Below are 144,179 nucleotides of genomic sequence, written 5' to 3'. Positions count from 1 at the left end.
GGGACAACCTTAAGGCGCTAATTAATAGGAGAATGTGACGAGTCGCAAAGTTACACTCTCCAAATCAGGAAATCTTAATAATGATCTGGACTACCTCACACATGATTGTGACTAGCGTGTACTTTGTACTCACGAAGGACAGCTTTTTGAAACTTTGACAAAAGTGAATTTAAAAAACGATTTTAAGAAACATAAACCCACTGCATAAGGTTACGAATTGGTGTTAAAACATGGAATAAAAGTATTAAAGAAATACTGTAGATTAAAAGGTTTGATAACAAGGCATACTTGATTATTATTTTTTTATTAGACAAAATTCATTCATTGTCATTGTTTGTATCGGATAGAATTTCTTGTAAGTTATTATAAGGAGGCTTTTAAATGTATTCTATAGATGTGACTGAAATAAACTGAAATTAATATTACCGAAAATATTACCGAACTTCATAATAACTCGATTTTGGTTTGATTTGATTTACAGGTATAGTATTTTATCCACTATGAGCACAATATATCAACCCATAAATAAGACTTACTGAGATGCAGCAAGGTTTTTGAGCTCAAAGTAAATCTTTTATTAATTAAGCAAAAAAATATTTCCAACACACACATTAAAAAAAAAGTATTAATTTATGGTGAGTTAAATCTCGTAAATTCATGATCATTATTTCTTAAGTTTGCATATACAATGTATATGCTTTATTGTATGAAAAGTAATTTCTAGTAACTCCCTTAAAAATTTCATATGTATTTTATGCTGCCTTGATCTATAGGAATAGATTTGACAGTTTTTAAGTTAATACTTCTTGTAACATTAAATACCAGGCTTCTTTATTATTATTTAGTTTTTCATTAAGTAAATGCCGAGAATTTGTATACATTGAATAAAAAGAGGAAAAAAGCTTTATACATGATCCAAAGTCGATGATCTAATGTAAAATTATGGCTCTCAAATTTCTCCACCTTGACAGTTGTGATATGTGTTGGTTTAAAAAGATTATGAACTGCGTCAATAAAAATGACATGTCAACAAAATATCGAGTAATAAATAGGATAATGATTGTGCAAGATTTTGAGTAGAACATGGCGTTATTAAACTCAAATTGTCCTTGAAAGTAGTCTATACCAGGGTAGTTTCCCTAGTCACAAATATTTAAAGTTCACTTGATTTGAATTTAAAAAAAAAAAACACATATACTTATTTCCTTCCCTGACAATTCTCCATCCAAACAAGTATAAATTCTTGATTAATCTTACATTTTAAACAATTTACTATTGCTATATCCGATATCATATTTTAAGGCTACTTTTTTTCCAAATTCAGTTACATACTTTTTTCCACTTAAATGTTTAAAAATATTCTTTAGATAATATAGAAAATAATATAAAATGATTTTCTGGGTAGAAATGCAAAAATGAAGTCTACATTGCGAAACTTTAAAGCAATGCAAAAAAGCATTTAACATTGCAAACCTACAACATTAATGTAAGAAATGCATTACAGTCTTACCATGATGTACGTAGAATGTTCTTATTCTGTCTGATTAAGCTAAGACCAATACATTCACTTTTAAGGATACACACAATCTATTGATTTTTTGATAATTAGATTTTTTTCGTCGGAACTTTCCCCCTAATTTGTGCAGCAATAAATTTTCATTATATACCCCGTGTATGTGCTTGTTTGTCAAGATTTTATTAAGAATTATCCTTTCTTAAAGGATGTACTTCTAGCGAGCTATTTTATCAGTGAACTAATTTTGTTCATTTTGGCAATGGATTCATATCTTTCCTGTAGATGGGAAACTTTTTTCATGATTTGTGAATAAGTAGGCCTTTGGAAATCTGCGAAATAAATGGGATAAAAGATATTAATATTTACTTAATAAATATATTGAAAGCCTCCTGTTTTATTAAAGTTTTTTTTTTCTTGTTTCTAATAAATGTTGCTTATTTTCTTCTTTTTTTTTTAAAGATGCATGGAGTATTTTAGGGGAAGACCTTGTCACTTTATCGGAATGGATAAAGAGTTCTAGATGTATTTTGAAGTCTCGTATTATACAGTTTTGAAAAAGAAGAAGCCTATCATCTTTTATCCTTCTGTCTTCAGTAGGTTGAAAGATAGAATGACTAGATGATTATACATTATTTAATGATTCCGGCTGACAAAGTTTGTAAAGACAAAGTCTTTGTAAGGTTCATTATTACAACCTCATTTTATAAGTATACTTTGTTTTCATTCCACGTCTGGTAATCCAACTTATACAAGCAGTTCCCTTTCAAAGAATGAAATTCTTCAAATCTCGTTTTAAATTTTAACAGCCAAGTCAACGAAAATAAATTTGACTTACGGTACCTATGCTGAATTCCAAAAATTGATAAAAATACTTTCAAGCAAAGATACATTGCAGAGTTCAGTGAATGCCCTGTCAAACCGCTATCTTTATTCCTCACAAACAAACTAACTAACGTGAAGAAGAAATTAAAGACATACTGAGCTACAACATGGTCAAGGAGTAGTTAAAATCAAATGTAAATTCTCAAAGAATCCAAAGAACATTTCGAAAATGTAAAATCTCAAAGTATTCTTTCTTGCAAATTCAACAGCATCAAAACGTTTATCCTTTTAACATTTTTTATATCTTGTTATTGGTCATCTACAAAATTACTTTGTTAAAAATGAGCGTAGCTGTGCATAATAGGTCTTCCAACAATCTAGTGAAATTCGATGGGCACTACTTGTGCCTCCTTATTAGCCGAATTTTTTATATTCTAGTAAATCAGAATTTATTCTAAAACTTCTACATAAGGAGAAGAAAAATTTTGCTGTGGCCTTTCGATATTTAGATATATAGACAACGTTTTATCTAGACACGTTTTATCTTTAAATAATAGATGATTTCATTTATAGGTCAACATAGCCCAGTGAACTCGAAATAAAAAGCACCACTATTTGTCTCCAAAATGAATCGATACGCAGGAGCATGTTCTGAGAACGATCAATTTTCAAACCGAGGCAAACTACTGACGAATAAGTTAATGTTACTGGGTCTTTCTACAATCTTGTTTAAAGTCAGCTTTCCGCAAATTCTATTGTCTTTATAATGACTTTGTTTCCAAATACAGCCCATCCCTGGGTCGTATTTTGGCTGACTTGTTTCAAACCATTAATTGTTAGGTCAGTGTTTTAAATTTTTTATACTAACTTTGTCTAGGGATTACTCCTGTTTGTCTGATCAATACATAGGGATCACGGCGGGTGTGACCGGTAGATGGCATTTTTGCCCTTTTCTCATTTCATATTGTTTACAAGATTAAAGAAGATCGATCACAGTTTGTTAACTTTACCTTTTTCATAAGAATAGACAACTTTGACACTTTTAATATTTCGAATCGATTAATTTGAGTAGTAATTAGGCGTTTTATGCAAGAATGTAAAACGATAAATAAAAGATTTAATATATCCTCACACATTAATCATATTGTTGTGAAAGACAAAATTACCATTAATGCATCGTTCTGAAATATTTGCAAGTAATATGCCATTCCATTTTAGCCTTGGCCTAAAATGACTCTTTACCTTAAAGAAGGTCTAGTCATATCCGTTATCTACACGCTATGTTCATTAGACGCTCTCTGTGGTGCTTTAAAATCATGATACACCAGTACATTACATCGTTCAATTACACAGTGATTAATAATTACTTAAGATATCAGGAAAATGTCAGATTGATCCAATTTGGCTTAAGCCATTGAATAATGTATATTTGCATCGGCTTAGGTATGTTCAACGGAGACTTGCATAAGGGAAACTTTCCAAAACAGCCCCATCACTTTGGATCTATTAAGGACATTTGATCTTTGTTATGTTTGTGGTTGTTTTGATTTTTTTTTTATTTTAATTTTTTTTTCACGAGTTCATGCTATTTTCTTTTTACGTTTCTGTAAAATCCACTTGAAAAATGCATTGTAAGTTTTTCCTACATAGTCAACGAATGGAAATGCAGTGATTTTCAAGTGACTTTATGTTTGAAATTAAGAATTTATTTACGTGCATGATTCTCTGATTTTTTTTAATAATAAGATTGCGCAAAAGGTGAGGTATAGCTCGACACGTTCCTGCTGTTCTTAATTGACAGCAGTGTTTCTTAAGGCGCAGTTTTTCTTCTCTACCACTCGACCTGTACTTCCCCTTATCGTCTCCCTGATTAACGAGTGACGGACAACTCGGCTAATCCAAGATTTACTATAATTCTTGTAATTGATCTATATATACAGTCTAATTTAGGTCAAATTAAAGAGACTAAAAGCTTTTATGTTTTTTCACTGAAGACCTAACCTTGCTTGTATACAGTATAAAATGAGCGTATTTAAAAATTCAACTTTTTAAAATTGTTGGGATCACGTCATTCACAGAGCAGTGTAAATGCATTAAGCTACAAGCGTCCTGGTGATCTCTCGATAAGGCACGAAAATGCAAGGTTCAAAATACCACTCAAATCCCTATCATTTAAAATATGAAATTATTCAGTTGGGGTTAGTTTCTGGTATTTAAAATTTCAAATATTCCTTATATTTTCTGATTGCTTAATTCGATTGATTTTCAACACCCCCCCCCCCAAAAAAAAAGTAAGAAAAAATATAGTTTCTTTTTCATTTAAAGTATGTGCAAGTGATAATTAAGTTTGAGGACATAATTCAAAAATCTGTCGAATTTTTCAGTTTTTTGAAATGATATTAGCACTTGAAGATTTTTACTGCATTATAAAAATCAATTTCAGAGATTGAGACTATGACGTAAATTGTTTTATTATTTTAATCAATCCTTTATTTAACATTTACAAGAATTCTGAAATAAAACGAATTTTTTTTTTTTTTTTTTTTTTTTTTTTTTTTTTTTTTTTTGTACCAGAAAGACAATGTTACAATATTATAAAGTCAATTTCAAGCTAGTTTTCTATCTTAAAATCTTACCTATAAACTCCTGTGAAAAGTCCACTGATTCTCACAGCGTCAGCTGTTCAATTAAAAATCGTCTTCTATTCCGATAAAGTCATAATTAGAGGTAATTCACCCTGCTTAAACAGTCCAGATCCATATATTCGGTAAATAAAACCCTTTAAGCTTTATCCATGCTTTGTAAAATCCTATTTAAATCGCAGACCCACTTATTATAGAATTTTTTGAGAAAGATTTTTTTATCTTTGTTTAAGTCGCTCTCACTGCAAGACTTACATTTAATTTTTCAAACCGTTTATCTGACATTTTTTGATAACAACTAGAATCTGTGATTAGTTACACTCCCCTGTTATTTAAATACATACCTTCTAACTGTAGAAAGTACCTAGAATGACTTAATATTATCTTTTACCGGATGATATACGTTTTATTATTTTGGCGCAAACTCATTTGGAATTAAAACATTCCTATATTTGTTATCAAAATATGCAACATAAAAGTTCTGCTTGATTGTTCTCTTAAATGGCTTAAAACTTCTGTGGAGATTTTGTGTCAATATTGAATTTACTGAAAACACTGTTAAAAGGTGACAGTTTATTTCTAACAGTAGTCTCCGTTAATTACAGGACGGTGAAGGATCGAAAATCAAATAGGATTGCCATATACATATACATATAAATAAAAAAACTGTGCTTATCTTCTGTGAGAAAAATAGTCTTTAGTAAAATAAGGTTTAGTCAAGGACTCAAAAATATTCCCAGATAAATTGTTTTGAAAAATTGCAGTAAACCAGGTCATGAGGTCAATCAGTCTATCGTGAAAGAAAAGCATGGTAAAGATATCTCTAAATAAATTGTGCAATTTGTATCTTTAAACAATGAATACACAAGTGATGCCAAAGAGAGTAGAATGTCAAATTGTTGTTTCAAATTGAGCTTTTATATATATGACCATACAAAAAGCGTTTCAAGAAAATATTTCAGAAAAGTAAAGAACTTCACTACATTTTTTTTTTTTTCATTTTTTCTAATTTTTACCCTTTTTTCATGTAGATGTAGACACAATTGTGTTTTACGAACAGAATTTCTTTTGTCTTGGTAAAACTGCTATCTATCATTTCTGACGACTCTTCAATAAACCAACTGTCTGAAATATCTCAACTCTGCATCATGTTTCCAGGGGTCCGTGTTTTCTTACCCTTTTACACACCGTATGGTTTGAAGGTTAAACGAAATTAATCACAATTTTTATTCCATATGAAATGAAATAAGTTATATATTATATAAGATCTCTTAAGAAAATAAGAAACACGGGCATAAATGGAAATCAACAAAATTTTATAAATAGTAAAAATTGTGTAATAAAGTCTACTTTGGCATGCTTCGGCAGTATTAATTTCTCAGGGAACCTCTGCTATTTCTTATTTATATAAATGATACTGTCTGTGGAATGGATTGTGTGATTAAACTGATGACCTAACAATCCATTTAGTCATCGGGAAACCCGTTCACACTAGGTCAAATACCATTAAAGAATGACCTATATTACTGAGTCCACGGATACGATAGTCTCTGGTTAATTTCAACTGAACATATATCGAATGTTTACTCTTCAGCAACAAACACATTTCAAAAATTACTCATTCCCAGTCCATTTTGATGAAAAAGATGAAGACAAATCATAAATCCAGTAAAAAAACACGAATTGTGAACAGGGCAGAAACACGGACCTCTGGAAATCCCAGAGTCGGGATGAGGTGCCTGGCAGGAGTAAACATCCCCTATTGACCGGACACACGCGTCATGAGCCTTCTGTGTGGTCAGGTAAACGGAGTATTACATAGTCAAAGCGGTGGAAAACAATGGCCTAACAATTGGTGGGAAACATATCAGTTAAAGGGATAGGCTGTATTTGCAACCAATGTCATTATAACGACCATAGAATTTACAAAATGCTGACTTTCACTGAGAAAGTTGAAAACCCTGTGACATCGGCTTAATTGCCAGTAGCCTGTCCTAGTTTAATCTTTCTCAGAATATAGTCTTGAGTATGAATCATTTGGGAGACATAAACCCCAGATGTGGAATTAAAGCTAATTTCTAAAATGCAGTTGTAATAATGAGCCTTGCAAATAGGGACTATATATTGTTTCATGCTATGCCTACTGGAACCAAACATTACTTGTAGTTTTTTTTTTATTCTTTTATCATTTCTGAAAACGGAAGCATAGATAGTTTGCATTTTGCTCTTCAGTTGTCTAATGTGATTTTTGAAAAATATATTTCTAAAACTCTTTATCCATTCTGACAGAGCGTCGAGGTTTTAAGTCATCGTCTTAACATACTACTCGATAGAATTCATATTAGAAATGAACTTACCATTTGAAAGATTGGGGATTCCCGAATTTAGGACCTTTTAAAACAATTGTTTTGAGGTCGTCATTTTGAACTTTGTTATGGATAATCCAACTGAACTATAGTTGAAAGTCAAGGAAGAACAAGAACACTTAAAAGGACTTCGTTGGTCAATATCTTAGGCACTGTAGAGTTTGTTTATAATAGAAAGTGACAAACAATATATCGTGTAATGAAGAATAACCTATTAAATTTGAGACTTTACAAAATGCTTATCAAAAACGGGTGTGGAGACTGTATAATAGACATAAATATAAAACAGTACAATTTTGCAAAATAAGTGGTTCATTGAACGTCATAATACCCACTACATATCATCAATTCACCAGATACGGCTATATATCACATTAAGTATATAACAGTGTGACTGACCTTTACAAGAGCTTTATTCTTTTTGTCCTAAACGAATTATATAAATATAATGCTATCAAATAAAACCGATCATTATTAAATCTTAAACACTATTTATTCGCTTCGTTCATACTTTCATATATATATATATTAGGGATGTCAAATCAGTCAATATTTAATAATCGGTTACTCGGACGTTTTTCCGATCGAGTACCCGGGTACTCATCTTCGCTAGCCAAATGTTTCTGATACGCTACTCTCCTCATAAACCCTTGGCATACGGTGGTCACAAAAGACGGGATTGTTTTTGTCACGTGATCACGATTCTTACCAGGTACGCACAGATTGCGTCATCAACAGAAATAAAAACTGTATTTAAAAAATAATGCTTTCAAAGAATTATTAAGAAGTTATTGAGTTATGTTAATTTGTTATTTAAACATGTAAAAATGCAAATCTACAACTTCAGTATAGATTCTTAATCACATATTTTGCACGTTGCTTTAGAAATTGGATGACACCATATTGCTATTCATAGAATGGCTATCTTACGGATCATTGTTTACTTGCGTTTTACATTACCGATATTAAAGAGTCAAGATATATCCCGAACGCAAATATTTTCATTTACAAAAAACAATTGCTGATTGGTCGAACGATGTCGATCAACTCCAATCACAACTTGAGAAAAAAATCCCAACTTTTTTTAACACCGTATGCCAAGGGCTTATGAGGAGAGTAGCGTATCAGAAACCCTTGGCTAGCGAAGATGCCGGGTACTCGGTAAAAATGAAATAAAAAGTGTGTTCTTGAGCCCCGTTAAGCTCTGATAAACCCCAAAGCTGTTTTTATCACGTTTATTAATGTATATAAACATCGAGTCCAACGGAAATGATTTTTGCTACTAAATTTATCTATCAAATAAACACAAAAGACAAAATTAATACACCAAAAATTACAAATGGTTTACAGTTCTTGTTTAGGATCTACTAGTTTTTGATCAATGCAAAATGAGGACAATCTGTTGCGCAGGTTTGATGATCAGACTAGCGAAAGAGAAGGAACAGAATTTGTTGGGATCGTTTAATATTATTTCATATGTTGTTGTTTCCCCCGTATACACTAAATTTACGACGCAAACTGACTCAACATTTTCTTATTCTTTAGTTATTTCTAAATATTTCTTCACTTTTTGAAGTGGGTAGCGGCATTTTATGCATGTCCGATTTCGCTGCCGTATATTAACTAAATAATTTTAGAATGATTTAAAGATAATATCATAGACCATACATAAATGATGTTCACTGAAAACAATCATTGAAGCCATCCAATTAAGGACCACAATACGTGAGAACAATTGTGTACGAAATGATTGGTCACTAATTACTGTATATACACAGGCGATTACGGGTGTTTTACGGGGGTTTGCCAAACGGAGATCAGACTATAATTGCTATCAAAACATATTTCACACCTATTGTTCCATACCTAATTATCGAATTGGTGCAAAACGGGAACACACCTTTTACGTATGCATTTTTAAGTTATTTTTTGATAAGTTTTTGAAAAAAAAATGTAGTTTGAAATAAGAAAAAATTTACATCCGAGTAACCGAGTACCATTTTTAGTATTCGATAATCGGACGTTCGATCGAGTACCCGGTTAACCGGGTACTCGTTGACATCCCTAATATATATATATATATATATATATATATATATATATATATATATATATATATATATATATATATATATATATATATATATATATATATATATATATATATATATATGTATGTATGTATGTATGTATGTATGTATGTATGTATGTATACGCTGCTCCAAAGTATGTTTGCATCTTAGGAAGTAGCGAGCGAATTTTTACCCTTTGAATTGCAATTTCTTTGTATATTTTCATAGGTTAAATCATACTCTTCTATTAATCCAACAATACTCTTTTCTATGATTTTTCAATAATCAATTTTGTATATTCTTCATTCATCTTTTGTCTGTTTTATTCCAATATATTTATGCTCAGATTGCAATTTTTTTCTGTCATTTTTTTTCGACATATGTTTCGTCCATTTACTTATAACTTTATATACCTTCTAATAAGACTTTATCACAGTTTTAACATAAACAAAGATGAAACGATTGCATAAAATGCTACATTTATCGCCAATCCTTTTTTTTTTTTTTTTTTTTTTTTTGATATTCTATATTAATGATAAACTTTATATTCTATATTAGCAATAATCGCTATATTCTTTATAAACAATAAATGTTTTATTCTTTATCAACAATAAATGTTATATTCTGTATTAACAATAAAAGGTATATTCTACAATAAATGCTATATCTTTTTTTTTTTTACAATAAACGCTCTATTCTATATTAGCAGTAAATGCTATATCCTGTATCTAAAATAAATGCTATATTCTATATTAACAATAAACGCTAGATTCTATATTAGCAATAAATGCTATATTCCTCAAGCTTAGTAACAAAGTAGTGCTGAAACCTCAGAGAAAAAAGAACCGAAGTAAGAATCGCCTTTCCTTGAATGATTCTAAAAATCTTGACAATTAAAGATCGTGATTGTGCTAAATGTTCATTAATTAGAGGAACTCTAACACCCTGGGTTTTCTCTGGCGCGGCAACAGGTAAACTTTTCTTTTATCTGAGAATGAATGTATATTTACTCACCTGTTATTTACAATACTAGAATGTCAGATAAGTGAGATTTTCCAATTAGGTTTATTTTCTTGAACATTGATTTATTTAATATTTGGGACTTACATAAAGTACATGTTATCCTTGACTATTTATAGCTATCAATGAAATCTAAACTTTATTTTTATTAGGTTTTTTTTTCGAAATAAACAGCTACTACCACAATAGCTATTTAAAATGAGGGTGTTACAAAAACGTGTTTTTGAAGGTCTCTTTAAAAGAATACAAGGGTTAATGAGTTTGTTTCTTCCAGAGACTTTTGACAAGACAAACATTTTTAGCATTCAGCCATTATTATTGGAGACTTGTGGTGTTTATATTTTATTGAAGGAACAAAAAATTATTCAAATTTTACAAAGACTAAAACCGTTTTCAAATACAAGCTCATAATAAGCTTGTAATAAAAAGAAATTTCAATAAAGTTTTTCAAAATAGATTTTCCAGAGGGAGATCAAATGTCTAGGAGGAGTAAGCATCCCTGCTGACCGGTCACAGCCGCCATGATCCTTATGTATTGATCAGGTAGACGGAACATTCAGTAGTCAAATTTAAGTATAAACAAAGGCTTGACAAGTGGTATGAAAATACGACCTAATGTATTTGTTAACAAAGTCATTATAACGACCATAGAATCTACGAAAAACTGGCTTTAAACGAGGTGAGGTTGTTGAAATCCCTGTAACGTCAATTTATCTGTCAGTAATCTGCCTTGGTTTAAACATTGATCTTACCCAGGTCATGCTTTCTAGTGTCGAGTAAGTTGGGAGACATAAACACCATATGCAGGTGATTACAGATGGCGGAATAGTACTACATGTAATGAAAGTTGACGACAGAAAAGCTGAAGTCATCTCCTTTGCCTTACAATTTAGCTTAAGAATTATTTTATTCATGATATACAAAGAAGTATATACAATGAACATGGATTAAACAGCAGGCAAAAGTTGCCTATATTAGTTCTCTCCATAACGTTTCTTGGCCCTTATCGTCTAAAGTCAGTAAAACATCCAAATATGAAACAAATGTGACAGACTGTGGTGTCTTTTTTCAAGTTTACTGGCATATATTCGAGTCGACATATGAATGGAAGTAACTATTGATTGAAAAGAATGTCGTCGATACATCTAAATGTCGATTTGAAGTCACAGCAAGTGTTTTCTTCTATAGTGTTTTCTTTTATAATTGTTTTATTTCGATATATGGGAATTTCACCCTATGTCCTTGTATAACGTGAAATATGAAGATAACGAACAGTATTCAATCTCGAAAGTTCAATGAAAAGATACAAATTTGGAGCAGAGCAAACACGGTCCTCAAAATTCAGAGGTGGGATCAGGTGCCGTGGAGGAGTGAGCAGTGAGCGAGGAGTGAACGTATAAAACACCTTAGATATTAATCCAGCTCATTGCTGTAATTAAGCTAAATGATTTTTTTCTAATTTCAAATTTCGGTTTGGAATTTTAAATTCTTATTTCAATCTTACTTTGGCCCATATAATCATGAAGTAAGAACTTTCAGCCTGCACTAAATCAAATCATGTCTCGTAAAATTCAAATCGCAAGAACAAAAATGTATTGTTGGTATAGAGTTTTTACATTTTTACATGTATTTCAGAAATAATGCGAATAATTTTTTTTCTCTAATGGCGCTTCTCGAGGATATTAAATTCCTCTTGTATACATAAGAATCTACAGTTTATATAATTTTCTTTTGTATTTGTATGTTTGACCCTGATTGTGGTCCAATCCTTGACCAGTAATGTTGTGACTGGTATGAATCTGAATGTGTGCCATATACGGACATACTTATAATGCAAAGCAAGGATACGGTAAAGTGGAGTATTCCCTAGTAAGATGGTAACATTGTAAAAAAAATATTTCAAACATTTTCGAATCATAATTAATACTTCATCATTGCCGTTGACCTAAACATCTGACGCTTCCTTCTTACCTTTTAACATCCATGTGACAAATATGATACTGAATATTTACATAATAACACAATTACTATCTTTAAAGCTGTTGTTAACGTTAAAACCCAATAGACCCTTTGATCTCACAATTTTACTCAATATCCTAACAGCATACAACGTCTTCCTCTGGACATTCAGACATCTAAAGTCAATATTAGACATAAAGGTCAACTGGTAGTATTTAAATCTACTCACTAACATTACCTTAACTCTTACTCTCTGTTATCTTGATCTTTGGCCATTTAAATAAATAGTCAAATAAATTATTTTATAATAATTTGGGTTTCCCCAGGTGGCAACATGTTTTGTATTTTGGACCCTTAAATATTTCTATACCCGAGGAATTGGATCTGAAATCTTGTCTTTTCTTGCATGATTCATAAACTTATTTCATCTATAATGGATATTAAAAGCTGAGAATCATGATCAGAAGACAAAGATCTTTACTGTACTAAACGACCATTAATTAGAAGAACTCTGATACCGTGGGTTTGTTTTTGCTACAGGTAAAACCCTTTAATCCTGAGATTGAAGTTAATTACTTCCTGTAAAACATGTAATTTGGTTTTGATTAAATTGAAATGAAGGAAGCATACCAACAATATCTAATTCACAATACTGGAATATAAAAAAGTGAAAAACTTCCTAAGGTTTGTTTTAGTTATGTCTTGTCGAACACATATATCCATGAATATGACCTTCATTAAAGTAATCTGAAAATTAAAAGCTATATCAATAAAATATACGTATTTTTGTTAAAATTCTTTGAGATTAACTGCAACGACCATTCTTGAGAGGAACCGCCTTTCTTGCCGTGCCCTTCAATTCGACATTTAGATTCATGGATGACGTTTTTTCAACTTACATTATTTTTATTTATTCATTTGATGATTCAATATATCCCATTGAAATAGATACACAAAAAGACAAGGTATATGTAAAAGACACCACTGAATATGACACATTTGCTTTATATTTGGATATTTTACTAGAGAAAGACATTGGTGGCAAACTAACAAATTAATAACAAAACTTAATGATTAAAGCGATGACTTCAATTTTTCTATTGTCAATTGCCTTAAATTGTGTAGCAATATACCATTATCAAATGCATGTTGGGTGTATGTCTCCCAGTTGATTCGATACGCAAGAGCATGTGTTTTGATCAAAAGCATTTCTAAAATGAGACAGACTACTGACAAATAATTTGATGATACAAGGGTATCTACAGTCTCGTTTTAAAGTCGACATTTTGTAAATTGTATGGTCGATACAATGACCTTGTTTGCAAATACAATCTGCCGTTAGGTAGAATGTTGACTGACATCTTTCATACAAAATGGTAGCAAAATAAGCACACAGCTGATGTGACTGGTAGACAAGGGATCTTAACTCCTCCATGACACCTCATCCCATTCTGCTGATTTCACTGGTCCGTATTTGCTCTGCTCATAATTTTTACTGTGTCATTGGATCTTTGAGCAAAATAACTGTTCGTCATCTTCACATTTTACTATAATACAAAAAAAATAGTCACATCCTAGTGGAAACAAACCCTACATTTCATTGGAATGGTGGCATATCAATATGATAAACTAGGGCCCTTCTATTTAGAATCAAAAAATTTAAAAACTTAATATAACGTAATTCAACTTACAACTTTGCCTCCGTATTACATTCCTCTGTGGCTCCGAAGGTTGAGGGGGCATTTAAAATAGAATTGCTTAGATAGTAATTTAATTCACTGCTATGATTAAGCCAAACAAAAGATGTTTTAAATTTGAAATTTCGTTTAGGAGTTATAAATTCCTTTTCAGCCTTAGTTTGCCCCAGGGGTTCATGTCTTGAAATCTGCACTGTGAAAATACTTTCACATAAATTAAATTACAGTTATTTTTTCATAGAATTTTCTTTTAGATTCCTCTGTAAAATCTCTGACCTTGATCGTGGTCACATTCTTGGCTAATTAAACTGTGAAGTGTATGAGCTTGAATGTTAACTACCGGTACATGGACATGATTGCAATGCAATTTTCTAAGTAATGTGGTAATATTGTATAGAATATATTTCTGAATTTTCTGATAAGATTTTCGAAACATAATTGATATTTATTAATGCTCTCGACCAAGACATATGACCTTGCTCTCTTACCATCTAGCATATCTGTGACAATTGTTATATCTATCCTAGAAACCCTATGCATGCTATGGTTCTTCAATTTTGACCTTTGACCTTAAAAGCAGGGTCTTCCTCTGGACACATGGATCTCTGACGTAATAACATAATAGACATGAAGAGCAAATGGTAACAATTGAATTTTCTCAGCAACATTTTTTCAATCTAGAACTGAAATTGATCTTTGAGTATTTAAATGTAAATTTAATTAAAATTTCAATTATTATTAATATTATCATCATTATTTTTATTATCAAGGAAAAGATATCAAGTAAAAGTTTACTCAGTGCCTTTCACAAGGAATGGCGATATTTAAAAAAAACACTCGCCTTTAAAGGTCATCTTAAAGGAACAATGGCTATTGCTTTTTAAAAACATTAATGCTTTTGACACAACATACATCTTTGACCATTCAGCCTTTCTAATCAAAATTACATCAGGTTGGATTTATTTCATGAACAGAACAAAATAAATAAATTTTCAAAAATACTGAAAGGTAATTACATATGCCCTTGAGTCGCCCGCGTGGCACAGTGGTTAGAGCGTCTGCTCTAGAGTCGCGGAATAAGGAGTTGATCCTTACGTCGTGGGTTCGAATCCCACTGTGGGACGTGGAGACCGGTCCTTCGGATGAGACCGTATAAACCGAGGTCCCGTGTCGCAGTAGGTGCTGGCACGAAAAAGATCCCTCACTGCTCAATGGCTGTAAGTACCGAGTATAGGACAAAATTTGCAGCTCTCCACCGGCAAGTGTTGGCGTCTCCATATGAGTGAAAATTCTCGAGAGGGACGTTAAACAACATACAAACAAACAAAAAACATATGCCCTTGACCCCGACCTTTGAACAATCCATAAGCTTTCTTCCCTTACCGCTTTGCATCTCTGTTGTAAATATGAAACTGATAGGTTAATTAAGTGTGACTGTTTAGTTGTGTCCACTTCAATAGTTCTATCATTTCCGATTGAAAAACAGCAATACAATATTTTATTTCAAAAACCTGAATCATTGTCACAAAGATGACTGGGTAAATTGCCTTAAAACTAGTCTATTTGGTTTTGGAGAAGACGAAAACAATTGTAGAAAGTTAATTTAGAGAGGAGACACAAAAGACAAAAGAAGGAAGGATTTCCTTATGAATATTCTTTCTTCAAAAATTATTCATAGAACAGATAAATACGTCTTTTTGATTCAAATTGAAGAATGGTTATAATTTTTGCTTAACCGAATGGGATACAGTGGATAATCCTGGGATGTACACTTGTTCTAGGGGCGATGTACTATTCTAAAATTGGGTGATCCAGTGTACGAAAACATGTTTGAAAGCATTTAAAATGTCAATGTTGTTTTATTTCTTACTGCATAAATATACGTCATGGTAACATAACTTTGATGATTGAACTTTATTAGCTTGTTCTTACACATTGTGGGACATTGCTACGTCATTGGCTGACCTACAAAATGTAACAGACTTCCGCGTGCTTGACCTCGAGTATAAAAGGAGCACGAAACAAACAACTCTTTGACCTACCATCTACAATTCAGCAAGCTTTGTAAGCATTTTCTCACGACAAATATTTGATTGATATGACTGGCATGCGATTTGTGTTTATTGATTTTTGCAGTTGTGGTCAATATTTGAAAACCGAACAGACTGTAAAATTAAATTCAAGAAACGGAAACGAACACGGCTTTCCTGGGTGTTCGTTCCCAATAAACTGAAAGCCAAATGAACTACCGTGTATTATAGTATAAATTTGATCAAACATTGTGTATTCAATTCACCCATCAATGCTGTTGGGAAGATTTGATACAAGTTTACTTTCCCATCATGCAACAAAACCCCTTTTGTGCAGATAACACGTAAGTAATGGAATGAAAACATATTGCCTGTTTCATAAGCCACGAAAGTATTTAAATAAAGAATGAGTATTAACTGGACCACTTACATAAAAACACGATGATGAAGGTAACTTTTACCTTCAAAATACGAATTCCTTTACCAAGACGTGCACTTCATACAATTCCATTAGGTGACAAATTTTGTTGCACATCTGTTTGATAAGGAATAGAATTTTACGGAAAAGAGGATCTAACATCACCCCCCCCCCCCAAAAAAAAAATAACGTGAATTGATTTCGTTGAAAGTGGATACTCGAACTCCGTCATATTTAGGTCAGTATGGTGGTTTACGCAGGACCTGGTGTTTTGTCCACGAATGAAGAATTCGCGCTAAAACGAAACCAAGCAGAATACGCCAGACTTGGGGAGACTATCGAATCTTTATGTATCGATGAAAGATCTACTTCAGAGAGTTTAAAAAAGAATATTAAAGAGTTGAAAAGGACTCTGAAGGACATTAATATGTCTACCGGAAGTAGCCCAGAAGGGATTCGAACCTTGTCATCACGTTCTGTCTCAGGAGCGACACAGTGTTCCGCAGTTTCTTATCGAATTCCCGATCTCATCACAGCCAGAATAAACTCCTCAAAGTCAGACTTTATCAAAAGAGAAACAGCTTTCAGTGAAGTCAACAAAGCACTTCGAGGGGCTCCCTCGTACATAGGAACAGGAGGATGTGAATATAAACCTCGGGCTCATACGGGTGACGGAGTTTCATGTTTCAGATCGAGGCGAAACTTATCTGAAAGTGATCATCGCAAAACAAAATCAGAGGGCGCTTTTTGTTCAACATTAGAACACGTTCCTAACATAAGTGATGATGACTCTGTGTTTTTGGATGATCCTACCATTGAAGAGGAAAACGAACATGAAATTGATGTAACGACAAAATATTTTCAGAAGATCTATAATCCTTGGAATATTCGAAATCGAAATGGAAAAGAATATGACGCTCTGCAGTTACCAAAAATAAAAGACTGCCATAGACCAGTGTGTCGACCGACCTGTAACACATGTGCTCAAAGGAAAAAGAAAGGACCTTGTTTTCTCATTCCAGGCTTGGTTCATTTGACAGAAGAAGAGGAACCTTTTTCAAAGCCAGCAAAGAAGAAAAAGAAATCGAATAAACAGCCTAATGAAAACACCAGTAAAGCAGAATCGGAAGACCCGAAGATGATTAAACAAATATTTGAGGCAAAGCAGGGGATAAGCTTTTCTCGATTAAGCGAATTAGCTGTTCCGAAAGGGGGATTCAGGAGAGAATTAAGATTTTCTAAAGCATTCCTCAAACGCTCTCTTCAGCAAATGACTGAGATGAATGAGCGACAACGATTGAGCGTATACGAAAGAGAAAACCAGAGACGGATTCAGAGTAAAGTGACTACATTTCTTGCTTATATAAACCTCCAACAACATGAGAGTCAGCCAAAGACAATGGTGGATATTCCTCTAAGGGATGACTTATTAAAGGACGAGGAGACAATTGTTAGTCCTCCAGTGGCAAAAAGAATGCAAAAAAAGTCAGGAAGATCGTCAAGAAGAGTAGCATTTAAATGATGAAAGAAAAAAAAAATTCATGTCAAATGTAAAAGGGGGAGAGGGGGGCACTTGAAACGTAAAAAAAAAAATCAAAGTAAGTTAGTTGAAAGGAGAAAAATATATGCATCACAAAGCAAATAAATTGTCATATCTTGTAGCAATATATTTTCAATTATAAAAATCATTTTCAATATGTTGAAAGATATGTTTGTAACATGTTAATTTATTGTTTTGTATGTTTTGTTCATTCCTTTGTTTTTGGATTTTTTTTTTTCGTTTTTTTTTTTTGGGGGGGGGGAGGGGGGTAGCTTTTATTAATTTATTTAATTCATTCATTTATTTATTTATTTATCTACTGTAGATTCCTTATTTTACGCGAGTACCTAATATTGTGAAATGGCTCTTAGACATCAAATCGCGATAACAGCAATTCGCGAGTGGGTGGTTGATCAAGAGAATTTACATGGATTCCAGCGCCATGAAAATAAATGCGAATAATTTTATTTCGCGAGTGGCGCTTCTCGCGAAATTGCGCGATAATTATTTGCTCGCGTATAATTATTTAGGAATCTACAAAATTGTATTTGAAATGCTGATTTTGGAATTTCATTTGCTTTTTTGACAGTGAAAGTACTTGGGATGAACAGGTGAATGATAGTTATTTATGTTTAGAAACTAAGACTTGAATAAAGTATTGCTTTAATATTTCCATAATTCTGTACACGTGTATTTTTTCTTCTGGGTCTAAGAAAAGGACATTTTATTGAATGAGCTTCCATAAAACCACTGATTCAATAACTTGTATTCACGATATGTAAACTCTTTATAATCATTCGTGCAGATTTACATATGTCATCTCTCCACCTGTTCAATCTTTAGTCCTGAGCTCATTCCATTTTCTACAATGTAGACTCTAGTTTATATGTCCTCAGTCGATCATTCCTTTAGCTGCTTTGTTTGCTTTTCTGTCTGATACATACTGATCTTTATGTTTACAAAATTCAATAGCTTTCTTGTCTGGTATGACTTACTTATTTCAAAATTTAACCTAAATGTAAATTTTTTTTAAAATAACAATTGTTCCAGTACCAAATTCTTGTAGTTTAAGCAGTTTTCAAATAACTGTTATCATTTAAAAATTATCCTTCAAGTTTGCCTTTTAAAAGTTGTACTGAAGGTGTGAAGATTTCTTTCTCTTTTTTTTTTTTTTTTTTTTTTTTTTTTTTTTTTTTTTTTTTTTTTTTTTTTTTTGACGTTAAAATCAAGAAATCCCTGTTTACAAAAAATATATATATTATAAAATTAAAACGTTTACCTTCATCGTAATGATTTGCCTGTTTCTCTGATATTCACTGCTAAGACGTACATTTTTCAAGGAAATTTAGAATTCCTTCCCATTCCTCACAGTGACAAATGAACTCTAGTCTGTGAATCGATTAGATCTGTTGCATTTTGTACTTGTCTACGTTAATCTTTAACAGTTATGTGCATTTTTATATTTCCACCTCATTCACAAATTATCACCCATAATTTATATATACCGGGTTTTATATATATATATATATATATATATATATATATATATATATATATATATATATATATATATATATATATATATATATATATATATATATATATATATATATGAATTATTATGAACGCGAATTCGGACAAAAATGAATTCAATAAAATATATCATAAATGCATGTGATAGATTTGTTTGTTTTTAATTGACGTAAATTGTCCATAGTTGGGATTTCTTGTTTTATCTATGATTTCCTTGTCATTAAGCAAAGAAAAAATATAATTTCACTCAGATATATCAGAAGGTTTTTTTTTTCAAAATATTTAGAACTGAAATACCGACGAATCCGATGAAAGCCTTATATACCTTAATGTTGCTGCTTTATATCACTAGTACTTTGTCTTTATTTATTCTCGATATTCAACACAGACAGGATATAAACAGTCAAAAAAAATAAATGCCTTTTTTTTTTAAATAAAATCATCAATCTCTTTGATCCACGAGTAACAGAGTAAACATGGCAAGCAACTCAAGTTCATCTGTGTTCATAACAAAGGAGGCGGAGGGTAAGGAGCTCAAACTTAGAGAACCTGCCATGTAATTATGGGGAGATAAATCACTCTGATCACTGAGAAAAGGTAAATATTGACATGTAAGGCTAGTATTGGGAAAAAAGTTAATAAGTCATGTGAAAAATACACTGTGACTAACCAGACATGTGCGTAATGTTTAGCTCATATTTTTAAATTCTGTTTGGCGATGATTGCTCAGTGTTAAATAACTAAGCCGAAGTTTTTATAGAAATTTTATCAAATTCGTTCAAACAACTGGTCTGGATAACTGAATAAAAGAATAGGAACTTTTTAACATATAGGTTTCGATAAATTATTGTACAATTAGTATAGGGAATCTTACTTCTTGTATTTCCTCCTTGTTATGTAGAACTGCAACCGTACATGAGAATTAACATAAAATTCTTAGAAATATGCTATATATTTTTTAATCGCAATTTTATTTTGTTTTTTTTTTTTGAAATGTTCTATAAATATAATTATTTTAATATTTTTCTATGGACTTATCTCTAATTAACTCAGAAGTGAGCAAAATGGAAATTTATTTATCTATTTATTTATTTATTATTTATTTATTGTTTTTTAATTTGTTTATTATTATTTCTTTTTTTTCCTGGTTGCTGAAGTATAGGTGAAATTACGTTACTTTAAGTTCAGTTATTTTTCAATTAACTTTAAGAACTATGTATCTCCTTATTTCGGTTTAGAAATCTTTGTAACATGTATTTGCATCTGTGTAATTGATCTTTGTATAAAAAAAAAATGTTTCTGACTATAAGTCTTTTTTTAAAACTTAAGAGTAGTATTGCATAAATTAATCAATAGGAGTCTCACGTAACGTATAGAAAACTTTCTGCACTTATAGCAAACATGCAAGAATAAAAAAGGCATGATAAATGATGTGTGTATTCAATATATCGTATCTTAATTATAATCACTCTCGATTCCACGGCACATTATATCTGTACAGAGTTAAAATTAACGAAGAATGAAAAATGTGAAAATAATAGTGATCAAGCTCTTAAATCCAGTTAAGGTAAGAATATGAATTGTAAACAGGGCAAAAACACGAACTCTTGGAAACACCAGTGATGGGATGCTTGGGGGAGTAAGCATCCCCTGTTGACCGATCACACCCGCCGTTAGTCCTCTGCATTGATGAGGTAAAAGAAAAAAAAATTATAAAATATTTTATGTAGAGTTACCTCTCCTTCATAACTGTGGAATGATGATTTACTTTAAATATATGAAAATTTCACAACAAGATAGACTATGGCTTCCAAAACTTTTCATAATCCTTACAAATAAAGATACATTGCAGGGTCCTGTAAATGTTAAACCCATCCCCTATCTTCACTCCTAACATAAATATTAATTCTGTGAAGGAAAAACATCAGACGAATTGTGCTTCAGCATATCCGAAATGCTATGTAAATCAAATGTAGAATTTCAAAGACTCCAAAGAAAGTTAAGTAAATCTTTGAATCACATTTTGCTTTCCCAAAATCAATAGCATCAAAATGTATGACATTAAACAATTTTTCTTAAAAAATACTCACAAAAAGAATATCTACTTCACCTATAAAAATGAAACTCAAAAATTCTTGTGATTGGACAAGTGAAAATTCATTTGTCAAGAATCGGTCTAATTCTAAACACAGGTACTCTGAAGTTGATAATTTAAAAGGCTTTTGTTCCTCATTGACAATAATGTAGTCTTTGAAACCAGGACTTTCAATCTATTGGAATTCAGATGAGCATTTTATATTTTGATTTAGCAGAATTTGTTCACAAACCTCTACGTGTGCTGTTTTATTTTATTCGATATTTAGATATATTGACAACATTTTAGCTATTGACAATAAAAAGTTATTTTCATATGATTGTGTTGACTCTTTTTATCGCAGTAAATGCGGAATAAAAGATATCAGAGAGTCTCCTACATTTTTTTAATGGCCAACAAACGACTAAACTATAAGACGAACAAGATGGCCATCTTTTTCTCCGTGAATCTCTCCTATTTATTTTATAATATCAAATCAGGTATACCATTATCACCTTCATACAGGGTTGTGTGTCTCCCAACTGATTAGTACGCAAGAGTAAGAGCATTTTCTGAATAAACGGAGGCTACTGATAAATAAGTTGATGTTATAGGGCTTTCTACATTTTTGTTTAAAGTCAGCATTCCGCAAATATTATGAACGATATAATGACTTTGCGTGCGAATACAACCTATTGCTGGGTCGTATTCTGACAGTCAAGTCTAATACCAATTGTTGGGTCATTTGTGTCCGGATTTTTCCTTTTATCTGACCGGTCGACAAGGCCTGCGGTCTGAGCGATCGACAGGGGATGCTTACTCCTCCTAGGCAGCTGATCCCACTCTGTCTGTGGTTTTGCCCTATTCTAGATTCGTATTGATTACAGGATTTGTGAGATTGATCACAGTTATCTTTACCCTTTTTCATTCACTACAGTTTGATTATATATTGCTACATAAAAGTATTCAATAAATTTTTTTAAGTTCATATCTTTATTTGCCTTTATTCTTTGCACTAAATATGCAGAATTCAATATGCAGGCCTTTTTATTTTAAATTGCATTGATTATGTACAGCTAGTCCACCTGGTATATAATACTTATTAAAAAGGTAACAGATTTACGCAGAGTTATGAAATCCTTTGGATAAAAACTAACATCAAATAAGTGGGTTGAAGAAATTACCCTGTGCATTTATTTCCATTACCAAAAATTTGATAAATATTGCTACTATTTGTGTTAAGAATTTTTCCATATCAAATGTAAAGTACATTGTAATTTATGATAATTTTCTAATTTTCTTCTTTTAGTTTAGTGTATTTTGAAAATGAAATATCGATTATAAATTAGTAAACTTATTTTCTGACTTTGGTCAAATAATGTTAAAATGTGTTGAATTATGGATGAATTAAATTTTGATGTGATAAAACCCAGTGACTTCTTTTTCGATTTAATTTGTGAAAGAAGTGTTGAATAAAAACATCATAGAAAAAAGCTTAGAAAATTTACCTTGGCGTTGAATGAAATTTTTAAAAAGATATTAATGATCTCTGAGCCAAAATTCCAGAAGTTTCTCAGCTCGAATAGGGCTGCCAATGCATAGATGACAATTATAAGATTGAATGATATAACAGTGAACACATTTGCAATATGCAACACCTTAAGGAAAACTTTTACCTCCGCATTCACCAGACCTCATCCGTTTGGACCTATTTCTGTAAGGTACCTACAGGACAGTATCTACAGTCCTAAACCACTTATACTGAATGAGCTAAAAAAAATATATAAAATTTCAAATAAAGATAATCTAAGCAGAAAAATGGGACAATGTTGTAAAATGAACTACGGGGATAACGAGCAATAATCAGGCTCAAGTTAATTGAAACAATACAAATATTGGGTGCAAACATGGACCTCTAAAAATTTCAGAGGAGGGATCAAGTGCCATGAAGGAGTAAGCATGGACCCCCTGTCGACCGGTCTCACTCGCCGTTTGCTCCTTATCATAATCGGGCAAACGAAAAAATACATCGACAATCAGTGTGTAAATAATCGCCTAACAATTAGTATGAAAAACGTTTTAAAAATATTTGTATTGTGTTTGCTGACAAGGCCATTGTATCGACCATAGAACTTTCTAATACATTGACTGTAAACGCTACTATTGATATCATTGTTTCATCAACTTGTTTGTCAATAGTTTGCCTCGTTTTAGAAACTGTTCGTACATAGAGCATGATCTTACGTTTCTTACCGAGAGACATAAACCCCATAAGGTGATAAGGGTCTTTTGCTACATAAATAAGTTGACGATTGAAAAGTTTATCATAAAGCTTGGTTGTTAGATTACCATTAACGTCTTTTTTCTAGTAAAATATCCAGTTATGAAACAGATGTGTCAGACTTTGTGGTATCTTTTATTTCAAGTTCACTGGGGTATATCGAAACGATATATGAATGGAATACGTCGACGATATATCTAAAAGACGAGTTGAAAACCACAGCAAGTGTTTTCTTCTTCTTATGTATGAGGTTTTTAATAAATTCTGATTTATATATCTACAAAAATAGATCTGCTAACGGGGATCAATTGGTACCCCTAGGAATTCCGACAGATTTGGAAAACTTGATCTCCAAAAACTACAAAGATATTGTCAATTAGAAACTCAAGCATCTTTTTTATGTCAACTTAGGTTTATTACTTCTGTATACAATCAGAATGTTTTTACCAAAATAATTTTGCAAATGACCAATGACAAGCTAAGTAAATTTACGAGTTCCAATTCTATTGAAAAAGCAGCTGTCTATGGTGTCAAAAAGCTTGGACTTTAATTCATCGTGAGGAATGGTAAATGAATAAAGTGGTGAAAAATCGTACGTTTTGATGTTATTGATTTTTTGTCATTTTATATTTTGGTTGGCCACAGTCAGTTATTGTCTGTACATCATGCAGACAGTAAATTGATGAAAATACTGGCGAGAACAATGTGGCGAGTTTATTTTTGTGTTGTTCTTCCCTGCCACTTATCTCACAAATTACAGTACTTCTCTGCAATTGATTGCTTCTGAATTCACACCAATGGAACTGCTATTTTCTATATCTAGTTCTTGTTCTTGAACTCAAAGATTCAAAATGCAACATTTATTATGAAACACCCTGTAGCACCTGATCCTCTCTTTTCAGCTTCATTCCTTTACAATAGACAACAGAACTTGATCTCTGGGCGTAAATCTATCACTCATTTCTAAAGTCTCCGTCTTGCTTTTAATAACACTTTCGTTCTTAAAGGGATATATGATTGATCATTGTTAAGAGTTTCAGTAAATATCTAAATAACACCCTGTTGATGTCATATGATAATATATGTTTTTAAAAAGTGTTCAGTCCTATACAGTTACTGATAGATTATAGAGCTTCTTCTCAAGCTTGCTTTCACGCTGCAATTTGATCGCCATTGGTCAACAGGTACGTCATCCCACTGTTTAAGCCAATAATACGGCCATGTCCGCTAATTCTTGTTTCCTTTGATCTGACGGATCATGTTTGGATATTACTTATCAGATATATCAATAAAGTTAATATTTGAACAAGATCCCAGAGTATAGTAATCCGATACATATGAACAAATCATGAATTGGATCCTATCATCAACTCTAAGTTGTAGTAAGATAAAATTCAGACCTTTGTTTTGCCTATCTGTACGAAAGTTCTACTTATTACAATTTTTTCTCAAACTAGTAAATTTTTTTATACAAAGTGTTTCTGAAGTTAATAACCTTATCTGACATAATTTTGATTGTGATTTAGAGAGCTAAGGAATTTTTGTTTTGAAATATAGATAAAAAGTATATCTGTGTCAATAAAACACAAGTGATAAGACGGTGTCCAATGGTAGAAATAGATTTACTTTTTACTTTGCTGATTTTTTTTTTTTGGGGGGGGGGGGGTAATGAACACTTTCGCTTTGTATTCCTTTGCTTTTACGATTTGTACAATTTCTGTTATAGACGTTGGAACAATTTATTAATGTATGTTGTAACAGTTGTATACTTGTGTCGGATTATAATCTGAATCGAATCCATGATTTAAGGGGTGACTTTTTATATATTATTTCTCAAAGTTTGCTGATTAATTTTACTGCCAGGAAAATACTTAAAGATCATTATTTTCAGATTAGGTTTGACGCAGCGCGACGAACGAGAATCGAGCATGGCCTCACGATCGAACGCCCTACCACTAGGCTACCGTGACCGGTGAATCACTTTAGAAAATTAAATGGCAAAATGCAAACCATCTATTCTTCCGTTTTCAGCAGACCAGAAGAGATAAAAGAATTATAAAGACTACATGAAAAAAAAACTGTTTAGTTCCAGCTGACAAGGCTTATAATCTCTGTAAGTAAGGCTCATTATTACGACTGCATGTTAGTAGAACACGGTTGTTAATTCTACATCTGGTAATCCACCTATACTTACAGTTCCATTTCAAAAGATGAGATTCTTCAAAATCACCATTCAGTTTTAAATGATTTTAATATTTCAGTCAGTGGAACTGAATTTAATTTAATTTTTTTTAATTTAATTGAATTTTATTTCCGTACCTATACTGGATTTAAAAAAACTTCATAAAAAATATTTTCAAATTAAATACGGAGATAACGAACTGTATTCAAGCTCAAAAGTCCATTCAAACAATACAAATCAGGAGCAGAGCAAACACGGACCTCTAAATAATCAGAGGTGGGATCAGGTGCCATGGAGGAGTAAGCATCCTCTGCCGACCGGTCACACGCACTGTGTCCTCTTTTCATGATCGGGGAAACAACGGAAAAATCCATAGACAATTTAGTGTGTAAATAATGGCCTAAAAAGATACATTGAAGGGTTCAGTTAATGCCCTATACCATTATATTAACACAAATTTTACCATAATTAATAGCATCAGGACGAACAACTTTTTAACACTTTAAACGACCAGTCACCACGAGAAATTAAATAGCAGGCTTCTGACATCACAGACAACTGCTTTCTCAATAAAAATGGATCTTGTAATTTTTCATGTCTTGTGATTAGTCATCTACAAAATTACTTTGCGAAAAATCATTTGATTCTACACACAAGTACTCTGAAGTTGATATTGAAAGGATGCTAGAGTTCCTCATTGACAATATGAATGTAGCCTTTGTAGACCAGGTCTTCCATCAAACTGTTGGAATTTCCATGGACGCTAACTGTGTTCCTTTATTTGCCGTCCTGATTTCAAATTTCTGAGGCAGAATTTATGTAAAACTTCTAAACGAGAAAAAAAACTTGCTGTGGCTTCCCCCCAATATTTAGATTTTGACGACATTTTATCCATTAGCAATAATAGCCACTTTCATTCATATGTCGACTTGATATATCTCAGTGAGCTCTAAATAAAAAAACACAGAGTCTGCCACACATGTTTTATATTTGGATGTTTTACTGATTACGATAATGGCCAACTAGCAACTAACGTTTATGACAAACGGCTAACGTTTATGACAAACGGGACGACTTCAGCTTTTCCATTGTCAACTTCCCTTAATTATGTAGTAATATTCAAACATCACTTGCATATGGTGTTTATGTCTCCTAATTGATTCGATACACAAGAGCATGCTCTGAGTACGAACAATAGCTTAGACTATTAACCAAGGCAAGCTATTGACAAAGTTTATGTTACAAGGATTTGGACAACCCCGTTTGAAGTCAGCTGTTGGCAAATTCTACGATCGCTATAAGACCTTGTTTGTAAATACAGACTTTCGTTGGGTTTAATTTTGTCTGACATGATTCACACCATTTGTAAGATCATTGCCTCTTTACTTAATTTAACTACGGAGTAGTCAGTCTACCCTATCAATACATGGGGTTTACGGCGGGTTTAACCGGTTAACAGGGGACCCTTACTCCTCATAGGCACGTGATTTCAGCCTGGTGTTTCCAGGGGGGGGGGGGGGGTCCTTCTCACGATTCGTTTTGTTACTGGATTTAAAAGATTGGTCACTGTTTGTTATCTTCACCTTTTAGATCCTCACCGAAAAATGTAATAATTTCATATTATTAGCTGGCAAGTTAGTAATCTATTCACCTCACAATGCACCATATATATATATATATATTTTTTTTTTTAGCAAACTAAAATTCAGTAAATGAATACTAACATGTACTCAATTTACAGTAATTAATTCGTGGATATGAAATATATCTATCTATTTAAAGATTGAAATCAGGATGATTTGAACAGTTACTTTCAAACGGATATATGATTGTAAATCTAAATTGAAATATTCTATCGTCCGCTTTTGGGTTCTCTTCCCATAGAAAGTATTGGGTCCAGGTTAATAAATAACACCGTGGAACAAGTTTGCTTTGAATAAAATCACAACTTTCATGTAACAATTTTAAGTTTTCAGGGGTTTAAGTGCTTGCATTGTGTCATGTTGCATTGTTAAGTGCTCTATTGTGTTTAAAGAAGCAAGCTAACACAATATGTTTGAGGACTTCAATAAAATACACATATAGACAAATACTTCAGTGTTCAGCATAACAAACACTCTTCATATAATCAAATAAATATCACAAGTGGTTTTTAATAAATTGGCTGAACGATTTATCCTCCTGGTTTGTACACATTTTATCTATTGTCAAATATTTAGGCCAGTCTTTTGCTCGTTCTATAGATAAATCACAACCTATTACCTAAGAGAAAAAAAAGGACATGAGTTCAAAGAGCTTAGACTATTAGAAAATAAGAACATCACAAGCTCTGAAACAAGTTCAAGGAGCTTAGACTATTACAAAATAAGAATATCATAAGCTCTGAACACAAGTTCAAGGCGGTCAGACTATTACAAAGTAAGAACATCATAAACTCTGAACACAAGTTCAAGGAGCTAAGATCATCAAAAATACGAAGATTACAAGCACTAGAATTCAAAATGCTCAAATCATTACAAATAGACACATCACCAGCACTACACTAGACAACACGAGTTCAGGGAGACTAGACCATTTAATAGAAACATCGCCAGAACTAGACCAGTTTAAGGAGATTAGATTACATATATATAAAGGTTCCATAACCAGCGAGAGTTAGTAACCGGTTTGTCTTAAACTCAGGTTTCTTTAATTTATTTTTCTTTTTATTTTAAAGAGACACCAGGCTTGCAGAGTGTCTCGTGAAAATTAAGAAAAGTTTGAGAAAACTGGTTACTAACGAGCGCTAGTTATGGGACCTGTTTCTTCAATTAAACAAACATGGATTTGTATTTTTGGAAATAAACAGGCGCTGAATATGTTGCTTATCCCGTTGGTATACGTTCCTGGTAATCTACATCGATGATCTGTTGAAATGAAATATGAAAGGGAAATGGTCAAAGAATATCAAAAAATAACCATAGATGTTTACGAACATACACTGTACCTGCATTTTATGCCATCATGGGTATAAACTTGGAGAGCAGACCCTGAAAAGAAGAAAATTAGAATCATTTTAGGTAGAAGCAGCCAATCAGAATCATCCTAAGTGTTTCATACCATGTTATGATACCGAAAAAAGAACAATTGCGCGGAAGTGATGAAACACAATTGATAATGAGAAAAAAAGGAACATCGCCAGCATTAGTTAAAAGACGAAGGAGACTTAACCATTACATATAGAAACAACATCAACACTAGACACAAGCTCAAGGAGCTTAGATCATTACGAATAGGAACGTCATCAGCAATAGCTACGAGATTAAGGAGCTTAGACAATTACATATAGGAACATCGCCACCAGAAAGACGTTTAAAATACACGAATTCAAGAAGGTTCTCTCATTACAAATTGGAATATAACTAGGAATAGACAGGGGTTCAAAGAAGTTAGATTATAACAGAATAAGAAGATCATTAGCTCTGAACACGACTTAGATCATTACAAATAGGAATACACTTAGATCATTACAAATAAGAATACAACTAGCTTTAGACATGAGTTTATGCAGCTTAGACTATTTCAAAATGAGAACATCATAAGTTCTGAACACGACTTCAAGAAGCATAATTACAAAAAGAAACATCGCCAGCACTAGATACAAGTTCAAGCAGCTTAGATCCTTACAAATAGGAACATCAGCAGGTTTATGTTTGTTCTACAAGTTCACGAAGTTCGACTTGTTTCCACGGTGTGCAAACAAAAAATATTGACGTTTTTCAAACCAATCAGCCATTATTATATCATTTCTAAATGTAAGGCTTAATGGCTCCTCGCGACAGTAATTAAAGAACAAAGGAAAACAAACACCGAGGCTAATAATCATTTGTCTTAGATTTACCTCAGTATCATTTTACATTACTGCCTTTAAAGGTCTTATTTCCATCATTATCATGGGTTCGTAACTTTTAAACATTTGCTTAAAAATGTAAATCTATCTTACATTTTCAATGTTCGTGTGGTGCTGCTGTTTGCCAAATCTTCACTTGTTCTCGTAAGTTTCTAGGGCTGTGCTTAGACAAACTGTTCTGGTAAACACAAAATAAAATGTGACGCAAAAGCGAGGGTTCATTCATCTCATAATCAAACTTAGTCGTCCAATCTGAAGCATTTTTTCTTAAACTTTGTTCTGATTTTCTTTCCTCTGTCTTTCTATTGACTTACATTTTTCTGATATTTCACTTGATTTCTGTTCTTGTGGTTCGCCCTTTCTTAGCTCCATTGTCTTTTTGCCGTTATGCAATTTTATTTCCTTGTAACAATTCTAATGTATTCGTATTCATAACAGTCAGTTTTGTGAACGACATACTGTCGAAATTTAAATAGTCCCAAAATCGCCTTGCTATTCACTCTTTGTTTGTAATATTAAAGCTATAGTTTTGAGATTTGACTTAAATTGTAAAAATAGGGAAGCAAGACTAGTGCTAAATTTATTGTATATCCCTTCCAAGTTTATTTGGTGTGAAGATGAATATTTGTGTGGGTGGGTGTGTGTGTGTGTGTGTGTGTTTTTATCTTTGTGCTCGTATAATATCCGGTATTCTCTTCGTGCGTTTGTGAGGCTTCAGCAAAAAAGGGTCAATTAAAAATATGTGAATGAGACTAAAGTAGGATTTGTATTTTTTTATTGTGTAAATTTTTGTTAATGCGTAAATTTAAATTCTTAATTTTGTGTCATTTCCTCTATATTTATAGATTCTTTCTCTCAGATTGCAATCTAAAAAATAAAATTCGAATCGAGTTTTTCTAGGCTTTATCTTATTTATTCCATATCCTCAATTTCCATTCTGAATTAACCTTTATGGTGGTGTTGCATTTCTGTCGATTACTGATTTATATTTGAGAAGTAAAATAAGTACACAACTATAATTTTCAAATAAAAATCAGTAAATGATTGTCCTTTATCCTCTATTGTTCATCTCAGAGGCATTCTTGTTGTGTGCAGTGAAATGGAATTAATGTTGAAAAGTTTTTATTGTCTTGCTACCCTCTTTCGCCAGGTAGCTGGAGCAAGGCTTCATTAAATTAGTTGTGTCTAGACAATTTTGTCGATTATAATCATTAAGCTAGTATCATACATATATATCTACTACAAAAATTGACCCAAAAAATGCATCACCATTTTTCCTTACAAACATTATAGGGCAGAACAACTAGCTCTCAATGTTTTAATCAAATAAATCAAATTTAATTCCAAGTTAATAAAAACATTGGGAATGTGGTAGATTGAATGATCAAACATTCATTTCAATAAATTATTAGTTGTGTACATTAACACATTTCAAACAAATCTTACATGTATATGTTAAGTACGTTTAGAAGAACAATGCACAAAGTGACACGAACAAAAGAAATTCTAGATATGAAACTCATTTAAATAACCCCCGTGTGGAATATACATTTTAATGTAGTTTTAATGTAAGAAGGAAAACATAAAATAATCATGATAGCATCAATAAATAAACAAATTGCTGCACAAGGTACATGTACGTAGTGTCAACTGGCTGTTATAAGAAAATTCTTGAAAACACACGATGCACGTGCGCTGGAACCTCTACAGATTCACTTGTTAGCATCGGTGGGAAAAAAAGAGGGGAAGCTTCTCATATATTAACGCTTTTTAACGGTTTATCATAAAATCAGAATGTAGGCACCAAACTTCGACGAACATTTGATTTCGTGGATTGACTCAACAACGAAATCCACGAAAATTGGTGTTCCACGAAAAATGATGAAACCGCAGTAGAGAAGGGTCTTAATTTCAGTATTACAAATAAGAAAATAGTCATACAAAAAATACAGGTTATAGGCCATTCTTCCTCACAAAATTAATGTAGGCAAAATTGACAAATGAGAGTGACTTTAATCCATATGATAAATTACTGTTGAAGTCGCAATCTCACAATAGTTTTCCTAAAATGGGGATATGATTGTTTTGCACACAGAGGGCGCTTACCGCCGTTTTCTGATTGATACAGCCAGATCTATCCTGGCTTTGTCCGTCTCCATTTTCACACATCCGGGTATCGGATGTTGTTTATTAAATTTATCCTGACTTCTGCAAAATGTTGTTACTCTGTCTTTTAACCTTATCATCTCCATCGGGTATGATTGCGGTCTGATCCTGCCTGTATCTGCTGGATTTTGTTGGAGGTAGAATTTAGAATCCTGAATCATTTGAGTTACATCCGGCATTCCACTGCAGTATTCCGTCTCTAGAGAATGGATAAACGTTTTCATTTGTCTGTCATTGAAAAGACATACAGTTTGATGAACCCTGGATTCGTCTTTTTCTGAACTGTTCCTGAAATCACTACTATATGTCGTTTCCTTTTCGTAGGCTCTAATGACTCCTTGGATTTGTCCACAAGTCACACAGTGGCTAGGAGTTAAAGTGTCTCGGTTTTGAGACTTCCGACGCTGCAACAACTTTTCCCTCGGAAATGATTCCAGGGTCGGGGATCTTTGGAATCCACTGATTGGAGCATTACGGAACACACGGGCAGAATGGGCCCGGAACTGGCGCACACTTTGGCTGTACTGTCTCTCGTAACTGAGACTTTCTTTCCAAACTTGAGATTTCACAGTGTTTAGTTCAGTCTGTTCGGTTCTGTTTAGTTTACTTGCCTTCGCTTCGTTCTCTGTCTGGTTATCTAACATTAACATTGCTTTGAGTCTCAATAATTTCTGGTCGTATTCAGCATGAAAGATGTCTGATTTTGCCTGCTTTTTCTTGTTAAGAATTTCCATTGAGGATTGCCACGTCTTTGTCCTCGTGGATCCCAGAGACCCGTACTCCGAGATCTGCGTGGTGGTGGGTCGAGACACAATATTGGACCTCATGGTTTCCCTGGCAGATTTTTAATCAAACTTTATCACAATCTAGGGTTTGCAACAATGTTTAAACAACCAATATTTTTTCTTTGGTTTATTAAAAACACAAACATGTGTTCTTTAAGAAAAGAAGCAATGCCCTCTTGTCTTACACGTCTTTTCGCAGTCAATGGAGAAAATCTTGACTTTCAGTTATCAATCTCGAGGGATTCCAATGTCATGTGTTATTTGGCGCTCTAATCCGTCATATCATCGATTGTGGATTTTATCCCTATAGGGATATTATCATTTAACAAACTTATTGCATGAAACATTCCAGATTGGTCAGAATTCATACTGTCTATTTGCTCCTCAGTTCTATAGCTGTTCTACAAACAGTCCTTTCTGACCGAGGAGTCCGGGACTTGGTTGTGTATTCAAAAGTCCATTGACGGAGAATAACACTAAATAAACATTTTAATAAACTTTCGAGTATCCTTTACCGATCAGCCAACACTTCTTACGCAGATGCTCTGATTTTTTAAAAAATCAGATTTCATAAACATTTATAAAGTTTTTAATGTCCACCGCCGTTCTCATACTAATCCCTTCAATATTTACTTTTTCCAGAGGTTAAAACGACAGTCCGTAAAGTTAAAGAATCACTAAGTAGAAATCTCGGCCTTCACTCTGGTTTCTGTGGAAGAAAGTTCATAATGAAATTAATGTTTGTCTTAAAACAACAAAGCTTAAATCGTTAATGTGTTTTAAACTTTGGTTCACCTGACTTTGTGATCCAATGCCGACATTTCTACATTTATTGTCTGTATACGTAATTTCAGAAATAATAAAGTTAAGTATTTTTTTCCGACTTAAGATATCTCCGTGTGACAATACTTCATTTAAAATGCACTGTCTTTATTAAACTTTTAAAACACACGAAGGTATCTATGGCCCCGAGCAGAACAAAATTACACAATTAAATAGAAATGTACATCTCTTTTGTAGGATCTATTGTCTTCTTCAAGGATAGAATTCTGCCTCCATTAGGTCACGTGGTCTCTCTCTCTACAAAAAAAGGATGGGTTTTTGTGTATTTGAAAGACCTTAATCTTATGTGTTTTATATACTTGCAAAAGGTTCAGTAAATGCATTTTTTATGATTATTTTTTTTTCAATCAAAGATTCTTAAACATTTGCTTTTAACAAAAAAAAAATAATGAAATTTCAGTGAAAATCATACCTATATAGCATTTATACAAAGTATATACTTACATTATGCATGCGTTTTCCTGTCATCAAAGAGCTATGCCTGTAAATTCACATACTGCGTTCGCTATTTCAACAGAAATAATCTCCGAAGCAGCATTTAATCATTTCCTCCACAGAAAATGGGGGACCAATGTCACGATTTAATACATCTTTATTGTGTCCCTGTATTGTCAAAGCATCAAAGGACACGCCGTGCTTTTTATGCAATTTTCCCACCGTGATATCCGGTGGATCTATGGACAGAATTACTTTGGCTGGAGGAAAAACTAGGAATATTACAATAGAGACAGGTATATCAAATATTGTATATCCTCACGGCAGGTATTCTGATGTTTTCTTTCTATATAAAATCAATTGTTTACATTGAATATAAGTACTCAATCAATCCTGTAGCCGTTCTATTGAAGAGGAGGTACATATTTGTGTTTCAATCAATACTATATGTATTGTCTGAAAATCGTTTTATTGTTAAAAAAATCTCTTCCTTTATCTAATCAAAAGTCTTTAATGTTATCTCCTGGGAAATGGTAAAATTGAATGTTTAGGTTTTTTACGCTTGCTTTTATGAAGTGCAACAATATATTCATTTCAAGATTGTTTTCACAATTGCTTATAAAGGTCTTTCAAAAGGCAAATTATCTTATATCAACTTTAGAGACTTCAGAGTGCTGTGCTACAGCATATTCTAGAAGTGGTGTAAATCAGATGTGGATTCTCAGAAACTCCAAAGAATTTTAGAAAATTTAAAAAAATCTTTATTTTTCCAAAAGTCATTAATATCGTAGCGTACGACTTTTCTACACTTTATACAACCATTCCTCACGATAATTTAAAAACTAGACTTTTTGATATAGACAACTGCTTCTTCGGCAAATATAGAAGTCGGAAATATTTTAGTACAACATAAAGATTTTGACTTAAGCTTAAGATCTTTCACATTTCCCGGAGACATAAAACTTAGATGAGCTCACTTTTGATCTCAGTCTCACTTTTATAAAAGGAATATACAGTGGAAAAGTGAGACTGAGATCAAAAGTGAGCTCGTCTAAGGTTTATGGCCCTGGAGCCAGCTAGGTCTTACAACAAACTGTTGGAATTTCGAGAGGCATTAAGTGTGTTTCTTTATTAGCCGACCTGTTTTTATACTTCCATGAAGCAGAATTTATTCAAAAACTTCTACATGAGAAGAAGAAAACACTTGAAGTGGCCTTCAACTCGACATTTAGATATATATATCGACGACGCATTATCAATTAACAATAGTTACTTCCATTCATATGTCGAGTCGATATATCCCAGTGAACTTGAAATAAAAGATACTACAGAATCTGCCACATCTGTTTCATATTTGGATGTTTTGCTGACGTATAGACGATAAGGGCCAGCTAACAACTAAACTGAATAACAAACAAGATGACTACAGCTTTTCTATCTTCAACTTTCCTTATTTACTTGAGTAATATCCCTCTGTCACCTGCATATGGTGTTTACATCTCCCAACTTTTTCGATACTCAAGAGCATCAATTTTTAAGCCAAGGAAGGCTACTGACAGATAAGTTGATGTTACAGAGATTTCAACTAACTCGTTTAAAGTCAGCATTTCGTAAATTTTATGACCGTTTATTATAATGACCTTGTTAGCACATATAACCTATTATTGGGTCGTATTTTGGCTGACATTCTGCATATCAATCGTTACGCAATTGCTTTTATACTGAATTTGACTACGAAATGTACCGTCTACCTGATCAATACATAGGGCTCACGGCGGGTGTGACCGGTCAACAGGGGATGCTTACTCCTCCTAAGCACCTGATCCCACTTCTGGAATTTCCAGGGGTTTGTGATTTATGCCCTGTTCACAGATTTGTACTGTTTATAGATTTTTTTTTGGAGATCAATCGCTATTCGTTATCTTCACCTTTCTCGTTTATCTAATATTTTTTTCAAAGATGATTCTGTATGAAAATTGATGAAATGACATTCACTTTTTGTTTGGTACATAATAAATGGTATTTGTAAGAAAGCCTACTAATATCATTACATGTTTTTGTTTTAAAAAAGAATATTCGAAACATAAGACATTGCTTTGACAGTTTTGTAGGCAGTAATGTAAATTATGTTTCTGAAGTTTAAGATTCCCTTATAAAACCTTATAGAATATTGAGAAATTCCATCTTGATTTTTGTAAACATAATTTAGGGGTAAAAAGGACATGTAATGTAGCTGTGTATTCTAATTTAGGACGATATCCTCTGCTTTACCAGTCATATAATCAATGTAATATAATCAAGTTTTGAAGAAAAAAATACTTGACCATAAAAATTGTATTATTCAACATTGTTACGATGTTTAATATGACTAGGTTGAAATACATAATATGAAAAATTGGATGTCAATTGTTAGAAATATTTTATGCAATCTAGGTATTTTTGAATTGTTGGGAAAACAAAAACAAAAAATGAATGTGCTGTCCTTCTCATCGTCAACCAACGAATTTTTGACCAAGCAAGACTATATTATGTTTCTCAATTGTGTCTTCCGACTTGAGGTAAAAAAAAAAAAAAGGTCTGTAGGGAAGGAATTTTTTTCAGAAACTTTCAACATCAATGCTAAATTTTCAAAATACAATTAAAGTAGTTGTTGACTGGATGAGAAAAAAAAATTATCGTTTCTTGGAGTTTAAAAAAAGTTTTTGTTCGGGTCAAAATAGGTTATGGGGAGAGGGCAAATAAACATTTTTTTAAAGGTGGCCCGAATTTGTCCTGCTGATGAAATCCATCACAAAAATACATTAAATCTTTTTACTAGAAAAATTTTCAATGTTTTAAATTGTTGCAACTTTTTAATACTGAAAATGTGAAAGAATAATGCACTATACAATGCAATATAATGAAATGTTTAAAGCATAAATAGAAGGTCTAAGCGTATTTTATTTGGTGTTTATATGACCAGGGAATATACGTGATAACTCCTGCTAAGTAAATATTTTTTGACAAAAAAATATGCATTCAATTACTTTCTGGTTTAACTTGGTACCAAAGTTATGACCCACATGACCTTAATATGAATATCTGATTGCCCAATGACCACATGACCTATCAGACATGACTTTCAGTTTTTAACATATTCTTGAACCATTCACTTGATGTATACATGCATGTTGCTGACTCTGAACTAAAAGGTGTCATGATCCATTCTCTATCCAGAGTTGTCTTCCGCTACGTTCACAACACCTCTGTCAACACTCGTTGTACAAGATTCTTGTACAAATTTTAAACGGTGAAAATTTCAATTAAGTAGTAGTTAATTATTGTAATTACCGAAAAAGATGATAATTCATCATTTATTTTAAATCTATAATCCCTCAAAACGACTTATTTTCGAAGTTTTTAGGGAATTATTTTGCGGAGTAAAAATTAAAATCTCAATTAAAAAATCGTTTTAAGCATAGGCACTCCCCAGCTTAATTGTTAAGAAGTATAGATCTACTATACTATAATCATTATGTTTATAGTATAGTAGATATATTTATTTTTAACAATCAAGCTGGGGAGTGCCTATGGTTTTAAGGTGTAATAAATTAAAATAATGTTTTCCGATAAGAAATATAATTAAAAACGATTATTATGAACTTTTAACCATTTACAATTTTTCCAAGAACCTTGTATAACAAGCGTTGACAGAGGTGTATGTGGGAGCGTAGCAGGAACGACAACTCTTGGTAGTGAATACGTGTGCAGATCACACCTCAAGAACTTTCAAACTTTAGTATTGTTTGTTGCCCATGACCATCTTATGGCCTTAGTCTGAGTTTACACGTTTGTGAAACCCCATATGGCAGCTGACATGGCAAAGGTTAAAGTTTCTCAAATGCAAGTCAAATTCCAAGGTCAAGAGATCAAAAATGTTGGTAGATCTACCCAAAGAAAGTTCCTGTCTCAAGTAATATACCTGTGAAATATGAAAGCCCTAGCACCAACTTCTCAAAAATTATGGTCAAGGTAAAAGTTTGGTATACTTTTGTAAAAGCAGGTCAAACTCAAAGGTCAAGAGGTCAATTATGTGGGTACCCAAAAGAAAGGTCTTGTCACAAAGAATACACATATGAAATATGAAAGCTAAAGCTCAAAGGTTATGGACAAGGTTTTAAAATCAACTGTAGGAGGAGTTATCTAGACAAATTGTTATAATCTATATGCAATATTTTGCCATATAAAAATGACCTATTTCAAAACCTGCTATTTTTCTCATAAATTATCAAATATCAAAATCAAATCTGATATATATGCACAATTGATCTGCAAAATTTAAAAAAAAATCCTATCCTAAAAACTTAGGAGGAGTTATCCAGACAAATGATGTACCCTTTTGGCAGCAGCCCATCCACTCATCCACCATTTAATAACCAGATTTTTCGTACGGAAAACCAGAATGAAAATACAGAGAACAAGATTAATTTCTTTGTGTTTTATTTATCTTTTGTAGTGACAAGACACATTAGCTCTGCATTTAACTGATGTCAGGAAAAAGCAAAGCTAGATCATTCATGTACAATAGCCATATTACAGAAATAAGTTACAGTAAGTACATAGAACATAAGAACCACCATAGAACCTGGGGCTTCAGCATGAATGCTCAGATATAAAGTTGTACAAACCAAGGCTAGTTAACGAGATTATCTTAATTAATCACTCTGTAAAAATAGTTACCACAGTCAAGACAGTCAATAATCATTTGTTCAATTATTTCCTTTCAATTTTAATTAACCTGTTCAAACAATTCCAGCATTCTATTTCACCATAACCACACAATGAAATAAAAAAAAAATGAGTAAGAGTTAAGGCCCTTGTTAGTTTCTGTCGAAATATGAACCACTACAAGGGACCTAGAGGTGTGCTTTGATAGGCCCATCACCCCTGACTGGTCCATTTATAATGTGTCAAAGCGAGCTAAATTAATCTTGGCAGAGTTGTCTCTCTTGACACGCAGTCATTATATGATGTATAAGGATTTTTCATTAGGACTAGATTATAGATACACTTAGGAGAGGGATTATTTCCTGTAGATGGTGGGATATTAAATGTGGAGTCTGTCTGCACTATAATCTTCTGGAATCTAGAGATACTGTCAAATGAGACCATTCTGCTCTGCTGAGACACATTATAAAAACCAATAAGCTTATTACAAATAATGAGATAATGAAATTAAAATGAATTATAACGAAAAAGAGGGATCCCGATAATTAAGCTGATGTGGAGTGAACATTAGATAAAGTCTTAAGAAGAGACCTAGAAAGCCTAGATCTGCTGCTTGTTACTTGTTCATGAGTCACTGGTACATCTCATTAGCAATAGGTAAACAAACTGAAAGGAGGAAATGCTGGAATTGCTTAGAAAAATTTTGACAAAAATTTTAGAAGATATGATTTTTTCTCACAGAATTAAAAGAATTAGTCTAAAACAATTTACATTTATATTAAGTTAACACATATGACTTACATGTATCAACAGCTGAACTTTTACGCAAGACATTACAAACTGTGTCATTTTTCAAAGTACGGTATGAGATGCTTCATTAAATTTTACAAAAAAATCTATGTCCTGAGGTTGATAACTGGCAGGCTCCCAAACTAACCACCTGTGCTTGGGAGGTCATTAAAAGCTTTTGTAACAGTAATTTGTATACTGTATGGATACAAGACTAGATACAGATATTTCTTATAATAAATACTGTCAATATAGTTTAATACAAGTATTAAGATACATATATTACTGTTATAATGAGAAGATATCACAAGTTCACCTTTATTACATATCTCTCCTTTCTCTGTACTTATACCACACATGATAGTTTGTTATACAGATGAGCACTTGGTAAGATACAGGAAGAAGTCAACAAATGTACACCAGTTTCACGTTTGTTCCTTATGTTCAACATAGGAAAAATAAATCAATATAAATTTTAAAAAAAATTACTGTAAAAAAAGATCATAAAAAGTAACTGATGCACTTAGTAACAATAACATTAAAAATACCATAAATATGCACTATTCAAATGCAAGCAAATGCTCAATGAATGTGGGGAAAAAATCACAAAATCTGTAAACCCACACCGCACCTATTGTCATTCATATATCACATGACAGTCATGTGACTATGAATAAACTAGAAATAAATAGTGAATCTATACATATGGATGGCTGGGGATCACAATGGGGATCAATGGGAATCGTCTTGTTACTATTTTTATCTATTTCTCTTCTTTTTTAGCATTATTAACAAATGGAAACTTTTAATGAGATTCCAACCTCAAGATTTAATCATATGCTACCCTATTGCTATCTCAAAATTTAATTAGTTATCATATATCATATGCTTCACTATTGTTTTCATAATTCATGTAATACTCTGTCAATGTTGAGACTGGCAAAAATGAAACCATCATAATTCTACACACATCATTCTATCATAACATATATATCTAAAACAAAGATGGATCAGACAAATTCTATGGTGTAAGGGGAATCCCCCTGCACCATTCTCCAAATATTTCCCTCCTCAGATTCACTGTCCTCATCTCCCTCTCCTATCCCATGATCCTCCAGTGTTGACCGGACACGATCAATACTGGACACCATGGCTTTCTCCAGCTGTTGCCAGAGTATGTCCCTCTGACTGGGGGCCGGTGATTTCTGAGGGTTACCCACTGATGATGTCACATGATGGCTTAAGATGACCGAGGAAGAGGAATTCTCTGTTGGGGTCCTAGACTCAATCCCATTATGATGATTGGTGGAATCATCTGTCCCCATGGTCACCCCATTGGTTAACACTGCATGCTCAGGACAAGTAGTCTACAAATTATGTCACAGCAAATACATTTATAATTCATCATAAATGTTTCATTTTTAGTGCTTTTATTCATCACTGCTTATCTGATTATCGCGAAACCAATCAGATTTTTTACACATTCTAGGTTGATATTAAAAGTCAACTAATTAGTAGCATTAATAACCTCCTTCATTGTTTTGATTAATTCTAATTAGATTGATTTATTTTCCATCAATTACCTGTGACTTCTTGTCGTCTGGTTGCATTGTCTTCGAAGGCGATGATTGGTTTTGGTATGATGTCGTCTCCAGTGTCCCGGTTATCTAAACCCTCTACTGTATTCAAATTCAGCAAATCCTCAGTATTAGCTAAGGTTTTGTTCCTATTATTTAAGTCTATAACCTCCTCGAATTCTGTATCTGGGGGCACCTGCTGGCTGTGAGAAGCACTGAGAGAACCTTCAACTGTCACAGAAGTTCCCAAAGAATCATCTGTTGTCATGCTAATACTGAAAGGAAATTAGACTGGAATTAATAGAAATCAAACAGTCATCAAGAACCCAACCTTCACTTTGTAAACTGTTTAAAATTTGATATTAAAAAAAAAACTGATTTATTTCAGGGATCCATCAGAAATCATAAAAATACATGTATTATCATTCAAAAGTGTACCTCATAGAAAACCTAAATTAGTTCCTAATTGTCCTTTTTACACATTAAAAGACCTCCAAAAGGAAATATTTCACATCTGCTTATCAGTGTAGTCTAACAAAATCTAACTGTCTAACCTGACATGAGAGAGATCTACAAACCTCCACCATAAACAAACAAATTGGTTTTCGGCTCCCTACTTGTCTACCTTGTAAACACTGTCATTTTCACCTGTGTTCTACAGGTTAAGGAGAATTTCACTAACAATACAGATAAATCAATACAGAACCACATGTATAAACCTGTCCCTTGAAATTAATATCAAGTGTCATTTTAAATTTCAGTAGAGTGGACAAAATTCAATCTTGCCCCTTGAGGAAATACGATGTAACATTAACAATGCATTACCTGCTTGTCCCTGCGCCATTTTTAATATGATCCAGAATGTTATAACCACAGATAATGGGGACCCTTTCAAAGTGTGTGTTTACTTTAAATGGTATGATGACTTTATTGACAAACACGGATTATCGGTCTGCTAGGTGTAAAGGACTTGGCAATCACTGAGCGGTCAATCCATGAGTGTTGTTTATCATAACCAGCGGTCAAGTGGACAGTGGCGGTCAGGTGTGAAATCTTAAGATACACACCGTCACTAGATAACACGAATCCCTTACTGGAATATTACAGTACTATAGAAGTGTATATACTTTTTAACAAATGCAGGTTATCCAGATATATAACAGGATTATTCTACACAACAGTCATTAATTATAGTGTAGACATCTATTAATGCAAATATCCTTTTGTCATAAATCTTTACAATAAATATATTACTTTTACAGTTTTGAAATATGCAATAAATAATGCCAGTCAAATGTATACTTTAATTCCATTTTGGAAAATTGAAATACAAATTATTAATATATATGAATTTTGTTGGTGCTTATACATGCAAGAATTACAATTCTTTTCTTTCATTTAACAGGTCTGATGTTCAGGAAGAATGACCAAGCACTGATGTCAAAGAGAGTACACATAACATAAACTGGCAAATCCTGACAAATAATGAGTGATTTATCTTCCAAATATCCAAAAATATACATCAAGTATATAAAAATACCAATAAATGGAAAATGAAAGTCAATTATTTTCTTTTACTTTCCAAGTTTCTATCTGTCTATAAAAACTAAATCAGTGGTGTTTTATATCATGTACATAGGGCATTAAATAATTTGACCATTTTAAAATGTTGTGATCCAGTTTGGAGACACTCCCTGTATAATCTATTTCACTGACACTGCCCATTTTAGTATCATCCATGTGTAAACATCTACCTGTATAAACAATGACTTTAGAGGGCAATCCCTGCAAACCCTGTGATAAATTTCATAGTCCATCTCCAATCTAGGACATCCTGACACAACTCTTTGTATTATGACAATACGTAATAAAAGGAACTCCACAGTACGAAATTGAGATCTCATTTAAATGCATTCTTCAAATACCTTCACAGCACACCTATCTTTATGTAGATTTGGTCTTGATGGGTTTCCTGAACAATTATTGTATAGAGTGCCATTAACTGACATAGAATCATCAGCTTAAAAAAATCAGCCTTAAATCATGTATCAAGCTTTCTAATCTCTCTACATTTTCCACATCATTGCTAAAAGTCTTAGTTGCCTTTGTTAAAAGAAAACTTTTATTTAAAACTGGATAGTAACTGTTGATTCACATGATGATATGTTATGTTTCTGTCTGTGGATAATTTGTGTTAAGAAAAAGATATAGTAAATGTCTCTCCCTGATTCTGGATGAAATTCTACACCAGATAAAGTTTTAGAATGTAACAACAAGGAATAGCAAGTTTTTAAAGCCAGGGTAAAGTTAGATTTGTCAAGGATTCCCATTGTGATTTTGAATTCTGACATACGTATATCATTCTACATCTTTCTATTGAAAAATTTACAAAGTATACTAGTATTTGAGAAAATTGTTTTATTAAACTCTGATGTACACAAGCAATTTGATAGCATGGTGGAGCAGTAAATGCCCCCTCCCAGCCTAAAATAACTTAGCCTTAGATGGAGTCTATGAGGTCTGAGTTTACAGTAAGCCTTAGATGGAGTCTATGAGGTCCGAGTTTACAGTAAGCTTTAGATGGAGTCTATGAGGTCTGACTTTACAGTAAGCCTTAGATGGAGTCTATGATGTCTGACTTTACAGTAAGCCTTAGATGGAGTCTAAAAGTAGGGGTTAATTACAGTAAACTTTACCTGGAGTCTATGAGGTCTATTAGATCTGAGTTTACAGCAAGCCTTACCTGGAGTTTATGAGGTTTGAGTTTACTGTGAACCTTACCTGGACTTACAAGGTCTGGGTTTAAAGTTAACATAGCCTTTTCTGGAGTCTATATGTATGAGGTAACTGGGTTGAGTAAACATGAATAAGCCCTTTCTGGAGTCCATGAGGTCTAGGTTAACAGTAAGCTTTACCCAAAGTCTGTAAATTCTGGGTTTACCTTACACCTTACCTCGAGTCTACAAGGACTGGGTTTACAGCAACCATTACATGGAATCTATGAGGTCTAAGTATACAGTTAACCTTACCTGAAGTCTATCAGGTCTGAGACAACAGTAAACCCCACCTGGAGTTTATAAGATCTGGGTTTACAGTAAAGTTTACCTGGAGTCTACAAGGCCTAGGTTTATAGTAAACCTTACAAGAAGTCTATGAGGACTGGTTTTACAGTAAACCTTGACTGAAATCTATGAGGTCTGTATTTACAGTAAGTCTAATCAGGAGTTTATGAGGTCTTGGTTAACCATAAGCCTTACTTGGAGTCTATGTGGTCAGAGATTTATAGTTAAGCTTACCTAAAGTCTATCAGGTCCGAGTCAACAGTAAACACCACCAAGAGTCCGAAAGTTCTGGGTCAACAGTAATCTTTATATCTGGAGTCTATAAGGCCTGGGTTTAAAGTAAGCCTTTCCTAGAGTCTATGAGGTCTGGGTTTACAGCAAGCCCTACCTGGCATCAATGAAGAGTGTACAATAAGCCTTACCTACCTATAGTCTATAAAGTCGGGGGTTACAGTAAGCCTTTCCTGAAGCCTATGAGGTCTGGGTTTACAGTATGATTTACCAGGGGCTCCATGAGGTCTGGGTTTATGGAAAGCCTTATATGGAGTCAATAAGGTTTCGGTTTACAGTTAGCCTTACCTGGAAGCTATGATCTGAAGTCTATAAGGATCTTATTTACAGTACACTTTACCTGGGGTCTATGAGGTCTGAGTTAACAGTAAACCTTACTTGGAGTCAATGAGGTTTTGTTTTACAGTAAGCCTTACCTAGAGTCTATAAGGTCTTGATGTACTCGCCCATTCTGTACAGGTGTATCTTCACTACCTTGTATCACAGTCTCCCCTTTACTGTCACTGGAGGTACTATTCTCCTCACTGTCTATACTATCACTTTTCTCAAGAGTTACATCCCCTTGTAAGGAACTCTTCACTGTACGTTCACTATAATTTGTCTCCTCAGGAATATAATCTCCATTCTCAGGTTTGGAGTCATTTCTCTCAGTATCTGATCCATCAGATTTTTCACTATCTAATTTATCTAAATTTAACCTTCCCTTTTTCCCTAGCAAATTTTGTAAGAGTGGTGATTTGAATTTGGGTGTTTCACTGCCCCCATTTTGAGATTTGTTTTCCACTAGTTTCTGTAGTAGTGGAGATTTGAATTTGGATCCTGTGTTTTCCTGGGGTTTTCCCTCTCCGTTTGTGTCCTCTAGGTTAAATGCCACTCCATTTTCACTTGTCCTCTGATCGTCCAGTCTGTCAGAAGAAGCGGTCAAGGATCCGAGGAGAGAGGTGGACAGCGATGAAGACATTCCCTCACTCTGAAGTCCAACAACAAGATAGTTATATTATATGGTATTTTACTGACAAAAACACCACACAGGGAATACAATGTTGTCAATACATAAAATATATAATTATTTAAGATATAATTATCTTATTTGTTGTTTGAATGGCAATTCAATTTGTTTATTTACCAATTAAGGGCCCTCATGGGGCAAAAAGAAAGTACAATGCAAACACCTACAGGTATGTTTTCATATAAATGTACCTGTAATACAATATGATCATTGCATGATCAAGTAAAAATGCAATGAATCTGTATTAATCAGATGTAAAAAAAAAAATGCTTCCATCTTTTTGTGGAAGAAATTCTTTTGTGAACTGTAAATTATATAATTATGTGCATTTTTTCCAGAATAATTCAAGACATTACCTTATTAATCTTTAATCATGAACTCCACTGATTTGATTAAATATTGCCTTTAGAAAGACCAAGTGTTTCAGCATGCATAATTTCAGAATCGAAACTCCTAATTAAATAGCAAAATGACCTTATTTGAATATAAATTACCCTGAGATTTTCTGTGGATGCTGAAATGCCAGCAGAAGCGTTCAGTGGAGAATCCGATTTCACCCTCTTCATGATCATCTCTAGTCTCTGTAACAGTATAATCAGATATAATCATAGGACTATTAATGATGAGAATTATCCGATGACATTCTGCTATTCTGACAAATTTACATTCTACCAGGATATTTAATTGCCTTATATCAATGACATCTTACACCACTAACCCAGAAAATGTTCAGGTACATATAAACCAGAAATCAATTTTTCAAATGTATCATGCAATCTCTTCATAGAAAGTATTTTTTGCCCCATTTTAAAGATTGCTGTCAGCTACTAATCCATTTATTTTTCTAATTTTCCCCTAAGAGATATCATGTTGGAGCCTGTTGTTTTGTAACTTCTAATTTTCCCCTAAGAGATAATATGATCTTAATATGCCATTATCTACACTATTTTTTTTCTACCTTTTTTCTCTCCTGTCTCTCCATCTCGTCTTTTTTGGCTTTCTCCTGTCTCTCTCGTTCCACCTTCTCTGCCTCCTCACGAGCCCGCTGGTCTGCTTCTTCTCTCTGTAATACAAATCATCATGTTACAGTTTAGTTAGAACTTCACCCAATCTGAAACAATTTGATACCTTCTTGCTTTTAAGAAAAATTGTGCGAAAGGAATCATGAGAATGCATTACAATTCCAATTTCTGACAGATGCCCTAGGGTATTAACAGTCACTGAATGTTGCTAGGAATACTTTTTGAGCCTTACTATATGTTCTTTTGTCTTCTAAACTCTCTTGCAAAACTGAGAGCCTTAACTTGTCCCCACTTCAAAGCATAACTATGTGGAAAAAAAATGAATACAAGGCCATCATTAAAAAATTTTTGTTTGATGTACTCTGGCCCATTATTTTTTCAAGGTGGGTAGGTAGGTAGGAAGTTTTTTAAAACTACCTCCCTAACTACCCACCTTGAAAAATAATGATAAAAACTTTGAAAATGATCTTTTTTCCCAGAAGAAAAAAATAGTACTGAAAAAAAAATGAGTGGGTAGGAGCAATTTTGACAGGTCTTTCAGAGTACATCAAACAAACCATTTTTTATTGTTGGCCCAATGAAAATATTTTCTTGCTCTCCTTGTTAAGTTTATTTTTTCTCAATTTTTTTTCATATTACAAAAAAGTGCATTAACACCCCTCCCCAGTTCTTCATAAGGGGCAAAATACTGAGCAAACTACATTCTAATATTCTGCCCGTAAATTTGACATCTTGTAGCCCTGTAATTCTTCAAAAGACATTTCCTACATATTTCTGTGCAAAAATTAGACTCCTTTCATCAACATTCCCTACCCTTGGGGGCTAGATAGATTAAACAATGGTGAATCTACAAGACATGGGTATGCTTGATTCTAAAAAACTAAAAATTTCAGTAACCCCACTTCACTTCATTTTTTTCTGAACTTTCTTCCTTTGAAATGGTGCAAGACCATTCATTTGATTCAAGTCAATTCTCCACATGGTGGATAGTGAAAGAGGGCATCATAGTTCAGTAAGGAGAAACCACATTCAAAGATAAATTATTTTAAAATCTTAGTACAAATAATTGTCAACTTACTGCTTTCTTTTCCTGCTCCAGTTTCTCTTGTTCCTCCTTCTTTCGGAGCTCCTCAGCCTCTATTGCCTTTCGGAGCCTCTCTTCCTCTGCCTGCCTTGCCTGTGCAGCCAGCTGCTGGGCTTCTTCCTCCATTTGTCTCTGTTCCTCTTCCTCACGTCTCTGTCGCTCCTCCTCCTGACGCCTGATAAAAAGAAGATTTATAGGCTACAATAACATGCTCCTCCTCTTAACACCTGATAAAAAAAAATTTATAGGCTACAATAACACGCTCCTCCTCCTCTTAACACCTGATAAAAAAAATTTATAGGCTACAATAACACACTCCTCCTCCTCTTAACAACTGATAAAAAAAAAATTTATAAGCTACAATAACACACTCCTCCTCCTCTTAACAACTGATAAAAAAAAAATTTATAGGCTACAATAACACACTCCTCCTCCTCTTAACAACTGATAAAAAAAATTTATAGGCTACAATAACACACTCCTCCTCCTAACATCTGATTAAAAAATTTATAGGCTACAATAAAATGCTCCTCCACTTAACACCTGATAAATACAACATGTTTTTTTGAAACACCAATGCCCCTATATGACTCAAAGCCAAGGTTAAAGTTTTTCAAATGAATGTCAAAGTCAAGAATACAAAAATGTTGGTACCCTATGAAAGGTCTTGTCACAAGGAATAAGCTTGGTGAATTATGAAAGCCCTGGAACCACCCATTTAAAATTTATGGCCAAGGATAAAGTTTGTCAAAAAATTTTTGCTTCTACAGTAATTAGGTTCTATAAAAGGTTTTCAAAAATCTGTTTATTTTATGTAAAATAACATGAAATTTATATCTTAATATTTCCATTTCTAATTGTTTTTTCTGTGATAACTCTTTGAAAGTTAGGCGAGTTGATTTCTTGATAATTCAACTTGAATGTTAATTTCGCCAGGTGAAAGGTCAAGAGCCTTATATGCATGTCAATCTCGTGCGGTTGTGTTTGTGTCTGATGTCAGTGGGCAGGGACTATTGAAATTAACATGGAGGCCTCATGTATCTTAAATCTATTAGACAGCATTTTTTAATTTATATTTACAATTTTATTTCATATATAAATGTAAATATAACGGATCACTGTCTAATTGTTGGCTATGCCAGGGACATCAACGATAGTTGGATTTGTGGTTAATTTATGCATAACCGGCTTCGCATGTTATGCAAATTATTCCACGTTTCCAACTATCGTTGATGCCCTGGCATACCCAACAAACTAGACAGTGATTCCTTAAATAAAGGATGTCATTCATTGAATTATTATTTACATGTATTTATTTCCAATTCATTAAATCATGATTCCATGCAATATTGAAACATTTTCTTAAGAATCGACACATTACAAAGGTTTTATAATTTAACAAAAGTTAAATAGAGATGATCAAAGATTACAAAGCTCACCTCTATTTGTGAATATTTATGAGTGATTCAAGACTTGTACCAACTGAACGTTCAATATTTTTATTATCATTATAAGTGATGGAAGTCTCATAACAGTTGAACGTTCACAATTTTACCATCATAAGTTATTTAAGTCTCACACCAATAAAATGTTTAATATTTTTATCATTATAAGTGATTTGAGTCTCATACAAGTTGAACATGTTGAACATCCAATGTTTTTATAACTGATTTTAAGTCTCATAACGATTGAGCGTTCAATGTTTTTATCATTATAAAGAGATTAAAGTCTCATACAAATTGAACTATCAATATTTTTATCAGTATAAGTGATTTAAGTCTCAAACAAATTGAATGTTCAATGTTATCATTATAATTGATTTAAGTCTCATACCAATTGAATTAGCTACGATTTTTTCATTATAATTGATATTTATAAGTCTCATACCATCTGAATGATCAATGTTTTTATCATTACAAGTGATTTAAGTTTAATACCAATTGAAAGTTCAATACTTTTATCATTTAGTTTAAACACCCATAGCATTTAGAGCACGACTATAGTAGAATGCATCTTTCAATACATGCTACAACTCACAAGAATTTTCTTTCCTTTTTTTAAAAAATTACTTGACGTTGAAATAAATTAAAAAGTAATCTTTATGAAAACTTTTCCTAGACAATCATTTTTTTAAAATAATGAAACATTTTTTTTCCTTCTGTTAAATATATATTAATATTTTGAGAAGTGAACATAGACCTAACTTTAAACACAAGGTCTATGATTGGTCAAACAATCATCTGACAACTATAAGACCTAACATCAAAGAGAATTCAATAAGTTACCCATCAAACCTGAGGCAAACTTTATATCTTTATCCCTAGATTGAACTAGGGTGACCTGGGTGTAAGGCTGGTGAACTTTTAACTGTTTACAAATGCATGAAATTATTTTCCACCTCATAAATTTGATTGATCCAATTTCATTATTTATAAAACTGGAGACAGACACATGTGCCCAGCATTAAACCTTGTTTGCCTACATCTGCATCTCTGGTTCATTTGATGTCAGGTATTGACCGAGTGAATCCTATTAGTCAAAATCTGAATGTATTAATATTAAATAACAGAATCATGTGGAGGTTCAATCAAGGTTTCAATGGAAGAAATGAAATGCACAATAAAAAAATCTTCCATAAAGGCCATGCTGCAATAACCTTTCTCTGTAGTTAACTTAAAGTTGACTACAATATTCTCTGTGGATAATTAAGATGAGTCAGGCAAGATGCTATAAAGTATATCAACTCAAATTATCATTTCCTCTATCAACAAAGGAAAAAGGGGGTTATTATTTAACCCAAATCTGTCTGCCTGTTTGGCTGATTATGATATATTTTTAAAAAATATAAAGAGTTAATGACATTCTAGAAATCTTTAAGTTCTGATATAAGGGAAAAAAATCAAATCTTCATAAAACTTCATTACAAACTAAGATAAAACATGACTGCAGCATTACCTTTAACCTCAGTTATCCCTTCATCACCCACTTTCAATTATTATACAAGTACCCACCTTAATTCCTCTTGTCGCTGTCTTTCTAGCTCCGCTTCTCTCTCTGCCTTCTCCCTCGCCTGACGTCGTTTCTCGGCAAGTTTGTTTTTGTACTCCTCTAGTTCTAATTCCTTCTTACTTTTGGTAGCAGATGAAGGGGTACCAGGTTTGGGGGATCCTGCTCTTGCAGATGGTGGTGGGGTTCCTGGTTTAGGAGAAACTGTCCTGGTGGCCACCTTCTCTGGAGTGCCTGGTGCAGATGATGGTGTTTTTACCCCAGTAGGTTCTGGTGTTCCTGGTTTGGGTTCTGGTGTTCTGACTCCAGCAGGTTCCGGCGTTTCCGGTTTGGGTTCTGTTGTTTTGACAACAGAAGGTTCCTCTGTTTCTTGTTTGGGTACCATTGTCTCTGATTTCTCTTCTGGCTCTGGGGTGGATACTTTTTCTGTCACTACTGATGAATCTTCAACAGACTTTGAGGGAACCAGATCTTCTAAAATGTTGATGTCTTTAATATCTGCCACTTGTTCTTCAACATCTGGCTTCTCTACTTTTTCAGGAACACTTTCAGCAACTTCTACCAAAAATAACAAAAAAATGTATTTATTCAAGCATATACTTCATTTGCATTGATAATAATGACAAAATCTGCAAGGTCACATCCCACTATACTTCCTTTTTCTAAACTTTTTTGTGGAACTTTGATCTCAAGCACTTGCTAAATAATGTAATTACACCACTCTCTTATAAAGAAAGATGCTGTGCAGCTGCCTTTTTACCCTATCTCTGGCTTCTCTAGCTAAAATACTTTTTTTTTCCTCTCTCTGGCTTAAATGCCTATAATACCTTTTCTCCCTCTCTCTTTCTTAAATACCTATAATATCTTTTCTCCCTCTCTCTGGCTTCAATAGCTGTTATACCTTTTTCTACCTCGTTCTCTGGCTTCTCTATCTATAATACCTTTTTCTTCTTTGCTCTTGGATTCTGGTTTCTGATCCAGAAGGGCTTTCTCTTTCTCTGGGGTTGTTGCTACAGCTTTCTTGACCTTGACCTCTTTCTTGATTTCCTTTGACCCAGATTTGGTAGTTGTCTTTGTTTCTGGCTGCTTTACTGGTGTCTGTTTCAAAATAAGTTCAGTATTCTTGATTTTCACCATAAGACACACATGTTTACAATTACCTTCCTTATTACTTACAGAATTCTACAGATATGAAACATTATCTGCTTTAAAATGTTACGAAAACTAAAGATAAACACGTTAAAGGTGATAAAAGTACTATAATAATTGAAGAAAGCTGTGACTTCACATAAAAAACAAATTTGTAGAAAACTGGACAAAAAAAAAACACATAAAACTGAAAAATTAGGCAGAACCATTTCACAAAATTAATCTGAAACATAGATTATTCTACATAATAAACTGGAAGAATTTAACTCTATTTATGCTGTTTATACATTTACCCTCTATATAAAAATATCAAATAATCAATACTACATATTATCAGGAAAAAATAAGGTAATGATTTCTTGAATACTGAGAATATAAATACATATGAGGGTTGTCCCAGAAAATCGTAGATACCATTATTTGTTTTAATTTACATTTGTACATGAACAATTTTACTCAATTTTTTCTTGGAAAACCCTCGTTTATGTATATATACACATTTTTTTCCAGAATATGTTTTACAGGCATCACTGTAAAGAAACAGCTTTGTCACATAGTTTTTCTTGTTTATATAATGACTAAGCATTTATAAAGTTTATCATGGTCTTCTGAATAACGTGGTTATATAATGTCTGAATAAAGAAAAGAGATTTGATAGTTCTAAACCTGTCCAAAGAACCAAAGGTTAGCAAGAAACTCAGTTTCAAAGAAAAATAACACTATTAAAGTCTTAAAACAATTCAATTTTAAGTAGGAAGTTGTATCCCAACATCACTGAATGCCATGCAGTAGTTAGGGAAGCATGCAACTCAAGGTTACCTTTCTAACACTGGGGGGAGGGGCTGTCGGCATTAAAGACCGTCTTACAACCTGTAACAGCATACTCATTGTAACAAGGAAGTACTCGGAAGCTTTATATTCAGCAGAAGCATTGCACTTTACATGTTTGCAAGAAATGCACAAAAATTTGTGGCAAAACTTTAAGAATTTTACTAAAATATGATCAAGACTGCAAATCAATGCAAGTAATTATTTTGGATTATATTTTCTTTTTAGTGATATTCCAATAAATACATATTTATATTTATCATTGATCTATTCATATTATCTAGCAATCTGTCATATGGGAAGGCCTATAGCACATCCACAATCAAAGAGAATACATAACTTTAATTTAATGCATGTAAATTAGATTTCTATAAAATATCCTTCAGGGGAGCATAAACGACATCTGCAATTTGATAATTTTAACATATTGTGAGTTAATTACAATTCATAAAAATCAATAGTTTCCATGCAGCAACCCTTCATTCTAAGGCAAAACAACCTTGTGCCTTCATCTTTAAGATAAATATAGGGATAAGACAATGCGCACCAGAAGCATACACTAAGCCAGCCTCTATTTTACCTTCTTATCTGAGGCTTTCTCTTGTTTGTTCTGTTCATCTTTCTCTCGTTTTGGAGTCTCTTTTTTCACTGGCATTTTCTCTATCTTGCTGATGTCTTTAGACAGGTCCCTCCTGTGGATTTCTTTGGGGGTCTCCTTCTTGGGTGTGTCTTTGATGTGTTTCTGTGTATCCACATCTTTCTTTGGAAACATTCTTGGAGTGGGAGGCTTAGACCTCTCTACAGGGAACAAAGGAAGCGTTCTCATTAATGTTATTGTATGAATGGAAGAGAAAGTGCACATAAGGAAATGCTGAACACATGCTAAACCACAGACTCTAAAAAATTAAATCAAAGCACTTATCAAAAGCGATTTTCGTGGTTTATATGATTAATCAGTTTATAAGTAGCAGCCACCACGGAAGAAGATATGTGATTGACAGAGTTAGGTTTATAATTGACCTGACAGGTATAAATGTTGGCTTTATACTGTCTGTGATGATTCACCTCATAACATCAATCACTTTCTATTCAACATGATAAACTTATACAAGTAAAATGAAGAAACATAGCCTATCTTTATCTACCTTAAAAACAAAATTCATTTCTGTTCAACATGATAAACTTAATACAAGTAAAATTGAAGAAACAATCTATCTTAATCTACCTTAAAAACAAAATTCAAAAGAAATTCTAGCAAAAACATTTTTTAAAACATGCCTTTTTTGAAAATCTGCTAATTCCACATCAATTAAATATGTAAATACTCATCAAACAACAAACCTATATAATACAAGATATATCCCAGCAACATATATTTCAAAGCATAGTAGAGAACTGACATTAACCTAGCCTATGGTAAAATTGGATAAAACTCATTACCTCTTGGTCTTGAGAGTCGATCCGTACTTTTGCTACGTGAATCTGCAGCCTTCTTCACGTTAGGAGAGAAGTTAGGTGAGGATCCTGCTATACTGGCAGGGCGGGGTTTCCTGGGGGTGGTCTTCTCACGTAATTTGACTGTTTCCCTGTGTGACAGGTTCATTGTGCTCTTGGGTCTGGTGGGTGGAGGTCCACTAGGTGCTAGAAAAGATCGTCCTTTCTCTGGGATTGTGTTGAGGGCTGTGCGTTTGAATACCAAATGTGCCCAGATTTTTGGGGTGGTCAAATTTTGATGTGTAAATTTTTTGATTGGGGGTGAGTTTTGGGTGGATTGAGAAAGGTTTTTGAAAAAAAGAAAAAAAATAACACCATATTAGTCAAAATGCACACAAATTCAAATAATTTGTTGTTAGTTGGATAATTTGAATATAATTTCATCCGGCTAGCAGTCAGCATAGCCCACCACCACCTCTGGGTATAAGAAGCCAAAGAGTACAGGAGTTAGAGCCCTGGCATCAGCTATATTATACCTATCCCTAACCAAAAACAAGATTTATTTGGGATAATGTAATATTGCATGATATGATTTTAATAAATTTATAGTGGTTAAAACTGAGAGTGGATGCATGTAACACATTACTTTAAGTTAAGTATACATAAACCCTTAAATTTGTAACTTTCTGACACCACTAGATATGTTTAATACACTTTATAGCATCCAATCTTGGATTTTTTCCTTTTTTAATTTTTCTTTTTTTTTAAAAGAAACACTGTTAACAATGGATGTATCATTTAAGTCTGCTTCTTCATTTCTGTTCACATTTTTAAACAGTAAAAGAAATTGTCAATACTGAACATTCCTAACATTGTTTTCAATAGGAAATTCATGTTGCTATATATATAAGTGGTATTTCTGGTTCACGAGCCTTAGCATAATCAATGACCAAAATTTGTAATGCAAGTGGATCACTTTTTTGTACACCAAAAAAAGTACTTAATCCTTAGTGTTTCAGTTTACTAAGCAGTGAATGAACATTAGCTTTTTTTCAAACTTGTTTCTTCAGTTTCAATTCATTAGCAGAGTAGAACATTGAGCATACAATGTTTTAAGCTATAGACATAAAAAAGACTGAACTGCTCAAATTTAAACTCCATAAACTAGTATCAATGTAAATCCAAATGTCGAGATGACTGAGAAAATGTTATCTACTTAGTGAAAGTAGCAATAAATAGCTGATGCCTGATGGCCTATAGTGGTCTATGTAGGTAGTTCATCTGAATTGTAAATTCTAATGGCAAAGGCCCTCTCCCATCATAAAAGCTGTGGAAATGAACAGATCACTTCCAAAGCCTTTAATTAATTAGAAAAGCTCAAGGGACAAAAGAATATACAGCTCTCAACAATACATTAATCAACACATGCAACTAAGAATTTGATTACACAAAAGATAACGAGTTTGCTTCTTTGCAGAAAAGCAAGGAACCCAGCTGGTTGTGAAGCCAAAACACAATATCAAAAAGTGAACAGTTCTCTATTGAAAGTGTTAGTTTGCATGCTTCGTGCCATTCTCTGAGTACAAAAAATACAGAATGCAGCATATTGACATAACATGCAGGCCGATCAGTGGATTAATCCAATTACTTTGTTGCTGTATAGATGGCGACATGTGTTCGCCTACCAATATACCTCTCTCCAAATCAATAGTCCAAATCATAAGGCCAGTAACTACTACATTAGTCATTTTCTATGATTTGAAGGTAGATATTTGAATATATGTGTATAATTTAATCACTTTGCAAGTTTATGTTAACTCATAGCTGTCGTAGAATATGATACTGTATGGAATCAAGCAATATGATAGACCAAGCATCATGCATATGATGTTTCATGCCATACATGTGATTAGACAAAAAACTGTAAACATTGAATTTACTAAACATATTCTACAATAAAGTACTGAATGAAAAAAAGATGAGGATGAGAGAAAAAAAAAAGAATTGATCGATGTACAAAACACATGCAGGGTTCATGCCAGATTGTCTATTTCTTAAAGGTAAAATAGTTTTATGATCCTTTGGAAAGACAGGTAATGCACAAATACCCTACCCTCATCAAGACCTTGAGAAACGACCATTTACTGTAATGTTTTAGAATAATTATTATGTCATTAAGACAGTTCAAATTCAGTGTGTCGGGAGTATTCTACACTCCATAGCCCTTTATGAATATGAAGTTTGTTAAGTGCACATTTTTTATATTAATATCAGAATTAATGTCACAAATTGGCCTTGTTTAACACAGTAACAACACTTCCTGCCAATGAAAATTATTTTTTTTCCATTTCCTCCGTCAGCCATACAAACAATCATGTACTACGCATAATGACCTTAATTAGCTTAACCTTGAACTCTGACCTTGGATGTTCAGTTTTTACACGAAGTCTGCATGCTTTGTAACCCTGTGTGTTATGTACAATAGTGGAGACACATGAGAATGACACAGACACACCCTTACCCATCATTGACTCTGCTGGTCTCTCGCGGGAGTTGAGATTACCACTGGATGAAGAGAGGTCACTTGTGCGTTTGTTATAAAGGGCACTTGTTGACACGGAGAGATGTTTAGAGGGTGGAGTGCTTCCAAAAGTTCCTACTGTAATAGTCAAGCAATGCAAGCACAATGCAACAAGATGCAACAAAAAAATGCAAAAACAATCTGAGAATTCATAATGAAAAAGCCTTGCCCAAAATAAATGCTTGAATTAAAGATAAGAAAATTTAACATGATCCATTTAAGAAATAAGACTTTAAATATCATGCCTAGAGATGTTAATATTTATATTTACAATATTTACTTGATAGACTTTATAAAAATTCCTTTCTATAATACAAATCAATAGGGAATTCATGGCATTTTGTTAAGATTATAGAAAATGTTTGGTAGTTCTTGAGGAGAACATAGAAAATGGTTCTAGTTCATGAGAAAATATAATACTGCACTGTTTTTAGTTTGCAGCAAGGCAATTCTTTATGAAGTGCTTGACATTTTTTTTGTTGCAATAGGCTGACATATTTTTTTGTCGTTGCAAAAGGCTTACAGTTTACCTCACAATTCTTGCCTTTAAAATGTTCACACACATAGTTTTCTTTATATATATCTTTTTCTGTACTTTCAATATTCTTCAGGGTGCAAGTGACCTTGACATTCAGTTTTGTCCTCTATCAAGGAACTGCTTTCTTGACAACAGTTGCCATGTTGATTTGTATTAAAGAAAGGAATCCAAGTTCTTATTTTTTTCTAATCTTTATTTGTATACTTCATTCATAACTATCAATCATAATATGATAATCCTTATTACATAATATATATATACTATAGCAAATATTGTGCATAAATCTTAATTGTGTTAGTATAGCTTAAAGAATGTGAAAATAATAAGTTACAATGTGATTAAAACAAAAAGTACCACTGATTGGTCAGTTTTCCTTCATTGATTTGGAATGTCTATTTATAATTTTTTTTAAATAAAAGAAAAAAAAATTAAATGAAATGATTGAGTATTATAAAATGAAATCTAATAAATGAACTTTAAAAGCTAGGAGAAAACTAATGACAAAGAAATGTCAACGTGATTTTTGTGAAAAAGTATACCAGTTGCCTCTTTCACCGCACCGCCATGATAAAAATGATTCAAATGTTTTCAGAAAATGTTGAATTTTAGCAATGAGAAGAGATCAGGATGAGACTTGATGAAAATATGCAGCTATGAGTTAAATAAAAGCAGTGTTTAATACATGATATATATTTTTAGATTTGTTACTTGGTTAGTAGATTTCACATCATTAGCAGCTAGTACTAACAGGCTTGTAAGTCAGTCTAAACACACAGACATTGAATCTCCAACAAGACCGCCTAATCTTTAACACATTAACATTATACAGAGACCAATCAAGTCATAACATTAAACTAACACACACAAAGCAAAAAGGGATGTTAGTAAAAAAAATATTTCTGTATTTACTTGGAGATTCAAACCACCCAAAATTATGATAATATATGCAAGAAAAAAATGGCAAAATGGAAATAAATATAACGTAAGAGACAGTTTTACCTCCAAGCTGGTAGAAAAACTAAACAGCCAGTTCTTAATTCCATGTATATTAGCGTATACATCATTTCATTTCTAAAATCTTGAATTATCACATTTTAGGACAAGTTATGAAGTTAAGTACTGACTGTTGGAAATAGAAGTAGATTATATTATAAATGATAAACAACATGTCACAATTTTTTCCCCAACAAAAAACACAAAATTCAGAGATTCCCCCAGACCCCATGCTTTCAACCAAAATCACACTACTCTATTGTAGGAGATGGGGGAAGTAGGAGAGAAAATGCAAAAAAATAAATCAATCTGGGACTGTCATAGTAACATACACATAAATAGATCAAGAGTTATCCAAAAAATTAAAAAGCACCAAAATATTCAACATTATCACAAACATAGATTTCATTATGTTTCCTCTTTGATAGATTTCATAGTAGCCATCAAGTGTAGCTTAGAGAACAGAGCTCGTCTAGCTTTGGGAGGTTTGCTGACTTTATTAACTTTTGACAATGAAGGCTTCTCCTTTACAGGAGAACCATACAAAGCTAGACTTCTCTGTTCCTGTTTGCTAGTTTGAGCTCTTGATTTCTTAAACCCCTGTAACTTGAGTTTCCTATGAGCAAACTTCACATTTAGATGCTGTGGGGAAGAGCCTGTTTTTTCAGGGCTTATATTAACAGAATGACAAATTTCACAGAATTCTTTGAACTTTAACTTGACATGTTGTTGATTAGTTGACGTACCCTGCCCCGTGAGTTTGTTAATATCTATACAGCAGTGTCTCCGCACGCTACAGGCAGAGAAAGCCCGTCTGTGAGGGATATAAGAGTCGGCATCAGAACCCTGAGGTGAGCGACGATAGATTGTGCTATGAGAAGATGATCGGCGGCGCTCTAGAGGCTGACACACAGAGCGTGGTGCTCGACTTCCAAAGCCGATCACATAGCTAATCCCACCTTTACGGCTGTTCATCTGGGCCTTCCACTGTTCATACCGCGTCTGACGCTCATTGGATTTCTGGATAATGGCCTCCTTTCTAGCCTAAAAATGGAGAGAAAAAAGTCTGAGTAAAACAAATTTTTATGCAAGTAGACTTTCATTTGACATTTGTAGAAAAAGTGATTTTAAAATGAAATTCCTCAAATCATAACATAATAAAAATTTTCATTAACAACTTGTGCAGTATGGATCTCTTTTGTATTCTCTGCATAAAATTTTAAGAGGTGCCTTTAAAAACTGATAAACTCAACAACTCTTTTGATTGCTTTGTTACATTAGGTGACAGTTATGATAATTGAGAAGGGAAAAAGTGGCAGATGTTTTTGTGGGAGACAATGTGACATCAAATGATCCATGTCCTTGATCCTCACAACTCCTGTGTAGAGAACCATTGTGTGATAAAACCTTTTAACGTAGCATTTTTATTTTTTCTATCTTAATCAATTTCTTTCAAAACCTATGCAGGTCTTTTAAGGCAGGGAAAAGGAAGCTGATTTCTTTATGAATCAATATAAATGGTACCACGGATTGCTGCCTGTGACAAGATCGATGATGTGTCACCTGCAGCATCCTCCAGGTACACATCCCCAGACTTACAACGGCACCACATCATCACTTCCTCTTCCACTGTTTGATGCTCTTTAATGTGGACCTACCATTATGGCCATACCGCATGTACAAAGGCTTAGAGCTAATTTTCAGTTCCTGTGTGGAACATTTCAGAGAGATTTTTTGTTTCATGTTGCTCTAAAAAGATTTGTGCTTTGGGAATTGGACAACAAATTTTCAAAGACATTATTTTCTTTTGAAGTAGGCAGGTCATGGTTTGGGTAGTGATATGTTTCAAAATGGAGCAATATTCAAATTATCATGTGCAATAATAAAAGAAATAATGCATAAATAAAGAGTCGTTATTCCCTAGAAAACATTGCAAAATTCATATAAAGCTTGATCCATTATGTTCTGCTTAATTAAAATGCATAAAAAATACTTGTAAAAAGCAACTATTTACATCAAAAGAATCTATCAGTATTTTGAAGTACATATATTCATTACAAACTTAAACATATTTCACAAAATCAGATTGTTATCAACATCAAGGTGATAATTTGATTCTATGATCCAACAGGTACTCCGTGGAAGCTTGCTTCATTCAAACAAACCCAGGACTACTGCTATCTCTTTATAGCCATGCTATTTCTCTCACTTTCCCTTTAACTTGATATCTTACAAAGTAAACTCTGGCATTAAATATTTCTGAAGTTCACAATTAAAGTATCATCACCAGAGACTGTAGCTCTCTAATGAAGGAGATCAATATGTAATGGTTCTGCATGTGTTTGATGTTAAGGTTCTCTGTTGCATTTATACTGCAAACAAAAGGACAATGAAATATCTAGCAGCAACTCGGTGTATTCTCAAAGCTCTTGAGGGCAGTATTACTTTAAAGCTGCTTCACACATTTTCCACAACAGAAATATTTTGTGAAACAGACTTTGAACTGGTCAACTTTGATCATGGTTTTTCTTACCTTGTCTTGGGTTTCTAGTCTTTTACGGCGTTCTTCAACAGCCACTCTGCGTTCCTCGTCACGTCTCCGTAGCTCCTCGATTTTCATCCGTCGTAGTTCGAGTTGCCTGTCTCTCTTCTCCTGGGCCAATCGCTGCTGTTCCTTCATCTCCTCTAACTTTTTGGCCCGTTCTTCAGCCATTTTCTCTCGCTGAACACGAATCTTCTCCTCTCTTTCTTTCTCTTTTTCTTTTCGTTGTGCATCTGAAGTGTCAGTTTCATCAGTTATAATGACCTCAATTATCATTGTTAATTAGTTAATTACCAATAAATCATCTGATTGTCATCACTTATTCCTAACATTTCACTTTATAGCTGCTTATAATGCAAATGTTCAAAGATTAACTAGAGACATGTGTATGTTCTCCAATATCTGCAGCCATTGTAGAGTCATAACATTAAATCCGATGATGTGAAAAATAAAGACAGATTTGCAAAATTTTTGTAGATAAAGTCCTCATCAAAACAACACGTGTTGTATGAGAGTTGATGCATCAACTTCCATCTTTGGCAACATTAAAACGTCTCCCATATGAATTATCAGCATCAGAGTCAACACAACAGATGTTACCTGCTCTTTCTACAAGGTCCTATCACAACAACAGTTCACAGCCGTAAGGAAAGTTAATCAAATGAGAAACTTATTTTTATGATGAATTTTCAATCAAGGTAAAATCAGCGAAATTAAAGCTTTATAAATATGGCCGATACCATTATCTGTGAGAGATCTCCTACCAGGTATTAAGATCAAAAGAAAAACACTTTTCTTTCTGACTGTGGATAAAAATTTAGATTGGACAGATCAATAAATCTTTCATTCATATTTCATCCAAAAATGATTAAATCATAACCCATTTAAAAATAATAATTAAGTGTTTGTGGTAGTAGACCAATCATCTGTAAATCGTAAGTAAAAAGATGTGCATCTAGACGTCTACTTCAACATGTTCAAGGTGCACTTTACACAGGTGTCACCTTGTATAACTGAAATAACTGTGATATGGAGTACCTGCACGTACAGGAATTCTTTTTCTGATTTCATTTCTTTGCAATAGTATACATTTTTTGTTCAACACTTTTGTACAACTTAGAATTATCTACATGAAATAAGATACTAATAAGTGACTTAATTCCATTATAATAATATATGTGTAAGTATATATTCAGTTAATCGACCAGAAAGTCTTATGACACTCAAGTGACCCGAACATGGTCGGACTGTTATGTAACAGTGCATATTACATACATGTAGTACTGGAGTAGATATGGTGTAAAAGGTTAGTGTACTGGCACTGATACATCACTGGAGTAATATATATGTGATAATAATTCTTGATTAGGCATGTTGTAATAGTGATTTATAATAAATCATCATTATAACTCTCAAAGGTCATGTGTAGACAGCGTGTAACATTCATATTTAATGCAAGGACATACCTCATGTTGTGTTATTTTTATTTTACTATGTAGATAAAATGTGATTTATAAATATCCTGATACTATAAATAAAATTTGTACAATGCCCTGATAAATGTTGCCTTTCTTTATCAAACTCTGTTCCTTGTTTGTTCCAGTGTTTGCCAAATTATTGAAGTCTACAGCTTTCTTCACAAAGCCAACACTCTGATTTCTAGATATACAGGAATCCGATTTAGTGCCAAATCTCCCTATGATCAACAACCCCTCCTTTACTGTTTTACATGGTATCCCACTAAAAATCTAACAGGCTATTCCACTATTCCCAGTTTAGATTTCTATCATTAAGTAGCATTTATTCGATAATGCATAAAAAATTACTTTAGTAAATAAATATCAAATTCTAATATCAATATCTATAGAAACAAAACAACTATTTAAAAATCAAATTTGCATAAATAGAGTAAAAAGGGTGCTAAAATTATCTAGCAATAACTAAAAATAAACTGAAGGGAGAAGAGGAGGTGACATGACCATCAATACACCGAATACACATAAATAAATCAGAGGTATACACCATGCTACAGGTAGGATGTGTGTCAATAGAAGCTATAGACCCTGTCATAAAAATATCATAAAAAAGCCATAACAGACACAGGAAAATCTGACTATCACACTGGCATGCAGACCTTAGGATAAGGTCAAATGTACCAACATAAAAGGACCACAACCTTGGTAAAAAGGGAGGCAATTTCAGTAAAAATCTTCCTTATTAAAAATTTTATTTCATTGTAAAAATAAATTTAAAAACATTTATATTCTAATTAATGGAAAACCACATTTTAAATATGCCCATTTTTGCATGGTTAAAAAAAAGACCTACATTATTAGCATGTTGATGAAAAACATTAAGTCTTTTAGATGGATTGTGGTCCTTCGTTGGGTTTGTCCCGCAGAAGAACATAGAGTTGAAATTGGAACATTACTTGCCTACCACCCGTCCGTTTATAACAACGTACGACCTTCCTGCTGTGATTAAATGTGTCCCTAGAGAAAAGGGGAGGCAATCAAGTCAACTGTAGCAAAATCTTCCAATCGTAAAAAAAACTTAATCATAAAAGTTTTATAAAGAATAATTGCCTTTTTTTTTTACAGAAATACAGCAAAATTAGTTTGTGAATTGTAATTTTGTGGTAACTGTTATTAATCTTTCAGTGAGATTTGATGTTTACATCAATTTCCAATCACTATGTACGTGTTATAAACATCAACAAGACAACTGAAACACACGTAAATTGTACCTTTAACGGCATCGCTCTCCTCTGTTGAAAAATACAGCACAATCATTAAGTCCTACTAATATCTTAAACATCATTATCTACTTTGGAAATATCTTTTTGTTGTGTTACTATATATGTATTAGTCATTTTAAAATTCAGCACCCACTTTAAAGCAGTAGATATGAATGTTTGATGGATGTTATACAGAATTTGGGAGTGCTGGACTATTCTATTTTGGTTCAAACATTGCATTTCATGGGAATTATAATATATTACATAAGCCAAACAAATGCAATATGCAAAACTAACTTATATGTACAGCAAGACCATGCTCCTAACTCAATACTGAACTTGCTTATTGGACTTAAAGCTAACTTAATGAATAAACAATTTAATAAACATTGAAAATCAAACTTACATAAAGCTAGCAGTAACTAAACAGGGTTTAAATATAACCTATTATCTTATTCCTGTTTCTCATTTTCACAACAATTAAACCTTTGGTCTTGTGTTCCTAAACAATTATCAACACTGCTGAAACAGCCAACAGTAATAAGGACTACAGTGAAATACTACAACAAATTACCTTGAGCTTTATGATCTGGACTTTTTCTGGATTCTTCTGTTGAGGAAGCTTTCCCTGATGACACGGAATGGTTGTCCCCCGTCTGAGGTCTTGGTGATCCCCTCGCTGATGTCTTAGGAGACTCTTTTCCGCTGTCGTCTATCCTCTGTCTCTTCTCTGCAGGAGACATACACTGTGAATTAGAGTGATCTCCCCCTGCAGTAACAGGAACCTCCTCCAAACGGAGACTGTGATCCAGCGAATCGCCAGACCATGACATGTGATCTACACCATCCACAGAGGAACCTGCCTCTGTCACTTTGTCCACCTCCATCATGTGATCAGGGTTAAAGGTCGTCGATTCAGCTGTGTTCACATTGTCTGGGTTAAAACTGTGGTGATCTACATCTGAAAAAAGAAAAGTGAAACTGCAAGTTAAAACAAACATCAAATAGGAAATCAAAGCAAGACATCAAACAAATTAGAATTAGTTAGAAGGGGTACAAATCAAGGGTTTTAAAGCAGCAATGGGACCCAGAGTGAGGTTTAGGTGGTTGTCTTATGTAGCACTCTTCAGGTTAATCAACACCTGATCAGGTATACAGGTAAAAACAGAAGGTATAATACCTCCAAATGACAGACTGTCCACACATATACACTACTGAGCCACTGTATCACACACAATTCAATAATCAATAGGCCTATATACAAGGATAAACACTGGTATTGTATACACACTGTATGTATCTGACTTTAGGCTTTTTTCACCTGGAGTGAGAGAGTAGACATTATATACCTGAAAAGAAATCTTTGCCCATCTTTCTTTGCTGAGAGCTTTGATAATGGAAACAATCAAAGAGCTGACAAATATACCAGCAATGGGAGGGTTCTTGTCTGTTCTAAGATGGAACACAAGAGTGCTTGTTTTTACAGTTTGTGACCCTTTATATGAAACCCAACAGTCCCTAAAAAGTATGCCCTAAGGATACAAAATTATAAGGGCATCATTAATTCTCAGTTGTCTCTATACACAGATCATTGGACTGGAGATTTTATGACCCTTGGCCATTTTTCTATCACTTTAAAAAGTTAAAGGTGTAAGATCATGTGTCTAAATTACAGTCTAGAAAATAATGGATTGTTGACTTCATGCAATTATGATACCATCAAATAATATCACCAAATAACTACATTTTGAGGGGTAATCAATCAATATGGATGTGTCACATGCTATAGTTAATCAAAAATTTTAAATTTAATTATATATGCAATGTTAGAATGTTATTTACACTTTACTCAAATATCAAATCTACAATACAGGTAAACCTAGACCTTGCAATTGATTGTAGAATATATTTATTTTTTAAATATAAATTTCAAAGCAAATCCAGTAATAAATTTAAAGTAACATAGCTTTGAAAGAAAAAAAAAACAATGCCACCTTTTTCTATCTGTGAGCATATTCTTTCCATAGGCAATTTCTTTGATTTTCTTATCTTTGGTTGAATGAAATAAAATAGAATTCCTCTGCAACATATGAAAGCCATACCCTAGTCACATTGTGCATCCAGGTGTCACATTCTATAACACCTATAACTTGTCAGGTGAATTATCTACTAAGATTGTCAATCTACAGTACCTGTAATATATCACACTTCAACTTCAAGTACTATTCAACTCTAATTAACTCACCAGAGAGATAATTAGTACCTGCTAATCCGCTCAATTTGAGGTCCCCTTTACTCCAATTAAAGGTAATTATCACTAAACATCAAAGGCACTGATCACAGCATCCGACTATCACTTTTACTTGTTTTGGAAATGTCAATTAGTCATTGATTTTACTGATACTATTAGTTGTACAAGTCTTAAATTGGTCATCAATAATTAGCTCACATGATTAAAATGCAGTAAATGTTTGATCACTTGGTGAGGAATCTCTTATAAACACTGATATTGGTCCAGACAGATCTTACAGAAAACTACAAAATGATTTTGTCATGATACACAGGATATTGACCTTGTATGTGAATTGTCATGTTGTCATCTGTTGATGATTATTACCTATAATAAGTCAAGGAAAAAAAAAGATCATTTATATCTGTGTATTGTCATCTTGTGATGTCAACAATAAACAATATGTCATGTCTGTGTGTAAACTTATAAACAGCTACAAAAAATGTTTTAATGAGTTCGGTGATAGATATCAAAAAATTAATAATGTACGAAGTTTTGAAAAACATCAAAGACCCCTTCATCTTAAATGTAATGTTCATTATTTTCTCCGAGCTGAGATAATGATACAATATTTTTGAGAGGTAGACACATGGAATGTTGTTACGTAAGAATTCTCAGTAACAACTGGCACTTTATGCTTTAATTCAGCAGCACTTTACATGTTTTACTTCAATCGCAGATTAATACACAACTGTCTAGTTTTTATACATACACAATATTGTACACAACTGAAGTTAAGAAAAGAAATTAACCATGCCAATTTAAAACCATTTGATCTTGATGATGAACATGTTGAATGCATTTCAACATTTAAAAAGGCATTAAACCTAATCTACTGACACAGTTACCCCAAGTAGTTACCTACAGCATTAAAAGTATATTTACCAACAAAGAGTGACCCAAATACCTATCTATGGTCGTGCAAAATATTTGGCTCATATATCTTAAGAGTTCAAAGAATGCTTATATGTGACCGTTAGTATTAGAGATGACAAGATGGTAGATTTGGAGTTTTATCAGCTGATGGAATCAACCTCTCCCTGCATGGACCTCCTGCATAAATTTTCTCAAAACCCTGCATCTCTCACTGTAAAATTTAACACTTGTTTTATGAAGTATTGTGACTAGACCAAATAAACCATCTCAAAATTTACCAATTACAGCCTGCATATGAATTCTCATTACAGAATCACATTGGACTCAAAAAAAAATATGAAAGAGTGTCTATAAGAACTCAGTCCTCCTTGTATCATGTATGTTTGTAGGTCACAACGTCAACACCATACCACACCTGGAAGTAAAACCATCCAAAGTTAACTGATGAGTTACATAATGTCTGTGTTAATGCCAGACTTAGTACTTCATCTCTGTATTATTCTCACACAGTCAAAGCACTTCACATGTTACAGTAACTATGCCAAGGTCATTGAAACATATGACTATGTCATAATTATTGTCAAAGTAATACAGTCTGAGTCGTCAACTGTTGTAAGACATTCAACAGGTTCAATGCCAATGCCATTTTTTTTAAACCTGAACTTAAGACAGAAATTGTTGCAGTCATTAATTAACCTTGCGGAGTCAAAGTCATCGTTGATGGTGTCCTACAAGTTGACCTTTACCTGTAGAAATGACTCACACAAACACTTAACAATGTGTTCCACTCTTACATCACTATTGCAGGTTTTACTGATTTTTTGAATTGTCAGTTTACACAGCACAAAACTTCAATAATTTCCAGGTTGTCTGCATGTTATACATCACGTAACTGTAGAGTTATAATCTGTAGGCTTAATTCTTCATAACGGAGAGACCATCAGATTAGTACGACCCTCAGTTATAGACAGAACTTATGAACTTTATATTAGTTCTCAGAGTGACCCTTATCAATAAGTTAAAGTATAATGGTCAGTAGCCCCAGCTGCTCACAAGACTTGTAGGGCTAAGAACACCCACCATATCAATTAAATGGTATGCTATTTTTTCCTACCATAAATGTTTATAATTTGCTTCATTTAAGGCCAAAAAAAATAATAGTCTTGTTTCCTGCTACCCGACCTACCCTATTTTTTTGCACCCGACCCTAAAGTTTTTTTTTAAGTTTTGGAAGAAAAAAACATATGGAATTTCCAGAATTTCATTGTTCTGTCACCGTAATTGGTTTCTGTGTTAACACAAAACAAGCATTTCATGAAATTCTTGTTTTGAATATGGACTTTCATAAAATACCACTTGAGTTGTGCATAAAAAGACATGAAATTTAATTTTTAAAAGACAATATTGACCTGTGACATATGTTTAATTTGATCTTATATTAGTTCTTATCCAAAAAATGCTGTCAGAATAAAATAAAATAAAAATATAAAACAAAATAATTTTCCTACCTACCTACCCTATTTTTTTCAGGCTGGTAGCAGGAAACAAGACTATTATTTTTTTTGGTCTAATACCAAGGAAAGAAAAATGTCATAAATAAGAGCTTTTGGGCCGAAAAAAATGACAAATTTAACACAGCTAACAAGATTGAATTTCTAAAAATGATTCTGCCATCAATATATACTTGATTAATAAAAACCACTCAACTTAAAAACATCCATTAATTTGAATAATTTCCTCCTCCAAACTGCACCACCATTTTAATGTTGCATGGGGTGAAAACCCTACACAAGGGCAACATCCAATTAAAACATTTGTCACAAAATGTTGTAATAATTACACAGGCCATTCATTACAGTTCAGTGCCATGTTAACAATGACAAGACCCTGCAATGCATTGCTGAATATTTGTAACTGAATGTGTTAATGGAAAAACATCATCCATTTTTTATTAGTTTTCCCTTTGATGTGTTGTCTCTGTGGCCCTGGTGTAAAAATCAAGTTAATAAATTGTGATAAAATAATATTGTGTATAAAATCTCCATTATCGTCTTCTGTTTGATACATGTAGAGTAAAACTTATGCAACAGCTGGTCTTATGAAAAACTTACCACTTATACAAAAGCTTAAATGTAAACTCTATGTATACTGACTTTCCACTTCTAGTTTAGATGAGATATAACACACATTAGCAAGAAATATTTGGGGAATTTTCATAAATGTAGTATACTGTTAAAGGCTGTTAAACATGAAAAAACCCACCCTAAATCCCAATTACACATGAAGAATTCATAGATCACTCTGTGAAGAGAAAAAAATGATTTTTAAAACAACAGATTGTCAACAACAAAATACATTATCAAGTCAAGCCATTCCTTCTTTATATGTAGAGCATCTCTACCTAGTTCACACATTCCACACACACGGAGACAATCCTGGTATGATAATGAGGCCTTACCTGTCACTGTGATGCTGTGTACCATTGTCTTATCCTAGAATCTCTAAAATGTCCTCCTCTCATAGAATTTATCCCCCATTAATTGAGGATTCACAACAGATCGTCCACCTAATCCTCCCTAAATTACAGGTAAATCACAGGTGAGATGTCCCCAGCAATCCAAGAAATATATCGACAAGACAATGACAAACTCAACATGCGGATGATCACATTGATTCTGTGGCAATTCGTGGACTTTCAGATTATGTAGAGGAAGTGACGCTGAAAATGATCCTCATATTACGAGAGCCGCCTCATAAGTTTCTATTTCCTTACACATTTCATTCACAAAAGCATGTTAAAATTATGTTGATATCCCTCAGTGACACCTTGCATTAAGGGAATTAAAACAACATGTGACATTACACTGAGTGTACCCGTGGTGTAAGAAGACTGGTGATTCTAATCCAACAATATTGTTATAAGGATGATAAAGTTTCTATAGATAGTGTTAAGCATAAAAACAGTCCATGTAGAAAAATTAACCCCAGGGTCACATTCCAGTGACTGATAGTCCCAGAGGTATATTTTTTACAACCTTATGTATACTCATTATACCAAAATACAGGTCATATTTAGATTTACCTGTGAGATAACGCTATAAATTTCTACACGAGACAGCATTTTTATGAAAAATGATTACATATATACACTGTGTTATCCTTGGTATGCACTATAATGCATTTGGTAGTGTTTCTATTCAAACTTTGCTAATTTTATTACACATTTATAATTGTCAGCCTATGACAACATGTATATATTGATGATAAATCAGTTAAAACTGAAGATAAAAATCCTTCTAATGTTGGAGACACACAGTTGTTAATGACCAGTTCTTAACACCTAGTATACCCTTCTTACAGGTATAGAATTTCTAGGATTCCCCAGATGAGTATCCTATTGAGGAATACAGTCATTATAAAAACTGCCTAAACTTTTATCATCAGCCAGCTGGAAATTGTGTCAAAAATCTCACTGCACCTCAATATGACATGCCATTTGTTTACTTTTGGTGTCTGCCAGAATACTGCCAGATTACAGAATTCCTGGTAACATCTGACTGTACTCAAATAGATAAATAAGAGAGAAGATGAGGTACAAAGTAATTAAAGCATCTCCACACAGTATTCTAACTGTACTTATTGATACAATATTACCTAAGCATCATTTGACATGACTAGGTATTTGTATTGAATAGGTCAGTACTGCTTACATTAGACAAGCTGATGCAAACCATTGAGACACTGCTGTATCAAAAAATGAAATCAAATAATCCTATTCAACTCCTATTTTATATGTCAACAAGGAAACGATACCTTTATATTAGTATGAATTTATATTTGCGAAAGGGAAGAAATTTGTCAGCTTGATTTCTTAATCAGGCACTTCGTATAATCTTGAGATAAATATAAGTACTATATTTCTCCCTCTAAAATTTTCACTAAATGTATGAATATATGTTGTCTATAAAGTATGTCTGGGTTTCTATGACTTTCTTTTTTATTAAGAAGGAGAAATGAAGTCAAACTGCACCTGACACACTACCGATAATAAACAAAGCAAAACAATAAGATATGCTAACATTGTGTTCATTATTGTACACGTTTATATAAATAATAACACTTGTCTGGGACATGGTCTGTCTTAAAATTAGTTTCTTCTGCAGCTTTTTACAATATTGTGAAAACTCAGAAAATCGATGTATAAAACTTTAGTATATATATGCTAAAGGACTATTTCATTATTACTAAATGAACAATCAAGCTTAACATATAAGTAATCATTGTAAAAAAACTTGCATGTACCTCTTCATTTAGGAAAAATTTATCACACTGCAATACAGATGACAAGGTTCTATCATATCTATCAACACTAGGTCAATATTCCGAATGCTGTGAAAATCTATATCCATATAATAAAATTGCATCATTTCACCTCACCAATTCAACAGTAACAACACCGAATAAACTCTAGATTCTTTCACCGAATTAAACCAATTGTCTGGGCCTACTCTGTTGTGGTTTATACAACTCTTCTAGGTTCATTAAGGAAAATGAAAGTTAAACAAGCGTACATACTGATCAATAGATGCAGGAAATACCTATCAAATGTGTACACAACATAGACAAAATCCATTACCATGTCTAATCAGTGTATGTTGGATGCTGGACAACAGAAGTATCTTCCAAACTCCTCCTTTTCCAATGTATCTATACATGTTTAAAGTAAGATTTACACATTTCATATGTTCTCTTCTTTTAAAAAAAAAAAAGGAAAGAAAAAAGAAAAAAAAATTAATCATATATGTTAAATGTGTAGCATTCATTACTGCTACCAAAAAGCCATTAACAACCTTTTCCTACTTATATAGTAAAAAGAATAATAATACATTTGGTCATAAAATCTCAATATTAACTAAAATCCAAAATAAATAAATAAAAAAAAATCCCAAAATATGACATGCTTTTGCTGCAATATGTTCATATAGCAATTCATCTGAGCATGCTGAGGCAGCCTGTATTATGCATGTACATGTAGTATTGTTATTATGTGGGCTAAGGCTGAAATAGCATTAAAATCCAAGTCTGTCAGCCATCAAGCCTACTATTCTTACTGCTTTTAAACGCACTGAGTCAAACAATGTTGATAAATCCTATTATGAATTAAACTGACACACAGTAGTATACATCCTGAGCTATACTGAATGTGCATCCTTTCTAGTCAAGACACCCTGGATTAAAACTTTTATAAGACTATTCAAAAAGAAGAAAATCAATTGATAATTTTATCTGTGTGAGAAATGTCTTACATACAAACAAATGTTCAATGGAAAAACATTCCCTTCACAAGTAACTTATGCTGTGTACCATTCTTCATCAACTACTTTAAAATACAAAATCAGAGAGCAAAATCTATGTGCTGCAAATTTATACAAATGCCACAAATCTTATCTTTACAATGGTATGTTACGACCTTGTCTATGGGTATATTTTAAACACCCCTAAGAAATATTTACTGCTATTCATACAACAAACATGCATCATTGTATGGCAAGGGAATGATGCAGAACTTAATTTATAACGGCAGAGAAAATTCGAACGGCATCAAATAAGTCTGTTTGGGCGTTGAACCAACGTTATCAGTGAAACCTTATAAACAAATTTCCTCTCAAATTAACATTTTAATAAGTTTCCGTAGGCATTCAAGCTACTCGAATATCAGAAAAATGAAGTAATGAATGAATGGATAGAGTATTTTAACAAGAATTTCACCTCCAAGAATGACATAAATTTAAACTGATAAAATATATTCGTTTAACGATTGTTCGTTTGAATTCTTAGTATATTAAAATAAAAACAAGAAAAGTGTGTCTTCTGAATCATTTTCATTCAGCGATTTATACACCGGGTATTTGCCTGACAACTTTCTCAAAGTGATCACGAGATTTTACCAAGTACAAACAATAAAGTGTGACAGACGACGTAAAATCGGTGTTCTTGGGCAAATTACCCGTGAAAAAAGGGTCACATTGCAAGCTGAAATCAATAAATAAAAATATCAAAACATTCTCTAGAATTGTGACAAAGGTTTGGAGTAACGTGTACCTATTTACAGGACAGGGGGTCTTTATTTACCTGGCTGGTAGTCGCTCTCCGATTCAGCGATCTCCGCCATTTTCTTTCGTGACGTCACGAGTTTTGCATTACTCATTCCTTCCAAAAAAAATTCTCTCTATCCAAAAATCTAGCATCATTTAAGGCATTAAAACATCTTACTTTATATCATCTTTCTTTAATAAATACTTTGGCACATATTCATCAATAAGATTTTATTCAAAATCATGCATTATTAGGCCTATATAATTATTTTCAAATGCACACGGCATTCAAAATTAAAAAAAAATGTTTTAATAGGAAAAAAACTCCAAACGATTTAGTATTTACTAGATTTATTATTATTAATCACATATGTATTTGCAGATCAAGTAAATTCAGGGTTGTTCGATTCTGGTGTCCTCAACATTTCCAGAATAGATTACATACAGATCTACTGATCATTGCGAATATTCTACATTTTTTAATTCTAAATAATGACCCTGCACGTAATTCGACTAAATTTTTCTACCACACTTCATTTAATTTATTATTATTAATTTTTTTCATATCTGAAAAAATCCAATTTAAATGAATTTAAAAACTTTTGGATGCCATGGATATATATCAGTACGAAAGCCAACTGAATGCATGCTTTCTGCCAACTGCTTATCTAGCTGCTTACTTCCACTGCCAACTGCATGAACTGCTCACTGCCACTGTTTATGGTATTAATTACCTATTGTCTTATTCTCAACACACATATTTGAATGTAGCAATATTACTACAATATAAAGGAACGTTGAAGCTGGGAAGGAGAAGGAATGTTAAAAACAAAAGACCGATTTCAAATCATGGGCGGATCTAGAGGGGATCGGGAGGGAGAGAGTCCGGACCCCCCCCCCCTGGAATTTTCAGAGACATTAAATTTCCATGTAAAAGTAACGAAAAACTGGCCTTGGAACCACCACCTCCCTAAGATTTTAGGACCCTTCTTAAAACGGTAAGGAGAGTCATCTTTCTGAAGAAAATTGACTTAGGAATTTAAAGTGTCTTCTCGTATCCCTCACCCCCACCCCAACCCCACTCCCCCACCCCCGGGAATAGGATTTTCAGATTTTGGCTATTTGTTTATAATTACAGATAGGTTTTATTGTTTGTTTGTTTGTTTGTTTGATTTAGTAATTTTTTTTTTTAGTTGGTTGTTTGGTTGATTGTAATAAAATTGTCAGAAAATTTCCGAGACTGATTGATGTGGACCCCCCCCTTCCTGGATAAAAAAAATCTTAGATCGAGCCCTGCCAAAAATTCCTGACAAGCAAAGTCAGGGTGGTAATCCTAGCCCTAGCCGATAAGAAATATACCAACATAAAAATTACAGAAACTGGGAATGAACAGACATTCTGTTTTCTTTACCCGCGGTGAAAGATAGACTCCGTTTTGCATACATCAGACAAAAACACCAAATAAACAAGATGTGTTTGTGAAACACTGATGCCCCCGTATGGCAACTTATAGCAAAGGTTAAACTTTTAAAATGCAAATCAAATATGTATGTTAATTGGTACCTAAAGTAAGGTCTTGCCTCAAGGAATACACCTGAAATATGAAAGCTCTAGCAGGATCCATTGAATAGATGCGGAAAAGGTTAAAGTTTTTCAAAAGTAAGTCATAATTCAAGGTCAATGTCAAAATTAATGGTGCCCAAGAAAAGGCCTTCTCAAAAGAAATACACGTGAAATATGAAAGCCGTACCACCAATCGTTCAAAAAATATGGCCAATGTTAAAGTTTTTCAAAAGTAGGTCAAACTCCAAGGTCAAAGGATTACATATGTGAAGTATGAAAGCCCTAGCACCAACCATTCAAAAGTTATGGCCAAGGTTAAAGTTTTTCAAAATTAGGCCAAACTCCTAGGTCAAGGTCAAAGGCTCAAAGTTGTTGGTCTTCAAAGGAAGGTCTCAATCTGATTAAAATCAGATCCTTTGATCCGCTCACTTAGATCGCTACACAAGGTGTAGCGATCTATGTGAGCGGATCAAAGGATCTGATTTTAATCAGACTGAGGAAGGTCTTATCACAAGGATTACACATGTGAAGTATGAAAGGCCCTAACACCAATTGTTCAAAATTTATGGCCAAGGTAAAAGTTTGGTAAATTTTTGCAAAACTGGGACAAACTCCAAGGTCAAGGTCAAACATGATGGTACCCAAAGAAAGGTCTTGTTACAAAGGAATACACAAGTGAAATATGAAAGCCATAGCTCCAACCAATCAAAAGTTATGGGCAATGTTAAAGTTTGTGCTGACAAACAGACAGGACAAAAACTATATACTTCCTGAATCTTCGATACAGAGGCATAAAAATACTCTGTGGGTAGTAGCTTAAGCTAAAACAGGCCTAAATGCTGTATAGGCCCAGAGTCATTCAAGCATAACAGGTAGGTCAAATGCATGTATCAGACAAAGCATCTTTAAAATGCATCATATTTTATAGTCTGGTTTGAATATTGTTAGTGTTTAGTTGGGAACAGACCTAAATGATGAACATGAGACGTCAGTTAGGCATGAAATGTAGGTCAGTTGCAGCATGTAATGTATGACACAAGTATTTCATATGCATTATATCTGCAAATCTGGCTTGGAATATCCCTTGAGTTTACCTGAAAATACGTAAATGGTGGGCTAAATCCATTCTACTGGAGCAGAAAATGTCGACAAAGACAAGATGTAGCATCTGGTGCATGCATCACAATAAGTATCCACAGATGCACCATAACTTTGTTTGGGTTGGATTCCCATAATGAGCTGAAGAGTGACCAAAGAGATCACTAAGCGTAAATTCACACTTATCATGAGTTATTGGAGCTTAGCAATAATCAGTTTGGATACCCTTTGAGATAAGCCTGAATGTAAATAAAATGAAGATTCCCTTTTTCCACACTTTGACTGAAACTCATATAAAAATTATGAATAAAAAAATTCCTAAAAGATAAAGAAATTGTAGGATTTCTTTGGTGTTCTTTCATTTTGTAGCATTTTAACATAAATCTTTCAAATTCTGGCACATATTTTATGACATTATTACAAAATATCCACACTTTCTTTGGCAATTGTTATTCGTTACTTATATGAACACAAATCTAATAGCTATATTTCGGGAAAAAAGTTTGCATTATTTATCCTTAAATTTGAAAGGCAGGTTATAACCTTTGACCTGCACAAATTAGTGGACAAGAGTAACTGACAGAGTACTTCCATTTGCAAATTTGCAGTGACATAGTGCTGCTCTCTTTCAACATATCCAATAGATGGTTTTCCTATGACGTATTTTTCCTCGGAGTTATTCCCCTTGGCCGCCATCTTGTACATGCAGGTCAAAGTAGTGAATTTTCTTCTTTGAGCATTTTAAAAATGCATGCCAAAAATATATGGGAAAAAATATTTACAAATTGAAATTATGAATTAAAAGAAGCTTTAACAAACATATATTCATAAGAAAAACTGTGTTATCTTCACCTCAGTGCCCAGTGTAACAAATTGAACTAGGTTGAATAATGAAGGGATCTGGGGATGCTGACCTACAATATGGCGGCCATGAGAAATAACTCTTGCTTAAATCACCTTGATGGAAAACCATCTATTGTGTAACTCTGTACCATGAATTTGGATTCAAAACAGCAAAAAACAGCTTGGGTATCATTTTAATCTGTGGGGGTCAATGTTCATGGGCAACAAAAATTTTACTGGTTCCTGTGGAAGTACTAGCAGTAAATTTTGTTGGCAAGTCATATATATACAGAAGACTCAATTAGCTATTATGTTGACAAAATTATCGTTTGAGGGGATGTAAATTAATGGGTAAGGGTGAACCACAAAATCCATGAACATTTGTCCCCCATGAACAATAATGATTTCATAGTTGATCAAAAGTATTGCTGTGAAATAAATACACAGGCCTCTAAATGACTTCCAAAAGAACGAGGGCACTTTTGATTGGCATTCGGCAGGAATCTGGGCGCACTTGAAAAGTGAAAATTTCATTGATCTGTCACATGAAATTTTAGCATTCTTTTGATGTATCTGGTTCCTGTGAAAAAGGAAAGGGAAATATTTTCCCCTGATATTGTATTTTGATTTGCTAAAAAAGAACTTGAAAATTGGTTAGATGAGTAATTTGGTACAAAATGTTACTTTTTCAAACATGTTTTTCTGAAAATTTGCTACTTCTGGGTCATCTCTCCATGATTTTGAAACGTTATTTATGTGCATTTTAATTCAAAGAAACTAACAAGCATTTGTAAAAAAAATGGAGAGAAGACCCAGAGACAATAAAAAATGAACTTTTTCCAAAAAAAATTTCCAATGTGTAAATGTGGTGCTTCATTGTCGCTTTAAAAACCATAAAGTGTGTGGAGCGGTGACAGCTCACTAGTATGCGTTACCCATCCAGTGCAATAAAAAAGATATATTTTTGGTTGGATCCTCACATGGAGTGTTTATATTTTTTTGGTACAAACAATCAATTCTTTTGTCAATTTAATTTTATGTACTGATTTATTTTCAAATAGATATTCTCTTTTGGTTGCACCAAAAGCAAGAGCAATTCTTCCAACCTACTGATACTTTACTATATACATGTAATTGCATTTAACTATACCCTATAGGTGTTTATTATTTATGTGAAGCGTTACTAAGTTTTACATGTAGTAATTATTAATATAAGCAGACTTAAATATTAAATTTGACAAAGTATTTCAAACTAAATGTAACATTTTCCCATGTGCATAACTTTGTAAAGTGTGTCCAGCTGTGGTCAGCCGACCAAATTGTAGACATTTGAACTATAAATGTTTCGTACGCCTTATTCCTGCAGATCGCACGCCAAACACGCCCATCTTCTTTAGGCGTCAGTTGAACCTAATCAAAAAATTTAGTTGCCAATGCAAATTTTTAGTTGCCAGGCAAATTTATCTTCGACGCCATCTCTGAAATTCCGTTCGCATGTCTAAAAAAGAATGTTGTTCAAAAGAAAACACGACATGTTCAATGCTTAAAAAATTCTCCACTTCTAAATTTCGTTTCTCCCTTTTGGAAAAAAAAATCATTGAAAATGTTTATAGTTCTGGAATCTGACAATCAACAATTTAAAATGGTCACCAAATCGGTGATTTATAGAGAAATTTTAGGGGCCAATCAAACACCAATAAAGGTTTGAAAGACTAAAAAAGGTAATCATTCAGTCTAATGAAATTACAGTCTTAGTCAAAATCACAAGTGATACAAGTATTTTATGTATTTTATTCATTAATTAATTATTTAATACAATAAAAAAACATTACTCAAAAAATAAAGTGATTTTTTTAAAGTTATAATTCAATCTACAATCACAGAAGATTGCACATATTGTAAATATGCATTTGTATTATAAATCTCATAATTATACATTACATTATTTGTGATAACTGTTAAAAGGTGTATAAACAGCAGCCATCTACTTGTGAACAAAGGCCTTAGAAAATGTAAATCTTTATCATAACAAACACATTGTGTTCAGAGACTTGCACTATCACACAGACCCGTATAGTGTACAACATTGTGATCACGTAGATCCAAATTCTTCCATCCACTTCTTGTATTTCTCCAGATCCTCATTTGACACACTTTTATTGACCTTCTTGATGGCGTTGTTAAAGTCCTCCATGGTCGGGGGGAGTTCCAGCTCCTCCTTGGGAATCATCCGGATTTGTTCTGCACTCAGCCCACTAATTCTTCGACGGAATGACATCATGGCAGCATCTCTGGGAACAGATTCCACAGAATTAGTAAAAGCAAACATACATGTATGTAGTATATTAATCTCTGTTTATAAGGTATAACTAATGGAAATGATTTGTTCTATTAATCATAGAGTGAACTAGCTTTTGTTTTGGGGTTCATTTTGAACAGTGACAGAATACTATCCATACTGATCACATATCCACATTATGTACAGCATTCTATTAATGTGCCTGCCGAGATGAGTTACTCTACATTTGTTGTTCTACACTACAGGTTCCTAAATTGTACAATACTGATTAATGACACTGCATAGTGAACTTACCTGCAGACATTTGTGATGTCAGCCCCAGAGTAACCATTCAGATTTTTGGCTACTTCACCCAGATTGACATCCTTAGCTATCTGTACTCCTTTCAAGTTGATTTTCAGCAATTCTTCTCTACCCTTTTCTGTATAAATTCAGTTAATATTAATCACAAAAAATAATTTAAATTTAAAATAATTATAAGACTTATCATAAATTATTTAATTTCATGTTTAGTTATATTAATCAATAATTTAATTCTGGTTGTGACACGTGATTAAATAGAAAAATTAGATAACATCAGGTAACCTGTGTTGCATATGTTAAAATATGCCTTGTATCATAAAGATATTCAATCTGTTTGATATCATAATTTCGTATAATTAAGAGTAACTTTGAAAGAGAAATTGTCTAATTTTCAAAACTTATTTAAAAGGAAAATAAATAACAATGAATAAATTGAAAAGCTATCAAAGTTATTTAACCAGTTTACACATTTTTTTTAAAAACCCACTTTGTGCTGCCCCCAACCCTTGTTCTACAGTATTATAGGGTAGCTATTAAATAAGTTCCTTAAATATTAATAATTTGGTCCTTGACAGAGAGACTGACCTGTAGGAAGTGGAATGTAGATTCGTTTCTCCAATCGCCTCCTCAGGGCCTCATCGAGGTCCCACGGGAAGTTGGTGGCAGCCAGCACCATAACAATCTTGTTTTCTCCCTCCTCATCCGTAGATTGCGTGGCAGATACACCTAATAGTAGTCAAAGTCTTATATTTCAATACTTTCTAAAATGTAGGCATTATCTCATGATTTTATTTTTTTCTTAACACAGAAATCTTAAAGCTTTATGTGATGAAAAACTTAAAATTTGTAAAGTTCTAAAAGGCAAATGATTGTCTTTTTCCTTTCAATCATGCAACTATTTCTCTCTTGTGTGTATGTATATTGTATTACATGAATATGACTATATGATTGTTTACAATCTACTTTCTTTTTGCCACATGAGGGCCCTTGATTGATAAATAAACTAATTGAATTGAATTGTTTTCCTTCTGTTTCATATATAAATGAAGAAAAAACTAAACCAAAACATATTTTCATCCATTTTCCAAAAAAACATTCTAATTTCGAATAGGAACTGTTTAAGAGTGAGGAAATGAATACCATCCATTTGTATCAACAGTTCTGATTTGACTCGGCGACTCGCCTCGTGTTCCTGTCCCCCTCCTCTCTTGGAACAAATTGAGTCAATCTCATCAATAAATATAGTACTGGGTGCGTAAAATCGAGCCTGAAATATAGGGGACATCATTCATAGTTGCCGCTTTTGCTAATCATTAATAATGACTAAAATAGGAATATGCCATCAGAATATCAAGGTTATATCTGAATTATATCATATTGAAAGAAATTGGTTTATTTTGAGACATTGGAAAGAGCATAATGTTACTCAAAAAGCTGCAGAGAGGAATTGAAAGCAAGTGCAAATCACAAATACATGTCTTTCTGTGCATAGGAGGCCATTTTTTAACAAAGTCTTGCATGAACATGATATGAAGCACACTTATGTGCAGTCAATCTAGCATTCATTGACTAATATGAAAAAAAAAATTATTTCTTTTAAAAATGTATGCATATCAATGTATCTTATATAAGCAATCTTTCCTTTTGATGTGTTGCATTGACTTTGACATGTATATTATTTAAAACGTGGAAAATGTTGTTAATAGAAATAATAATTAAAATAGAGTAAAAAATTTTCAATCAATATTACCATCTGTTGACTAAGGAACAAATACATAATGTCCCTCATTGACAAAGAATAAATTGAAAATACAAACTTTATTTTGTTTACTGCTTAAAAGCTAATCCAGATTTATTTCACACAATTAATAGAGCAAAAAGTACACACCATAGAAGAACTAGGTATACAGAAGTATGTTTTATATATCAGAGAATAAAATGAATTTCAAATATGATTTCTAAAGTACATGCATACCATAATAAAACATCCTACATTCAACCCAAATATAATTATCTCCAATCTCCTTGTCGTACATTGTACAAACACACCTACTAAATATGGTATCCTTTACAGAAATGATTTACCTTTTATCTTATCACTCTGTGATAGTTTTGACACGATGCTCAGGAATGCAGAACATCAAGTTTGTAATCATTTCAAATCCTATTTAGATTATCATTACACCCAATAAACATGGCAAATAATGAAATTTTACAACAATCATACTTCACTTCTTGGAAGACACACATGTAAAACCTATAACTTACCTTGTCTAGACAACTGGTCACATGGCAAACAGACCTGTCACAACTAGTCTAGTTAGCATGCTGTGAGTGAAACATTCAGAGGAGAATGTGGCTACAAACCGGGTACAATACCTTACTCTCACAGGATCTACATACCATCTCAAACAAAATCCGCACCAGTTTCTCGGATTCTCCGTGGTACTTAGAGGTGAGGGTGGAGGACGTGACATTAAAAAATGTCGTCCCACACTCCGTAGCCACAGCTTTAGCTAACATGGTCTTGCCAGTTCCCGGAGGGCCGACCATCAACACACCCTAGTGGTGGAGATAAAAAAACAAGGGCATGCAATATTGATTAATAAAGCCCGGGAGGGACTTACCATTTCAAAGAGAACTCGGACAAGTTTCTCAGATTCCCCCCGCCATTTGGAGGTTAGGGTGGAGGAGGAGACATTAAAAAATGTAGTGCCGCATTCTGTCGCCACCGCTTTGGCCAGCATGGTTTTACCTGTGCCTGGTGGGCCCACCATTAACACTCCCTACAGACAAGAAGTTATATAGCACTCCCTATTTCATCACTTAATAACACCCCATCATTGCAGTGCTATATCAAAAAAAATTTCTTCCTGGTATATTATTACACTTTTGCAAGAGAATCTCTACCAAAGTTTAATGTCCATATTGAATTATGACAGGTGCATTCAATTTTAAATGTCTGATATAAACTGCGAAAATATGCTCTACAAAACTGGAAGGAGTGCTAGAAACAAAATACACATATAATAATTTATTCCTTGAGAAATAAAGTCAAATTGAAAAGTTTACAAATCACTAATTTTGCAAAAATCTGACACATGATAAAATCTTAAAAAATTGTACATTGTTTATCTCTCTTATCTTTAATTAATTTAAAATTCTTCAAATAAAGAAAAAAAGAATGTTTACCCTCCAAGGTCTCCTGATTCCTTTGAAGAAGTCAGGGATGACCAGAGGTAGTACCACAGCTTCTTTCAGGAGGGCCTTGGCCTCCACCAGATCAGCTATGCTGTCCCTGAAATAACAAGGTCAAGGATAAATAGCAAATCTAACAATGATAGTGTCATTTGTTTCTTTTGAATTCAAATATGATATACATGCATAGGAAACCAGTGAACAAAATTTATCAAGAAACATACAAACTTTCGGAGATGACAAAATTAATTCATACAATAAACAGTACTTAAAAGGTATTATTCTTGGTGAAAGTTATGCCTTAAGCTTACTGGTTGAACAACCAGGTAAATTACTGCCATTAAATTTCAATCTTATATTCTTACTTATATCTTTTTTCCCCTTTACCTCAACATAATGTATAAGCTATTCGATCTTACCAGCTGACATTAGGATTTTTCTGTACAATGTCTCTTTCCAAATTTTCCACCAGATCTTTATCATATCCAGTAGGATCAAACTTCTTTTCTCCATCGTCTTGCTAAATTAATATGAAATACATGGCATGTAAAAAAAGATGAGAAAGTAAATTTTCACCAAATATATTTGATATCATTAGTTCTACCCTTTTGTATGTACTTGTACCCTGTCCTAGCATATGCTTCTGGTACGAGCTTGACACAATAATGAATACTACCACTTGAAAGCATATCACACCCCATCCTCTTAAAAAATATTGAGCATTATACTTTGTACTCTTAAATGAAAAAAAAAAAAAAAAAGATTTCATGAAAACTTATTCAGAATCAATTTAGTGTATGTGACACTATAACAACATGATTTTTCCCATTTGTAAATTTGATATTATAGTTAAACTTCAGTATATTGCACACCAATATGTCGAATAAAATTGATACGAGTTTTTCTTTAAAAGTATTTTAACTCCAATAGTTTGAATCCTTTGATATTTTATAGTTTGAAGTTTGTCATATTGACTTTGAGATAATGATTTTTTTTATTGTACATTTACATACCTTTTTCTTGTTGTCTTTTTGACCAGCCCCTCCCCCTCTACCCCGACCACTTGGCTGACTTGGCCCTCTCCTGTCCCCATAACCAGGACGGCTAGGTGCTTGGCGGTTTCTGCTTGGCTCCGGTTTCCTGGCTGCTCGTATATTAGGGCCTGGTCTGTAAAATCATGTACAAATGTCATAAAATAAATACAGAGGTACTCTTTATAAATCTAAGAACTAGTTGTTTTTTTTCCCTCCAAAATGATATCATTACACTCAATTTTTAAAATTTTTTCTTTGGTCTGTCAATGGAAATTAGATAATACAGTTTCTAACTAGATGGGCAACAATAAATTTGCAGTAGATTGATAAAGAATCTCTGCATGATAAACCTGCATCAACCAATCACTGATCCTGTGAGAGAGTAAAGACCTACCTGTGTTCCACGGGGGTTGGTGGTGGCCACACATCAGGGTCTCTGGTTGGCTCCTCATGTCTGGAATAATCGTTTCTACCGAAATTTCCGTAAGGAGATCCGATTTCCTGGTTGTCATAATTGTAGGCTGGTGGTCTGGTGTTTGTTGTCTTGAAGCTCGACAGTGTGGAACAAATCTCCTTTACTTGGTCGCACTCAGAGGATATCATTTCTCTGGCCTGTTCAGAGAAAAACAATATTTTATCAAAACCTAATGTATCTATCTATCTCATTATTGGAGGCTGGAATTTTGTGAGTATGGAGCCTGTGAACAAGAATGCATTAACAGCAGCTATGCAGCTGCAGGAAGCTTTATTTATGGGACTTCTACACTTCAAAACCTTTATAAAAATACATAATAATGTAAACAATGTATAAAAATTGTATATATATAAGTGGCAGTCTGGCAAGTTAAATTGCCAGTGGCCACATTGCTCTGTTTGTAGAGCACCTTACTAGTATACAGGGGGCCCAGGTTTGAATCCTGATCTGGTCCATTGCAATGTTCTCTTTGCTGGTTACATGTGGTGTCATACTATGCCCTGGAAGTGACAGGTGACAAACCTGTCTGAGCTGAGAAGAATCTGGATAAGTGTCTTCAGGGGACAAAGACCTTTAGAGAGGGATTTAGGGAGGAATGTAGTGATCTGGCAAGGTCGATCAATGGTGGCCAGATAACACAGTTGGTAGACCACCTGACTTATGATTCAGGGGACCCAGGTTTCAATTCTGGTCCACTCACATTTTTCTCTTTGGTGGATACATACTAAATGTGCATTGGTTCAGTACCTGCATCCATTTTCTTCGTCTGTCTGGGTCTTTGATGGCAGACAGGTACTTCTGAATGTCTTGAATGACCCCCTGATAGTAGACGAGTGATGTGTCATATTGTCCAAATAGGGCTGTCTCCCTCGCCATTTTGGTGTTCTCACTTATAGCAGTCAGAGTGTCTGTCATGATTGGTTACTGGAGAAAGAAATGTATATAATGTAATGTCCATATTAATTCAAAAGACAAAAATGGAAGAAAGCTTAAACTATTACGTTGCAGTGTTTTCTTTAGAACTGCAAGTTATGTACTAAACTGCTAAAGGAAAGGCAATTACAGATGTGACTTTATATGATTTTAAATTTGGTTATTTACTATTAACCTTGATAAAACGTTCTACTGTATCGTTTAAATGATGTCCTATGGACCCGGTGAGGGCTTCTCTTTTACTCAAATTAGTCCCACTACAGAAAAAATCATGAGACTTTATCATAAATCTTCTAATCCTTTCTCTGTTTTGATTAAAGGAATCTTAAAGAAAAACAACCAGTACCTTGTTGACTAATATAGCACTAAATACCTAGTTCCCGTCAAATATATATTTTTTTAAATGAAATATTTTCAGAAATGTGTCGGCTCGCAATCACTGGTATCTTAGACGTTCATTGGTCAATATTAATGGTGTATAACAAACTGAATGGATAACTGCAGAATTTAAAAATCCGAAAAGCACCCCATAGTCAAAAACGATAATCAGCACCATTCGAGCGATGTTTGACAGGAAGAAGACCAGGGACTGGGATCTTATAGTCCTAATTTTTTATGTAAACTCCCCTACAATCTATCTTATTCAAGATGAAAAGTTTACCACTTGACACTGAACAAAGATTCCTGCCATTGTGGACATCTTTGAAGTTCTGCGTCACATTCTGTGTTTCTTTATTTAAATTATCGCTTCTATTCCTCTGTAAGAGATTTAAATATGCCAGGTACCATCAAATAGTGATTTTTTTAAAAAAAAAATGACAAAGGAGAGTTAATCAATTTCTAATTTTGGTGAAATTCTAAAAATTGCATTCCAAAAAAAAACAAAACAAAACAAAACAAAACAAAACAAAAAAAAAAAAACAAACAAACAAACAAACAAAAACAAAACAAAACACAAACAAACAAAAAAACGTGTATACACAATTCTAGAATATCGTTATATTTCTTTTCTTGTTTCATTGAAGTCAGAAAAAAATTACCTGTACATATTTGTATTTGTTTTCCTTTGGGTGGATGGGTGGGGTGCCTTTTTCTCAATTATTCTTTCTCGCTTCAAGCTAAAAGGTTTTTTTTGGGGGGGGGGGGGAAATTGAACACTCTTGTAAAGGTAAACAAACTGTTTATTTATTGTTTATCATCGACGAAGGAATTAATTTGTGACTTTTTAAACAATATACATGTATATATAGCGGATATAGACGTCTGCACCAAAAATTAAGAAGCAAAACCTTCTCTGGTCCTGGTATATACGCAAAGTAACAGATATACATGTGGATATTTACTGCGAATCGTAGAGTTGTATGTATATTTATGAATCGAAATTAGTATGCATGTACGAGAGAGAGAGAGAGAGAGAGAGGTGGGGAGGGGAGAGGAGATGAGCACACGTACGTCAAGCAATTCTATTATCAGAATTATATTCAGAATAAATATCCTTTATGACTACGATTTCGGACATTGTTCATCTTTATGCTTTACTGTGGGCCCAAATTGGTTGAATAAATATTCCATACTGAAACAAAATAAAAAATGACTTTGGACCCCCCCCCCCCCCCTCTAGAAAACGTGGACCCCACCATCACCACCACGAAATAGGCGCTTTTCGCGTTTGGAAAATGGATTTTACGTTTTTTTTGTTTTTGCTTGTCAAGAAGAAATTTTTGGGTTAGAAATTTCTTTTTGACTGGGATGGAACCCCCCCCCCCCTGGAAAAAATTCCTGGATCCGCGCCTGGTGGGTCTGTGCAAAAGATAGGAAGCTCGAATTTGTTTTGTTTCTTTTAGAAAGACACACATACCGGTCAAGGATTTGCAATGAATTTTTATGGAATGCAACTTAATTAATTAGGAAAAAGAACATGTAGTCAGACTTGTAGGGTCAATAAGATAGAAAAGAACAAAATAGAATATACTACTCTCTGTTAGTTTATATAATGGAAAAGGGATAGAACACATCTTAACATGACAGATACGTCTAATTTGACTACTTAATGTATGCCTCCTTAGTGCCCCCTTATTTTAGACAATGTTTTCATAGAATCTCTAGTTTGCCTACTTGATGTCTCTCGAGTTTTGGTTACTTGCTTTGAACAGACAATAATATTATCATGATATCTTTAAGTTGTCTACTTCTTGTCTCTTCAGCGCCCTCCTGTTTCGATCGTTTATAAAATAACCTCAGCTTGTCTAAGTATTGCTTCTCTAGTGCTCTATTGTTTTGAGAAGTGCTTTTATGATAGCCCCAGCTTGTTAACATATTGCTTCTCTTGTACCCTATTGTTTTGAGCAGTGTTTTAATTTTAGTCCCAACTTGTCTACATATTGCTTCTCTGGTGCCCTATTGTTTTCAGCAAGGTTTATGATAGCCCCAGTTTATCTAAGTAGTTGCTTCTCTAGTGCTCTATTGTTTTGAGCAGTGTTTTATTATATATCCAGGTTGTATAAATATTGCTTCTCTAGTGCTCTATTGTTTTCAGCAAGGTTTATGATAGCCCCAGTTTGTCTAAGTATTGCTTCTATAGTGCTCTATTGTTTTAAGCATTGTTTTTATGATATCTTCAGCTTTTTATGTTTTGCTTCTAAAATGTCCTATTGTTTTGAACAGTGTTTATGATAGCCCTAGCTTGTCTACATATTGCTCATCTATAGTGCTCTATTGTTTTGAGCAGTGTTTATGATAGCCCCAGCTTGTCTAAATATTGCTTCTCTAGTGCCCTATTGTTTTGAGCAGTGTTTTAATGATAGCCCCAGCTTGTCTTTATATTGCTTCTCTTGTGCCCTATTGTTTTCAGCAAGGTTTATGATAGCCCCAGTTTATCTAAGTAGTTGCTTCTATAGTGCTCTATTGTTTTGAGCAGTGTTTTTTATGATATCTCCAGCTTGTTCACGTATTGCTTCTGTAGTGACCTATTGTTTCGAACAGTGTTTTAATGATAGCCCCATCTTGTCTAAATATTGCTTCTCTAGTGTCCTATTGTTTTGAGCAGTGTTTTAATGGTAGCCCCAGCTTGTCTTCATATTGCTTCTCTAGTGCCCTATTGTTTTCAGTAAGGTTTATGATAGCCTCAGCTTGTTTACATATTGCTCATCTAGTGCTCTATTGTTTTGAGCAGTGTTTATGATAGCCCCAACTTGTATACATATTGCTTCTCTAGTGCTCTATTGTTTTGAGCAGGCAGTGTTTTATTATATATCCAGGTTGTCTACATATTGCTTCTCTAGTGCTGTATCGTTTTGGGCAATGTTTTATATCTCCAGCTTGTCTACATATTGCTTCTCCAGTTCCCTACTGTCTTAAGCAGTGTTTTTATGATAGCCCCAGCTTGTCTATGTATTGCTTCTCTTTTTATGCCCCCGTCTCGAAGATTCGGGGGTATATAGTTTTGCCCTGCCAGTCCATCTGTTTGTCTGTTTGTCCGCAAAAACTTTAACATTGCCCATAACTTTTGATTGGTTGGAGCTATGGTTTTCATATTTCACATGTGTATTCCTTTTGACAAGACCTTTCTTTGGGTACTACCATATTTGACCTTTTGACCTTGACCTTGGAAGTTGACCCAGTCTTGCAAAACTTTACCGAACTTTAACCTTGGCCATAACTTTTGAACAATTAGAGCTAGGGCTTTCATACTTCACATGTGTAGTCCTTGTGACAAGGCCTTCCTTTGGATACCAATAACTTTGACCTCTTGACCTTGACCTAGGGGTTTGACCTACTTTTGAAAAAACTTTAACCTTGGCCATAACTTTTGAACGGTTGGTGCAAGGGCTTTCATACTTCACATATGTAATCCATGTGATAAGACATATGTAATCCATGTGACAAGACCTTTCTTTGGATACCAACAACTTCGACCCTTTGACCTTGACTTGGAGTTTGACCTACTTTATAAAAACTTTTACCTTGGCCATAACTTTTAAACGGTTGGTGCTAGGGCTTTCATACTTCACATATCTAATCCTTGTGACAAGACCTTTCTTGGATACCAACAACTTTGACCCTTTGAACTTGGAGTTTGACCTACTTTTGGAAAACTTTAACCTTGGTCATAACTTTTGAACGATTGGTGCTTCGGCTTTCATATTGTGTATTTCTTGAGAGAAGACCTTTCCTTGGACACCATTAATTTTGACTATTTGACCTTGACCTTGATGTTTGACATACCTTTGAAAAAAGTTTAACCTTTTCCATATCTATTCAATGGTTGTTGCTAGGGCTTTCATATTTCACAGGTTTATTCCTCGAGACAAGACCTTACTTTGGGTACCAACATATTTGATTTGCTTTTGAGAAAGTTTAACCTTTGCTATAAGTTGCCATACGGGGACATCAGTGTTTCACAAACACATCTTGTTATGGTAGTCACAGCTTGTTTACATTTTGCTTCTCTAGTGCCCTATTGATTTGAGCAGTGTTTTTATGCCCCCGTAATCGAAGATTCGGGGGCATATAGTTTTTGCCCTGTCCGTCCATCTGTCTGTCTGTCTGTTTGTCCGCAAAAACTTTAACATTGCCCACAACTTTTGATTGGTTGGAGCTATGGCTTTCATATTTCACATGTGTATTCCTTATGACAAGACCTTTCTTTGATACCATCACATTTGACCTTTTGACCTTGGAGTTTGACCCACTTTTGCAATTTTTTTTGAGACTTTAACCTTGGCAATAACTTTTGAACACTTGGAGCTTGGGCTTTCAAACTTCACAAGAGTATTCCTTTTGAAAAGCCTTTCTTTGGATACCATCATCTTTGACTCTTTCACCTTGAACTTGGAGTTTGACCTACTGTTGAAAAAACTTTAACCTTGGCCATATCTTCTGAACAGTTTGAGCTAGGTCTTTCATTCTTTGCAAATGTACTCCTTGTGACAAGACATTTCTTTGCATACCAACAACTTTGACCTTTGAAAAATTTTAACTTTGGCCATAGCTTTTGAGCAGTTCGAGCTATGATTTTCATACTTCACATATGCATTCCTTGTGAGAAGACTTTCCTTTAGATACCAACAACTTTGACCCTTTGACCTTGGAGTTTGACCTATTTTTGAAAAACATTAACGAAATTGGCCATAACTTTTAAACAGTTGTTGCTAGGGTTTTCATATTTCACATATGCATTCCCTGTGACAAGACCTTCCTTTAGATACCAACAACTCTGATCCTTTGACCTTGACCTTAAAGTTTGACCCACTTTTGAAAAACTTTAACCTTGGCCATAAGTTTTGAACAGTTGGTATTAGGGCTTTCATACTTCACATGAATATTCCTTGGGACAAGACATTCCTTTGGATACCAACGATTTTGGCATTGACCTTGACCTTTGAGTTTGACCTACTTTTAAAAATTTTTAACATAGGCCATAACATTTGAACGTTTGGTTCTAGGGCTTTCACATTTCACGATCATGTGTATCACTTGTAACAAGAACTTCCCTTGGGCACCATTTGACCTTGACCTTGCCATTTTACTTACTTTGAAAAACCCTTAACCTTCGCCATAACTTTTCAACGGTTTGTACTAGGGCTTTCATATTTCACAGGTATATTCCTTGAGACAAGACCTTTCTTTGGGTACCAACATTTTTGATTTCTTGACCTGGAGTTTGACTTGCATTTAAGAAACTTTAGCCTTCACCATAAGCTGCCATATGGGGGCATCAGTGTTTCACAAACAAATCTTGTTTATGATAGCCCTAGCCTGTCTACATATTATTTCTCTAGTGTTTTGAGCAATGTTTTGCATAATGTTGTGCATACCTAGTGTCCTCTTGTTTTGAACAATGTTTTTATGATATCTCTAGTTTGAATGCTTTTCTGTTGTCCTCCCTGTTGTTTTGAGCAATGATTTTTTAATATCTCAACTTTTTCTGCTTAGTGCATATATAGATAGATAGGTAGATAGATAGATAGATAGATAGATAGATAGATAGATAGATAGATAGATAGTGCCCTCTTGTTTTAAGCTGTCTACTTAATGATTTTCTATTTTCTAAGTCCCATTTGTTTCAAGGAAATCTTATCATGATATATTTTTTATCAAAATATATATTTTATTTATACACATATTGCTTCAAAAGAAGTGTAAATACATGTTTAAGCATCAAACCATCATTTCTGCATTGCACTGTGTCATAAATCAAGTGTCCCTCTTAATCAGATCTTACATGGTTAAACCAGAAGTCTCTGATGAGACTGTAGCTCTACTAGTCTATACGTATAACAAAGGAAAAGTAGCTTTTGGATTTGAAACTTTGCAACATGCATAAATAAATAGAATTACTTATCTTAATGTATACTACGTGCCAAGTTAAACTGAAATCAAACAAAAACTGTAGGAGGAGTTATTTTGAAAGTATTTCACAGAAATTTCTATTTTAAGTAACCATGGCAACACAATTCACTTAAATCAAAAACCGATACACATTATTATGTATCGTAGTGTAGTCAAATTGTGTGCCAAATTAGATTGAAATCAGACCAAAACTGTAGCATGAGTTTTAAAGGAATTTCACAGAAATTTTATTTTATGTAACCATGGCAACACCGTTCATGAAATCAAAAACCGATGCACTTAATTATGTATCTTAGTGTAGTCTACTTATGTGCAAAAATATAATATTGAAATCAATTAACCAAAACTGTAGGAGGAGTAGCGTTTTAAAGGAATTTCACAGAAATTTCTATTTTTAGTAACCATGGCAACACCATTCATCAAAATCAAAAACCCATGAACAAAAATTATGTATCTTAGTGTATTTTACTTGTATACCAAAATATATTAAAATCAGACCAAAACTGTAGCATGAGTAGCGTTTAAAGGAATTTCACAGAAATTTCTATTTTAAGTATCCATGGCAATACCGTTCATGAAATCAAAAACCGATGCACTTAATTATGTATCAAAGTTTAGTCAACTTGTGTGCCAAGTTATATTGAAATCAGACAAAAACTGTAGGAGGCGTAGCGTTTTAAAGGAATTTCACAGAAATTTCTATTTTAAAGTAACCATGGCAACACCATTCATCGAAATCAAAAACCGATGCACTGAATTATGTATCTTAGTGTAGTCTGTTTGTCTGCAAAAACATAATATTGAAATCAAACCAAAACTGTAGGAGAAGTAGCGTTTTAAAGGAATTTTACAGAGATGTCTATTTTTAGTAACTATGGCAACACTGTTCATTGAAATAAAAAACCGATGGATGAAATCATGTATCTTATGCCCTGTTCACATGAGAGTTTAATTTGAATTAAACGTAAGTTACTGGGAATTAAATTTGAACCGCATTCACATTTAATGCGAATTAGTTTAATTCGAATTAGTTTACTGCGCATTAAATTACTTCGCATTAGCTCCGTCTGAATGCTAAGAAAAGCTAATTCGAATAAAATTCTGACACATGGGTAATGGCAGAATTAAGTCACATGCCACATGTCGGTGGTCAGATATAGGTACTTATATTTTTGAGTGAAAAACTATAGGAAAATTATGTTAATCACTAAAATGTGTACAGACACTATGACATTATGTCAAATGGATCTGCCCTGCTTTAGATGACCTGATTTGCAAATGACATCATAATAGCCTCACTGAATAGCCCTACTATAGAAATAAAATTTTAATTCACATTAGTTTACTTCGCATCAGTTGTCGTGTGAACGCAATTTGATTCGCATTAGTTTAATTCGCATTAGTTTACTTCGCATTAATTTACTGCGAATTAAACTCTCAATGTGAACAGGGCATTAGTTTAGTCTTCTTGTGTGCCAAGTTATATTGAAATCAGACCAAAACTGTAGGAGGAGTAGCATTTTGAAAAATTGTTTACAGACAGATGGACAGACAGACAGCTAGAAAGACGGATGGACAACGGACACCTTACTATAGCATAAGCTCTTCTGGTCTCTGACCAGTAGAGCCAAAAATCATATCTAGTTACAAAACATGGGAGATTCTTGTGATAATATTTTACCTACTTTCCCGTCTGCTGTATTACAATGCACAACACCAATACTATTACATTGCTAAAACAGTACGTATATTTACTGAAATAAAGGCAGAAGTATTAGCATCTTTTATCTGATTATATTTACATTTCCAATGTCCTTGTATGAGATAAAATTACAAATTGTAAAAATACTTTATTTCTACATAAATCTACTGGTTCATCGATAGGCGGGCGGGACAAATAGAGACAGAAGCGGGGCTATTAGCACGGGAATTTGCAGAATCAGGAGCATGTAAATATAAGGAATAACTGTCAGATTTTTTGGATTCATGACGATGATCAATCGATTGGCTTGCGTGATAATTTTATGCAAAAAAGCCTTCGGCGTTTATGCAAATTATCACGCAAGCCACTCAATTGATCACATCATGAATCCAAAAAATTAGACAGTTATTCCTTAAGTATTAAATTATCATGAATTCTACCTGGGTCTGTGATGTCCAAGAATGTAATGTACATTACGTGATGTGGTGGTACTGAAGTAAAATCCAATGACCGACATCTGTTAGATATATAGGCTCCATAATATGTGCTCTTTAGTAACCAATTTGTGTATTTGACTAGAGTTCCTTTTTCGGAATTGTTAAAAGACACATTAAAAAAGGCAATTAAAAAACATAAGGAATGAGAGACGTGAAAAACTGTTAACTAACAAGCACATCATAGGGAACCTTTTAGAACACACTTATGAACCTTAGAATTTGTGATAAAGTACCCTGCAACAATTGATAAATTAGGAATCACTGTCTAGTTTGTTGGGTATGCCAGGGCATCTACAGTTGGAAACGTGGGATAATTTATGCATAACGGGCCCTGGCATACCCAACAAACTAGACAGTGATTCCTTATATTTTCATTTATATGTGAAATAAAAAAATGTTATTATATGGATAAAAAATGCTGCCTAATAGATTAAAATTCCGTCATCCTATGTTAATTTCCATTGTCCCCGCCCTCTGATGTCAGACACAAAGACAGCCGCATGAGATTGACATGCATATAAGCTCCTGACCTTTCACTTGGCGAAATTTACATTCAGTTGTAATTATCAAGAAATATTTACATTTCCAATGTCTTTGTCCGAGATAAAATTTCAAATAGTAAAAATACCTTATTTCTAAATAAATCTACCGGTTCATCGATAGGCGTGGAGAAAAAAAATCATGTGCGGGGCGAGACAAATAGAAACAGCAGCGTGGCTTGTAGCACATGAATTTGCAGAATCAAGAGCATGTAAATATAAGGAATAACTGTCAGATTTTTTGGTTTCATGACGAAGATCAATCGATTGGCTTGCATGATAATTTTATGCATAAACGCCTTCGGCGTTTATGCAAATTATCATGCAAGCCAATTGATTGATCACATCATGAAACCAAAAAATTAGACAGTTATTCCTTAAATCAACTCACTTAACTTTCAAAGAGTTATCACAGAGAAACAACAAGAAAACATTGATGTAACCATCAATTGTCGCCCGGGAAATAAATAACGTAAACAATGGAAATGAGTCTTTATCATCAAACCGCTTCGATATGTGTGAAAAAGGCATGCGTCTAAATGATGGAGAGGATAGTCGAGAATATTTTGAAAACTTAGTGTCGGATGAAAATCGAACAAAAACGATACCCTTTCAAACTTTATCAATTCCTCAAGTAAATGTTGGCTGCATAAAATATAATTTGAAACCAGACACATGCATCACCTATTTTCGAAAATATCTTTCACTTTAAGAATATAAAACACGAACTGTGTAAAGTACATTTTTACGTTTTTATGCAATAAGTAAAATTCGATGTTCTAAAAAAAAAGGGACCTGTCGTTTTTTCGATAGTAAATGATAAGCAACTTTATATATTAAATATGAAAAACATATATATTTTTACAGATTCACTTTATGGAAGTAAATATATTGTGTATCTCGTAATTTATAAAGGGAAAGAACATTCTGATTAACAATCTTTTTAATGTTTAGAAAACCTTTAATTCTGAATAACTTCTCCCACCTCAATCCCCATATACCAACACTTAAACTTGTATGTATAGAGCAGCCCGGTCCTCCGGGCTGCAATTAGAAATGTTAAATCACTGCTTTAACTTCAGACTGCTTTGTTATCCAGCTGACAGTGAAAGAGGTCATGTCTTAAAATTACGAAGTTTTAAAAACCATGCATGTTCTGCAGACAAACTCATGTAAAATTGTGCTTGTCTCTATGTAACACTTATTTCATAACATACAGAAAATATCTGACTGCATGTCATGTAAAATAACACTGATCTTCTTTTCATAACATTAACACTTACACCACTGAAATAAAATAACATTTTATTATTCTCAACATTAACAGTGTCACGTCCCTGGTTTCTTCTTTTTGAAGTACACAGGAGCTGCCTCATAGAGCCAGTCAGGGTCAACAACACACAGGTCTCTGAAATTGACAGATGGGAATCAAAAGTGTCATATCTCTCCTCTTGATATATACAAATATAATTTTTTTGGTTGACATCTTTAAACAATATTTTTCTGAAACTCTCAGCTATAAAAGAAAAGATTTTTGAACTTTGCCAATTTTTACAAAATGAAATCTTAAAAATAAAAAAAAAGTTAAAGTACTGGTAAATACAAATCATTTTCATTTTTTGTTCTTGCTATACAAGCTATCATATTTTATGGCCTAAAATACTAAAACCATGGTCTAAAACAGTAATGTTTTATAAAAGGAAACAATTGAATGTAAGTCCCATAACTTTCTGTCTATTGTTCCCCCACTGAGTTCCCTTTTACTGGATAATTGGCTATAGATAGTTTTCGATAGACACAATTTTAGCAACAGTTATTCCCCATTGGTAGCCATTTTGGAGGTCAACATGCCTAGATTCCTTCAATTTAAAATTGTCATACTGGACATTTAGGTACAGAAAACACCATTTTTCAGATGAATATACGTTTGTTAAAGCCTCTTTTAATTCCGAATTTTAATATTGTAAAGGTTTCTTCCTTCATATTTCTGCCATACATGTCTTGAATTGGTTGCTCAAAGATAAGAACTCACCGGTTTGACCTCCAAGATAGCGGCCAAGGGGAATAACTTGGAGGGAAAATATATCATACGAGAACTATGTATACATTCTTCAAAGTGACCATTATTGGATTATACCTATGGATTCCCTATAAGTCTGTGAATGACTGTACCTCATATAACACTTGGTTGTTTGGACTAGCTCATTATAAATGACATAGGCAGGTTTACATCTAAACAACACAGAGGATGGGTGAATAGAGACTGTCTTCCTTGATGATAACTGAAAAATAACCTTGTCTTATCACTTGTCTAATATAGTCAGATGTATTACACTGCTCATTCAGCAAGAAAAACATCATCAAAGAAATATACATGTATCATGTACATGTATTTCATTAGATACATATTTAAAAGAAGGAAAATTTATTTTGGTCTACTTGTATAAGAACAGTCATATGTAAAACCTGAAGAGGAGGAATAAAATGCAATAGCTCACTGAGGTATATTCAGATCCATCTTTTTGCAATTCAGCAGCATTCATAAAGAAACCATGAGACAGACATTTCCTGTAAAAAGTAAAGAAAATAATTTATCAAATGTACCTATAATCATCATAATTCCACAAACCCATTAAGTTGTATGATGTATGACTTCTACCCACCTGATGATGGTGGTATCATTCTTACACGACTTGATGGGAAACTCCATTCTGTCACAGATATCAAACAGCTGTTTTCTAACTTCGGTTGCTGTCTTCATGTTTCTTTGGTTGATGAAGTTCTCCATACACCATTCCTACATTAGAAATATATTGTCATCATAGAGCATACTTTTCTGCACAATATCAGCACACTGCACACAGTCACACTACACAACAGCTGTCATTCTTCAGAGCACACAGCCCTGCATACTATCAAAATGCACAGCAAAAACTTCATAGCAAACTTTCAAACTGGCTAGACATAGAGAGCATATTGCTACACACTACAGCACACAATCTAACTTTGCAGAATACTGCATAGAATACTGTCAAAATACACAGCAGAATATCATAAAGCTCATTGTCACCCTAAATAGTTTGTCATACTAAACAGCATCATGTCATACCGTCACACTGCTTAGCAGGCCTAGCTTATGTAAAATATATTACATCTTCTTGTGCCCCGTAGAATGCACAATAAATCTGATAAACTCTATTTACAAATACTCAACAGCGAGCCACCCTCTCTCTTATAAGGAGTAGTTTTATTTTGGGGAAGAGAGTTGCCCTTAAATGAAGAAATTTTATAGGGAAATAGTTTAGAGCAGAATGTTTCATTATGAGGAAAACTCAGTAAAGGTGTAGGTATGACTGTAGCCTACCTTCCTGCCTGTGACTATCTTTTAGGCATAACTATTTAGCCTACCTTATTGCCTATGTCTGTCTTGTTGGTATGACTGTAGTCTACCTTATTGCCTTTGTCTGCCTTGTTGGTATGACTGTAGCATACCTTAATGCCTTTAACTGCCTTGAGGTTATAATTGTGTAGTCTACCTTATTGTCTTTAGCTGCCTTGTAGGTATAATTGTGTAGCATAACATTTTGCCTTTTACTTAATGGTTATCTTACTGCCTTTAACTGCCTTGTAGCAGTAACTGTGTAACCTACCTTATTGCCTTTGACTGCCTTGTTGTGACTGTGTACTCTACCTTGCCTTGGTATGATTGTGTAGCCTACCTTACTGCCTTTGACTGCCTTGTAGGCCTTAAATATATTCAGCAGCATTATATGATCGCCTTCACTTGACACAAACTTCTGTCTTGCTGCCAGAGCTTCTTCCCTCTGTCAAAACAAAATCACACTACTGTAAATCACCTTTTATTTGCGAGAACTTATTTTCGCGTAATTACGCGAGACAGTGTACTCGCAAAAATTTCATTCTTGCCTACAATAATAATTCTTATGATTATATAAACATAAGAAATATCCACACTTCATGAAAATTTTGCCTCGCTAATGAAGAGACTTGACTATCTCGAGGAAATAAGGTGTAGCGAAAATTTAGTGATTTGCAGTATAGTTACTAAAAATGAATAATTCAGCTCAATAATTTACAGTGAAAACAAAATCACACTATAGTTACAAAATATAAACAATTCAGCTCAATAATTGTCAGCATTAACTCTTAAATTAACTCTTAACTCTTAAATTCTGCACACCATCCACAGTCTTATTTGTTTGTTGTTTAATGTCCCTTGTGAGAATTTTTCACTCTTATGGAGATGCCACCAATTGCCAGTGAAGGGCTGCAAATTAAGACTCAGGGTCATTGAACAGTGAGGTATCTTTTTTTATGCCAGCACCTACTGCGACATGGTACCTTGGTTTATATTGTCTCATCCAAAGGACTGTCTCCTGCAGTGGGATTCGAACCCACGATGTAAGGATCAACTCCTTACACTGTGACTCTAGAGCAAACACTCTAACCACTGCGCCAAGCGGGCACCATCCACAGTAAGATAGTTTAATAGTCTTACCTTGCTCTGTGGTGTTACCAGGACAGAGTCCACTGACAACAGAGATACAATAGTCAGGATCTCCTCTCTGTAAATTTATATGTAATACAATTACATACAAAGAACAAATTAAGAACTACTTCAATGACTGATGTTGTAAGACAGTTATATCATGGTTATCTTCATAATAAAGTCTGTATCATATATATCCATGCAGTGTCATGTCTACACTGCTTACAGCTATTCTGTTATTTGATATACATGTACATGTATATGTATGTTTTAAGAACTGACAAACAGCTACATGTATTCTCTTATTTGATAATTTTTAATGCCAGAAGAACCTACAGACAGCTATTCTCCTTAGCGATCAATAGAGTTTTCCCGAGTCTTGGTTCCAGAGGAAAAGCTGCCATTTGTCTCCCTACTGGGGTCAGCTACAACAAGAAAAGAATATACTATTCATGTAAAAACAAGGTAAATAGTGGTGTTTACAAGAAGTCTACAAACTAAACATGTCCATGCACATAACAGAGTACACTCACGCTGGGTTGCATTAGTTTTTAAGGCAAAAGAACAAAGAGGTACCACAAGAACAATTAGGCACCATGTTTTATTCAAATGAAGTATTATGGCATAGCCAGACATTACAGAAGCATCACACTTTTCTTAAGCTGGTTATTCTGAATCAACAGTCGTTGAAAATACTGTAAACCAACTTTTATTCGTGAGCGAGAAATATCCAAGAGTTTTGTGACCTTCTTTTACTTGAAAATATTTCTTGTCGTGAATCAATTATTCACCTACATGTATGTATTTATGTAGAATGTTGCCTTGGTCACAAAAATTAGTAGTCGCAGATGGATTCTTAACTGAAGATTCACAAGTTAAAGATGTCGCGAATAATAGTTGGTTTACAATAATTTCTGTACATTTCGTTACAATAATTTTGCACTGGAAAATATAGCTGGTAATATTTCTGTTCTGATACCTTTATAGTGTTTTCTTTGACAACAGCCCCCAGATTGTGTAGTTGATGGACTGCAGCAATAATGGACTAAAAATAGAACAGACAGATCAGACTTTCATATCAACATTTACTGCAAATCAACAACTTCTGTAAGAACAGACTGTCATAAACTCATGACTTGAATATTCATTTTAGTAAAAATCCATAAAATATGATGCAAACAACCACAAGTAAATATTAAATGTATTTAAATATTGTTCATGACAACAAATTCAGTTTCTTAGCCTTGAGGGATTGATGCAGTTGAGAGATGATTATAGATAATAAACATAAACATAAACATAATAAACATTGTTATCATTCAGGTTTCTGTTCCAAAAATAGCCATGCATTTGATTCCCATAGTTCTTGAAGACAACTTGAAGACAACTCACAACTGTAGCTATGAATAGTACACTACACATACATACAGCTGAACTTCGGTATCTTGAACACTGATATCTCGAAATACCATGAATATGTCGAAGTGATTGGAAAGTCCCATGCCCTTTTTCTTTAAGTATTTTACCCTCAATATCTCGAACCAACAGATATCTCAGATATCTCAAAGTTTATTCTCGGTCCCATCAAGTTTGAGATAATGATGTTTGACCATATTTACCTCTGTTGAAGGCTTGTCCATGAAGTCAAAGTTAACTATGTCTGAGATTCCGAGGGCCAGTAGCTGCAGGACAACACTGGACAGGTTACACCTAAATACACAAAAATATAGGTGATATATTGCACCTAAATTTACCTAAAAACATATGATATGCTGCATCTAAATACACAAAAAAAATGCTCATGTATTACTCCAACTCCTAAATATACATTGAATAAAACAGAATTTTGCATGAAATTGTGTCCCTCCTCCAACATTTAAAAACAGAAGCTCTATAGTAATATTGAATTCTAATGCAACTGTTTTATAAAATGAATTTTGATTCATTTGGCTAATGCAACATGTTTTAGGCAGTTAAACAAGCATTAATGAGAGTGAAAGCTTTTGACTGTGACGTCACTCCGTGATGTTTTTCAGAAAATAAAACTCAACAAAATAAGACGTAGACATCAAACAAAGGGCACAAATTGCATTAGAATGGGAATAACTATCTTCTAATTGGTATTTACGACCGTTAATGCTGATTTAACGGTCGCAAACATCTGTTTTACTGGCTTCGCTTATGTGTCGCCGGTAAAACTCAGTTTGCGACCGTTAAATCAGCATTATCAGTCCAAAATTAGAAGATAGTTATTCCCTAATTAGTAGAGCTTACAACATTTTAAATATATGAAATATTTTAAAAGGTATTCAGAAGACTAAACCCCTTATTTGCTGGTGCTATGTAAAAAGTCAAAACATACAAAATGCTGCATTAAATAATATTATGTTCATGTATCCCGGATGAAGTGAACTGTCAAAAGTGTTACCTTTAGATTTCTGGAATAGTTTCACTTTGGGTTTCTGGATTAGTTTTACCTTTGGATTTCTGGAATTTCTGGATTTTTTTTTATACCTTTGGATTTCTGGAATAGTTTTACCTTCTGATTTCTAGAATAGTGTTACCTTTGGATTTCTGGAATAGTATTGTCACTGAACTGCTCAAACTCCTGCTCGGTATACAGTCTATAACATGACCCAGCTGATTCCCGCCCCGCCCTCCCTGTCCGCTGTAAGGCCTGGGCCTTGGAAACCTTAACAACCTTCAACAGGTCAAGGCCACTGTTTGGGTTGAACACTCTAGAGTGAACAGAAGTGAGCATTATAGAATAAAATTACCATCATTAAGTTTTAAAAAATAAAATATATCTACAGTCAAGAAAAACCATAACAAGCTGTCATTTGTGAGAGACTGAGTATAAATCTTTTAAGCAGTGTGTATTACTGTAAGCGTACATGTACAATCAAACCTCGTTTTCTCGAACTCAATGGGACTGAGAAAAAATTTCGAGATATCTGAGGATTCGAGATATCAGGGGTAAAATACTTAAAGAAAAAGTGGTTGGGACTTCCAAATCACTTCGACATATCCATGGTATTCCCGATATCAGTGTTTGAGATACCTAAGTTCAACTGTATTAAATTTGGCTGTGTATTCTGTTTAATGCCTATGATGGAAAGCAACTTTCATTAAATCAAGTACATCCCTAAATGCCTTGTGTATTCATATTTACAGTAAAACTTAGTTCCATGGAAGTCACTGGGACTTTGAATTTTGCTTTGTTATAACCAAAATTAAATCAGACTATAATGAATATAGTTCAAAGTCTTTTATGGGATTCATAAAAGCTTCCTTATATCTGACAATTCCTTATAAGTGAATTCTTTATAAATGAGTTTTACTGTATATGTAGCACATTCAAAAAGCACATTATCAAGTCCTAGCCAACTTTTAGAATAATCTGTTTCTGCCATATATCGTTCATGCTAAATGTAATCACTTTACAGTAAATTGCTTACTTTGCCTTCACAACTCCAGAATCCACAACAAACTTGATTCCCTGTATGGTGACTGAGGTCTCAGCTATATTGGTGGCTACTATCACCTTTCTACACCCCTATAGAGATATCAAAAAAGGCTTACAATAACATATCAATAGATGCTTACAACTACAATATATCAACATGCTTACATCAACAATATATCAACAGAGGCTTACAAAAACAATATATCAACAGAGGCTTGCATTGACATATCAACACAGGCTTACAATTACAATATACCAACACAGGCTTACAATAACGATATATCAACACAGGCTTACAATAACAATATATCAACACAGGCTTACAATCACAATGCATCAGCAGAGGTTTACGAAATTTACAATTGTACAGCACAGATTTACAATATAGACTTGAATTTGAAAAATACTAGCATCTCAATTGTATGCTATTTACCGTTTTGCTTGACACTTCAAATGAATTTACTTATCCAGTATGTACCTTAGGAGTTGGTTTGAAGACCTTAAGCTGGGCATGTGAAGGAAGAGCTGCATACAAAGGGCAGACAATCAGATGTGCCATGTTCTCCTCTGCTGTACGAGTTATGTCCCTTATAGTTCTCACAGCAGACTCAATCTCTTCTTGTCCAGTCAGAAACATCAATATATCCTTGCTGCAACACAGGGAAAAAAATTCAAAATGAGCAAAATCTTCTATTATATTAAACATTTTTAAAAATATATAATTGTTAAATAAGTGTATCTATGTTTATAAAATATGTTAAAAGAAATACAAATTTCTTTGTTGAGACTCAGCCTTATTATGATTGATTGTTTTATTGTTTTACGTCCCTTGTGAAAATTTTTCACTTATACAGTGAGAAGTCACTGTATAACGGTGAAGGGCTTCAAACATAGATCTTTACTTGGCACTCAGGGCCACTGAGCAGTGGAGGTTCTTTATCAAGCCAATGCCTACTATGACATGGGACCTTGGTTTTTAAGGTCACATCCTAAAGATCCATGACTTTCAATTCTAGTGCCAGGTGCTTGGCACAGTGCTTAACACAATGCCAGGAACGACAATCGAACCCGTTACCTCCCAATTATGAAGCAAGCATCCTACCACTAGGCTACAGATAAATCTTATGTAAAAAGTCAATATCAGTCAATAATACACATCAAAATACAATGTCTGTAGGCAAATCTCAACAAATGTCCAGAGACAAATTTATTTTGGAATGATGTACTGACAGCATGATGGAATGAAACATCTCAACAACTTTGTAGGCTAGACACAAGATAAAATAAATCTGTTAAATATAAATATTACCTACCTATTATCACTACTAATATTAGTACCGGTATATAGTAAGGCTTGAGGCCCTATGGTCCACCAGGAACCAAAAGGAACCATGATGATATAGTAAGGCTTACTTTGGAGGCTCCGCCCTGTGGATTTGGAACAATGTTACTATGGAGGAAAATGTGTAGTCTGACTGAGGCTCGGGGGCATAGTACACCTACAATGAAACAAAGACAAAGAAATCAAAGAATCCATGTCAGATGTCCAAATGCTGGACTCTGGAAAGCCTCTACAGGCAAAATTATGCTCTTCGTGAATACTAGTATTTAAAATTATTATTTAATTTTTTTTCCTATTAAGATTTATCATTTTAATAAGAGTATTTAAAATGAGCTAAATTGAGAAAAAAAAATTGTGTAAACAGTTTTATTAAAGTTTTGAATACTTAAATATTGTTGCACTTTAAGGTGCTAAAAATTCATTTCTTTTTTTGTTGGACATGAAATATAAAATACACATTCAATCTAAGATAAAGTTCAATAACCATTTACACATTTGTATCTCATTTGCAGTTAAATTTCAAATATTATCACTTAGTTTATAAATACACAGCAGCATTTGCTGTTGAGTGCCAGATAAAACCAGTTCCTACAATACCAACTTACATTTGTGTTCAATTTATCAATAAAGATTATCATATTCAGATGTCATTTATTAATGCCCTGTTCACACAAATGCGCATGAAACATTTAATTCGAGATAAATTAATTTGAAGTAAAATGATGCAAATTAAACTAATTCAAATTAAATTGCGTTCATACGACAGTCAATGCAAAGTAAACTAATGCGAATCAAAATTTTTCTATACAGTAAGGTTATCATGACGTCATTTGCAAATCATGTCACCTTATGCAGATAGAGCAGATTACATTTGACATAATAGCGTACTGTCTATACAGATGTTTAGTGATAAACTTAATTTTTCGTGCGAAGTAATTTGATGCGCAGTAAATTAATTTGAATTAAACTAATTCGCATTAAATTCTCCATGTGAATGCAGTTAAAATTTAATTTGCAGTAACTTACGTTTCCTTGGTCAGGAATTAAACTCCCCATGTGAACAGGGCATAAGAAAGCTTAAGTATATGAAATATACAGATTAGTGATGGGAATCAATAAGAATTTCTTCTTGTTACTAACATAAACTTTTTGGTAGGCCTATACACTTTTATCTGTGATGAATATAAAGTAACACAGAGTAACCAAGAAAAAAGTCATGCACATGTATGAGGACTTTTCTATTGTGGGAATATTCAAGTGGAGCACTTCATTTCAGTAAAAGACTGAGCATGATGTGCCATTGTCAAGCACCTTTTAATGGAATTAAATTGAAATGATTTTTTCATATAATTGAGCATTTGGAACATACCAACATTCGACTGATTTTTCATTATAATTGATGACTGGAACAACACTAATAAAGATAGCAGACTTTAATTTTAAACTGATGTTATGGCAAATGATTCCCCCTTTTTACCTGTACAGGGTACTGCCTTCCCTCTAGATACAGCACCGGGGCAGCATTGAAGTATGCTGAGAAATGATCCACGTCCATTGTGGCAGACATGACAAGTATCTGTAATCAAAATCACAATCAGAAAGTTCAGTTTCATCTTAATTGGTAATTTTGTGTTAATTAATGAGAAGTAGGACAATGAGCTGTGCATAGCATGAGCTCTTTAAATACAAAGTTGCAATCACTGGATATTAAGGAGTTGAATATTATTGGGGGTAACTTCTCCAGCTCAATTTTTTTTTTATTTCATCCTTCATAAGTAGTATTTTTAATTTTTTTTGTTTGAAATTTTGTGATTCCATTTGAAAATGCAATACCAATGACACAGGACTTGAATATTTTGTGATTATATTTCTCAACATTTTGACAGAACAATAAAAATCCATAAAAACTGGACAACCACAGAAATGATACTGCGTTTCATACCAGTATACTGTATAACCCATAATGTGTCCACTTTTGCTGTTTATTAAAATTTGAACACCAATATAAATGTAAATGAAAAAAATGAAAATATTATATACTTTTTAATTCTTTATCTTTTCTGGAGGCACCATTTGAAGGGAATTACAGAAAAACCTAACTTAGGAAGTTCTCTATGACATTGTAGATATATCACACCTATGTGAAAAGTAATTATTGTAAAAAATATACATGTACATGTTCAGTGTCCAGCCAAAGATGTTCTTGTAACATATTTTCTTCCTAATATTCCATGCCAAGACAAAAAACCCACATAAATGCCATTCATTTAGCAAAAATATAACTTAACACAGATGTGAACCAAAACCTTTTAGAGATTGTTCTATCAACCTGTTTGCAGTAAATACCTCCTTTGGTAAATTCTTACCTTGAGTGACCTGATTCCCCTGGCCTTCCTCCTGGACTGGCCTTTTTTTTAGTGACTTCTTACCTGGAGTGGCCTGATTCCCCTAGCCTTTCTCCTTGCCTGGCCTTGATTTGTTACTTCTTACCTTGAGTGGCCTGATTTTCCTAGCCTTTCTCCTGGCCTGAGTTTGTTTTTGGTGACTTCTTACCTTAAGTGGCCTGATTCCCCTAGACTTCCTCCTGGGTTTTGTCTGTTGATTTCTCACCTTGAGAGACCTGATTTCCCAAGCCTTCCTCCTGGACTGTTTTTTTTTAGTGACTTCTTACCTGGCCTGATTCTCCTAGCCTTTCTTCTGGCCTGGCCTTGTTTTGTTACTTCTTACCTTGAGTTCTTGATCCCCCTAGCCTTTCTCCTGGCCTGGGTTTGTTTCTGGTGATTTCTTACCTTGAGGAGCTCGATTCTCCTTGCCTTCCTCATGGCTTGGCTTGGGTTTGTTTTTGGTGAATTTTTACCTTGAGGGGCCTTCATCCTGGCTTTGCTTTGGTTTGTTTTTGGTGAATTCTTACCTTGAGGGGCATTCATCCTAGCTTGGCCTTAGTTTGTTTTTGGTGAATTCTTACCTTGAGTGTTGAGTGACCTGATTCCCCTGGCCATCCTCTTGGGTTTGTTTCTATTGATTTCTTACCTTGAGTGGCCTGATTTCCCTAGCCTTTCTTAAAGTTTCTCCTGGACTTTTTTTTTTACTGACTTCTCACCATGAGTTCTTAATTCCCCTAGCCTTCCTCCTGGCTTGGGTTTGTTTCTTGTGACTTCTTGAGTGGCCTGATTCCCCTTACCTTTCTCCTTGCCTAGACTTCTTACCTAGAATGGCCTGATTCCTTTAGCCTTTCTCCTGACCTGGTTTTTTTTTGGTGACTTCTTACCTTCAGAGTGGCCTGATTTCCCTAGCCTTCCTGCTGTCCTAGGTTTCTTTTAGATGACTTCTTACCTTGAGTGGCCTGATTCCCCTAGTCTTCCTCCTGGTCTGGGTTTGTTTTTGGTGACTTCTTACCTTGAGTGGTCTGATTTCCCTAGTCTTCCTCCTGGTCTGGGTTTGTTTTTGGTGACTTCTTACCTTGAGTGGCCTGATTCCCCTAGCCTTCCTCCTGGCCTGGGCTTGTTTCACCACTCCAAACAAGACATCTGTGTGGATTGTCCTCTCGTGAGCCTCATCCAAAATCACTATGGAGTACCTGAAGAAAAACTATGAACTCAGATAGCTGTGTAAATTATTTGTACAGGGACATATTTTAATATTTTGTATTTGAGGGGTCATGAACTTTTGATTTCCATCTATGGTACATGTTTGCTACCCCAGCAATCTGAAATAATTCAAATTCAGTGTTATTTTTTGTTGAAATGCTTTAATATATCCAACATGAAATTTGTTGGCTGCTTTCTAATAGCTACTTTAGATCTTTGATTAGTCATGATTTATTTTTGGATATACATGTACTCTTAAATTACTCATACTACTTTTAGATTACAGATGAGGTAAAATATACACAAAGTGTTAATATTTTCAGTACATATAAAAAAGTAGTCTTTTAATATCAGATTTGTTTGTCACCTCTTCATAAGCGGGTCCAGGATTGCCTCCCTCAGTAACATTCCGTCTGTCATGTATTTAATTTTAGTATTCTCTGACGTGACATCTTCAAACCTCACACAGTATCCAACCTGGTGAAAAATAAAAGTTAACAGCATAACTAAAAGATGGAAAAGTACATTATGATTTATTCATGTACATGTATGTCACTTGTCTGCATATACAATGTAAGTGTATAATTTTTTTGACATTTTTGACAATAAAACCATGACATGTGAGAAAATGTGACTTGCATTGAAAGCATGCAACTGAATCACACATGCAATATACAGTTAACATCTGCTCCTGTAGGATCAAAACTCATTGACAGATAATACAGATAAAACAGCATCGTGTACATTCAAAATAATTTGTGAATAATTTTACTTCAACATGAAGTGAAACACCATATCAATAATGTAAAATTTAAGTCTAAAGTTCAGAGCTCTATGGGAGAAATGAAGGAAGGGGGGATGATAGCAGGCATGGTATGTAAATTTTAGCAATGGTAGAACAATTCTGTCCATAACATTGCTACATGAAGCAGTTTTTCTCTAAACTAACAAAGTGACAATTTCCTACTGATGAATACAGAGCAGTGTGGTACCTTTTGTCCTAGTTCTGTCCCTTGTTCCTCGGCTACCCTCTGTGATATGGTAATGGCGGCCACTCTTCTGGGCTTTAAAATAAAGCATCCATACATATAGACATGGCAAGTATTAAAAATACAGACAGCTCATTTTATATCTGTTGTCACTTTTAGAAATTTTTAAAACACAGTTATATACCTGTGTTACAGCAATAATGGCATTTTTGTTGACATTTGCCTCCAAAAGATACTGAAATACAAATAAATAGCATGTATTACTTTTTGATCAAGTTGTAAAATCCATCTGACAAAGATATTATTTTATTTGGGGATTGATATGCATCATTCATCATTATGGTGATAAGTACATGGATATCAGTGAATATGAAAAAAATTCAAAAAATGTTTCATACATTTTTTGCAATAATATGAAATAGTTTAATTTTGATTGTAACGTGCGATTTAATTAGATAGAAAAATTAGCTTATACCATATGACCTTTATTGTCTAAAACATAAATCCCCTTGATAATAAATTTAAACTTTGTACAATTTGAAGGCAATTTTGAAGGAAAATTGAAATTTTTAAATACTTATTGATAGAAAATTGAATAATAATGAATCTGGGTTGGAAACTTGGAACAGTATACACAGTATACTCATGGTTTTATAAGCATAAACTAATTAACCCAAACCGGGTTATACAGTATAACTGGGGAGCTAATAAATTTATTCTTTAGATAAGTACATTAAAATTTCTATCTATATAATAAATTCAAGTTACAGATGTATGTGCACAGAGCTAACAAATAAACTGAAAAGTTTTCTTCATCATAAAAATTTTAGATTTAATTTGAATGAAAACTGTATCATAATACTTCTTTATGATTAATTTTTCTAAGCTGAGGCAAAGATACTTCCTAGTCAAAGTTGATTTGCTGCATTATTGTTTTGCATAACATAATTGATCTAAGCTACCCAATATTAATGTCCCATTAGTGCTGATGTAACTTTGACTGACTTTTCTTTTTACAGATACTATGTTTTCAACTACAAAAAATGAAGAAATTGAAATAATATCTTTATGAATTTCAATTGAAAAACATATAAATTTTGAAAAATGTTTTACGTAAGTCTGTGATAGAGATAATGTCAGAGATGCCAAGTTCCATGATTGCTATTAAATGCTTGTTAATTATTTCCCAGGTGTTCAACATCTGCTTGGAAACTGTCATATTCAAGTAAACAACTTTAATGCCTACGAAAATAAATTTAAATGACGTATATTTCTGTGCCCACTTCTAATAATAAATGATTATGGTATATAAGTGGTTTTACCACTTCCGGTTTCCCCTTTCAGTGTATGTACTACAATTTTCTGTGGTATTTGAGTGATTATACCACTTCCTGTTTATCCTATAACAGTGGACTCAGGGTATAACAGGATGTTTGTAACATTGGTTTAGATCTCATTATGACCAATACTGTGGAATCATCATTGTTCGTGGGGGATCAATGTTCGTGGATTTCGTGGGCAACCCTTACCCACGAATTTACATCACCACGAACAATTTTTTTTCAATGTACTGATTAATTAAATCTACCAAATAAATGAGCTGCCCACAAAATTACATCCCCATGAACCAATAAAATTTTGCTTGCCCATGAACATTGACCCCCACGAATTTAAATGATTCCACAGCACTCATTATATCCAGGGTCTGCATTTCACACGCTGACAGTTGATCGGTTGTATCAATGATACATGTGTATATTCTATAATTTCCTGTGGTTATTGAGTGGTATAACCACTTCCTGTTTCTCCTATTATTGCTAGCGCTCTCAAGCGCTAGCAACTACGTTAGTCTAAATTTCTGGAATACGCATGCTCGACTTCACGGTCGGGCATTCTGGGAAAACTACTGAAGATAGTCTGTACGATGATAATTTCGTTTTATCATAAAAAATAGATATGATCCAAATTCTGAATTTCTTAATTAATTGTCTAACCTACTATTAAATGTACAAGAAAAATTTGGGTCATATAATGCCAAGATTGTAGAGATCAACTGGTAAAACCTAGCTTTCCATACAGCTAACCATGTATACTACCTTCCTAGATGATTCCGGCAATTGAGTGACTTTACCACTTGTTGTTTCCTCTATTTATAATACATGTGTATGTCTACAAATTAATTGTGGTATTTGAGTGACTTTACCACTTCCTGTTTCCTCTATTAATAATACATGTGTATGTCCTACAATTAACTGTGGTATTTGAGTAGTTTTACCACTTCCTGTTTCCTCTGTTAATAGTACATGTGTTATGTCCTACAATTAACTGTGGTATTTGAGTGACTTTACTACTTCCTGTTTCCCGTATCAGGTGGTTGTATCAATAGAACAAGTGTGTGTCCTACAATTACCTGTTGTTCCTAAGTGGTTTTACTATTTCCTGTCTCCTCTAGTACTATGGTTGTATCAATGGTACATTTGTATGTTCTGCAATTAACTGTGGTATTTGATTTTTTTAACCATTTTCTGTTTCTTCAATACTATGCTTGTATCCACTGACAGTATGTGTCTTTTTAACAATTACCTGTGGTATTTGAGAGGTTACAAGTTTACAATTACCTTGAAGTTCGGTATTTGAGTGGTATAACCACTTACTGTTTCCCCCATTAGTATGCATGGTTGTATCAATAGTTCATGTGTCCTTCAATTACCTGTGGTATTTGAGTGGTTTTACCACTTCCTGTTTCCCCAATTAGTATGCATGGTTGTATCAATAGTACATGTGTCCAACAATTACCTGCAGTATTTGAGTGGTTTTACCACTTCCTCCTTCCCCCATTACCCGGTAGTATGCATGGTTGTATCAATGGTACATGAGTCCTACAATTACCTGCAGTATTTGAGTGGTTTTACCACTTCCTGTTTTCCCTTTTTAGTATGCATGGTTGTATCAATAGTATGTGCATCTTACAATTGCCTGCAGTATTTGAGAGGTTTCACCACTTCCTGTTTTACCTTTTAGTGTGCATGGTTATATCAATAGTACATGTGTCCTACTATTACCTGCGGTATTTGCGGGTTTTTCTACCACTTCCTGTTTACCCCATTAGCATGCATGGTTGTATCGATAGTACATGTGTCCTACAATTACATGCGGTATTTGAGTGGTTTTACCACTTCCTGTTTCCCACATTAACATGAATGGTTGTATCAATAGTACATGTGTCCTACAATTACCTGTGGTATTTGAGTGGTTTTACCACTTCCTGTTTCCCCTATCAGTATAGCTGTGTCTAGTCTCTGTATCTGGTTAATTATCTTCCCCCGGGCAGGAAATATTGGGAGGTTCCTCTTCTCCTGGAGGAGTTTCTCTGACACATAACTATTGTTACCATTATCTGAAATTATAAATGAATGCTCAATCATGTTAATAAAGAAAATTATCATTGCTTAGTTATACATGGAACATAGTCAGAGATCATTATACAACCTAAGCTATGTACAGTATAATATGCTTAAAGTGCCAGGGACAGACAATTTTGCTCATTTTTAATGTATCAGTATATATGTTTTGTTCTGACATATACTTTAAAATCATGGTGAAGGAAAATCACTGCTGTAAGCATAAATCTATTATAAGCATATTTGCTATAAGCATGCTTTACTGTCCATATAATTATTACTTATTATGTTGTATGTATTTTTATGTAATGAATCAGATTCCAGTAAAAATAGACCACTCCTCTTGGCAAACCCATACTTCATTAAAAAGACCTTCCAACAATAAAGCTCACTCCCCCAGAACCCTTGGAGATTTAATTGATGACAACAAATGATAAATTACATTTTAATGACCATGGTAACAATAAAACTAAAAATAGCCTCCCAATGTATCATTATGGACAGATCCCTAATATTAGAAGTGGGCGGGACAGGGTCACAAACTTCATTTCACTTTCACACCACAAAGTGACCACTAAAACCCCCAGAATGGAACCTATATAATCATTTACACTATGTCTAGACATAATCTCATTCTCATTTGTCTCTTTAACAGTCAAAGAACAGGAAACATTTGCATATGTTGAAACTTAAATGTAAAACATCTCTGCATGATCATGCTTTCTTAATTAGACACTTCTGCATAAGCATCTATTTTAATTATATGCATGCAAATCTATTGATGAGATACTGCCCTATAACATCATGTTTAAACAAATTTTTAAATCATTAACTATCCAGTGAAATATACACTGACAATATGTTAATTAATTACAAGTTCTAAAGTTGAAGATTCTGAATGCAATTTAACTGCAGCCCACAGTAAAACCTACACATGTCAAATTATTAAAATTCCAATTAATACATTGTAATAAACAGCTTTTAGGATGTCATTTCTGACTTACATCAAAGAACCATCAAACATATATATCCATTTCCAGTATTTATTTGAAACCTAATCAGAGGCAATGACATTTCAGAACAATTTATGACACTCTAATTTTTCAGAATTTCCTAGGTTCTTGCTGATATTACTATTGGAAATAGTGTTTATATAAGCTGAGTAGCTATTGAAGCCTAAATCATGTAAATCACGTAAAACTTGAGCGTCCAGAATGCTTTGTATATATTTTATTTTCATCGAAAAGATTTCAAATACCTGTACAGGTACACAAGGGCAATAATTATGACATCGTTATATTCTTTAACTGATCCTCTCTATTAACTCACTCACTGTCAGTCCTTTCTTATGACTTCAACAAATACAGGAATGTCAATTTAAATATGATGTATTTCTTAATTAATTTTGCAGGAGAGTTATGTTTTAATGACCTTGAGACAGAAGGATGTTTGCTGATGATGATCTAGAGCTATTCACCATCCCTTATTATAATTTCTTAAGTATAAGTCCCTGTAAGTGCTCATCTTTTCCAATTTTTAAGTACACTGGGTAATTATTAGGATATATTTATAGTGCACATTATTTAATGGCAATAATTAACAAATTGATTCTGCAAGATTCCTGAGTGTGTGTGGTACATGTACATGTATGTGTCTGGACAGTTGGGCTGACATTAATCTCTACATGTATATATACAATAAAATGACCACTATGTGATGATTTTGTGGGAGGGCCAGACAGAGCAAAAGGTCACCCACATAGTGGTCATCATTGAGTCAAGGTTATTTATAGGCCAAGATGGTTAGGTATAATAAAGACAGTAATCACTTCCTGTCTATATAAAGTACGTAGGAAGACCAATTAAGTGCTCCTATAGATGTGCAATAAGCACATTTGAATAGTACATAAAGTTCTCTTTAATGCAGATCATCATTAATTAATTAATTAACTAAATTCTAGTAAATAGTACTGCAATATCCATGAATGGGTAAGTCCAAACAACATTTACAAATGAAAAATGGGGTTAGAATTTTGTAATTAATTTGTTAATACAGTCATCAATCATATACATGTAGATAAAGAAATTACTACTTTATAAAATCTATTATAAGAAGTTGTCCCTTTTCAATTTTTTTTTCATACACTCTTCAGCATTTTGTAGAAAGTCAGTCTTCCTATGATCAGAATTGAAAACATGATATGTTTTGTCTGAAAATGCTAGCTCATCATTTCTGTCTCTCTTTAAATAAACATTATTTTAGTCTGAAGATTAGAAGTTCCATGAAATTTGTTATTTAATACTCCTTTAATGTGAAGATAATTTGTTTAGGGGGGCAGTTAATCAACCTAAAATGGATATCAAGTCAACAGTTAAATGACCACATTTTCTTCTACTTCACTAAACTCACAAAATTCCTTAATATCAACGATCCCTTTTAAAACCAGGCTTGGACGTCACCATAAAAAACAGTCATTCCCTTCATTTAACAATCAAGTTCTGCTTGTACATTTCCTAATCATAGGTCAAAGGTCAGTGGGCAGTGGTCAATCCCTGCAGGGCTGGGTCAGCAGAGGGTCAGGAGTTTTTGTCCAGATCAGCAGAGACCTCCTCACAAAGCCACCCCTAAACTGACCACTTCATGTGGGAATCTCAAGTGACTTTCATTGAATTTATCAGACAGGAGTGAGAGTCATTATCAAATTTGACAAGGAAATTACTGTTCAACATGTTTGATCAGACTTAACTGAACATTTCACCCTGCCGGCCAGATCTGAACCGTGGTGAATGACCGACACTGCCCGAACTTACCCTGTGACTTGTCAACGCACACTGGCCAATGGTCAAACAGTGGTCAACCCATACATACTACCTCAATCTCATAGAGAAGCCTCTAATTTATGACAATTAGTCTGACTTTATTAAACATTTCATTTCCTTTCAGATTATTTGTAAAAACATTAAAAAAATTATCAAAGAAAAGAGATATAAATTTTAGGAGAGTGATTGCAATGAAATATTATAATCCTAAAATGACAAAACCGCAGTTAAATGACCACATTTTTTTCTATTTCACTGAACTCACAGAATTCCTTATTATCAAAGATCCCTTAAAAACCAAGATTGGATGTCACCTTAACAAACAAGTTACTTAATTTGTTTGCACATTACAAGAATCCATCTTAAAAAAATAATAATAATTCAAAAAAATAAAATAATAATAATGATGCTTAAAATTCCCTGCCTTGTCTGCAAATGTGATTTATATTTCAAAATCCCTGTATTATCCTTTGGGTATGTTACAATTAATAGAAGCACCACTGACATCTACTAGCTACCACTGAACTCTTCAATGTGAGATTGAATGTTGATTTTGGCTTATGATGTTGCACTTGCACAGCATTCAATTCTTGCGACATCAAAATAATAATCATAACTTAATATGGTGTTTTAAATGCCATATAGCTTTCCACATACTTTATAAGCAAAATAAATGTGGAATGTAAATATTCTTAAAATGACAAAACCTCAGGATGAATATTAAATTTGAAGTTTTTGTTTTTGTTATTGTTGCAAATGACATACTTGATTATGTTAATCCTGCAAATGTTTGTTGCAAAGGAAGAAACTGATTTCTTTTTTTAGCAGACTGTGTTCTCTTCTACAATTTGTCTTCAGTAATTCTCTTTCACATACCTTCAAGCTGCCTATATAAAGAATTGTCCAGATTCTGCAGTGACAGATTACAGTAGCCCAGCATTTAAAAATACTTTATGTTGATGATGTTAAACAGAAAACATTAGCTGTTTCTAGAATTCATTTCAAAAGAAGCATCTATTATGATGTCATTCAAAAAAATATGCCAAACAGACACCCACACTTTGGTGTAATTTTCTGACAATCTACAGCTGTGTAATGACAGAACCCATTGGAAGTATTATTATGCAGTATTTACATTTATAGTGATTCCTGTAGCAGTATATAAAATACAGATAAATATTTGTAACTTGAACATTGATATGTCAAATACCATCTACTGTGGTGTTGCCATGCTATTTTCATGATGCTGACTTACACCAGGTTAAAATATACACTGTAATTGAATTATTGCTGTGACACAGTGTGCTTAATGTACCAGTAAAAATGCTGTGTGTTTGTACAATGCTTTAAATGCTGCTGCATGCTTCATGTTTGCTTTTATGTTTCTTTTTAAGATAAATTATCCAGAATATATACTGTTATATTGCAGTGTGTTTCTCTTCTAATGTGTCTATAAGATTGATGGAGATAACTTGCAGTTCATACTTATTAATATTTACATCCACTGAATATTATTTCCTTTATTTCTTATAAAAACCATTGCCGTTAATTAGTCCATAAACAACACTGAGAAAGCCACCTGCATAGATTTCTTAAGCAACAGCTGTTCAATCAATTATGCATACAATGTCATACACATCTATATTAAATACAATATTAAAGATATAAATATAAACTATAAAATGTCTGTCTTTGTTTGTTAGTACAGGAATTAACATTGCAGCTACTGCAGAAAAAATTCACATAACCCGCTTTTTTTTCTTTTTAAGAATTCAGATTAATGTACACATTGTCTCTGACTACGGTACTTACTGTGATGAGACAGGGTGTATTTAAACTTCTTTGAAGGAGGACCATCCTCTGGCATTCTCATTTTGTTCCCCCTGTTCAATCTGTTCTTTAACTATTTCTTTTCAACTCTGATACCACATCTTTGAAATTCTAAAAGTAGGATTGAATCTTTACAGAAACATAAAAACTCTCCTCAATTTAAGCACTGAATTTCAGAGCATGTTGTCATGACTGAGATGTACAAATATTCACATCACATGATCAATGTATCTTACAGACAAAAGTTTGTGTGCTGGGTACTGAAACATAAAGAAGATAAAAAAAAAAGAAGTCATGAAAACACTGGCAGCTGGTGGGATTTAGATTTATGGAAATAGATAAGTTTAACCCCCCCCCCCCCCAAAAAAAAAAAAAACAACAAACAAACAAACTTGGTCACACAATTAAAATATATCTAATATAAGAGTGTTGCTGTGATAAATATTTCCACGAATTTTCATTAAAAAATGTAATTCGAAATTGTGATTTTTTTTCTCTCTCTCTCTCTTTTTGGGGTACTACTAAACAGAGTACGCTAGAGTACGATAGAGTACTTTAGAGTACGCTAGAAAAAATGTGTAGTTTAATGCAATTAAATTGTTTATTCATGTAAATATAACTCGATTAAACATTATTATAAACTAATATTGCAATATTTATTTCAAAATATTTGTTTTTAGCGCTATTTTGACAAGAAAATAACATTCATGATTCAATGCATTAAACTGTTAAAGATTATTAACACTCTGATCTCGATTAATATTTTGTTTCAGACTTACTAACTTCAACTAAATTTTATCAAAAATTAAATTTATTGCCCTATATAAATATTTTTTACATTAACAATGAAACATTTCAACATGTTCAAGTTAAATTATATCGGGATCAAACGATAAACCGTCACCTGAAATCAGAATTTGAAATAACTCCTAAAATACATATAAATACAAATCTAATTTAAAATATATATTCATTATGTTTAACTAAAGTAGAAAAACATACAAAAAGTAGTTAAATTGCATTAAATTATTAAATTTTACTAGCGTACTCTAAAGTACTCTATCGTACTAGCGTACTCTGTTTAGTAGGACCGCTCTTTTTGCGTTTGTGTGTGGAAGATTAACAGATATAATTAACTCCTCACAGGCACACAGACAGCATTTTCTGGAATTTTTCAATTAATTACCAACAGATTTCCCTCGAGATCTTGTTCTCACTTGATTCTCTGAGACGGATCATTTCAAGACTAACATCTTCACTAATCAGCTAACCATACATGTATATCTGATACATGAACCAAATAATGAAAATTCATTTCATGACAAAGCTGTAACTCACTGCATATGAAATAAATATGTCAAAAGAGAAACATAACTGCCAATAGATGAAGCCTACAAAGCAGTTACCACGTCACCAACCCAATCAATTTCATCAACTATTCCCAGAGGACCAAAAAATAACGTGTATTTATTACTGCAAAGGACATCTGACAACGTCCATGAATTTCCAGACGACTGTGGAGCATGGGGGCGTACTGGCACATCAGTCAACTCCACCTTTACAACACAGAAAGGCAAGCTGAAGTCTGTTTTCATCAAGAATGAACTCTATTGCCTCGAGAAGATGGTCCAGGGTCAACGCCAGTATCCTCCGATGGAGCCACAGCCATCCGAAGATGAAATCGTAAAAAGTCATCGCTACTACGCAAAGTCTAAGATCGACGAAAATTACAAAAAAAGGGTCACCATCTTCACAAAACTGCCCAAGGAGTATGAAGAGAAACAGAAAATAGCTCTAGTGGAATACCAAGGAGAGCAGAATTCCGTAAGGACGCCCCATGGCAACAACAAAACCACAGAGGAGCCTTACATGAGGACAGATCCAGGGATCCTACGCGAAGCCGCTAAAATTACACAACAAAACCACCAAATGCCAATCAAAACATGCCACCAAATGATGCTCGATGACTCCATGAATGCTCCAAATGCCAAGCAAATAAGGGATAAAGTTTACAGGGAATCCAAGAAGGAAGACAACCCTAAACTCCACAATATTGCTGATGAGGTTTTAGCGGCTATTTCTATGTGCCAGAACGGGGAAAGCAACATCAGGGAACTATTTATAACACCAAACAAACCCCCAAGCATAATCATTTATTCAGAAGAACAACTGGAAGATTTAAAGACAAATTGTACAGGCTCCAATGGTAGCGTTCTGGGCATAGACCGTACTTTTAACCTGGGTCCATGTTTTGTGACAACTACTACATACAAAAACCGGAAAATCATAAAAAAAGAAACTCTGCAAAACCCCATTTTCCTTGGGCCCACTTTGCTGCATTGGGATGGGGAAACAGATTCATACTACAAATTTTTCTGCCATTTAAATTCAAAACTGGGATTCCCAAATGGTCTTAAAATAGGCAGCGATGAGGAAAAAGCCATATTGAAAGCTGTTCGTCATGCATTTAAGGATCCTATCCAACTGCTTTGCACCAAACACCTAAAGGATAACGTCCGAAGATATCTAAAGGACAAAGAAGGTTGCAGCACGAAGGAAAGGGAACACATCATTTCCACCATATTTGGACAGGAAGGCCTTATAAACGCAGACGACTCATTCTCATTCGATTCCAAAACAGCGGACTTGGACAGCCATTTGAAGCACAAATTTCCCCAGTTCCAACAACATTTTGAAAATCGCCTAAAACCTCTACTTCAAAAACATGTATACACCCCACTTCAAACAGGGATAATCGAGGAACAATGGACCAACAACAATTCGGAATCCATGAATAATCGCTTAAAGCAGTCGTTAAATTGGAAGCCCCACAAAATACCAGACCTTATCGCAAAAATTAACGAAATAAGTGCTATCCAGTTCCACGACCTCCGCTGTGCTCTTCATGGCAACGGGAACTATGTCTTAGAGGACTCCCAGAAACAACATAAGGTTGCCCCCGACGTATGGCTGAAGCTGAGCAGGTCGGAAAAGAACAGAAGAGTGTGGAAACTTCTCGGTCAGAAACCCATTGCCAAAGACAAGACCAACTACATTAAAAGTACCAATTGCAGCTTTCAGGTAAAAAAAAATGTTTTAAAATATTTCTTAATAATTTTATGATTGTTTACCAGATTTTTTTAAAATCTCAAATACATGCATCAATGTATTGATTATTCTTTTTATTTCTAACAGATTCCACCAACATCCAAAGTGGCTCAAAAACCGTGTCAGCGGAAAAGACCAAAAGCAGAGCGAACCAGGTGCTAAATACTCCCGATTCAAACCGATTTTACCGATTTGTGACTCTACCGATATATGTGAACATTTTGTGACAGAAACACCGAGATTGACATTACCGATATGTGACCGATTTGTGACAGAAGCACCAAAAATTACTTTACCGATTAGGGACTCTGTGCAACGTCCATTATAGAACTGATTTATGACAATAGTGAGTAAATGTACATGTTTAAAGTTTTATGCGTATTTGAAAAAGATTGTGTATTGGAGAACTAAGTCTGGGCCCTGGTAGGGCGTCGTGTTTGACACGATAAGAACAGTTCTCTAAATACAATCTCATTCTTAATTTTTATTAGTAATTTCTATGGTAAGTATATGTCATGTAAATATATTGTATATACTTGTTCAATATTATATTATATGTTAGTTATAATATGTTTCTAATGAAATAGTAGCTCTATGAATGTAGTGCATGTTAAAAGGTTTTATTAAAAATATTATTTGGTTTTGTTTAGTTTATTATTTTATAAAATGCTCTCATCCAAATTACCTAGCTGTTATGCATGTTAAATAGTTTTGCTGTACTTTGTATACATGTACGTAGTTCCATATAGTTTTCATATGTTGTATATATTCTGCTTTGCGTAATTAACTCTATTATAAGATGTATTTTATTAAATAGTTGCTCCACCAATGATATGCATGATAGATACAATGTTGTTGTAAATATTATGTACATTCGTATGTAGAATTGGCACAGTGCGTGAAGTTAAGTCATTTTTAAGATGTATCTAATCAAATACTATTAATAGTAGCTCCGTATAGTGCAAGTGGAATAGTTTTGTTGTAAATTATATGTTAGCTAAAATATTGGAATAATTACATTAAAAGTTTTTTTTATGAAATAGTAGCTCTGTCAATGTAGTGCATTTTAAAAAGTTTTATTGTAAATATTATGTGCTTTTGATTAGTTTATAACTTTATAAAATGCTATTAACCAAATTATCTAGCTGTTATGCATGTTAAATAGTTTTGCTGTACTTTGTATATGTAGTTCTTTATAGTTTCCATGTAGTTCTTTATTTATTTTTACAGCTCTTATTCCAACTCAATTTAACAAATTTTCAACATTTTTCTTATACATTTAAAAAAATTTAAGTTAAATGAATAAAAAGTAATAGTTTTATTTTTTTCCCAAAATAATATTCAAAGTGAGTTCGTTTGGCTCTTCTTTCGATGTTAATGTTAGTGTTTTTTAAATATATTTATTTTCCAAATTCAAAATTATGGCTCTTTTTTTGGGATGGCCTCCACGTGGCAAGAGCTGGGCAACGTAATCTATAGACTTTTTTAAAATAGTCTATTGATAACGGCTAACGATCCAAATATTTGATAATCTAAAAGTAGTTTTTTTTTTTTTTATTAATATACGTCAAAATTTTTATATGAGAAACTAATCTTATAAATTTTTTCCATCATAATTTTTAATACCCAATAAAATATTTTTTTTTAAATTAACTACATGGTATGTATGGTTTTAATTGACAATTATTAACTTTTAATTTCCATTTGGGTCCATTTCATTTCCATTTGGGTCTATTTTGATTTTTAATTGACAATTATAAACTTTTAATTTCCATTTGGGTCCATTTGATTTCCATTTGGGTCCATTTGATTTCCATTTGGGTCCATTTGGGTTCCATTTGGGTCCATTTGGGTAAATCGACGCACCCGCCAAGACAAGTACTTAAAACTTTTTTACATTTTATCCGCTTGAAAATGTACAAATGTACAAGTAAGAAAAATCCTACCTCTAAAAATATTTACACATGGGCGCTGCCATTTTTACCTTTGACCCATTTGTAGACAACATCCGGGTTCTCTTTAACTTTCAAAACCGCTCGTCGAACTCGAAGTCACGGAGACAGCCGAGGCAGGCGAGTGAGAATGTCTTAGGATTCCGTGTGTGTAAGGGATGATCTTTTCTAGGATTGTAGTCACTGACCGTCAAATCAAAACTGTGAAAAATAAATAACTGATCGTCAGGTTCTCGTACGATGAGTTTTACCTAACCTGTCTCATAAACGACATCCTGTGTGTAAAAATAACAAATATTGCCAGGATTTTCAGATTTCAACATGTTCACTGCACACAGCAATTAATTAGAAGGTGAGTATTTATTTAAAAACTGTCAAACATTTCCAATAGCTTACATATGCCAAGCGATCTTCAGAATCTTAATCCTTTGTTTCTGTGTTTTATACAATACAATCTCGAATTTCCTCGATATGCATCCCTGGTTATACAATATTATAGAATACTTTTGTTATATATATTTTTGTTTTTATAATCTGCATTTTGGCGTCAGCCCTGTAAATTTTATGATTTTGTAAAGTGCTTACATCATTGCATGGCATATTGATTTTAAAAAAAGTGAGCATCCTGTATTCAAGTGTAGTCATTAAAGTACTGTAGAAGCTTTTAATTGTTAGCCTCTCCAAGTTTCTCCCATTAGGGTTGTCCCTAAGACTGGGGGCCAGAGAATTTCCCCACCAATAATGAGGTAATCCCCGGATTACTCTGGTATTTCCCCCTCATCCCACTGTTTAGGAAGGAACCCTAAACCCCTCCTACTTTTCTAGTATCCCCTGCTGTTTTAATTCTTAGGGACATGTAACCCTGCACTAGATATTGATAATTGCAGAGACACTGACAGCAACTTGATATAGTTGCCAATACAGTTGTTTGACTAGTTCCGAATTGGCTACCCATTCAGGGGTACTGTAGATGTACGCGGGCATTATTTTAAAACTAAGTTGTTTGTCAAAGTACTCACAGTAGTCCAAAGACCTGTGGATTTAAATGTACTTAATGTAGATTGATCAAACTTTAATATTCCAAAGTAACTTTAATTTAAAAAGCAAGTAAACATGGTAAATGTGGATAGTCATTTTACCGTTGTGAATAAGCTGATGAATTCCAAATAACTCAGCTGTTCCCATGCAGATTGACTTTAAAGCAATATGAGCTGCATTTTTGAGAATTTAATTTTGCTGTTAAAATGTGCTATTTTGATAAATTTCTATGTAATTTGTACCTTTTCGATCAATTTGACTTAAATAAAGTATTAAATAATTTCAGAAGAAAGATTTCTTTACAATCGAATATATAGTATTATATAAGGAATCAATATTGTACAGGACGACAATAATGTAATTCTGCTTCAACCAAAGCTTAAAAATAGTGTTTTCATCGCAAATATGAACATCAAAACTTTATAAACGTTCTTTTTTCCTGTCATTGAAATAGTTCATTACAATTTTGCAACAAATATTTCTGACATCAAACTTGCAGCTCATATTGCTTTAAATTAATTAAAAATATATGTTCTGTACATCATCAAATGAAATGCCTAGGAAAAGTTAAATTAAATGCCACCTAGTAAGATAATGGTATTTCCAATGGATTAAGACATTTTTCAATCTTTTCTTCAGTGAGGAAAACCTTTACAAGGAAACAAATATATAAGTTGGTGTTTGTTATATTACATATGATGCTTACTTTTGATACCTGAAATGTTAATATATTTGGAAAATTAAGGTGTTGACAGATGATTTTCTGTGGAAAAATATGTCACATTGTCATGTTTATCCGGATTTATTGCATTGTAAAGTAGCTTGATTATGTACCAGACTTCCGAGCATGGTCCCAATATCATAGGTATCAAATGTATTTTTACACTTTTAAATTTATTAATTTTCAGCTCTCAGCTTAATATTGATTATTCAGAACTGCATGGTCAAAATTTGGAACTGATAAAACAATTATATAATGTCCCAAAAAAAATTATGTGGCAGTCTACACTTTAGAGTAACTGTATTCGCAGGGATGATTTATGAAAATGATGATCATTGGAAATTTTATATCAGGACTGATACATTACTTAAACAATAAAATGCTTTCTTTGAATACACAACCTGGGTAAACAGGTTATGTAAATTTTCTCTGCAACAGCTGCAACCATTAATCCCTGTACTAACAGAAACATTTTATTTTTAATTGTTTAGATTTATGTCAGTATAACTAATCAAATAAAGTGGGATTAAGTAGATAAATATTATATTATTGATTTGTGTGTCATCGTATGTTTCATGGATGGAAGAGACATTGCTCAAGTGGCTTCCTTAGCAGCATTAAAGGATTGATAAACGATAGTAGTTTGTATAAGAAAAAAGGGAGATAATATTCAGTTGATGTAAATACATATATATATTAATTTGATGTGAAAGTTTTAAATAAATATATCTCGGAAACATCTAGGATCCTTTCATTTTATAATATTATCATAAAAGAAGATATCACACATGAGTATCGCAATGATGCAACTTCAGTGGCAGATACAACTATAATAATTAAAATGATTTATTATTTAAATATTTAATTAATGAGTCCTAGCTTTTTTGCTTATTTTCTAAAAGTAAATGTTGAAAATCTGTATTTTTTATTGATTTGACAACTCGAAAGGAGTTTAGTATATACATATGTCCCACAAATAGTAATGTTTTAGTTTTGCTTATCTGTTACTTTAATTCTAAAGACAGTTTAAAATATGAAACACTCAAATGAATTTGTAAATGAAGGAGACATATACTGCATGTACTGATGACTCCTTCCCCCCCCCCCCCCCCCTCCCAAATTTGTCCAAAATATATTGAAGGAAAACAGCGTAGAAACTACATGAAGTTTTTAGAATCTTCACAAATCTGTTAAAGATAAATTATGCTGATTATCAGTTTTGAAGATTTTCAGTCCCTGCATACATTAAATGTGTAATATTGTGGAATTCTCTGGGTTATCTTGCTTATTAGCTATCTATATTTATGAACTTGAGTGACCAAATTAACTGTTGACCCTGCTGCACTGTTGACCGGACACTGCACTGTGCAGGGGAGAGAGATGGGGCATTTAAGGACTTGACTGATTCACCTGTAAGGCCTTGCAGCCACAGAACAGGCTCATCCTATTGTCCAGAGACACCCAGCACAGGGGGCAAGCTATTGTGATCCCTGCCAGAGCTAATGACTATTTGAGAAGGGGGGGGGGGGGGGAGGAGAACAGAAGGAAATTCCTTCTGCTAAATGACATAGTAACTTGCTATGGATGACAACAGGAGGGGTCAAATGCATCAAGGGGTATGAAGTCGCATGTCAACAGCAATGCATGTCTACTGGAGGGCCAAACAATTGTTGTCTTTCATTTCTCAGCAGGGCGACCAAGATTAATGCTGTATTAGTTTTATTGGCTCTTGTCCTGGAAATGCAAACAATTTTCCCAGTCTGCACAAACATAATGCAGCTTCCGCCATGTCAGAACATAGATTGAATCAGTAAAGCAGATAAATTTTCTGCGTTAGGTTGCCAAACTGATCAAATGCACATGGTGTGCTTTTCTTAGGGACCAACATGCAAAGGCATATTTAAAGAAATCACTTCAGTCTTGGTAAATTTCTTTACTTAATTTTATTTTAAAAGTTAATAGTTTATTTTATTGTGCTTTCATTTTTTGCATATTATTTGATATATGTCTAGGAAAATGCTTTGTTATTCGAAAGTTTTTTTTGTTCTCACTGGACATTTGGTCCTGTGTACTTGAGGAAAACACTGGACCAACCAAATTTTTCAGACTGAAAAAAAACTAATATCAAAAAGTGAAAATGCAGAACCAAGGATATCTTAGGGTCCATGCAATTTTAATCACACTCATTTATGTACTTGGATCTGTGCAAAATTTTTTCTTAAAGCAAATGTTTTAATGATTCTATGTCAAAATGGTAAAACATAAAACCAGACATCGGACATTGTAGTCCGGTGTAAAAAACATGGCGCATCGAACTGAGGCACTGCACATTTGTCAGGTCCTACAGTCTGACATATTTTGGAAAGACTGGTATTTTGTGCACATTAAATGTCCAGCAAAATATTATTATAATTGTTAAAAACTGTTTAAAATGGAGTTGGGTTCTCCCCCTTTTTTTTCAATGTTGGTATTTCAGCTTGACAAATCAGCCATTTTAAAAAGTATTTTTGGTTTATTGTAATTTGAAAAACAATTTATGTATGATTTGTACGTGTATTATGCATTAGCGTTCTATTTGTGAATTATGATATATATACATCAGTTTTAGGTAAATATGGATTAATTAACCTTAACATTAATTTTCCCTTAACATTTAAAGTTCACTTTGCCTACAGTGTAAAGGGGACTCATCAGTCTTGATCAGCCCTTCAGTAAAATTCAAGAATTCCTGAGTTATGCAATTGTTTTTATTAATTGGCAAGACATTCATGTTTATACTATCTAGTTTTAATAAATATTTATAAAATCTCAACAGGTCAAACTTTGCACTATAAATGCTTTATTTCTATGATTTCAGGTGTTTTTTGTTTACTTTGTAGTGAATCTCTAGGAAGATGACCAAGTTTAATCTGCTGAGTTACCTCAGCAATAGAGAGAGGGGAGGGGTCAAGGTCAAATCTGGAAGGTCATCAGTTTTGGGTTATCTGGAAGAGAAAGGATCAAAACCCACCATAAACCAGGTAAATCTGTTGTTGTGTAGTTGATGAGATTTATTTTATAATGAAAAGCATTATTATTAATGGAACACAATGAAGCTTTTTTTTTTCTTAGCTCTGTTGGTCAGGGACCAAGAAGAGTTTATGCATTAGTAAGGTGTCCATCGTCTGTTCATCTGTCTGTCTGTAAACATTTTTTCTAAACACTCGTCCTCCTGCAGTTTTAGTCTGATTTCAATAAGACTTGGTACAGAGAAGACTAGTATATTGAGATACATAATTCTATTTATCAGTTTTTGATTTCGATGAACTGTGTGGCCATGCATGGTTACTAAAAATAGAAATTGCTGTAAAAATTTTCAAACACTACTCTTCCTACAGTTTTAGTCCCTTTTCAATAAGACTTTGTACAAAAGTAAACTATAAATATGATACAAAATACTTTTTATCGATTTTTGAATTCAACTAAAATTGTTGCTATGGTTACTAAAATTAGAAATTTTTGTGAAATTCTTTCAAAAAAGCTACTCCTACTACAGTGTAAGTTTGATTTCAATAAGACTTGGTACACAAATAGACTATAATTTTGTACAAAACTCTCTCAATCCGTTTTTGATTTCAACTAATGTCGCCATGATTACTAAAAGTTGAAATTTCTGTACTATTCTCTCAAAATGCTACCCCTCCTACAATTTTGATCTGATTTCAATAAGACTTGGTACACAAGTACGTGAGGTACTAAGATACATAATTCTGTATATTAGTTTTTGATTACATAATTGTGTACCAAAAAATTCAGCATGCAGCAAACTTGGGTTAGTAATGGGAAAACTTCTTAACAGGCCCAAATCATGTTATACTAGTGCCCCCCCCCCCCCCCTTCAAGTTTGAAAATAAAATATATACACTGTATATAAATCTTCCTTTATTATAAGGACATACCCGAGTAGAGTTACAATCTCATCAGAGATTTTTGTTTTTTGACTTTCGTTAGCTGCTTCCACAAGGGAAAAAAAAAATTTTGTCTTGTAACATTTTTTATTTTTGTACGTTAAAAAGGTATAAAAATATATGTGCATTCATATCATATTACATGTATAGTACCATATTTTGATCATTTTATTTTTCAGCCATGTAAACTGTCGGGACAATGCAGGGCTACATTTTTAATGGATTTTAGTCCTGATGGGTAAGCAGATTTTTATGTATGACAGGGCAGTGTATGGTCACATAATTTAAAGAGCATTTTCAAAGTACTCCAGTAATGAAAATTGATGTAGACTTTATTAGACTATTGGATTCTGAGATTTGATATTAGTTAAAAGTCTTTAGAAAGCAAACATGACTTAAGGTGCAACCTTCTTTTCTAGAGTTACGATTGCACAAATATACGACATGTTATGTGTAATTCTATGGTAGTTATGTAGTAATCTGATTCTTAATTTGATCATAGACATGTGTCTAATGGATTTAGGTGGGGTTTTATATGTCCTCTTTGTAAGGTTTGAGAGTAGTATCTGATATACAGTCAGTATACATGTACTTTATTTAAATAAAAATGTTTATTTTGCTGCATAGACACATAAAGTCAGGGCTGTGAAAAATCTTAATAATCCCTTAGTACTGGAATAGTATCCTCATCAGTTTACAGAATTATTGTTGGCAGTAAGTTGTACATTCGGTAGTAACATTTTTGCAGGAATATATTTAAATGGTAATTTGTAAGTTAACTTCTTTTTTTTAAAAAAATGTATTTGAAGACTTGGATGTTTTTCAACAAGATTCATTCACTGATTCTGATAATGAAGTGTAAATGATGTTTATAATTCACCCCGATTCCCACTCGTCAAACAGTGCCTATGTTTGATTCCAGTAATCTTTCTAAACTACCAGGAAGGCCAGAGTAAGCAAAGCGTTGGTCAGCCAGGGGTCAGATTTTCTGCACATCAAACACAATGGTCCAATAATTGGTACGATCAAATGATTTCTGGTGGTCTGGCCTCCGACTAGCCAGGTCACTGACCGGTCAACAGGTACAGGGGATAGATATAAACATCAACAGGGCAAAAATGTTTGTTTTAGTTATACGGAATCCACTGCATTCCATTAGTGAATGTGCTTCCAACACTCAGAGACTGTATTTCTGATTACCGGTATAGTCAACAGGAAATATACAGTATCATTATTGCATTCTCTGAATTATTTTAATATTTTTCTATTTATTTTTAAATTTTGGTATTTAAAAATCTTCAGGGTGACATTTCTATTGAAAAGTACATAATACTTGTATTTACCCATACTATTGGAATAAGAAAGCATATATATTCACATACATGTACCTTGCTTTATAATTGTTATAGCTATTGATCAGTGTTGAACTTTTACATGCCAGCCAAATTTCACAACTTGTATCATGATAACTTGAGGTATTGGCTGCCAAGAACAGGATCACCTTACATAACAGTGGCTGGGCTGGACATTAAACAGTACTAGTCTGTACTCTGAGTGCCTGAGGCCCAGTGTCACTGTAACCTAGCAATTCCTTACATCACCACTGGAGTCAATTATCAGACTCTGCTATATATGTCAGTGTACACCTTTCAGGGGTCGATAGTTCAGAGCATTCTATCTGACTTATAATGTGTTGTCTGGGTTTATTTATTGGGTTCATTGGTATTCTCTGTCTCTGACGATCCCTCAGAGGTATTATACTGTACATTCCTATAATTCACTTGGAAATGAAAATTTAGTGTCCATTGAACTAAAAGGGATACACGTACAGATGTACTAGTATAGTTCATTCATAATTTCAGTTGTATATAAACTATATATGCATGTCCTGAAAAGAAAAAAAAGAGATGTTGACTGGTTGTTGTTCCACTACTCTTACATAATAATTAATGTCAGTATATTTCTCCTAATATTGAGTTTACTTAGTGTTCGAAACTTGCCGTTTCTTTTTATTTAAGATCAAGAGTGTAAGGCTTAATCTTGATTTGATCCCTACTTATCAGGTCTAGCATCTAACAACAGGACTTTCCAATCACCAGCCACTTTCTGTAAGGGATCTGAATTTTATGTGGCTGTGTCATATATTTTGATTGATCTTAGAGGAGGTTTCAGTTTAGGATAGGGGGAGGGAGGTCAAAAAGAAACATGGCCTTCTCACCTTTGGTTTTATAAAGCTTGCTGCTTATCCTCTTTATAAAACCAAAGGTTTGAAGTTTAAAAAAAAAAATAAAATAAATTAGAAAGTATTTTAAAAAATACATTTCAGTCAGAAAAAATGAATTCAGTTCATATTTGGGTGAGTTTATTAATAAAAGAAAAGAAAAAAGAAACAGGTTACTGTTTAGAAAAAATGTATTTAAAAATAAAAATCCACAAAAATGAGAAAACATTGATTAAAAGGCACATAATTTTGATAATTTATCTAACTGAATTGCTAAATCACCCAGAAGAGAATCATCACTTGCACCATTAGCTAACAATGCTATTGAATTTCCATGGCATGTGACTTTTAATGAATTCTCCATGTCCCGTCTGTAATTATTTCCCTCTGTCTGATTGGCTGGTCACCTGAGGACATGGACTCTACCTGAACTCTGCCTCAAAGACCCCTTATCATTGATCAAACAAAGTCACTACAACCTAGGGATAGCAAGGGGGAGTTTTATCATTAATAAATGAACAGGAACATATGGTTTGTTAGATTGGTTGTTGTTGTGATGTGCATGGTTATAAATTTTTCTGTTTATGTCTTAATCTTATACTCATTGGACATTGTCTCCATGAGTTTTTGTGACCCCCCCCCCCCCCCCCCCCCCCCGTATCTTCTGTAGTACTCTGTTCTTACTGAAGGACAGGTATTCAGATCAGTATCATCAGAACTTACTTTCTACACAGCAAACTTCTAGGTTTTGCTGATTAATAAATTTTTCCAAACAAGTTCCCTTCTGCAGACACTTTGATACTTTTTGAAAGATAATATTGAATAGCTTGATCAGTTATCTTGGTTGAATCAGACTCTGAATCAAATCTGTTTAGACATGTATGTACCTTACAATGTATTACCTGCTATAACCAAATATAATTTTAGCTCACCTGACTCTCTAAGTGAGCTTATGCCATCACTTGGGGTCCATAGGTGTTGGTTTCATTGCCTGTCACAAACTTTTTAAAAAATCTTTTCCTCTGAAACTACAGGGCAGATTTTTCTGAAACTTTGTAGTAAAAATGATTTGGAACATGTCTTCTACAAAACAATCCACTTTTCATTTTGATCCAATCAAAAACAAGGTCACTGTTACTACAAATAGAACATGGGGGGGGGGGGGGTGATATGCAGTATTTTGCTCATTACTCAGACATTAAAAAATTCGGATAGGCAAAACTTTGCAGGTGGAAAATTATCAAGAGTTTGCATCCTTGTTGGAGTTATAGCCCCTGAAATGTCAAATTCTCTTGCTTTTGCAGGGGTTCTGGTGCTAGGGTGGGGCTATATAGATCATATAGTGAAAGTGCATTATTTCTTTGAAAATCTTCTTCTCTGCTCCTGGGTATTATTGAAACAAATTGAATACATAGTTATGATAAGCAAGGGTGATACTACCAAAATTGTGAAATTCATGGCCCCAGGGTCAGGGGTTCTGGTGCTAGGTTGGGGCTATATAGATCATATAGTGAAAGTGCATTATTTCTTTGAAAATCTTCTTCTCTACTCTTGGGTATTATTTAAACAAATTAAATACATAGTTATGATAAGCAAGAGTGACTCAACCAAAATTGTGAAATTCATAGCCCCAGGGTCAGGGATTCTGGTGCTAGGGTGGGGCTATATAGATCATATAGTGAAAATGCATTATTTCTTTGAAAATCTTCTCTACTCTTGGGTACTATTTAAACAAATTAAATACATTGTTATGATAAACAAGAGTGACTCTACCAAAATTGTGAAATTCATAGCCCCAGGGTCAGGGGTTCTGGTGCTAGGTTGGGGCTATATAGGTCATATAGTGAAAATGCATTATTTCTTTGAAAATCTTCTTCTCTACTCCTGGGTATTATTGAAACAAATTAAATACATAGTTATGATAAGCAAGAGTGACTACCAAAATTGTGAAATCCATAGCCCCAGGGTCAAGGGTTCTGGTGCTAGGGCGGGGCTTTATAGATCATATAGTGAAAGTGCATTATTTCTTTGAAAATCTTCTTCTCTACTCCTGGGTATTATTTAAACAAATTAAATACATAGTTATGATAAGCAAGAGTGCCTCTTCCAAAATTGTGAAATTCATGGCCCAAGGATCAAGGGTTCTGGTGCTAGGGCGGGGCTACATAGATCATATTATAGTGAAAGTTAGGGATGTGTGATTTTATCGGTATACCGGTATATCGTGATTTTTAATTGCGTGATACGTATCGTGATACGGAGACTAAAATACCGGTATTTAGCTACATAGTTGTAAATTCCAGATATTATTCATTTATTTGTTCATTCTTTCAAATTACAATTACAGGAAATGTAAAAAAAATGTTGAAAACGGTAAAAGAACGGCATCCTAGCATCCAAAATGGCTTGATATTATGTAAATGAAAAAATGAAAAAAAGTGAAGTTATGTTTTTGCAGCATATTTTTGGAAAATTTATGAATATTCATTTGAAATCATTGCAAAAATTGCTTGTAAAAATAGCATGATATTATCGTGATATTTGGGGGGGGGGGGGATCGTGATATATCGCGATACGAAATTTTTGCCGATACCCATCCCTAGTGAAAGTGCATTATTTCTTTGAAAATTTTCTACTCTACTCTTCGGTATTATTTAAACAAATTAAATACATAGTTATGATAAGCAAGGATGCCTCTTCCAAAATTAAGAAGTTCATGGCCCCTGGATCAGGAGTTCTGGTGTTAGGGCGGGGCTCTATTTATTATAAATGCATTTATGTTTAAAAATCTTCTTCTCTGCTCCTGGGTATTATTTAAACAAACTAATAAAATTGTTATGATGAGCAAGGATGCCTCTTCTAAAATTGTGAAATTCATGGCCCAAGAATCAGGGGTTCTGGTGTTAGGGTGGGGCTGTATAGATCCTATAGTGAAGGTGAATTATTTCTTTGATAATCTTCTTCTCTGCCCCTGGGTATTATTTTAACAAATTAAGTACATTGTTATGATACACAAGGGTGCCTCTTCAAAAATTGTGAATTTCATGGCCCCAGGGTCAAGGGTTCTGATGAAAAGGGGAGGGGGGGCTCTATTGATTATATAGTGAAAAAGCAAAATTTCTTTGAAAATATTCTTTTCTTCTCCTGGTTAAAAAGCAAAGAAGCTAAGTGTATAGTTATGATGAGCAAGAATGCTTCTTCCAGAGTAGTGAATTGCATGACCCCTGGGTCAGATGTGCTGGTGTAAGGGTGGGGCTCTTGATAATATAGTGAAAATGCATTAATTCTATTAAATAATCCTGTCTGCTCTTAGTGTTAAGCAGATAAACAAAGTGATTACTTATGATGGGCAAACTTCTGGTCCCAGGGTGAGAGGCTCTGGTGTTTCTCGCTGGGGGAGGGGGAAGGGGCTCTATTGATAAGTTTGTTAATATACTGTATGGTGATAGTGATAAATGGGGAACAGATTAGAACCTAATTTATGAACTGTTAATGAATACTAGATTAATTATTTTGTTGATCCTGATCACCCTATTTTTCTTGCTTTTGGGTAACAAAGCTTCACCTTTCAGTTCATTTTATACTCTGTGGATCCTCTAAATTGTTGCATTATACTCAGGTGACCGTTAAGGCCCTTGGGCCTCTTGTTTTTTTAATTCTTGAAAAAGAATGTCTTGAAAACTGTTAGAGTTGTAATGTAATGACAAAATCAAATCATGCTTCTATAATAAAAAAAGGTCTTTTTGTTTTAGCTCTACAATTTTTTATTAATGTTTGATCCCAGAATTTTTGTTGGAGATAAAGTCCCTGTAGTATACATTTGTTATTTGTGTAGCTTTTGGCTAAGTTATATGTATTTATTTGACAATCTTATGATCATATATGAAAATATGACCAATTCAACTAGACACAAGTTATGTACTTAGCAAATTTATAGCTATTTGATCATCCATTTTGGAATCATTACCCCTGATCAGTCAAAGTTTGTGAATTTTGGTTCTTTTGGTGAGTGATTCTGGCACTTGGGAGCTTTTTGTTTTTAAGTGGGTAATTATTTTGTCTTTCTTTCAGAACCAAGGTGGCATCCACACATGGGGACCACACAGTTAGGGTATCAGAAGTAGCAACAGGTAAATGTCTCCACATCTTGAGAGGCCACCCTCGCACACCCTGGTGTCTCGCCTTCCACCCCTCGTCCAATCAGATCCTAGCCTCAGGTTGTCTTGGAGGAGAGGTCCGAATATGGGACCTACATGTAAGTTCTATCGGTACATTTTCTACCAGGGTAAAACAGTAAATATAATATTGTAAATCACTTCTTATTTGTATGAACTTTATTTTCCCTAAATCATACGAGACTATTTGCTCATGAAAATGTTAATTTCACATATACATGTATTTGTATTATCAGAGATTATATGGGTCACCAACCCAAATTTGTGAAAATTTTATTATGCTTTAATATGAAATAAATAATATTCGGTGAAAATAAGGTGTCATAAAAATTTGATGATCTACAGTAACTGTATTCACTCCAGCATGTCCAGTAGAACTACTTACTGGTTCTCTCCACAAACATTTCTCTTTCTTTTAGTGAGTTTAAAGTCTGCATTTTTCCCTTTGTTCATAATTATTTTGGAAATTGATTTTCTGTGAATTATCAAGAAGACAATGTGCAAATTGAAATTCCCCATTTGACTGATATTCATCAATTTGCAGGGTTGTGGAACAGAAGTCTGGAGGTCAAAGGACAGTCAAGTCATAACCTCTTTGACCTTTCATCCCACAGACCATGTTTTGGTGTTTTCAGTGACCAATCATATTTACTTCTGGGATTGGAGTCAACCAGAGCCATTTGTTGTCTGTAAAACTAAATTTGAATTTGAAAAAATCAGGTTTGTATTTATTTATTACATGCCCTTGAATTCTTGAAAGTTGAATTCTTGCCCTTGAAAGTTGCCAGACTTTTTGCTGCATAATATGCAGTAAAAATATATCATTTGATACCTCATTAGATTAGTTTTTCATCAACAGTAACTTGACAAATTTTTAATATTGCCGTATTTTTTTCTATGGTAGGTGGGTGAAGTTTGACCCCCTAGGTTCATACCTATACACAGGGATTGCCAACAACATCACAGTAAGACCTACGTCCAGAGTATCCTTTATAAGGTTAGTGAGCTACCAGTTTCTCAAAGGGTAGTTTACAGATATATGCAAATCAGAATTTAGTAGATATTTGAATCAATTTTTGTAAAGGATGGAAAAAAAGTACATAAACCTTGATATTTACAGCAGTAACAGTAGCCCCGCCCCACCTAACCCACGAACCCAGCAGCTGGGTAACGTGTATGATGGTCTGGTGGAATGTTTCCAGGCATCTCGACGAGACCGAGTCCTAAACCAAACTGAGGGAGGACAGGGTAAAAATATCATTTCTGTGTTCTTAAAGACTTTATACAGATCTAGTGACATGACTTATGTACTTCAATTATATGTAAGTGTATTGCTTTATAAGCAGAGAAAATTTTTCGCACTTTAAAGACTTTCGCATTTGATTACTCTGAAAGGTGCAAATACAGGCATACTTTGGTATCTTGAAATCTTGAATACTGATATGTCAGTGTTGATTAAGGAATATATGAAAGTGAGTCTGGTCCAAATCATTATTAGAGAGGTTGAGATTTCAAACGTGTACGGGTACGTCTAGTAGGGGAATTCCCTAAATTCCTCGCATATTATGTCATCAGTTTTAGTGATGACAAGTTGTCTACACGTTCCTAAAACTTGTAGAGTGGCATCTACACGTAAGTGTAAACTTGTTGCTCTTATAATAAATATTAGTCAATGTGTGAAAACTGATAACTTGTACATTATTTAGGATGTTTAGTTTCAAGAGCAGTTATTTCAAACATCTTTTATTTACTGGCTAAAGTCAGAGTGATATCACAAATGGACTAAATAGTTGAAATGGAGACATCGATCACAATTTACACGTTCATGTTACATGGCAGTAAAATCTCAACCGACAAATTACAAGAACATGTACGTCAAAGTACATCTACACGTACCCGTACAAGTTTAAGATCTCCACCTCTCTAATATCTCAAATTCTCGGGTATCTTGAAAGTTTTTTCCAGTCTCACCATGTTTGAGATATATAAGATTGACAATACTTTGTAGTGAAATGACACATTTTTTGATTTTCAGATCTTCAGTCCTCTTCTAGCATTCAACATGGTGCATCTAATCACCCACATTCACCAGTTCATGAGGAAGGCCTCAATTTGGCAAGGCAGTATGCCTCCCACATCACAGAGTCCTCCCAAAGATCAACCTATGGGGGACCCCAGAGGACAGAAATTCCCTCTGGTGCCTCTAATGACTCCTCCTCACCTGACACTGACATGGATGTTATATCTAGTCCAGCAGAACCTCGATTGCTGAGGAACCCTCCTAGAGCGGCCTCAGCAGAGAATGATGTGAGTGGGGAGACGACACCAGATGTAGTTAGTACAGACATTGAGCCTAGTCAAACTAGGCCTGTGTCAAACAGTGATAGTGTCCCAGGAACACTGATTGTTACGGAGAGGTCACCAGAACAAGCCAGTCCCCCCTTTCAGTCTTTGGACCCTCCCACAGGAGTTAGAATTGTCTCTGAGTCACAAGCAATGAATGAATCCATCCACAGCAGGCTGGGTAATCAAGTTCATGCTTCAACTGTTGCATTTAATGTAGCACCCCAAGAGGAGAGGGCAGAGGAGATTGTTAATCTCAGTGACATAGCTTCACGAGGACTCTCTAATAATGACATATCCCAGCATTCCTCCACCACAGACTGTGAAAGAGACAACTGTCCTGTCTGTGGGAACTTCAACACGAGACACCTCAGGCGAGTGTGTGAGTCTGAGATGTTTACACAGCTACGAGCTAGACGCAGGAGTTTACAAAACTCAATAAACAATGCTTCAGCAAGGAGTGCATTCTCTCGTCCTTACTTCTATAACAGACATGGTTCACTGGTGAGACCAGAAGTTCACTCTATACACGATCCTAGTCAGTTAGGTGAGATGCATGAAATAAGACGTGTGGAGAATCCTAACGCAGGAGCTTCTAATGTGGATAATGCTACATCTAATAATAATGTACCTAGTAACACCGAGGGTGATGCTCGTCTAACCCAGGTGGGGGATAATATTGACATATGTGCCAGCATCCATGAGAACTTTGCCTCCATTACGGCGCGTATTGAACGTGAGATGAATGAACTAGACAGAAGAATAAACACTCTCAGAAATACCTTTAACGAGAGTTTAAGAAGATTACAGCATCATAGAGTGTCTTTCTTGTCTGCTCGGGAGGGGGATGTAAATGGACGTAGACCAACATCATTTCTGGTGGCCAGACACATCCAACAAGCTGAAGGAGCCTCAGCAAGCCGATTGGAAGACAGTGAGATTTTACATTATTAATTTGTCTTATATATTATATAAATAATGTAAATACCTGGTACTTAAAATAGGAACACATTCAGGGTTGAGTTTAAGATACTTTTACACAGAGAGAAATTTTTCATTTGAATTATTCAGGATTGTATTTGAAAACATCAATTATTGATGTTTGTATGTATATGTACTGTAGGTACACATTCCATGGAGAGGGGACAACACTTGCTGGAGACGGCGCTAAGGTCATCTCACCAGGACATAAGTAGTACACACACACACAGGTAGGTGTCATTATAATCACCTGTAAATTAATCAAGTGTACCTGTGCAGCCAGTACCTATTGTAAGTCACTTTTTATTTGCTAGAACCTTATTTTCCAGACCCTCTGCTTGCAAAAATTTTGTTCTCGTGTGTATTTTTATAAGTTAAGATTATATACAGTAATAAATAGAATTCCTGAAAATTTTGTCCCTCTGATAAGTATTAAGTACCTATCTCATGAAAATGAGAGGTCTTGCGAAAATTTGGTGATCTACAGTATTTACCTGTCTTGTAGTGCTCCTCGAGATCCAGATTCCTCCCAGAACTGGCAGTCTCTAGAGCGACATCATCTCCACCCACACTACTCTGTCAGTATCCTAGACAACACAATTAACCGACCCAATGACCCGATTCAGACTGCCATCAACAGAGCCATAGCAGGTTTGTAAATTAGCATTTAAAAACCAAGAAATCCCTATACATATGTGAGTTGTATCGCAATTTTCTGATGCTGCAACCTTGTAAAGACCCAGTCGATAAATTGTTATCTTTCATAAATCACAGGATACTTTACATTTAATGTCCCCCTGTATAAAACAACTGACTTTTTCAGATGCCTTCATGGGGCGTGGAGAGCCTGCTGTGGCAGCAAACATTATCAACCATACGTATCGTATCCAAGCCTGGGATTTCTCCAAGTGCTGTATACCAGATCTCACTGACAGTAAGAATAAAATAAATTAAAGGAAAAGATGATTTTTTTTTTTTTTTACATTTTTCTAATTAAAACTGTATATACAGGTATAAGAGCAACATATTTTTAACTTATAAAACTTTCAACAGATCTTAAACATAAGAATTTTTACGGTATGAAGAGTACAGGTTAAGCTCCTAATTGAAAGTTGCAATTACATTGAATGTCAAGACCAAACTTGCATGGAGAATAGCTGTATATCTAATGAATGCTTGTTAGCAGTTTTACTGTCACTACATTTGACTTTCATTTGAACACTCCTTTTGGAATGATGCATTGTCTAACTTACAGACATCTCTTGTAAATTTGAGTTCTTTAGTCTTTGATTACCTATGTTTAATGATCTCTGTAATATTCAATATTTATTTTTATTTCAGCAAAGTCCAACATCATTGTACAGCATTGTAAGCTTCACAATGAAGCTAGCTGTAATTTGTCTCAGGATGGCACCATGCTGGCAACATTTGTACCGAGTCACAGAGGTTTCCCCGACGACAATATTCTGGCTGTGTATTCCCTGGAGACCAGGACAAGGGGACAGTGCCTCTACACTAAAAGCTTTGGTAAGATGATAGATCTTCATTTCCATATTTAAATAAGGGCATTGTCATCATTTTTTCATATTTAGAGTTATACAGAGATTGTATACACAAAGTTTGTTCTTAAAGTGCAATGGTCTGTATTTGTTTGTTATTTATAAAAGGGTGTTTGTGAAGATGTTTGTCTCACTCCTTACTCTGGGATGATGAGGCATACCTTCTTACCCTTATAGATAGGAGCTGTAAAATTTTGTAACTGATGGTGCAAGTAAATGGATATTTGTATTTGTTACAGGACCAAATGCCATCTCTGTGAGCTTGTCACCTGGATGTGATTATGTGATGGTTGGGCTAGCTGCCAAACAGCTCTCCTGGGTGTTCACACCCAATCAGGTAACAGCAATATAATCACATGTCATTAGTTTCACCCAATCAGGTAACAGCAATATAATCACATGTCATTAGTTTCACCCAATCAGGTAACAGCAACATAATCACATGTCACTAGTTTCACTCAATCAAGTAGAATTATCACATGTCAGTTATATCACTCAATATTTAGCATCATGATTACCTCGTGGTTATCCAACTTACTGCAGTTCTTTTGGGGCAAAGTCAAGGAAGGTGTAAGCTGTAAATCTTGTGAGATTTACCGGATATAACATTGTTTATACTAGTGACAATCAGATGAACACTAAAAGTATAATGTATTGCAGAGGGTAGCACTGCAGATGGTAGGTGGTCTAATTTGGAATGTTTAGAGTATTTTATCGACTTCCAAAGGTAGAAATTATTAGGAAAAAATGGTTGAAATTGATGAGAAGAGTTGGCTTTGCAGAAAGTATCAACAAAAATGTAATGCAGGTGACCAGCTACTCTCAGTTTTAATAGCATGTTTTACTGAATTTAACCAGGACTGCTTTCTTATGCAACCTTAAAATCTCTAAGTGATCAGATCTTGCAGTGTATTCAACAGCACATTGTCCCCATCTCACAGACAGTTCCTACCTCCACAGCAAAAGAGTTCTTTTTGGTAATCATGATATCAAGTATTTAATAGGTAACAGCAACATTATAAAAATACAGTCACATGACACAGGAATTGCACCCTGATCATTGGCTATGATAGACGCCCTGAGTTTTGCATAAGAAATAAAGAATATATAAAAAAAATCCAAAAAAAGCAGGGAGTATCATTCATGAAATTAAAAATGCAAGCATTTCTTCTGTAGCATAGAATCAAGTTCAAATTATGGCTCAATGGCTAAGCTGGAACACAATAATGGCCAAAGTTTTACAGAGGAAAATGTAGCAAGATGACAAAAATCTTCAAACTTTTGTTCTCAGAAGCACCAGGGTCATATTTTAATCTATACTTATAAATTAATAAATTTTGCAAATAAACTCCGAAACGGCTGCACCAGAGTTCTTACTTACTCCTCTAAGAATAAACTAGATACAAGATGATGTCCGTAAACTATTTTTAGATTTCACTCGCATAGTAAGTATCGTACATTAAATTAAAAGTCTACTTTCATTTTCTATATACAGCCATGAAATAGCAAAAACGTGAGTACGGTGGCGTTTCCGGTTGGCGGATCTAAGTTACTGGCAATTTTTAATGAAACTGACAACAAGCAATCGTTTATTTATTTCATAAAAAGTCATCACTGAATTATTCAATCAAAACTTGATTTAAATGATATAAAAGAGATAAGTTGTGATAACCGATTAAAAAGGGAAATGTGCAAATTATTTTCGTCATCACCGATCTCAATATTGACGGAAGCTTCTAGAACATCATAAAGCATCGAGCCCGATGTTAAAATGAAAAACGTTGCGTGAACATTAAAAAAGCCTTTGTATGAATGGTCATTGAAATAATGGTAAATCATTGATAACACTATAAGTTGTTAATATATTTATATATCGAAAGACTATTACATATATGTAGTAGGTTTTCCTAAAAAATTTATCGGTAAAATTTGTGTATAATCTCACTGAGAGCATCGTGGCAACGAACCCGAAGTACAATTTGTACTTCATAATACACTTGCTTACATGAAAATAGAAAATTATGAATAAGGTATTGTTCAAATACAATTAAAGCTGTAAAATGTTGTGCTTTAATCAATACATTTCAGTTTTTTTCTTCTGAATACACTCTTTTGTTTAAAATACTCGGCCTATTCATAGGGCGTTAAAAGCTAATTTTTACACAGGTACTTGGGTCTTTGTTTATAAAAATGTATGTACCTTATTCATATGTAAAAAAGTAAAGTACTGTAACATTATTTACATATCAATAAAGTACATACATATTTATAAACCAAGACCCAAGTACCGGTTAATTCCCCCCTCCCCCAAATCAATTTAACAGTAAAATGTACTGACTACATATTCGCTGCTTTATCCTTGACGAAAATGAAATAAGAGCATCAGAAGTACAATATCAATAACATAGTATAACAGGTTTCACAATAAACGTCAATTAATGAAGTTGATATATTTTGAGTTTTTACAGAAAAGGGGGGATGTACATCTACTGCATGCGGGATTTTTTTTCCTGATATAAGCCAGCTGTAGGTTGTCAGTAGAAACTACAATATATTTTCTGTCGGTAGTGGTATAAATTCAATTTCCCGCGCTTGCGCGGGATTTCATCTAGTTGTTACAATAAAACATATATCTTTGAAATCTATTTTAAGAATACTGGTCGTAAATTCTCAAATTAATGTGCAATCATACCCTCTGATGTAGATTTGGCTTTCTTTAATCAAATCAGACATCTTGGACAAGCTTAAGGGTTAGGCCACAAGGAAGGACAGTTTCATACAAAAATATATTGAGTACCACAAGCACAATAAGTTTAGATGTCAAGCCTTAATATACTGAAAATTTTTTTGAGATAAATTGTAAGTTGATGGCAACTCTGTGGTGTTTTATTTTTCTACATACCAATACTTATTTGTCAAAAAATTTTGACTCGGGTGAGCATTGTAGCCCATCCATGTGACTCCTGAATTCTAAAGAGATGCTTGAATTAAAGTTTTAAGTAATGATGATTTGTTTTACAGTTGGTAGCACAGATCTTGAAGTTAGAAAACAAACATGCTGGTGAAAAGTCAATGCAGGTATGTATCAGTATGTTCATAGGAAATAAATAACACCATGTGAAATATTTTCCTATTTATATCGAGGCCACTGAGATCCTCAGTTTTAATGATGTACCTTTTCCTCAGCATGTAACCGATGTAATGCATCCTTGTGACATGGATATTCGGACCCATGTTAGTGTGAACTCCACACGATGGCTGCCAGAATCGGGGGAGGGGATTGTGTATGGAACAAACAGAGGGGATCTACATATCTGTAGGCCAGGGTGAGTGGCACAAATAACTGATTGATGTTATTTCAACCATGCAGCATTGACTGGTACATGTAGACCAGTCCATATTAAGTCTAAATAAAGACATAATTGCTATGAGTTTATATACATGTATGTGGTCTTCTACAGAGTAACTTTAGTGAAAATTTTGATGTATTTAAAGTAAAACTTTATTATGCATGTATGCCTTTTTCCAGAACTAAGATGTCCATAAAGGGGGATAACTCTGACGATAGATCAATCAGGAGAAACTTGATGCACATGCTCAGAATGTCAGGAGAACAGGAAGTGTCTCGGATTAACTCTTCCACACAGACACCAGGTGTTAGACGGAGCGCGGCGACTCAGACAGACACTGACGATAACACATAGTGAGGAAGTACTACTACTCTACTCTGGAGTAAACGGCAAAATAGAATTTAACATCTTGAATAAAATTCAAGTTCATTGAAGCACAGGACATCTCAATGTTTGATATAGTATAACTTAAATTTTGTTGTGATGTTCATATAATGATTTTGTGTATGTCGTTTGTCATGTTCTGGGCAATATATATCAGGGACATATTATTTTGAAGAATAGAATAATATCATTTTTATCCTTAGTTTCGTTACAGGGGCCATCTAATTAATGGCTTGCTTGCCCTCTTAGTTTTTTCCCATAATTAAGCCATCAGCAATTACTCTGAAAGGTGCATAGTCAACTGAAGAGTAGGGGGGGTTAAATTAGAACCTGTTCCTTTTGCCCTCTGCAATCAGGAAGAAGCTAGGCCTGGATTTAATCAGATACATAGGAAACAGCTTTCTTGTTAGCCGATCCCAGTAGCAGAGGGGTTAGGGAGCAGGGCAGATAACGTCTAAGACCAAAAACATTTGTGATTAAAAAATCTTTAAAATTTACTCTTCTATTAAAAATTCCTTCCTGTAAAAGTATCTTCCAAAATTCTCTTAAAAAAAGGTTAAAACCATTTTCAAATTAATGTAGATAAGACAGTTGTTTGTAAAATTACATTTTGTTCTTAGTTGTAAGTCATTTTATAAAGCAGGCCCCCATTTATTTTCAAAAAATTTCAAACATTGTTTTCCCTCAGTTTATGTTGTTAGTTGACATATATGTGAATGCTACATATATTTATTTATATCATTGATATTTATGAAGCATAAAATTTTTTCCTTTATGAGCAAATTAAAAAAAAAAAAAAATCATGTGTGTGATAAGTATAGCTGCAGAACTGTAGCTCTCTGGTTGAGAAGATTTGGACAGACAAACAAGAGAGCTACAGATCCAAGCTTTGTTAAAGCCTTCGATTTACTATGCTACTTTTTTGTTGCACACTTCAAGCATTATTGCTGTATAAGCATTGCCCTACTTAAAGCATGGTATCCATCAATTACCCATATATTTTACTCGTAATCTTGTTCTTTTTTTTTTTTTACCTTTAAATGGTTCCAAACAGACAATACACATCCTGAGAAAATCTAGGTAATTTTTTTTTTCGTGGTTGGGGTGGGTGTGTCAAATATCAAAATATCATTTATGTCATCTATAAAAGAAAACAAATGAATATTTATATAAAAATGAAATTAGATGTATAAAACACACGTCACAGGAGTGTAGATTTTCTCTATGTACTAGGTTTGTTTGGAACCGAGTGAAATACATGTATATGATTAGTCAACGGATACCATGCTTAAGCTGGGGAATGCACATTATACAAGAAAGGATACCAAAGCATGGGGAATAAAAAAAGCGGCACCATAAATTGAAGGTTCTTGCAATGCTTGGATCTGTAACTCTCTGGTTTGTCTTTCCAAATTTTGTTGACCAGAGAGCTACAGTTCTGCAGCTATGTTAAGTGCTGAAAAAATGATGTTATAAAGCAATTTCAAAATACATTATTCTTATTTTCTTTTATCAAAGCAGAAATGTAAACATTTAAGATTAAAAGTAATCTAAGTTCTGCTGTTAATGATGATAATAAGAGGTGAATGCCAAAATGACAGTAATCTGTCTTTTAAAGATAGTTACTCTTGAAAAAAGATGCTGTAAATGTGGCCATGAAATCTATTGTCATTGTAAATGATTTGTTTTATTGTATTGTTTTGTTATGGATCATGTAATGAAATAAAATATGGGAGCAGAATACATGATTTTAGTTACAGAATTTGTGACAGAGATATGTGTAAATCAGATCTACTTCTAGCTTTATTATACCCCCCGATGTATAGTGATTGGGATGTCTGTATGTCTGTCCGTTATGCTTTGGGGTACAAATCTCCTATCTAGAACTCCTCTTTATGACTGAATAAAATTTAATGAGACTTTCACAGGATCTTTGTTACAAAGTGCCATTGTGCACGTCTTTATTTACTTTTTGATTAAACACACTTTGGGTTTCCAATAGCAAAACATAGACACTGCCATTTTTTTCTATAATATTTAGGGGTTCCCATCTCTTATCTGCAACTCCTCCTTTACCACTGAATAAAATTTAATTAGACTTTCACAGAATCTTTTTTACACAGTGCCATTGTGCACCTTCTATTTTACTTTTTGATCAAACACATATTTCGGGTTTTCAATAACACAACATAGAACACTGCCATTCTTTTTATCATATTGAAGGGTACCCATCTCTTATCCTCAATTTCTCCTATACTACTGAATAAAATTTAATGAGACTTTCACAGAATCTTTGTTACTTAGTGCCATTGTGCACCTATTTTACGTTTTGATAGGACACACATTTCGGGTTTCCAATAGCAAAACAGACACTGCCATTTTTCTATAATATTGAGGGGTACCCATCTTTTGTTCGCAACTCCTCCTATACCAATGAATAAAATTTAGCGAGACTTTCACTGAATCTTTGTTACATGGTGCCATTGTGACCTATTATTTTTACTTTTTGGTTGGAAACATTTTTTGGGTTTCCAATAGCAAAGCATAGACATTGCCATTTTTTTTATAATATTGAGGGGTACCCATCTCTTATCCGAAACTCGTATTTACAACGCCTCCTATACCAATGAATAAAATTTCAGAGAAAACTTTCACAGAATCTTTGTTACACAGTGCCATTGTGCATCACCTATTTTACTTTTGATTGGACACATATTTCGGGTTTCCAATAGCAAAACAGA

General features: G+C 33.8%; 4 protein-coding genes across 7 annotated transcripts; 1 reads left to right on the top strand and 3 right to left on the bottom strand.

Annotated features, from left to right (window-relative positions):
- Window positions 1-32,143: 32,143 nt before the first annotated feature.
- LOC133186132 (uncharacterized) lies at window positions 32,144-33,034 on the bottom strand. Its single transcript, XM_061321405.1, has one exon. The coding sequence runs from the start codon at window positions 33,032-33,034 to the stop codon at window positions 32,144-32,146; it is 891 nt and encodes a 296-aa protein (XP_061177389.1).
- Window positions 33,035-38,732: 5,698 nt separating this feature from the next.
- On the bottom strand, window positions 38,733-85,051 carry LOC133185562 (microtubule-associated protein futsch-like). The gene is made up of 26 exons (XM_061320855.1): window positions 84,973-85,051; window positions 84,441-84,617; window positions 83,613-83,830; window positions 83,198-83,351; window positions 82,604-82,704; window positions 82,179-82,284; window positions 81,614-81,772; window positions 81,390-81,548; window positions 80,127-80,253; window positions 79,572-79,712; window positions 78,978-79,104; window positions 78,517-78,675; window positions 72,918-72,967; window positions 64,194-64,580; window positions 60,874-61,115; window positions 59,087-59,384; window positions 54,235-54,435; window positions 53,375-53,592; window positions 51,759-51,915; window positions 50,823-51,375; window positions 47,806-47,986; window positions 46,664-46,768; window positions 46,200-46,286; window positions 45,113-45,666; window positions 41,350-41,618; window positions 38,733-41,111 (listed from the first exon to the last, which is right to left on the bottom strand). The coding sequence occupies exons 2-26, from the start codon at window positions 84,606-84,608 to the stop codon at window positions 40,777-40,779; spliced, it is 5,256 nt and encodes a 1,751-aa protein (XP_061176839.1). The 5' UTR covers window positions 84,609-84,617; window positions 84,973-85,051; the 3' UTR covers window positions 38,733-40,776.
- A 9,952-nt stretch (window positions 85,052-95,003) lies between these two features.
- On the bottom strand, window positions 95,004-120,728 carry LOC133185561 (ATP-dependent RNA helicase DHX33-like). Of its 3 annotated transcripts, XM_061320853.1 has the most exons (21): window positions 120,714-120,728; window positions 115,642-115,770; window positions 110,846-111,006; window positions 107,794-107,844; window positions 107,613-107,684; window positions 106,988-107,097; window positions 106,493-106,610; window positions 104,511-104,609; window positions 103,105-103,190; window positions 102,170-102,341; window positions 101,684-101,781; window positions 100,790-100,963; window positions 99,845-99,935; window positions 99,205-99,270; window positions 98,562-98,650; window positions 98,235-98,301; window positions 97,435-97,539; window positions 96,379-96,512; window positions 96,214-96,283; window positions 95,888-95,997; window positions 95,004-95,123 (listed from the first exon to the last, which is right to left on the bottom strand). In XM_061320853.1, the coding sequence occupies exons 2-21, from the start codon at window positions 115,700-115,702 to the stop codon at window positions 95,045-95,047; spliced, it is 2,013 nt and encodes a 670-aa protein (XP_061176837.1). In that variant the 5' UTR covers window positions 115,703-115,770; window positions 120,714-120,728; the 3' UTR covers window positions 95,004-95,044. The 3 variants fall into 3 exon arrangements, with proteins under 3 accessions (XP_061176837.1, XP_061176836.1, XP_061176838.1); XM_061320852.1 differs by lacking the exons at window positions 115,642-115,770; window positions 120,714-120,728 and adding an exon at window positions 114,706-114,794; XM_061320854.1 differs by lacking the exons at window positions 110,846-111,006; window positions 115,642-115,770; window positions 120,714-120,728 and adding an exon at window positions 110,320-110,362.
- Window positions 120,729-120,838: 110 nt separating this feature from the next.
- On the top strand, window positions 120,839-143,179 carry LOC133185559 (activating molecule in BECN1-regulated autophagy protein 1-like). 2 transcript variants are annotated; one of them, XM_061320850.1, is made up of 16 exons: window positions 120,839-121,071; window positions 125,358-125,498; window positions 126,605-126,663; window positions 132,718-132,901; window positions 133,366-133,541; window positions 133,726-133,818; window positions 133,942-134,069; window positions 134,857-136,098; window positions 136,288-136,375; window positions 136,651-136,796; window positions 136,969-137,079; window positions 137,487-137,672; window positions 137,944-138,041; window positions 140,726-140,782; window positions 140,891-141,030; window positions 141,234-143,179. In XM_061320850.1, exons 2-16 carry the CDS (start codon window positions 125,373-125,375, stop codon window positions 141,406-141,408), a joined length of 3,009 nt encoding a protein of 1,002 aa, XP_061176834.1. In that variant the 5' UTR covers window positions 120,839-121,071; window positions 125,358-125,372; the 3' UTR covers window positions 141,409-143,179. The 2 variants fall into 2 exon arrangements, with proteins under 2 accessions (XP_061176834.1, XP_061176835.1); XM_061320851.1 differs by lacking the exon at window positions 120,839-121,071 and adding an exon at window positions 124,359-124,401.
- Window positions 143,180-144,179: the final 1,000 nt, after the last annotated feature.

Source organism: Saccostrea echinata, unplaced genomic scaffold (assembly GCF_033153115.1).
Source record: "Saccostrea echinata isolate AGI-Se365-2 ecotype Australia unplaced genomic scaffold, CSIRO_AGI_Sech_v1 ptg000012l, whole genome shotgun sequence".
In the NCBI taxonomy this organism is placed as follows: domain Eukaryota; kingdom Metazoa; phylum Mollusca; class Bivalvia; order Ostreida; family Ostreidae; genus Saccostrea; species Saccostrea echinata.
This window is presented reverse-complemented; position numbering and strand designations above follow the sequence as displayed.

Coding starts and splice junctions, on each gene's coding strand:
- LOC133185561 (XM_061320852.1), bottom strand. CDS start 114,769: ATGCTGGGCTACTGTAATCTGTCACTGCAGAATCTGGACAATTCTTTA. Junction 103,191..104,510: donor GAAGGCAGTACCCTGTACAG/GTAAAAAGGGGG, acceptor GTTTCATTGTAG/GTGTACTATGCCCCCGAGCC. Junction 95,124..95,887: donor ACAACCAAGTGTTATATGAG/GTACAGTCATTC, acceptor TGTCAATTTCAG/AGACCTGTGTGTTGTTGACC.
- LOC133186132 (XM_061321405.1), bottom strand. CDS start 33,034: ATGAGGTCCAATATTGTGTCTCGACCCACCACCACGCAGATCTCGGAG.
- LOC133185559 (XM_061320850.1), top strand. CDS start 125,373: ATGACCAAGTTTAATCTGCTGAGTTACCTCAGCAATAGAGAGAGGGGA. Junction 132,902..133,365: donor TCCGAATATGGGACCTACAT/GTAAGTTCTATC, acceptor ATCAATTTGCAG/GGTTGTGGAACAGAAGTCTG. Junction 137,080..137,486: donor TATACCAGATCTCACTGACA/GTAAGAATAAAA, acceptor TTTTTATTTCAG/CAAAGTCCAACATCATTGTA.
- LOC133185562 (XM_061320855.1), bottom strand. CDS start 84,608: ATGACAGACACTCTGACTGCTATAAGTGAGAACACCAAAATGGCGAGG. Junction 83,831..84,440: donor GACGAAGAAAATGGATGCAG/GTACTGAACCAA, acceptor TTCTCTGAACAG/GCCAGAGAAATGATATCCTC. Junction 82,705..83,197: donor AAAAAGACAACAAGAAAAAG/GTATGTAAATGT, acceptor ATATTAATTTAG/CAAGACGATGGAGAAAAGAA.